This window comes from Tachyglossus aculeatus, chromosome 5, assembly GCF_015852505.1.
Source record: "Tachyglossus aculeatus isolate mTacAcu1 chromosome 5, mTacAcu1.pri, whole genome shotgun sequence".
Taxonomy (NCBI): domain Eukaryota; kingdom Metazoa; phylum Chordata; class Mammalia; order Monotremata; family Tachyglossidae; genus Tachyglossus; species Tachyglossus aculeatus.
The window spans coordinates 32,282,446-32,426,624 of NC_052070.1; the positions used below are offsets into that span (position 1 = coordinate 32,282,446).

Here is a 144,179-nt window from a genome sequence, read left to right on the forward strand (position 1 = left end):
GTAAGAGCTAAACAAATACCATCATCATCATCACGTGGGATAGGAACTATGTCTGACCTAATATTAATAATAATGATGTATTCATTAAGTGTTTAAGATGAGCCAGGTACTGCATTAAGCTCTTGGATACAGACAAGCTAATCGGGTTGGAGACGGTTCTTGTTCCACATAGGGCTCACAATCTTTATCCCCATTTTACAGACCTGATTATCTTGTATCTACCCCAGTGCTTAGTTCAGTGCTTGGCACACAGTAAGCCTCTAGAAAGCACAATTTATTATTATGATTATTGTTATTAATAATAAGAGGGAGGCAGATGGCTGAGGCTCACCAAGTCTCTTTCACCATCAGTACCTTTTAGAATCTAGAATTTAACCATATCTCCAGGCCCTCGCGTTACTAGAAGCTTTGTATTTGTTGCAATTTACCTCCCAACCCGGATAGAGGTCAGAGAAGCAGCGTGGCACAGTGGATAGAGCACGGGCCTGGGATGCAGAAGGTCATGAGTTCTAATTCCGGCTCTGCCACTTGCATGCTGTGTGACTTTGGGCAAGACACTTCACTTCTCTTTGCCTCAGTTACTTCATCTGTAAAATGGGGATTGAGATTGTGCAGCCCACGTGGGAAAAGGGACTGTGTCCAACCCCATTTGCTTCCATCCATAGTAAGCGCTTAACAAATAATAATTATTTTTATTATTATTATTATTAAAGAGGTCAAGATCCCTTTGGGGTGTTTCATAGAATGACAGGAAGTATAGCTATGAGGGCAGACAATGCAGGTGGGGGAGAGGAAGGAATGAGGGGCTGAAACCTTTAAGAAAAAAGTCAAATTACCCAGGCAGCAGAGAAATTTGGCAATAGCCCAAGTATTTGATCAGCTCAACTTGGCCTAGTGGAAAGAACACAAGCTGGAAGTCAGAGGACCTGTGTTCTAATTCTGGCTCTACCACTCATCATCTGTGTGACCTTGGACATATTACTGTATCTATCCCAATGCTTAGAACGGTGGTTGTCCCATAGTAAGCGCTTAACAAATACCATCATTATTATTATTATTATTTAACTTCTCTGTGCCTCAGTTACCTTATTGTAAAATGGGGATCAAGATTGTGAGCCTTATGTGGAACAGTGACTCAGTGGAAAGAGCCCGGGCTTTGGAGTCAGAGGTCATGGGTTCGAATCCCGGCTCCGCCAACGTGTCTGCTGTGTGACCTTGGGCAAGTCACTTAACGTCTCGGAGCCTCTGTTCCCTCATCTGTAAAATGGGGATGATGACTGTGAGCCCCACGTGGGACAACCTGATCACCTTGTATCCCCCCAGCACTTAGAACAGTGCTTTGCACATGGTAAGCGCTTAACAAATACCATTATTATTATTATTATTATTTATCTTGTATCCACCCCAGCGCTTAGTTTAGTGTCTGGCACAGAGTAAGTGCTTAACAAATCCCATAAAAACAAAACAAAAAAACCCAAAAAACTTGAGTGCACTCTTCATCCAGAATGGGAAAGGGGCTAAGCAAGATCCCTAAAACTCTCCTGCCTCATTCAAACCAAAGTCCCAGAGAATAAACCCTTTAACATGGCAAAACCTATCCTTGCAAACAGAGCAAGTATCATTCAGTCACCTGATTCATTCATTTGTTCATTCAATCTTCATTACTGAGCACTTACTGTTCATAGAATACTGTACTAAGTGCTTGGGAGAGTTTGTTGTCTTATCCTGTTGAGTCGTGTCGAGTCGTGTCCGACCCATAGGGATGCCATGGACATCTCTCCCAGAACGCCCTACCTCCATCTGCAATCATTCTGGTAGTGCATCCTTAGAGTATTCCTGGTAAAAATACAGAAGTGGTTATCATTTGCCTGCTTGAGAGATTATAAAACAGAAATAAACAGTCACATTCCCTGCCCACGACAAGCTTACCTGCTGCGACCTCACCGTCAATAGCATCATCTTCAAAAAGAAGATTTAGCTTTGTGTGTTTGAACTGAAGAGCAATAGCATTTCCGTTAAAGTGCAGATTGCTGGAGAGTTTCCTTTTCTCCAAGTATAAACCAGAAACTCTTGGAATGCGGCTCAGGCTGGCTAACTTAGCTTCCGGGTTATTCCAACTTTCATTGGGTTCCAATCCCATGTATCTATTGGTCACCTTTTCTTTCTCCCTACCCTGACCCAGCTCTTACAATTTAAGCAGTCCTCTTTAAAGAGGTAGATTCCACCGATTCAAACCCTGCCACAAGATCATTTCAGTTGAACCATACTGTGAAATGCCCAAAGCCCGACCCCAGTGAAAAACTTTGAAAAGTTTAACCAACAGCTTTAAGTCAGTAAATCAAACCTTCCGTTCCTCGCTAACCTCCCATTACAGCCCAGCCCACACTTTCCTCCAACACCAAAGTACTCACTGTACCTCGATCCCAACTGTCTGGCTACCGACGGCTTTTCTATGACCTCCCTCTGTCCTGGAACTCCTTCTTCCTTCATATTCAACAGATCACCATCACCCCATCTTCAAAGCCCTCCTAAAATCACATCTCCTTCAAGAGGAGTACTCTGACTAACCCCTTATTTACCCAACGTATTGGGCCTTCTGTATCACCAACACACTTGTGTCTGGATCTTTCAAGCACTTTGATACTCACCGCTCCTTAAACTGTGCCACTTCCTCTATCTGTAATTTGTTTTAATAATAATAATGGTATTTGTTAAGCAGTTACTATCTGCCAAGCACTGTTCTAAGAGCTGGGGTAGATTTAAGGTAATCATGTTGTCCCACATGGGGCTCAGTCGTAATTCCCATTTTACAGATGAAGTAACTGAGGCACAGAGAAGTTAAGTGACTTGCCTAAAGTCACACAGCTAAGTGGCGGAGTCGGGATTAGAACCCACAACCTCTGACTCCCAAGCCCGTGCTCTTTTCACTAAGCCACACTGCTTCTCTTAGTTTTAGTGTCTGCCTCCCCCACTAAACTGCAAGCTCCTTGAGGGCAGGGATCGTGTCTGCTTTCTCTTATTACACTCCCCCAAACACTTTGTACAGTGCTCTGCACATTGGAAGAACTCCACAATACCATCTGTGGATTCATTGATTTGGTTGTTAGAAACTAGATATTGCTAGCTTTATTTAGGCCTGAAGGATTTGCAGGTAGGCATCATGGAGAGATTCCATTTGGGTTCCACAACCTGTTCACATGCATCATCACCATCTTCAAAAAGAAACATTGCTAAAACATTCCTAAACCCTGTCCTATCATTAAAATCCATCCCTTCCTCTCCATCCAAATTGCTACCACATTAATACAAGGATATATGTTGCCAATTGGTACTTCCCAAGCTCTTAGTACAGTGCTCTGCACATAGCAAGCGCTCAATACGATTGATGATGATGATGATGATTTATCCTATCCACCTTAATTACTGTGTCAACCTCCTTGCTGACTTCCCTGCCTCCTGTCTCTCCCCTCTCCATTCTATACTTCACTCTGCTGCCTGAATCATTTGTCTAGAAAAACTTTCAGTCCATGCTCCCCTGCTCCTCAAGAACCTCCAGTGGTTGCCCATCCACCTCCGCAAACAGAAACTCCTCACCAAGTGCTCGAAGGCACGTGATCACCTTTCCCCCGGCCCACCTTATGATAACAATACTAATTTTGGTATTTGTGAAGCACTTACTACGTGCCAAGCACGGTTCTAAATGCTGGGAAGGACACAAGGTGATCAGGTTACCCCATGTGGGGCTCACAATCTTAATCCCCATTTTACAGATGAGGTAACTGAGGCACAGAGAAGTTCAGTGACTTGCCCAAAGTCACACAGCTGACAAGCAGCGGAGCCGGAGCCCTCTGACTCCCAAGACCATGCTCTTTTCACTGAGCCACGCTGCTTCTCTGATAGATCCGGGTTCTATCTTGCTACTCTCCTACTATGACCCAGCCAGCATACTTCATTCCCCTAATGCCAATCTACTCACTGCACCTCCATCTCATCTATGTCACTAACAACCTCTGGCCTGGAATGCCCTCTTTTTCACATCCGACAATGACTCTCCCCACCTTCTGAGTACTATTGAAGGCACATCTCCTTCAAGAGGTCTCCCCTAGCTAAGCCATTCCTCTTTTCCCACTCCCTTCTGCATTGCCCTGACTTGCTCCCCTTACTCATCACCCCGGCCCCGAGCCCCTACAGTACTAGGAACGTAGTCCCTAACATTTATTTTAATGTCTATCTCCCCCTCTAGACTGTAAGCTCACTGTGGGCAGGGAATGTGTCTGTTACATTGGTGAGGTGTACTTGCCCAGATGCTTAGTACAGGGCCCTGCACACAGTAAGTGCTCAATCAATACGATTAATAGATGGATCGATTGAAGAAAAGAGAGAACTGTGGCTTAGCAGCAAAAGCTTGGGCTTGGAAAACGAGAGATCTGGGTTCTAGTACCACCTGTCATTGATCCGCAAGGTGATTTTGGGCCAGTTATTTAACTTCTCTGAACCTCAGTTTCCTCATCTATAAAAGGAAGACAAAATACCAGTCCCTCCCTCCAAATCTGACTATGAACTCCACGTAGGGACTCCGTCCTATCTGATGACCTTGGATCTACCCCGGTGCTAAGCACATAATAATAATAACAATAATAATAATGGTATTTGTTAAGCGCTGCTATGTACTAGGCATAGTACTTAGCTCTGGGCTGGATACAATCAATCAATCAATCAATCAATCGTATTTATTGAGCGCTTACTGTGTGCAGAGCACTGTACTAAGCGCTTGGGAAGTACAAGTTGGCAACATATAGAGACAGTCCCTACCCAACAGTGGGCTCACAGTCTAGAACAAATCAGGTTGGACACAGTCCCTGTCCCATGTGGGACTCACAGTCTCAATCCTCATTTTACAGATAAGGTAACTGAGGCCCAGAGAAGTGAAGTGACTTGCCCAAAGTCACACAGCAGACAAGTGGTGGAGCCGTAATTGGCACGCCTGACCTTCTGAGTCCCAGGCCCGTGCTCTATCCACTACACCAGGCTGCTTCTTATGTAAATATTAAGTACATGATAAATACCATAATTATTAGAGAAGCAGCGTGGCTTAGGGGAAAGAGCCCGGGCTTGGTAGTCCGAGGTCATGGGTTCTAATCCTGGCTCCGCCACTTACCAGCGGTGCGATTTTGGCCAAGTCACTTAACTTCTCTGTGCCTCAGTTACCTCATCTGTAAAATTGGGACTAAGACACTGAGCCCCACTTGGAAGATCCTGATAACCTTGTATCTCCCCCAGCACTTAGAACAAAGCACATAGTAAGGGCTTAACAAATACCATTATTATTATTATTACTTTCATTATCACCATGATTTCTAATATCCATTTCCAGCAGGATCGTAGCCAGAATCCCAGACTTGTGAAGAACGTATTCAACTGTGCATTACCAATCAATCGTATTTGAGCGCTTACTGTGTGCAGAGCACTGTACTAAGCGCTTGGGAAGTACAAGTTGGCAACACGTAGAGACAGTCCCTACCCAACAGTGGCCTCACCACAGTCACCACTTGGGTTCACACACAAGTGTAGCCTGGGAGATGTGATTTTTGCAGCACAACAGATATAGGAAAAGTGCAGGGAGCAAACACCAAAACCCTTATGTTCCTTAAATTTACAGAGGCATTCAACACCAACACCACCAGTTGCAAAGCCACTTCTGAGAAATACAAGCTCCTCAGGGTTACCGGACAAAAGAAGGCTGGTCAAATCAATTTGAAGGAGTCCAGCCTGACCACCCCACCTCAGGGTCACGCCTGGAGAGTTTCCAGTATTCTACCAGTCTCAGCTACGGGAGGGAAGGTCAAGCAAAGGCAGACCCATTCCATTCCTAGCTTGGCCAGTGGCTAGTGAGTGGAAGACAATCTGCTACAAGTCAAAACTCATCTGGGCTGGGCAGCAACGGCACAGGAGAGAGTCGAGGGCGGAGACTCAAGTTCACTGCGTGGAAGATGTCAACGGTAAACCAATTCCGTATTTTTACCAAGAAAACTCTTTGGATAAGCTACCAGAACGACTGCAGATGGAGGGTGGGGCATTCTGGGAGGGATGTGTCCATGGAGTTGCTATGGGTCGGAGAAGACTCGACAGAATAAGATAAATTCATTCAATTGTATTTAAGGCCCTGCTGAGAGCTCACCTCCTCCAGGAGGCCTTCCCAGACTGAGCCCCTTCCTTCCTCTCCCCCTCTTCCCCATCTCCATCCCCCCATCTTACCTCCTTCCCTACCCCAAAACACCTGTATATATGTATATATGTTTGTACATATTTATTACTCTATTTATTTATTTTACTTGTACATATCTATTCTATTTATTTTATTTTGTTAGTATGTTTGGTTTTGTTCTCTGTCTCCCCTTTTAGACTGTGAGCCCACTGTTGGGTAGGGACTGTCTCTACATGTTGCTAATTTGTACTTCCCAAGCGCTTAGTACAGTGCTCTGCACATAGTAAGCGCTCAATAAATACGATTGATGATGATGATGATTTATTGAGCGCTTACTGTGTGCAAAGCACTGTACTAAGCGCTTGGGAAGTACAAGTTGGCAACATATAGAGACGGTCCCTACCCAACAGTGGGCTCACAGTCTAGAAGGGGGACTCTGACCATTCCTCCATCTCCAACAGCATCAGTGGATAAAGCATGGGCCTGTGAGTCTGAAGGACCTGGGTTCTAATCCCAGCTTCGCCATGTGTATGATTGTGGACAAGTCGCGTAATTTCTCTGTGCCTCAGTTACCTTGCCTGTAAAATGGGGATAAGGTTGTGAGCCCCATGTTGGTCAGGGACTGTGTACGACCTGATCAACTTGTATCTATCACAGCGCTTAGAACACTGCTTGGCATGTAGTAAGCCCTTAATAAATACCATCATCATTATTATTGAAGCCGGGCTGGGAGACAGGACCTGTCTTGTTCAAACTATTCTTTTCTGCCTTGCTCGAGGAGACTACAGGCAATCTACAGGCTGGAGTCAGAATACACTTCCAAGATGCTGCATAACATCCAGCTCATTGGGCTACACACTTTCATTCATTTATTTAATTGTATTGATTGAGTGCTGTGTGCAGAGCACTGTACTGAACGCTTGGGAGGGTACAATGTAACGATAAACAGACACATTCCCTGCCCACGAGACTACAGTCTAGAGGGGGAGACCGACATTAATAGAAATAAACAAATTGCAGATATGTACATAAGCGCTGAGGGGTGGGGGGGATTCATTCATTCAATTGTATTTATTGAGTGCTTACTGTGTGCAGAGCACTGTACTGGATGAATAAAGGGAGCAAGTCAGGGTGATTCCCCTTTTAGACTGTGAGCCCCTTTTAGACTGTGAGCCCACTGTTGGGTAGGGACTGTCTTTATATGTTGCCAACTTGTACTTCCCAAGTGCTTAGTACAGTGCTCTGCACACGGTAAGCACTCAATAAATACGATTGATGATGATGATGATTCAGAAGCGAGTGGGAGAAAAGGAGGGCTTAGTCCAGGAAGGCCTCTTGGAGGAAATGTGCCTTCGATAAGACTTTGAAGGTGGAGAGAGTAATTGTGTGTAGGATATGAGGATCATCTTCAAAAGGCTTGGAGACAGAAGCCCTGAAACTCCGATTTGGACTCCCCCTCTAGACAGTAAGCTCACTGTGGACAGGGAATGTGTCTGTTATACTGTACTCTCCTAAGCGCTTAGTACAGTGCTCCACACACAGTAAGAGCTCAGTAAATGCAACTGACCGACTGAGAGGCTCAGGCTCTAGAGGAAGAAATACAACAATGCATGCAATGATTATGAATGGCTATGCAGATTCAATATCGTGGTAAGGGAAGACAAGAAGCCTTCTTAGTGGATAGAGCATGGGCCTGGGATTCAGAAGGACCTGGATTCTAATCTCTGCTGCTCCACTTGTCTGCTATGTGACATTTGGCAAGTCACTGCACTTCTCTGTGCCTGTTACCGCATCCGTAAAATGAGAATTCAAACTGTGAGCCCCATGTGGCACACGGATCATGTCCAACCCAATTATGTTGTATCTACCCCAGCAACTACAACAGTGCCTGAAACATAGTAAGCACATTGGAGAAAAAAAAAAGGCTGAAGAGAGCCAGTTATGTACATGTGTATATATACCCATGTATATTGACTTAACAGACCATCATGCATATCTAGACGGAGAGCCCGGTGAGGGACAGGGTGTATGTTTGACTTCATGTTCTTGTATCTACCCCATGCTTGGTACATTGTGTGACATGCCGCATTATTATTATTATTATTATTATTATTATTATTATTATAATTATATATGCCTTACAGAGGATCTTCACAATGTAGGGCCTTTTAAACGGTATACATTTTGGTAGATGGAATCGGTTTAAAACCTTTCAATTTAACCCATCAAATCTGCATCTGATTTGGGTTACTGGGGGAAAGATTTTCCCCATCCCACAAAAGTAGTTTAACAGAATGGATCATCAATTGCCTATTTCAAATCCTGCAGCCACTCCGTGGAAAGTGACTGAAATCACTGAACTGATACATCATCAAGTCCTTTGGTATCTGCAGGCGAGTCAAAATATCTCCTAGACAAACATCTCAATGACTACAGTATGGCCATTTAAGAAATTCTAGCTCTAAGGCACCAAAATCAGATTTCCAGCCAGTAAAATGCATCACTTAGAACCAACACAATATGCACCAGCCCGTTAAGTTCCTTTTAAGTTCCTCGAGGCAGAGATTGTCTCTTTAACTCTATTGCACTCTTCCAGGCGCTTAGTATATTACTCTGTGCAGAGTAGGCACTAAAACTATTGATTGATCGATGGACACCCAAAACCTGTACTTGCATTCTTCCTCGGGCTGCCAACTCCAATCCAAAGAGACTTTTTTTTTCAGGCAAATGTTTATTCAAAATTATAACAAAGGGTCTTTCTCCATTATCAATACAAGCACTGTCTACAGTCTATGCTTAATCATAAAAAATGGACAGTTACATTTTAAATCCTTTGAGTTTAAAGGTCCTACGAGACTGAGCAGAAGGAGGTCGGCAGAGTGTTATTAAAAGCCACACCTACATAGTAACAAAACAATAATCCAACTTTCCAAAAAGGTCTTGTAAGAGGTTCTGACTGGCTCTTGCCTGTTCCATTCGTCACCAAAAAGATACATGATCCCAGTTAATTCACCACAGTTTACCTTTTAGTGTTTGCAATAATATCAACAACCTCTTAGGGAGGGAGAAAGGTGTGAACACAGGAGGACAGGAAGCAATTGAAATCCTTTAAAATTCTGTCCCTCAAAGTCAGTCCGGTAAGGACATATCACTCTCTGTCTCTCTCTATGCTTGCAGAATTGCTCTCCAAAATGATACCCACTCCTCAACCCCTTTCTCCAACCTTAAATCTGAAGAAGTCATTCTACTGCCCAAAGCGTCAACCACACAAACCGGTATTGGTTAGATTCTCATTTATCTTCCGATCAGATTGCCCCCCTACTTCTCCCCAGCCCCAGAGACCACTGAAATACTAGAAAGTCTCAGCAGGAACACATCCAAAGTGCCTGAATGCTAACTGCTATAGAAGAGGATGGAGAACAGTCTTATTGGACCGTGACAATTGTCTTTTGCAGTTTCAGGATCAATCAAAAAACATCTCCTTCTGGGCATCGATTCCTCCCACTACCATTATCTAAAAAGAACAATTAGTCGAACGATTTATATTATATTTGCAGGCTTCTCTTTTCCTTCCTCAGAGGCTGTTACACGTAAAGCTGAAAATGCAGAAAATCAAGGTTTTTTTTTCCTAAATATCTGCAGACTGAGGCTGGTTAGGCCTGAACAATATGTGGTGTCAGAAGCTGATAAAGATTTCAGAAGATATAAAGACAAACATGCACAAGAAGAGCTGGTGCCCGCAACAGACATCTAATTCAAAAAGCAGCACAGTAATGATCAGTGATTAGTTCATTACCCAGGGAACGGACCGGGTGAATCAACGCAACCTTCCGAGACTTATAAAGAGGTTGAATAAAAATGGCACCGAATAAGTGCGCAGCAGGAAAGTCTGTTTTTGGTTTTTGGGGACCAATGGGGAAGGGAAAGGAGACCCATTAGGAATGACAGGTTAAAGTTCTCTTTCAAATGAGCCTGGGTTTCATTCGGGCAAAGAAGATGGTTATATTGGCGTCTTGATTTTGTCCGTCTGTCCCTCCGGGCACCGGTTCCTGCGGTCGGGGCCTTATGCTTCGGCCACGAAGAAGCGATACATCAAGGCCACGATGAGTGCTGACAAAGCTGGGATGAGCCAACTGGACCACCAACTAGAATAAATCGGTAAGAGAGAGGAAGAGATGATAAGCCTTCCTCAGTGGGCTACGTGTAGAGCAGGCACAGTGTTGCTGCTCCCATATATTTCAGATCAGAGCCTCTTTCCCTCACAACTGGCATCCCCAGCCCCCAGACACTGGAAAAAAAAAATCAATGGTATTTATTGAGCACTTATTGTGTGCAGAGCACTGTATTAAGTGCTTGGGAGAGTACAACAGAGTAGGTAGACATGTTCCCTGTCCACAGCGACCTTACAGTCTAGAGAAAAATCTAGAATGTAAGCATGTCCTCTAGATTGGAAGCTCATTGTGGGCAGGGAATCAAGTGCTCATACATACAGAAATTCACTCTTATTGTTCCTCCTGCTCAAAAAAAAAAATGCTATGCTTTGTCTTTCTCAAAGCTGCTGGATGAGAACTATTATTTGGAAGAAGAAAATGTAGACAGGAAGAAATACAGGGTCTTGTCAGGATAAAGCTGTTGCCAATCATGGATTAAATATGAACTTTTGGAATGATTTTAAACACAGAGCTCACCTCCTGACCTTGGCTGCGGGCAAAACTTAAAATCTGCAAAACACTGCCTGCACATAAATATGCATTCACAATGGCAAAACACAGTCACCCACAGAAATGGTCTAGGCACACCTATTTTAACTTCAATATCATTCCATACCTGTAATTATTCTCAACAGGAGTAATGAAGGATTCCTGAAAAATAATAATAGGAATACAATTTACTTGATCAAAAAATGTCATGTTCCGATTTCAACATTACTTGAGAACAATGCCAAAATGCTTTCATATAAAAAGTATAATGCCTGTACTCTCAAAGAAAATTAATCACTGAAATGTTTCCTGAATAACGCTTCCAAGCTGTACTCTATGTACTGAGGAAAATATAAACAATAACTATTCTGTCAGAAAAATAGATTTCTAAAACAGACCAATGAAGAAATAACACTGCCATTTTGGGGATGGGGCGGGATATTTTTACAAAAATAAGTTGTGGAGCATTTGTTCTTTGGCCGCACAATTGGGATTTTTATTTTAGGTATCTGATATTCAATGCAACAAAGAATAATGATCAGGATCCAAATATTAGGAAGGAATAATGAACCTGAGTTATATTTTAAGAAAAATGAGTAAACAAAGCATCCAACTATTTTTGCATACCACATTCATCAGGGTGCTTTCGTTGTCCTAAGCCCCTCCTGACCTCAAACTCTTACAATATAATTCAAATAGCAGGTCATCACCAACACTGGATTTGATGGCAAGCCTGCTGTGTAAAAGCAATGTACAAAGCACAGGGAGAACATAGAAAAATAATAAAAACTGTGATCCCTGCCCTCACGGAGCTTACAAAGTACCTAGAAGCAAACTGACCACACCAATCAATCAGTGGTATTTATTGAGCATTTTCTGTGTGCAGAGCACTGTACTAAGTCCTTGAGAGAGTACAACACAACAGAGTTGGTAGACACATTCCCCGCCCACAACTAGCTCACAGTCCAGAGGCAAACAGTATTAAGAATGTGGGAGAATTGATACAAATATCACCTAAAAACAAATGATCCAGTGATCCATCAGTGTCGACATATATCTTCTGGGTGAGGTGGCATTTAGAAGGACTACAAAAGAGGGAAAGGATGTAGTTTGGGGAAGCCAAGGAAGGCTTCCCCAACTTATGTATCCTTGTAACAACATGTATCTATGTAACAATGTATCTTTAAATTATATGTTGCCAACCTTTACTTCCCAACCGCTTAGTACAGTGCTCTGCACACAGTAAGCACTCAATAAATACGACTGATTGAATGAATGAATGAAAGGCTGGTGTTCCAGGCTGAGGAAATAACATGAGCCAATGGGTCAGAGGTGAGAGAGCAAGTTGGGAGATCTGTTTGGGAGCAGGGAAAAGCATAGGCTAGGAAGGAGTGAGGAAAAAGATTAAGGGAATCCAGCCAAAGGAGGATCTCAAATCCAATTAGAGAATGTCTTCTTTTACAAAAGAAGCAACTGGAAGTTGCTTGTTTTTCGTTTTTTTTAAATGGTATTTGTTAAGCACTTCTGATGTGTCAAGTACTGTTCTAAGTGCTGAGGTAGAAAGCGTGGCTTAGTGGAAAGAGCACGGGCTTGGGAGTCAGAGGTCGTGGGTTCTAATTCCGGCTCCCCCACTTATCAGCTGTGTGACTTCGGGCAAGTCACTTCTCTGTGCCTCAGTTACCTCACCTGTCAAATGGGGATTAAGACTATGAGCCTCACATGGGACAACCTAATTACCTTGTATCTATCCCGGTGCTTAGAACAGTGCTTGGCACATAGTAAGCACTTAACAAATACCATCATTATTATTATAAGGTTTGAAAGTCCCTGTCCCACATGGGGCTCACGGTATAAATGGGAAGGAGGCAACTGAGGCTCAGAAAAGTTAAGTGACTTGGCCAAGGTCACACAGCAGGCAATTGGCAGAGCTGGAATTAGACCTCAGGTCCTCTGACTCCCAGGCTCTATCCACTAGGCCATGTTGCTTCTTTGAAAGTTTGAAAGGGGAGGGATGTACTCCAATCAGCCCTTTAGAAAGAAACAAAATTGGGCCATTTTAAGTAGGCTAGGGGAGAGGCTGGAGGCAGGGAGATCACTAAGAAGGCTGTATATATATACGTTTATATGTTTGTACAGATTTATTACTTTATTTTACTTGTACATATTTACTATTCTATTTATTTTGTTAATGATGTGTATCTAGCTTTATTTTTATTTATTCTGGTGACTTGACACCTGTCCACATGTTTTGTTTTGTTGTCTGTCTCCCCCTTCTAACCTGTGAGCCCGTTGTTGGGTAGGGACCGTCTCTATATGTTGCCAACTTGTACTTCCCAAGCGCGCAGTACAGTGCTCTGCACACAGTAAGCGCTCAGTAAATACGATTGAATGAATGAATGAATGAAAGGCTGCTCTAGTAGTCCAGCCAACAGACTACTGTACCAGCGAGGACGTAAAAAGAGTGAACAGTACTTTCCCAAGCACTTAGTAAAGTGCACTGCACACAGTAAATGCTTAGCATATACTGATTAAAGGGGTGAATCTGTGAAAGACAGATTGAAGCACAGGAAGTAAATGAATGAGAGAAGTCAAAAACGACAGCAAGGCTGTGAATGTGGAGAAGGTGTTCTCAAAGTCATGAGAAAAAAATAATGGTATTTGTTAAGTGCTTAGTATGGGTCAAGCACTGTTCTAAGTGCTGGGGTGGATACAAGTTATTCAGTCCCATGGGGCGCAGTCTTAATCCCCATTTTATACATGAGGTAACTGATGCACAGAAGTTAAGTGATTTGCCTGAGGTCACACAGCAGGCAAGTGGTGGATCCAGGATTAGAACCCAGGTCCTTCTGACTCCCAGGCCTGTAGTCTATCCCCTAAGCAACGCTGCTTTAAGACTTAAGGGAGAAGACAAGGAGCTCATTTTTATTTGTATTAATTTTAATGTCCTGACTAACAGGTCATGTAGATGGACATATCCTGAAGGCTTCTGGTTTGTAAGCTCCTTGAATGCAAGGAGTCTTCATCATGTATCTTTAAATTATATATTATAGATTTATATTAATATCTGTCCCCTGACCCCAGACAGTACGTTCCTTGTGAGCAGGTCATGTGTCTGCCATCTCTGCTGTTTTGTACTCTCCCCAGGTGCTTAGTCCAGTGCTCTGCCCAAAGTAGACACTCAAATACAGCTGGTTGACTTAATTTTGAGACTGAAGAGGAACGGAGAGGTCGAGCTGGAGATGTGAATCTGAAGATGGGGCTGAAACCAAGCAAGAGAAATGTAAAGTGAAAAGGGTGGAAGCCCTGAACTGACCCCTAAAAGATACGAACAGTGAGAGGGGGAAGAGAGGAGGAACAGCCAGCAAAGGAGACTGAAAAGCCGTGATCACAGAGGTAGGATGAGACCCTCTAGACTGCTCGTTGTGGGCAGGGAACGTGTGTTATATTATATTCACCCAAGTGAGTACAAGTGCTCTGCACATAGAAAGTGATCAGTAAATACCACTGACTGACATATTGACCCAGGAGAGCCCTGTGCCTGGAAAACAAGACTGGAATGAATTTATAGGAAAGGAAAGGCCTGGCACAGAGAAGAGGCCTTGCATTTTGCCAGGAGTAAATCAACGGCATTTATTGAGCGCTTTCTATAATAATAATACATATGGTACTTGTTAAGTGATTATTATGCATCAAACACTGTTCTAAGCACTTGAGTAGATCCAAATTAATCAGGTTGGACACAGCCCCTGTCCCACACTGGGATCACATTTTTAATCCTCATTTTTTTTTTTTTTCAGATGCGGTAAAAGGCATAGAGAAGCTAAGTGACTTCCCGAAGTCACACAGCAGGCAGGTGGTGGAGGAGGGATTAGAACCCATGACCTTCTGACTCCCAATCCCGTTCTCAATCCACTACACTATGCTGCTTCTCAAAATGATTATGGTACTTTTTAGGTGCTTACTATGTGCCAGGCACTGTACTAAGGACTGCAGTGGATAATGGTAATAATGATGGTATTTGCTAAGCGCTTACTATGTGCCAGGGACTGTACTACGCGCTGGGGTGGATACAAGCAAATCGAGTTGGACACAGTCCTTGTCCCACATGGGGCTCACCGTCTCAATCCCCATTTTACAGATGAGGTAACTGAGGCCCAGAAAAGTGAAGCGACTTGCCCAAGGTCATACAGAAGACAAGTGGCAGAGCCGGGATTAGAACCTATGCCATTCTGACTCCAGGCCCGTGCTCTATTCATAACGCTTTACTGAGCACTTGGGAGAGTTCAATATAACACAATTGGCAGATGCATTCCCTGCCCGCAATGAGAGGGAATCACTGGATAACTCTGTGACCGTGGTCTCAGCCAAGGTATAGGAGAAAATGCAGCTTCCAAGGTGTCCAGGAGTGAGCTAGAAGAGAAAGTGAGAGTAGCAGAGGTCTGCAATCCAGGAGCAGAACCTTAACAGGAACGGAAACAGGGAGACACAAGCAGAGAACTGCGGGGTGAAGTGGATCAAGAGACTTTTTCCCCCTTCCGAATAGGAGATTTGGCCGTTTTTTCCCCAGACAAGAGAGGAGGGATCCACATTACGAAATCTAACTCAGTAATGTGAAATTCATCGTAACAGGACCGGGAATGGCAGCACAAAGATTTTACTAAAGGAATCTGAAAGCGAAAATGAGAAGGAAATTCTGTTAAGATAACGACCTTCTTTACCATCAGGATCCTGGCCAAAAACCTTCCTGCTGTTAACTGGAAAACAATATCGACCCTCTCAAATAGTTAGATTACTCCAAGACATTTGTTTATAGGTAAACCAAATATTTCCAGGCCAAGAATTAGCGTTTTTCACACAGGGAAAATGATTAGCAATTGCTGCAAAATGCATTTAGCACACGGCCTGAGGGGCTCTAATGCCACCATCTCCTTGCTGTAACCCAAACTACGGAACAAAACAGCGCTGACCATCTGCTGTTTGCTGTGAGGCAAAGCGACACTCTGCAGTGCATATTAAGACTCTCTCATTGCGGGAAGAAAGGCAGAGACCTGTCAGGGAAGCCAAAAGCAAGCAAAGAGAGCGTTTGATTAGTTAGTCCCACCAACCTGGAAGGATATCCTTTAAGACGCCTGACACAGTGGGGAAAAAAAATAGAGCAATATTTTTTAAGAACAGCTACTCACTTAAACCTCTAACAAAAACAAAAAAAATCCCAAACCTTAAAGAAGCAGAGAAAGCATTCCCAACTCCCTAAAGGATTGGTATTGCAAAGAGTGAAAAGTTTCAATAAATTACTAGAAAAGGGACCCACCCAAATTTTCAGATTCTGAATTTAAAGATGTATCAGCTAGACTCAGTTCAATTATCATGTTACTCACTCAACTGCCTCCACTACATAATCCCCCCACAGCAGATTTTTGAGGAGGAATTTCAAGATGATTTTGGTAAGCAGTGAAAGCGGTGTGCAGAGGTGGGAAGAGAAGGGTCAGAAGGAGCTAATTACAGGCTTGTGCTACTATGGAATTTCCTCTCTGAAATGTGAGCACGTGGGGGCAAGAAAATATCAAGGGTCATGACATGGAAAAGTCACTTATACAGGCTCACGGTCAAGGTGGGGAGTTTCTTCCTTGAAAAATGGCTGCTGTGCTGGGAAGGAAAAGGAGAAAAGATCTGGGGGGGCTGCCTTAATTCTTTGAGGACCTATTTTATGAAGTCCTTGGGAGAGTGTATAGGAGATAGAGGTCTCTTCCTTCTCCCCTCTTTTTCTCCTCCCTCCCCAAAACCTTTCCTCTTTTTTCTCCTACTCCCCTTTTTGCTATATTTAGTTCCCCATAATAGCTCCTTCTTTGTTTTGGGTTGGGAAAATTATGGCCAGAAGGGGCAATTATGCAAGTAAATATGGTAGTTTAGACACACTTACAAATGATTCAACAAATGTTGACTGCGTTTTAGAAAAATTACTATTTGACAGCTATTTTGGGTTTATGCCTGTATTTGGATTATGTTAGTTTGGCACTTCCCTATGTTTCTATGTTTCTGCTATCAATCACCCGTATTTATTGAAGGCTTACTGTACTAAGCACTTGGGAAAGTACGGTACAACAGATTTAGCAGACACGTTCCCCATCCGCAAGGACGTTTGCCAATTATGCACAGGTTTCATTGGAGGCAAATCATCTCAACCTTAAATTTACTTCTCAGCACAGACACAATGAGTTTTGGTTTTTTATGGTATTTGTTAAGCGCTTACTATGTGCGAGGAACTTCTCTAAGCGCTGGGATAGATATAAGCTAATCAGGTTGGACACAGTCTCTCTCCCATGTGGGGCTCACAGTCTTAAACCCTACTTTACAGATGAGGTTACTGAGGCACAGAGAAATTAAGTGACCTGCCCAAGGTCACACAGCAGACAAGTGGCAGAGCCAGAATTAGGACCCAAGTCCTTCGGACTCCCAGGCCCATGGTTTATCTACTAGGGCACACCACTCCTTAGCTCTAAATCATTTTTTTGAAGCTGTTTAAAAAAAAGTTCCTTGGGCTTCTTCATGCCTGGGAGTCTGATGCCAGGAGGCCTTCCCAGACTGAGCCCCTTCCTTCCTCTCCCCCTCGTCCCCCTCTCCATCCCCCCCTTCTTACCTCCTTCCCTTCCCCACAGCACCTGTATATATGTTTGTACATATTTATTACTCTATTTATTTATTTTACTTGTACATATCTATTCTATTTATTTTATTTTGTTAGTATGTTTGATTTTGTTCTCTGTCTCCCCCTTTTAGACTGTGAGCCCACTGTCGGGTAGGGACTGTCTCTATATGTTGCCAATTTGTACTTCCCAAGCACTTAGTACAGTGCTCTGCACATAGTAAGCACTCAATAAATACGATTGATGATGATGATGATTAGCTTGTATCTACCCCAGATCTCAGTACAGTGCTTGGTACAGACTAATAATTCCCCCTCTTCAAAGCCTTAATGAAGGCACATCTCCTCCAAGAGGCCTTCCCAGACTAAGCCCCACTTTTCCTCATCTCCCACTCCCTTCCGCATCGCCCTGACTTGCTCCCTTTGCTCTTCCCCCCCTCTCCCAGCGCTACAGCATTTATGTATAGATCTGTCATTTTATTTATTTGCATTGATGTTTGTTTATTTGTATTAATGTCTGTCTCCCCAACCCCCAGACTGTGAGCTTCATTGTGGGCATAGATTGTCAGTCTTTACTGTTATATTTTACTTTCCCAAGCGCTAAGTACAGTGCTCTGCACACAGTAGTAAATACGACTGAACGATCATCATCATAATTATGGTATTAGTTATTATTATCAATTGTATTTATTGAGCGCTTACTGTGTGCAAAGCACTGCATTCATTCATTCATTCAATCGTATTTATTGAGCGCTTACTGTGTGCAGAGCACTGTACTAAGCGCTTGGGAAGTACAAGTTGGCAACATAGAGAGACGGTCCCTACCCAACAGCGGGCTCACAGTCTAGAAGCACTGTACTAAGTGCTTGGGAGAGTACAATATAACATCAAACACATTCCCTGCCCACAACGAGCTCACAGTTTAGTTGTTAAGCACTTACTATGTGTCAAGCATCGTATTAAACACTGGGGTAGATACAAAATAATCAGGTCCCACAAGGGGATAATAGCCTAAGGAGGAGGGAGAACAGGTATTATTACATCCCCACTGTGCAGATGAGGGACCTGAGGCACAGAGAAGTTGAGTGACTTGCCCAATGTCACACAGCAGGTTAAGTGGGAGAGCTGGGATTAGAATAGAGGTTCTATGACTTCATGAGCACTTAACAAATATTATAAAAGAAAAAGAAAGTCACATTTGAAAAGGCAGGGCTCTGCCCAATTTGAGTCTTCAAATCATGTCCAAGTGTAGTAGGTACCACTGTTACCATCACATGAAGACGATAGCCTTCACAACTGGTGAGTCTACGGTAGAGTTGGATTTCTGCACTATCAAATGAAAGAACACCCCAAAAGTATTGTGAGATGATCCTCACGGCCCAAACTGGCCTGCTCCCACTTTCCAACCTTTAACTGCGATTCGTTATTATTTCTTAAAGTCACTTTCACCCCTTTAAAAAACACCCACCAGCAGTGAACTAGATCCAGAACTCGTCTCTTGACAGGAAGGAGGACTTAAAGAGCAGGGGATCTCAAAGTCTGAAATTCTGGTCGAAAAGGTGCTTTGTCACGCCGCTCATGCGCTTTGTTTTTTAATTAATTAATTCATTCATTCAATCGTATTTATTGAGCGATTACTTTGTGCAGAGCACTGTACTAAGCGCTTGGGAAGTACAAGTTGGCAACATATAGAGACGGTCCCTACCCAACATTTTAATGGTATTTGTTAAGAACTTACTATATGCCAGGTATTGTTCTGAGCGCTGGAGTAGATGCAAGTTAGACTGGACACAGTCCATGCCCCACTTGGGGATCATAGTCTTAATCCTCATTTTACAGATGAGATAACTGAGGCCCGGAAAAATGTAGTGACTTACCCAAGATCACACAGCAGACAAGTGGCAGAGCTGGGATCAGAACCCAGGTTCTCTGACTTCTAGGACCATGCTCTTAGGAGAAGCAGAATGGCTCAGTGGAAAGAGCATGGGCTCGGGAGTCAGGGGTCGTGGGTTCTAATCCCGGCTCTGCCACTTGTCAGCTGTGTGATTTTGGGCAAGTCACTTCACTTCTCAGTGCCTCAGTTACCTCAACTGTAAGATGGGGATTAAGACTGTGAGCCCACGTGGGATAAGCTGAATACCTTGTATCTACCCCAGCACTTACAACAGTGTTTGGCACACAGTAAGTGCTTAACAAATTCCATTATTACTATTATTATTATTATTATTTCCAGACTGTGAGCCACACGTGGGATAAGCTGAATACCTTGTATCTACCCCAGCACTTACAGCAGTGTTTGGCACACAGTAAGTGCTTAACAAATTCCATTATTATTAGTAGTATTATTATTACTTCCAGACTGTGGGCCCCACGCGGGATAACCTGAATACCTTGTATCTACCCCAGCACTTAGAACAGTGTTTGGCACACAGTAAGTGCTTAACAAATTCCATTATTATTATTATTTCCAGACTGTGAGCCCCACGCAGGATAACCTGAACACCTTGTATCTACCCCAGCACTTAAAACAGTGTTTGGCACACCGTAAGTGCTTAACAAATGCCATTATTACTATTATTATTATTATTATTTCCAGACTGTGAGCCCCACGTGGGATAACCTGAATACCTTGTATCTACCCCAGCACTTAGAACAGTGTTTGGCACACAGTAAGTGCTTAACAAATTCCATTATTATTATTATTTCCAGATTGTGAGCCACACGTGGGATAAGCTGAATACCTTGTATCTACCCCAGCACTTAGAGCAGTGTTTGGCACACAGTAAGTGCTTAACAAATTCCATTATTATTATTAGTATTATTATTACTTCCAGACTGTGAGCCCCACGTGGGATAACCTGAATACCTTGTATCTACCCCAGCACTTAGAACAGTGTTTGGCACACAGTAAGTGCTTAACAAATTCCATTATTATTATTATTATTTCCAGACTGTGAGCCACACGTGGGATAACCTGGATACCTTGTATCTACCCCAGCACTTAGAGCAGTGTTTGGCACACAGCAAGTGCTTAACAAATTCCATTATTATTATTAGTATTATTATTATTTCCAGACTGTGAGCCCCACGCGGGATAACCTGAATACCCTGTATCTACCCCAGCACTTAGAACAGTGTTTGGCACACAGTAAGTGCTTAACAAATTCCATTATTATTATTATTATTTCCAGACTGTGAGCCACACGTGGGATAAGCTGAATACCTTGTATCTACCCCAGCACTTACAGCAGTGTTTGGCACACAGTAAGTGCTTAACAAACTCCATTATTATTATTAGTATTATTATTATTTCCAGACTGTGAGCCCCACACGGGATAACCTGAATACCTTGTATCTACCCCTCACTTAGAACAGTGTTTGGCACACAGTAAGTGCTTAACAAATTCCATTATTACTATCATTATTATTATTATTTCCATACTGTGAGCCCCACGTGGGATAACCTGAATACCTTGTATCTACCCCAGCACTTAGAACAGTGTTTGGCACACAGTAAGTGCTTAACAAATTCCATTATTATCAATATTATTATTATTTCCAGTAGGCCCGGCTGTACTGAGCTGTTGAGTGGCCCTTCTGTGGAGTGTGCCTCACTATCCTGAGCCCAGAAGTGGGGTCCCACAGGGTTGAAATTAATCCAACTCCCAGTTGTTCTGGTGGACCACAAGTGGGGTGAAATGGGTGGCAGAACCCAGGGAGGGTGAAAAACACCCTGGCATCGGGGGCCAGAAGCGGGGCTGACCCCTCGGCCCTGCCTCCGCTGCATTTTCTGCTCCAAGGCGTGGAACAAAAAGTCCCAGGAATCCAGGATTTGGTGTTAAGTAACTCATCCACAGTCACACGGCAGGTTGACAGAACAGCTCGATAGAGGAGTGTGGCCTAGTAGACACAGCATGGGCCTAAAAGTCAGAAGGACCTGGGTTCTAATCCTGGCTCTGCCACTTGTCTGCTGTATGACCCTGGGCAAGTCATTTCACTTCTCCGCGCCTCAGCTACCTCATCTGCAAAATGGGGATTAAGGCGGTGAATCCCACATGGGACAAGAACTACTCTAACTTGATTAGCTTGTATCTACCCCAGCACTTGGTAAGTGCTTAACGGATAGGATTGTTGACTGAAAAAGAAAAAAAAAATAGCAAACTGGAGCTAATTGGAGCAAAAGGGCCTGGTACAGTAAAGTGAGAAGTATTGTAGCCTAGGAGACAGAGTATAGGTCTTAGAAGCAGTTGCTTAGAAGCAGCATAGCTCAGTGGAAAGAGCCCGGGCTTTGAAGTCAGAAATCAAGAGTTCAAATCCCGGCTCCACCACTTGTCAGCTGTGTGACTTTAGGCAAGTCACTTCACTTCTCTGTGCCTCAGTTCCCTCATCTGTAAAACGGGGATTAAGACTGTGAGCCCCCCATGGGACAACCTGATCACCTTGTAACCTCCCCAGCGCTTAGAACAGTGCTTTGTACATAGTAAGTGCTTAATAAATGCCATCATTATTATTATTATAGGTCTGGGAGCCAGAAGGACTTGGGGTCTAATCCTGGCCCTGCCATTTGTCTGCTGTGTGACCTTTGACAAATTACTTCTCTGTGCTTCAGTTACCTCATCTGTAAAATGGGGGTTCCCACGTGGGACACTGACTGTGCCCAACCTATCTCAAATCTATCCCAGTGCCCAGAACAGTGTCTGGCACATAGTAAGTGCTCAGCCTTTATTATCAAAAAATGAAATTTTTAAATATGCTGCTAAAAAACTTGCCAGGTTCTGTGGTGGTATTCAAAATACCCTCTAAGAACCTACAAGTCCAACCTGGAATTTTCCGTAGCTGTCTAGGAGAGGGCCTGACTTGATCTATGCTCGACAAAAAGCCGCTGGGTAATTATGTTAGGATTTAAGCCAATGTGAGCTTTCAGCTTGAACTATTTAAATAGTTGTAGCAACTCCCTGATCCACTTGAGGCAGGGAAAACTGACTTCAGTGTAACTCCTTCAAGTTGATGAATGTGTTTGGGAAGCTCCCAACCCACCAGCCCCACACAGATGGACTAACTACCATTTTTTTTTTAAAAAAAATGGTATTTGTTAAGTGCTTACTCTGTGCCAGGCAGTGAGCGTGCTAAGCACTGGGGCCGATACAAGCTAACCAGGATGGACATGGTCCATGTCCCCCTTGGGGCTCACAGTCTTAATCTCCATTTTACAGATGAGGTAACTGAGGCACAGAGAAGTTCAATAACTTGCTGAAGGTTGCACAGCAAACAAGTGGAGGAGCCAGCAACAGAATGCAGGTCCTTCTGACAACCAGGCCTGTGCTCAAGCCACTAGGCCTCGCTGCTTCTCAAGACCTCAGGGAAGCAATCATATTTATTGAGCGCTTACTGTGCGCAGAGCACTGTACTAAGCGCTTGGGAAGTACAAGTTGAGCAAGCCCAGGCCCAGAAAAAGGCTGAGTAAGTCTGATGATGATGATATGTAATTTTTATTAAATTAGTGGTTAGTGTGGAGGACTGCTACTTTTAAAAATACCTTTTTTTAGGGCTTCCAACAGACAAGATATGAACCTCAGGTTTAGGTGCATTGGAGAAGCAGCTTGGCCTAGTGGAAAGAGCCCAGGACTGGGAATCAGAGGTCGTGGGTTCTAATCCCAGCTCTGCCCATGTCTGCTGTGTGACCTTGGGCAAGTCACTTCACTTCTCTGTGCCTCAGTTACCTCAACTGTAAAATGGGGATCAAGACTGGGAAGCCCCATGAGGGACAGGGACTGTGTCCAACCTGATTACCCCATATCTACCCCAGCACTTAGAACAGTGCTTGGCACACAGTAAGCGCTTAACAAATACCCCAATTATTATTATTAATAGAGAAAGATCTAGTTCATCTGGATGATCTTGATTCTCATCTCAACAAAAAGTTTGTTCTGTTCATACCTGTCTAACCATTTCTGCAGTCCAAGTGACATCACACAATGTTTTGAAAATGATCCTTGTCCTCTAATTTACAATAAAGTGCCTGCAATAGGTTCCACTACTAACTCTTGGACTTTAATGTGTCAGTACAAATGAATGCCTTGGAAAGTTTGAAACAAATCGATTCTCTTACCACTGGTTTCTTCACTTTCCATCTGTCATCCTGCAATAGAAAACATATAGAGTGTTAAGAGTACATGGTTTTGAGCCGCTGCTGATTACACCCCAGGCCTCTCTCCCCTCCATTCCCATCTCTACATTGACTCTCCGCGATCCATCCCTCTCTTCCGCTTCCCCGAGGAAACTCCCCCTCAACCCGCCTTCGGCCATCCCGGCAGGATTGGGAAAATCAGCCACGACCTGGAGCCGCTTCCACAAAACCTCGGGAAGACCATGGTGGCAATGGTTGTGACCGTGAACTGAGCTGTGAGGAGCCTGAAATGCTGCTCCTCTAGCCGCAATGCCCTGCTGATCTTTTTTTAATCATTCATTCATTCAATCATATTTCTTGAGTGCTTACTGTGTGCAGGGAGTGTACAATACAACAACAGACACATTCCCTGCCCACAGTGAGCTTACAGTCTAGAGTAGGAGAGAGACATTAATATAAATAAATACATGACAGATATGTACCAAAGTGTTGTGGGGCTGGGAGGGGGGTGAATAAAGGGAGCAAGTCAGGGTGACACAGGAGGGAGAGAGAGAACAGGAAAGCTTTGTTTATGTCTTTACGTTGTCTTAGTGTTTTCTTTTCATCGCACTTTATACATCTGTGACTGTGAGCCCACTGTTGGGTAGGGACTATCTCTACATGTTGCCAACTTGTACTTCCCAAGCGCTTAGTACAGTGCTCTGCACACAGTAAGCGCTCAATAAATACGATTGATTGATTGATTGATCTGTGGCCTGTCACCTCTCTCCCCTTTCATTCTTAGATTGTGAGCCCCAAACGGGACAGAGACCATGTTTAATTCCCCTCTAGACTGTAAGGTCATTGTGGGCAGAGAACATGTCTACCAACTCTGTTAGCCTGAACTCTCCCAAGCACTTAATACAGTGTTCTGCACCTAGTAAGCAGTTAAATGCAAGTGACCTATGTGTTTTTTCCCAGTGCTTAATACACACCAGTATGCACTTCATACATACTAACACTACTGCAATCTGGCCCTGTAAAATTAATGCTATGTCTGAAAAACTCACTTTGATATTGGCACAGTTTTTCCAACAACTGGAGTGTTTTTGTCATCTAACTTGGTTGTGAAAGGCCAGACGTCAACTGCCACGATTTTTCTCAGAAAGTATTGTGACACAGCTCTGTATTGAGGAGGACTCCAACCACAGTTCAAGGTTGTGACAGGACAACTGAACCCTAACTGCCGACCCTGCCAGGTGCTGTGAACTGAGGTATTCATTCCAAGGGAGGGCTGACTACAGCACAGGCCTGGGGGTCCAAAGGATCTGGGTTCCAATCCCGGCTCCACCACTCATCTGCTGGGTGACCTTAGGCAAGTCACTTAACTTCTCTGGGCCTCAGCTGCCTCATCTATAAAATGGGGATTAAGACTGTGAGCCCCATGTGGGACATGGACTGAGTCCAATAATAATGATGGCAGTTGTTAAGCGCTTACTTTGTGCAGCGCACTGTTCTAAGCTCTGGGGGGATACAAGGTGATCAGGTTGTCCCAGGTGGGGCTCACAGTCTTAATCCCCATTTTTCAGATGAGGTTACTGAGGCTCAGAGAAGTGAAGTGACTTGCCCAAGGTCACACAGCAGGCATGTGGCAGAGTCGGGATTTGAACCCATGACCTCTGACTCCAAAGCCCATGCTCTTTCCACTGAGCCAATCTGCCAGTGCCCAGCACATAGTAAACATTTAACAAATACCATAATTATTATTACTACCCCAGTGCTTAGTACAGTGCCTATTATTACTACCCCAGTGCTTAACAAATACCATAAAAAGGGGGACTCTGGCTTAGAGGATCATAGAAGAGGCCCACAGAGCTCTTGACTGATCTACCCATCCCTCTGAAAATGCAGGGGTTGTGTTCTTGCAAAACCCTGCACTACGGAAAACTCTGTGTTGGAGAACTCTCTGTCTTTTCTTTTTTGTGGTATTTGTTAAGTGTTATATGCCAGGGACTTACGTAAGATCTCGGGTTTATACAATCCAATCAGGTTGGACACAGTCCATGTTCCATGTGGAGTTCACAGTCTTAATCCTCTTTTTTACAGTTGAAGGAATTAAGGCACAGAGAAGTTAAGTGACTTGTCCAAGGTCACACAGCAGACAAGAGATGAATCTGGGATTAGAACCCAGGTCCTTCTGACTCCCAGGGCCATGCTCTATCCACTAGGCCATGCTCCTCCTCTCTCCTTGAGAAGCAGCATGATCTAGTGGATAGAGAACAGCCTGGAAACTCAGAAGAGCTGGATTCTAATCCTCACTCTGCCACTTCCCTGCTGTGTGAATTTGCCAAAGTCGCTTCACTTCTCTGTGCTCCAGTTCCTAACCTATAAGACGAGGAATCAATACCTGTTCTCCTTTCTACTACCATGAGCCCCTTATAGGACACGGGTTGTGTTCAACCTGGTTATCTTGTGTCTCTATCCCAGCGCTTAAAACCGTGCTTGACACATAGTAAGGTGCTTAACAAATACCACAATTGGTTATTATTCTGACACTGCCCTCATGTGTCTTCATTTTTCTGATTCTGTGATGCCCCGTATCCAAACTGATACATTCTGGCAGGTGAACAATCCCCAATTCCCTACCCACACTCTAGCCGAAACACAAAGCGAAGACTCAAATCTCACCAGAGGGAAAATAAGAAAACCCACAAAAAGTGGGAGGTCAGGTGTAAACAGGAAATGGGGTGGGTCAAAAGAGGTTTGAAAAGCACCTTGTCGGAGATGCCAAAGTTAATAAACAAAAGATTCTTCAAATATACCGAGAGCATTAGCCACTTCAGGCCTCTTAACGGTTATGGGGTCAAAGATGTAGTCAGAGATGGAAAGGAAAGAGCTTCAGTTAATTCTTGAAGATGTTATAATTCTTGAAGATGTTACAGATACCCACCCTAAAATTGTTTGTTTTTTTTTTTAGCCAACAAAGTGGAAGCAGCATGGCCTAGTGGAAAGAGCAAAGTCAGCAGCCCTGGGTTCTAAACCCAGCTCTGCCACTTGCCTGCCATTTGACCGTGTCAAGTCGCTTAATTTCTCTATGCCTCAGTTTCCTCATCTGTAAAATGGGGACTCAATACAAGTTCCCCTTCCTACTTCTACTGTGAACCCCATGTGGGACAGGGATTGTGTCCGACTTGAACATGTTGTATCTAACCCAGCAACTCTAGATTGGAAGCTCGTTATGGGAAGGGAATGTGTCTGTTTACTGTACTCTCCCAAGCGCTTAGTACAGTGCTCTGCACACAGTAAATGCTCAATAATTACAAACGAATGAATGACCGTAACGGAAATTCCAGCGGTGATCCTGGGGATTGTACTTCCCAAGCGCTTAGTACAGTGCTCTGCACACAGTAAGCGCTCAATAAATACGATTGAATAAATGAATGATTAGTCACTGGAGAGTTTCACTTCTATGCCTGGAAAACTGGAAGGCTCTCTAAGTTCAGGATCAGTAAGCACTTAGAAAAGTGCTTCTCTGGCATTCATTCTTGAGCAGGGCCACCAATTTGTACTTCCCAAGCACTTAGTACAGTGCTCTGCACACAGTAAGCACTCAATAAATGTGACTGAATGAATGAATGAATGAAAGAGTACAGCCCAATGGAAAGTGTGCGAGCCTGGAAAACCAAGTTTCCCGGAGGCTGTACTCACCGGATGAAGCTCCCCTATGATGAATGTCTTTGACAATTCTCGGGCATCTGTGGAGTGCCCCACATCTTCGAAGTTTTCTGTGGCATCTCCTCCAGCTTGTTCCCGTAGAACTTCTTCCCCGCCAGGATGCTAACCAAGGAAAAACCAGACACGGTTACAGGAAAGCAAGCCAAAGTCGGCATGATGATCCAAAATGATCCAGAGGCTACAATCCGACTGAGAACAGGGACAGTAAGTAGACAGTGACTGAAGGAATACAAATTCTGCATTAAAAAAAAAAAATTGAAAACTGCAAACAAGTTTGAAATTGTTCCTCCAAAGTAGTTCCCTTGATCGCCCCATGGACCCTATTTTTTAATTTTTTTATGGTATTTGTTAAGCACTTACTAGGGCCAGGCACTGTTCTAAGCACTGGAGTAGATATGATGTCATCAGGTGGGACTCAATCCATGTCTCCCATGGGGCCCACCGTCTTAAACGCCATTTTAAAGATGAGGAAAGTGAGGCACAGAGGTTAAGTGATTTGCCCAAGGTCGCAGAGCAGACAGTGGGTGGAATTGGCACTAGAACCCAGTTACTTCTGACTCCCAAGCCCCTGTTCTATCCACTAGGCCATGTTGCTTCCCCAACTACTCCTGGTTCACAATGCAATAAAAGTCAAAATCAACGTACACTTTCTTCCATACATACCTACCAGTATTAGTCTGGCAAAGCCTAGCTTCTCGGTACTGGCGGGTCTGCAGAGCTGGTCTAACCACCAGGCCCCATTCGTTCATTCCTTCAATCATATTTATTGAGCACTTGCTGTGTGCAGAGCACTGTACTAAGCATTTGGAAAGTATAATTCAGTAATAAAGAGAGATAATCCCTGCCTACACTGCGCTTACAGTCTACAAGGGAGAAGACAGACATCAGAACAAGAAAACAGGCATCAATATAAACAGAATTATAGGTACAGACAATCAAGGCAAGTAAACGAGCATAAACATAAATGAAAATGAATTATAGATATACACATATATACTTCAGTGCTGTGGGGCGGGGAGGGATGGGAAGTGAGTCGAGGGGACATGGAAGGAAGGGGGAACTGAGGAAAAAGAGAGCTTAGTTTGGGAATGCCTCTTCACGAGGGCTTTGAAGGGGGGGAGAATGACTGTTTGGCGGATTTGAGGAGGGAGGGCATTCAAGGCCAGAGGTAGGACATGGGCCGGGGTCGACAGTGTAACAGGAGAGATCGAGACACAGTGAGAAGGTTAGCACCAGAGGAGCGGAGTGCATGGGCTGGGGTGTGGAAAGTGAGAAGGGAGGTGAGATAAGAAGGGGCAAGGTGATGGAAAGCTTTGAAGCCAATACTGAGGAGTTTTTGTTTGATATGGACATTTATAGGCAACCACTGGTGATTTTTGAGGAGGGGTGTGACATGCCCAGAGCGTTTCTGTAGAAAGATAATCCGGGCAGCTGACTGAAGTATGGAATGAAGTGGGAAGAGGCAGGAGGTTGGGAGGTCAGAAAGGAGGCTGATGCAATAATCCAGTCGGGACAGGATGAGTGATTGTACTAATGTGGTAGTGGTTTGGATGGAGAGGAAAGGGCGCATCTTGGCAATGCTGTGAAAGTGAGACTGGCAGGTTTTGGTGAGGACTGGATATGAGCGGTGAATGAGAGAGCGGAGTCCAGGATGACACCAAGGTTGTGGGCTTGTGAGACGAGAAGACTGGTTGTGCCGTCCAAAGTCACGGGAAAGTCAGGGAGAGGACAGGGTTTGGGAGGGAATCAATCAATCAATCAATCGTATTTATTGAGCGCTTACTGTGTGCAGAGCACTGTACTAAGCGCTTGGGAAGCACAAGTTGGCAACACATAGAGACAGTCCCTACCCAACAGTGGGCTCACAGTCTAGAAGGGAGAGACAGAGAACAAAACAAAACATACTAACAAGATAAAATAAATAGAATAGATATGTACAAGTAAAATAGAGTAATAAATACATACAAACATATATACATATATACGGGTGCTGTGGGGAAGGGAATGAGGTAAGGCGGGGGGGATGAAGGGGGGAGGAGGGGGAGAGGAAGGAGGGGGCTCAGTCTGGGAAGGCCTCCTGGAGGAGGTGAGCTCTCAGTAGGGCCTTGAAGGGAGGAAGAGAGCTAGCTTGGCAGATGTGCAGAGGGAGGGCATTCCAGGCCAGGGGGATGACATGGGCCGGGAAAGATAAGGGAAGATGAGGGAAGATAAGGCGCTCTGTCTTGGACAGGTTGAGTTTTAGGTGGTGGGAGGATATCCGAGTAGAGACGTTCTCACCAGGCAGGAGGGACTTCCATCTTGATGGTGGCATGGGCATGCCCCTTTTGTGGGGCAGAAGGCAGCTCCCAAAACAGAGAACCAACCAGCTTGGCTTAGTGGATATGGCTCGGCTCTGGGAGTCAAAAGCACCTAAATTCTAATCCCAGCTCTGCACGTTTTTGCCGGGTGACACACCTGGGAAGACCCATAAATAAGGCGTCAGGGGCAGAAGCAGGAAATGCTGATGGCACGCTGTCCGCGTTCTCCACAAGTAGTTTAAAAAACGGACAACGCGGGCAGCGTCCAAACCTGACCCTTTTTCTTACGATCAGGTTGGGTTTTTTTCTTCTGATCTGCTACCAGTTTGCCCACGGTTGAACCTGAAAGCAGAGAAGATGAGGCTCCGACTGACACGTAGCCATGGACACTAGTCAATAAGTCAATGGGATTCATTGAGTGCTTACTGTGTGCCAAGCAATGTACTAAGCACTTGGGAGAGTACAATATAACAGAGTTGGTAGACACGTTCCCTGTCCACAATGAGCTTGCAGTCTAGTCCAGGAGGAAGAAAGGTTGAAAGGAGGCATTCATGCCTTCCTTTATAAAAACTGACAGCAAGTTCCTCAATGAATATCCACATTATTCTTTTCAAAATGTTCCAGGTAAACATTTTTCTGGGAAACATTAAACTTCCCCTTTCCATTAACACAGGAAAAACATTAGCCTAGTGAAGTGGATAGAGCACGGACCTGAGATTCAGAAGGTCATGGGTTCTAATCCCAGCTCAGCCCCTTGTCCGCTGTGTGACCTTGGGCAAATCACTTCACTCCTCTGGGCCTCAGTTCCCTCATCTGTAAAATGGGGATTGAAACTGTGAGCCCCATGTGGGACAAGGACTATAACCTGAATTGTCTGTATCCACCCCAGCGCTTAGTACAGTGCCTGAAACATAGTAAACACTTAAATACCACAATTCTTCTTCTTCTTATTATTATTAGCAACTATGCTGAATATTTTATTGCAGCAGCATATCCCAATCAAACCAAAAAAGAGAGAAACAGAAGCTCTGGTTTCAGGATACTCCAAATCCAGGGGTCTACAGCTCTTAGAATGCTTGCAAATAATTTAACTAAAGCAATCAAGGTTCTCACAAACATTCTAAACCAAGATCCCAAATTTGGCTAAAAGTGGCTGCGCTGAGAAAGACTTAGCAAACTTAACCTCGACTGGTTTCTTCAGCCCCAGGATGTTCAACTGGAGAATCCCTGACCCTAAGTTACACAACTGGCACGGGCAAGTTGCTCCGCTCTACTCACTGGCCATGAGCAGGAAATAATACATCCAAGGAAAATGATAACCTGAAATGCCAGACAGAAACTGCTGGTTAGCACGTAGAGAAATAAAACAAAACAAAACAAAACAAAAACGTCAGAGTGGATCGACAGTTCACTAGAGGACAAAGAAGAATAAAAAGAAAACGGGAAAGCAGAAGACTTTAAAAAGCATGCAAGAATCTCTTTAAAAAAGATCTGCCACTTCCTCTAATAATGAGGGTATTTGTTAAGCCACTTCATGTCTCTGTGCCTTAGTTACCACATCTGTACAATGGGAATCAAATATCTGTTCTCCTTCCCTTTATTATTATGGTATTTTTTTACTATTATGACATTTGTTATTACTGTGGTATTTGTTATTATTATGTAATAGTAATAATTGCGGTACTTGTTAAGTGCTTACTATGTGCCAGGAATCGTTCTAAGCGCTGGGGTGGATACCAGCAAATTGGATCAGACACAGTCTCTGTTCCACATGGGGCTCACAATCTTAACCTCCATTTTAGAGATGAGGCAACTGAGGCACAGAGAACTAAAGTGACTTGCCCAAGGTCACACAGCAGACACGTGGTGGAGCTGGCGTTAGAACTCAGATCCTTCACACTCCCAGGCCCAAGCTCTAGCAGGTATTTGTTATTACTGTGGTATTTGTTATTATTTTGATATTTGTTAAGCATTTGCAATGTGTCAGGCACTATTGTAAGCACTGGGGAAGATAATTAGGTTGGACACAGGCCCTGTCCCACATGGGGCCCACAGTCTAAGTAGGAGGGAGAACAGGTAATGAATCCCCATTTTACAGTTGAGGAAACTGAGGCTCAGAAAAGTTAAGTGACTTGCTCAAGGTCACACAGCAACCCATCCGCAGAGCCAGAATTACAACTCGGGCTGCATGATCTTTCAACTAGGCTAGGCTGCTCCTCCTATCTGACTGCCCAGGTTATCTTGCTTCAACCTCGATGCTTAGTACAGTGTTTGGCACACAGTAAGTGTTTTACAAATACTATAAAAATTATTATCAGGATGGCCAGGCTAGTGCAAGGTGGAACCTGGAAACTATTCTCCCAACAGCAACGGTCTGTAGCCCTGCTTTTTTTTTTTGTCATGATTCGTTTGTTCTTTTTATTTTCTTTTTTTTCTTGAGGCAAATTGGCTCCTTTTGTGTCTGTCATCAGCCTTTCCTCACCCCCTTTTACAACAGGAAGACCCTGAGGTCAGAAATCATCATCATCATCATCAATCGTATTTATTGAGCGCTTACTGTGTGCAGAGCACTGTACTAAGCGCTTGGGAAGTACAAGTTGACAACATATAGAGACAGTCCCTACCCAACAGTGGGCTCACAGTCTAAAAGGGGGAGACAGAGAACAAAACGAAACATACTAACAAAATAAAATAAATAGAATAGATATGTACAAGTAAAAAAAAAATAGAGTAACAAATATGTACAAACATATGTACAAACAAATATGTACAAACATATAAGAAATGATGTAATCTGGGCAGCCAAAGCTCAAAAAAGTTCCCAGAGACAAACTTCAGGTATGCAGCAAACTCCAGAAATGTTTCCTGCCAAGTGGCCTCATTTTCTTCCACGGTTTTCCAGTTTCCAGCCTTTACTTGGTTGACATTTTTTTTGCCTCACTGCTTGTTTGATGTCCTCGGGAAGTCAGAGAAAGGAGTCAGTATGTAGTGCCTAAGCATGGGACAAGTCATGGAACATATAGATTTCCCTTGTGGAGCTAGCATTTTCAATGTGAGAACCGGAGTGCTGAAGGAGAAAGTAGGGTATATTCCGCTGCCCAGCTTGAGGGGATTAATAATACTAATAATAATAATAATGGCATTTATTAAGCGCTTACTATGTGCAAAGCACTGTTCTAAGCGCTGGGGAGGTTACAAGGTGATCAGGTTGTCCCACGAGGGGCTCACAGTCTCCATCCCCATTTTACAGATGAGGGAACTGAGGCACAGAGAAATTAATCCCTCAGCCCAAACAAATGATCCCCATATCCCTTCTCTTTCCTTCTCCCCACAGTCCCAACTGAAACTATGCTTTGTTAAAGGTATTTGTTAAGCACTTACTAAGTACTAAGTAAGTACTAGGATAAATACAAGCTATTCAGGTTGGACAGTCCATGTCTCATATGGGGCTCTTGGTTTTAATCCCCATTTTACAGATAAGGGAACTGAGGCCCAGAAAAGAAATAAAAATAATAATTCTGGTATTTGTTAAGCGCTACGTGCCAGGCACTGAACTAGGCACTAGGGTAGATAAGGTAATCAGGTTGGACACAGTCCTTGTCCCACATGGGGCTCACAATCTTAATCCTCATTTTACAGATAACTGAGGCCCAGAGAAGTAAAGTGACTTGCCAAAGGTCACACAGCATATGAGAGGCAGAGCTAAATCCCAGGCCTGTGCTCTTTCCCCTAGCAATGCTGCTTCATCATCATCATCAATCGTATTTATTGAGTGCAGTGTGCAGAGCACTGTACTAAACACTTGGGGAGTACAAGTTGGCAACATATAGAGATGGTCCCTACCCAAAGGGCTCACAGTCTACTCCAGATGTTGAACAAAAAGTTCCTTATGTCCATTGTGCACCCTACGTGTAGCTTGAGAAGGGTGTACACACACACACACACACACATTCATTCAATCGCATTTATTGAGCGCTTACTGTGTGCACAGCACTGTACTAAGCGCTTGGGAAGTACAAGTTGGCAACATATAGAGACGGTCCCTACCCAACAAAGGGCTCACAGTCTAGAAGGGGGAGACAGACAACAAAACAAAACATGTGGACAGGTGTTAAGTCATCAGAATAAATGGAAGTAGAGCTAGATGCACATCATTAACAAAATAAATAGTACACACACACACACACACACACACACACACACACACACACACACACAGAGTGGATGTCTTTGAGAAGGTTTACCTAAATCACACTGTTAAAAGTGGCTGACATTGAGGTTTGGGGGGCACGTGGTTGATATATATAAAACCTGGAGTGCTCAAACGGTGCCTGTGGAGGAAGACTGGAAGAAACGGGAAGGGGGTGGGGGGCAGGGGGTGACTGGCAGAAACCCAACAGGGAACAGAACCCAAGAAGGATACGGGATTAGGACATTTGGGGCACAACAGAGAAGGACAATAGGAATAGCTAATCTGTCTTCTCAGCAGGGATTATTGAAAATATGCAGACCCACCTCAGGAACACCCCAGGGTGAATTCAGAGGTGAGGAAGTTCACCTTCGAAGGAGAACTGGGAAGGGACAAGGGGCCTTAGAAAGTGATCAATAAAAATAATCAATAAAGTGATCAATAAAAAATAATAATAATGATGGTATTTATTAAGCGCTTACTATGTGCCAAGCTCGGGGGTGGCCAGATCCCACCGGCGCTGGGCGAGCTGATAAACTGTATCGCTCGGACCACATTCAGTGTCATCTTGTTCTTGGATTCACAATTATACTGGCAGCATGATGTAGTGGAGAGGGCACAGGCCTGAGAGCCAGATGGACCTGGGTTCTAATCCCGGCTCCGCCACTTGTCTGCTGTATGACCATGGCAAGTCACTTTATTTCTCTGTGCCTCGGCTACCTCATCTGTAAAATGGGAATTAAGGCACGTGGAACGGGGCCTGCATCCAACCTGATACGCTTGTTTCTACTCCATCGCTTAGAATAGTGCTTGGCACATAGAAAGCACTTATGGTGTAGCGAGAAGCAGCATGGCATACTGGCTACAGCCCAGGCCCGGGAGTCAGAAGGTCAAGGGTTCTAATTCCAGCTCCATGACTTGTCTGCTGTGGGACCTTGGGAAAGTCACTTCACTTCTCTGTGCCTCAGTTCCCTCATCTGTAAAATGAGGATCAAGCCCCTTGTGGGCCAGGGACTGTGTCCAACCCGATTTGCTGGTATCCACCCCAGGAATTAATACAGTGCCTGGCACCTAAAGCACTTAACAAATACCATTATTATTATTATTACTGGCGTGATGGGCGATTCCCTTCCCTTTTTTTTCAGGGGAGCAGGGGGTTCTTTTCCAGAAACTCTAGTACATTGTTGATGGGAGGTAGCTGTCAGTGACACACACCTCAACTTCCTGACAGCAACACAAGAGCACTCAATGGGCCCATGCCTGGTCAAATTTCAGGGAACTCCAGTCCCCAACAGCCAACAGCCATGGCCTGTTTTTCAGGCAAACAGGGCAGGCTTGGGTGAGAGAAATGAAGGAAAAGGAAAGGGGGAATTCCATCAGCCAAATGCATGAAAGGGGACATTGTTTGAAAATCCAGAGCTCAGGGAGGGGAAAGAACACTAGACACCAACCCCTTCCAAATCAAAGCAGGGAACACTAGATAAAAATGAATGTTCTCATGGCTACAGCTAGGAACGGCATCGAGTGAGTATTCTTACTGGGGACACAAAACTGTAAAGACAGTATGAAGGAAAAATGATATAGAAACTGTTTACTCCTTGTGGTCACGGAACATGTGTTTTGCTTTTGTAGTACTTTCCCATTCAGTACAGTACATAACATTCACAAAATGCTTAATAAATATTATTACTACCACTATGACTACTGCCACTGTGACCGCTACCACTAATAGCAGCGTGGCCTAGAGCACAGGCCTGGGAATCAGATGGTCATAGATCCGAATCCTGGCTCCTCCACTTGGCTGCTGTGTGACCTTGGGCAAGTCATTTTACTTCTCTGTGCCTCAGTTACCTCATCTGTAAAATGGGAGTTAAGACTGTGAACCCCATGTGGGACGGGGACCGTGTTCAACCCGATTTGCTTGTATTCATCCCAGTACTTAGTACAGTGGAAAGAGCACGGACTTTGGAGTCAGAGGTCATGGGCTCAAATCCCAACTCCGCCAATCGTCAGCTGTGTGACTTTGGGCAAGTCACTTAACTTCTCTGTGCCTCAGTTCCTTCATCTGTAAAATGGGGATTAGGAGTGTGAGCCCCCTGTGGGACAACTTGATCACCTTGTAACCTCCCCAGTGCTTAGAACAGTGCTTTGCACATAGTAAGCACTTAATAAATGCTATTATTATTATTATTATTATTATTATTATTATTACAGTGCATGGCCCATAGGCGCTTAAACACTACAATTACTGCCACTACTAGAAAGCATAGTTCCTCAGCTCAAGAATCTTAAAATACAGGATGGCTCATATCAATGGTATTATAGGCAACATTTAACCTAACAAGTATATTTATATCTAGAGTATAAACTCCATTTACTATTTTTAGATATCCGATTTTGTAATTTGGCTCTGCTAGAACCACGTAGCTCCTCCTCTAGACTAAGCTCCTTGTGAACAGGGAACGTCTCTACCAACTCCACTGTATTGTATTCTTCCAAGTGCTTAGCACAATACTCTGCAAATAGTAAGCGCTCCATAAATACCCATCATTCAATCCATGGTATTTATGGAGCACTTACTGTGTGCAGAAAACTGCACTAAGGACTTGGGAGAGTACAGTCTTAGTGTCAGTGTTACAGTGCTAGTAAAACCACTCATCATATCCCAACTGGATTACCACATCAGCCTCCTTTCTGATCGCCCATCCTCCTGTCTCTCCCCACTTCAGTCTATACATCATGCTACTGCCTGGATTATCTTTCTACAGAAATGCTCTGGGCATGTCACCCCCCAATCCTCAAAAATCTCCAGCGGTTGCCTGTCAACCTTCGAATCAAGCTAAAACTCCTTACTCTCAGCTTCAAGGCTCTCCATCCCCTCGCCCCCTCCTACCTCACCCACCCTTCTCTCCTTCTCCAGCCCAGCCCGCACCCTCCGCTCCTCTGCCGCCGCTAACCTCCTCAGAGGGCCTCGTTCTCTCCTGTCCCGCCATCGACCCCTGGCCCACGTCCTACCTCTGGCCTGGAATGCGCTCCCTTCTCACAGCCGCCAAACTAGCACACTTCCCCCTTTCAAAGCCCTACTGAAAGCAGGAGGCCTTCCCAGACTGAGCTCCCCTTTTCCTCTGCTCCTCCTCCCCTTCCTATCGTCCCGACTCCCTCCCCCTGCTTTACCCCCTTCCCCGCCCCACAGCACTTTATATCTGTACATTTAACTTCCATACATTTAACTCCCTTCTCAGGCCCCTGGTTCCTCCTCCTCCTCCTTCCCTCACCCTCAACCATCTGGCCTCCTACTTCATTAATAAAATTAAATCCATCAGGTCTGACCTCCCCAAAGTCACTTCCTCCCCTTCTCCAAGCCCCCGGCTCTCAACCCTCTCCGCTACTTCCCAGCAGTATCCTCAGAGGAGATCTCCTCCCTCAAGTGCTACTCCGGCCACCTGTGCTTCTGATCCCATTCCCTCTCATCTTATGAAATCTCTCACTCCATCCCTTCTCCCCTCCTTAACTTCCATCTTCAACCACTCACTCTCCACTGGTTCCTTCCCTTCTGCCTTCAAACATGCCCACGTCTCTCCCATCCTAAAAAAACCCTCTCTTCACCCCACCTCACCTTCTAGTTATCACCCTATCTCCCTCCTACCATTCCTTTTCAAACTCCTTGAACGAGTCTTCTACACGCACTGCCTCGAATTCCTCAACGTCAACTCTCTCCTCGACCCCCTCCAGTCTGGCTTCCGTCCCCTACATTCCACAGAAACTGCCCTCTCAAAGGTCACCAATGACCTCCTGCTTGCCAAATCCAACGGCTCATACTCTATCCTAATCCTCCTCGACCTCTCAGCTGCCTTCGACACTGTGGACCACCCCCTTCTCCTCAACACACTATCCGACCTTGGCTTCACAGACTGTCCTCTCCTGGTTCTCCTCATCTCTCCAGCCGTTCATTCTCAGTCTCTTGTGCGGGCTCCTCCTCTCCCTCCCATCCCCTTACTGTAGGGGTTCCTCAAGGGTCAGTTCTTGGTCCCCTTCTGTTCTCTATTTACACTCACTCCCTTGGTGACCTCATTTGCTCCCACAGCTTCAACTGTCATCTCTACGCTGATGACACCCAAATCTACATCTCTGTCCCTGCCCTCTCTCCCTCCCTCCAGGCTCGCATCTCCTCCTGCCTTCAGGACATCTACATCTGGATGACTGCCCGCCAACTAAAACTCAACATGTCCGAGACTGAACTCCTTATCTTCCCTCCCAAACCCTGCCCTCTCCCTGACTTTCCTATCACTGTTGACGGCACTACCATTCTTCCCGGCTCACAAGCCTGCAACCTTGGTGTCATCCTCAACTCGGCTCTCTCGTTCATCCCTCACATCCAATCCGTCACCAAAACCTGCTGGTCTCACCTCCACAACATTGCCAAGATCCGCCCTTTCCTCTCCATCCAAACCGCTACCCTGCTCGTTCAAGCTCTCATCCTATCCCGACTGGATTACTGCATCAGCCTCCTCTCTAATCTCCCATCCTCTTGTCTCTCCCCACTTCAATCCATACTTCACGCCACTGCCCTGATTGTCTTTGTGCAGAAATACTCTGGGCATTTTACTCCCCTCCTCAAAAATCTCCAGTAGCTACCAATCAACCTACGCAACAGGCAGAAACTCCTCACCCTGGGCTTCAAGGCTCTCCATCACCTCACCACCTCCTACCTCACCTCCCTTCTCTCCTTCTACAGCCTGGTCCGCACCCTCCGCTCCTCTGCCACTAATCTCCTCACTGTGCCCCGTTCTCGCCTGTCCCGCCGTCGACCCCCGGCCCACGTCATCCCCTTGGCCTGGAATGCCCTCCCTCCGCACATCTGCCAAGCTAGCTCTCTTCCTCCCTTCAAAGCCCTACTGAGAGCTCACCTCCTCCAGGAGGCCTTCCCAGACTGAGCCCCCTCCTTCCTTTACCCTTCTTCCCCCTCCCCTTCCCCCCGCCTTACCTCCTTCCCCTCCCCACAGCACCTGTATATATGTTTGTACGTACTTATTACTCTATTTATTTATTTTATTTGTACATATTCTATTTTGTTAATGTTTTGTTTTGTTGTCTGTCTCCCCCTTCTAGACTGTGAGCCCGCTGTTGGGTAGGGACTGTCTCTATATGTTGCCAACTTGTACTTCCCAAGCGCTTAGTACAGTGCTCTACACATAGTAAGCGCTCAATAAATACACCTGAATGAATGAATGAATGTGCATATTTATTCTATTTATTTTATTAATGATGTTTATAACTCTATAATTCTATTTATTTATATTGATGCTATTGATATCTGTCTACTTGTTTTGTTTTGTTGTCTGTCTCCCACCCCCGGCTAAGACTGTGAGCCTGTTGTTGGGTAAAGATTGTCTCTATTGCCCGGCTTAAGACTGTGAGCCTGTTGTTGGGTAAAGATTGCCTCTATTGCCGAATTGTACTTTCCAAGAGCTAAGTACAGTGCTGTGCACACAGTAAGCGCTCAACAAATATGACTGAATGAATGAATAGAAGCAAATTGGGTTGGACACAGTCCCTGCCCCATATCGGGTTCACAGCCTTAATCCTATTTTACAGATGAGTCAACTAAGGCAAGGAAAGTGAAGTGACTTGCCCAAAGTCATACAGCTGACAAGTGGCAGAGCTGGGATTAGAATCCATGACCTTCTGACGGCCGGGCTCTAGCCTGTAGTCCACGCTGCTTTTCTGAGCCAAGGGGGAGGGACGGGCCCAGCACGGGCCTATATTTCCAAGGTTACTTCCTAAGAGGCCATCAAACGCCTTGCCTGGATAGCAGCTGGATATTTCCACATGGTAGGGGCAAGGAAACCAAAACCTTGGCTTCATGCAGGACCTCGGGAAAAAAGGAGTGCTAAGAAAAAAATGGTTGACACGAGTTCGAGTCTTCAGCTGAAAACACCCCATTTAGCTAGACACAACATGCGGGAGAGAGCAGGTTCACACAAGAATAGTTTATAAAACATCCCAGGTCAGCCATCTCCTATGAGAAGCAGCGTGGCTCAGTGGAAAGAGCCCGGGCTTAGGAGTCAGAGTTCATGGGTTCTAATCCCGGCTCCGCCACTTGTCAGCTGTGTGACTTTGGGCAAGTCACTTCACTTCTCTGGGCCTCAGTTACCTCATCTGTAAAATGGGGATTAAGACTGCGAGCCCCATGTGGGACACCTTGATTACCTTGTATCCCCCCAGCGCTTAGAACGGTGCTTGGCATATAGTAAGTGCTTAACAAATACCATCATTATTATTATCTCCATTATAACATGATACCATTTTATATACTGCACTCTCCCACGGGTTTAGTACAGTGTTTTGCACACAGTGAGTGCTCCATAAATATGACTGAATGAATTTAATTTTAATGATGGCCTAACTGTAATAATGATGGCATTTGTTAAGTGCTTACTATGTGCACAGCACTGTTCTAAGAACTGGGGTAAATACACAGTAATCAGGGTGTCCCAGGTAGGGCTCACAGACTTCATCCCCATTTTACAGATGAGGGAACTGAGACCCAGAGAAGTTAAGTGACTTGCCCAAAGTCACACAGCTGACAAGTGCCCTCCCTTCAAAGCCCTACTGAGAGCTCACCTCCTCCAAGAGGCCTTCCCAGACTGACACCCCTTTTCCTCTCCTTCTCCCCATCCCCCCACCCTGCCTCCTTCCCCTCCCCACAGCACCTGTATATGTTTGTACAGATTTATTACTCTATTTATTTTACTTGTACATATTTACTATTCTATTTATTTTGTTAATGATGTGCATTTAGCTTTAATTCTGTTTGTTCTGACGACTTGACACCTGTCGACATGTTTTGTTTTGTTGTCTGTCTCCCCCTTCTAGACTGTGAGCCCGCTGTTGGGTAGGGACCGCCTCTATATGTTGCCAACTTGTACTTCCCAAGCGCTTAGTACAGTGCTCTGCACACAGTTAGTGCTCAACAAAAAAGAAAGAGAGAAAGAGAGAGAGAGAGAAAGAGAGAGAGAAAGAGAGAAAGAGAGAAAGAGAGAGAGAGAGAGAGAGAGAGAGAGAGAAAGAAAGAGAGAGAAAGAAAGAGAAAGAGAGAGAGAAAGAGGAAGGAAGGAAGGAAGGAAGGAAGGAAGGAAGGAAGGAAGGAAGGAAGGAAGGAAGGAAGGAAGGAAGGAAGGAAGGAAGGAAGGAAGGAAGGAAGGAAGGAAGGAAGGAAGGAAGGAAGGAAGGAAGGAAGGAAGGAAAAGAAAGAAAGAAAGAAAGAAAGAAAGAAGAAAGAAAGAAAGAAAGGAGAGACAGAGAGAAGGAGGAAGGAAGGAAGGAAGGAAGGAAGGAAGGAAGGAAGGAAGGAAGGAAGGAAGGAAGGAAGGAAGAAAGAAAGAAAGAAAGGAAGAAAGGAAGGAAGGAAGGAAGGAAGGAAGGAAGGAAGGAAGGAAGGAAGGAAGGAGAGAAAGAAAGAAAGAAAGGAAGGAAGGAAGGAAGGAAGGAAGGAAGGAAGGAAGGAAGGAAGGAAGGAAGGAAGAAAGAAAGAAAGAAAGAAAGAAAGAAAGAAAGAAAGAAAGAAAGAAAGAAAGAAAGAAAGAAAGAAGAAAGAAAAAAGAAAGAAAGAAAGAAAGAAAGAAAGAAAGAAAGAAAGAAAGAAAGAAAGAAGGAAAGAGAGAAAGAAAGAAAGAAAGAAGGAAAGAGAGAAAGAAAGAAAGAAAGAAAGAAAGAAAGAAAGAAAGAAAAAGAGGGGCAGAAGAACCCACAACCTCTGACTCTCAAGCCAAGGCTCTTTCCATTAAGTCATGCTGCTTCTCCCTTTCAAGTATTTGGACTAACTTGGCGGAGGAAGCAGCGACTGGTGGAAAGAACACAAGCTTGAGAGCCACAGGACCTGGGTTCGAATCCTGGTTCCATCACTTTCCTGCTGGGTGACCTTGAGCAAGTCACTTACCTCCTGAGTGGCTCAGTTTCCTCATATGTAAAATGGAGACGCATCACCTGCTCTCCTTCCTCCTTAGACTGCAAGCCCCATGAGGGACAGGGACTGTGTCCGACCTGAAAATCTTGAATCTTCCCCAGTGCAGTGCTTGGAAAACAGTAAATGCTTAACACATCACTATTATTGGAAAGTAAAGTCCAATTCAATTAGCATTCCAGAATAATTGAGGCATTCAGCGTCGACACTGGTGGGACTGTTAGCACAAGATTAGCTCAAAGCCTTATTAAAAGTAGTCCTCCTCCAAGAGGCCTTCCTAAGCCCTCATTTCCGCTTCGCCCACTCCCTTGTCACCTTTGCCCCCTTTATTCACCACCTCTTCAGCCCCACAGCACTTATGCACATGGCCATAATTTATTTATATTCATGACTCCCTCCCCTTCTAGACTGTAAACTCCTTGTGGCCAGAAAACATGTCTACCAACCCTGCTATATTACACTCTCTCAAGCGTTTAGTACTGTGCTCAATAAATACCAACCAATAGTATTTATTGAGTGCTTGCTGTAAAGAGCACTGTAAAGAGCCTTTGGGTGAGTACAACTGAACAGAATACCATTGACTGATTGACAGTGCTCTTTTACAGCTTAGTATGTGAAAGATAACACTGAAAATCAAGTACCACTGACACATGCACACACACAAAAATCTAAATAATAATAATTGTGATAAATCGTCTAATCAAAAGTATTTATCCCTTAGACAGCAAGCCCTGTGTGGGACAGGGATTTTATCAGACCTGATTATCCAGTACCTAGCTAGCACACACCACAATTATTATTATTACTGGGCACATATTTTACACAGTGTCCTGTACTAAGTACTTGTGAGGGGCAGGAGACATGATCCCTACCCACAAGGAGTTTACAATCTAAAGGTACATAAATAATTGAGATAGGAGGAAGAAGTGCTTAAAGAGTAAAGGATCTGAATCAAGATGTACAAAACTGCCAAGGGAGGTTATGAGGGCAAAACGCTGAAGTGACGTTTGGAAGGTCATATCTTGGAGAGAACAGAAATGAATGAAGAGATGGGATTTCAGAAGGAGACTGAGGGAGCTAAATTCTGGTGGATTTGAAGGAATTCCTTTTTTTTTTAATGGTACTTGTCACTTATGTGCCAGGCACTACACTAAGCCCTGGGGTAGGTTCCAGATAATCAGGTTGTACACAGTCCATGTTCCCACATGGGGCTCATTGTCTTAATCCCCACTTTACAAATGAGGTAACGGGCACAGAGAAATCAAGTCACTTGCCCAAGGTCACACAGCAGATAACAGGCATACCTAGGATTTGAACCCAAGGTCTCTGACTCCCCTAGGCCATCCTGCCTCTCATTCCTTACATCCCTGATGAATTACTGTTTCTTCATCCCCAACAAAGAAAACTGACATTCTGGCAGAATTTGGGGTCCTTATATATGCACTTTCACGTAGCAGAGTCTACTTTCACTGAACCACTTAAGAGTCCTCACTACTCACCAGAGTATAACGGCATAAATGTATCATTCATTCATTCAATCATATTTATTGAGCGCTTACTGTCTGCAAAGCACTGTACTAAGCGCTTGGGAAGTACAAATTGGCAACATATAGAGACGGTCCCTACCCAACAACAGGCTCACAGTCCAGATGGATGGGATCCTTCACTGTGGAACACAAATCCCATTAAGAGATGAGAATGCAGAAGTCCTTTAAAGTGATGATTGTTTTGAAAGAGCTGAGACAATCTGCATTCAAGAGAGTTCCCTTGATCCTGGGGAGAAAGGCCAAATTTCCCCTCATGATCAGTCCCGGGCTAATCCTGTAAACTCACTGTGGGTAGGGAATGTGTCTGTTATATTGTACTCTCCCAAGTGCTTAGTACAGTGCTCTGCACACAGTAAGAGCTCAATAAATACGACTGAGCAACAAGGCAGCATGGCCTAGTGACAAGTGCACAGGCTTGGGAGTTAGAGAACGAGGGCTTTCATCTCCGCTCCACCACTTCTCTGCTGTTTGACCGCGGGCAAGTCACTTCACTTCTCTGTGCCTCTGTTACCGGTCTGTTAAATGGAGATTAAGACTGTGAGCCCCACGTGGGACACCCTGATTACCTTGTATCTACCCTAGTGCCTAGTACAGTGCCTGGCACATAGTAAGTGCTTAACAAATACCCCAATTATTAGCCTGATTACCTCATATCTACCCTAGTGCTTAGAACAGTGTGTACCACCTAGTAAGCACCAAACAAATACTATTACTATTATTATTATTGTTCTTAATCATAGAGAAGCAGCATGGCTCAATGGAAAGAGCATGGGCTTTGGAATCAGAGGTCATGGGTTCAAATCCCAGCTCCACCACTTGTCAGCTGTGTGACAATGGGAAAGTCACTTAACTTCTCTGGGCCTCAGTTCCCTCATCTGTAAAATGGGGATTAAGACTGTGAGCCCCCTTGGGACAACCTGATCACCTTGTAACCTCCTCAGCGCTTAGAACAGTGCTTTGCACATAGTAAGCGCTTACTAAATGCCATGATTATTATTATTATTAATCAACACCCAAAGAGGCAGACCTCCAGCTTCTTGAGCAAGATCAGTGTGTTACTCCATTGTATTTGAGTGCTGTGTACAGAGCTCTGTTCTAAATACTTTGGAAAGTACAATATAACCATAAACAGACACATTCCCTGCCCATAATGAGCTAGGTCAGACAGGAAATCACACCTCAGTTACCCACTAGCTAGCATTTACTGTGTGCAGAGCACTGTACTGTCCCAAGCACTTAGTACAGTGCCCTACACACAGTAAGTGCTAAGTCAATAATAATAATAGTAATACCACTGCTTCAATTCAGATCTCCCTGCTCCTGAAATAAGTGGCAAAGGAATATCAATCAAAGAATCTATCAATGGTACTGACTGAGCACTTATTGTGTTCAGAGCATGGTACTGAGTGTTTGGGAAAATACAAAGCCAAGTTGTAGGTATAATAATAATAATAATGGCATTTAGTAAGCGCTTACTATGTGCAAAGCACTGTTCTGGTATGATCCCTGCCCAGAAAGACCTTGCAGTCTACAGGGGAAGACAGATGTTAAAATAGATTTGGGATAGGGGAAACAACAGAGTAGAAGAATAGAGTAGAAGAAGAGTAGAAGCAGCAGCATGGCTCAGTGGAAAGAGCATGGGCTTTGGAGTCAGAGGTCATGGGTTCAAATTCCAGCTCCGCCAACTGTCAGCTGTGTGACTTTGGGCAAGTCACTTAACTGCTCTGTGCCTAAGTTACCTCATCTGAAAAATGGGGATGAAGACTGAGCCCCAAATGGGACAACCTGATCACTCTGTAACCTCCCCAGCGCTTAGAACAGTGCTTTGCACATAGTAAGCACTTAATGCCATTATTATTAGTAGTAGTAGTAGTAGTAGTAGTAGTAGTAGAATGCACTGGCAGCATTACTCCTACACAAATATCATAAAAAGCAGCGCGGCTCAGTGGAAAGAGCACGGGCTTGGGAGTCAGAGGTCATGGGTTCAAATTCCGGCTCCACCAATTGTCAGCTGTGTGACTTTGGGCAAGTCACTTCACTTCTCTGGGCCTCAGTTCCCTCATCTGTAACATGGGGATTAAGACTGTGGGCCCCCTGTGGGACAAACTGATCACCCTGTAACCTCCCCAGCGCTTAGAACAGTGCTTTGCACACAGTAAGTGCTTAATAAATGTCATTATTATTATTATTATTATTATTATTATTATTATTATTATTCTTATTATTTAGAGAAGCAGCGTGACCTAGTGGATAACAGCATGGGACTGGGAGTCAGAAGGACCCGGGTTCATTCATTTGTTTAATGGTATTTATTGAGCGCTTACCTTGTGCAGAGCACTGTATTAAGTGCTTGGAAAGTACAATACAGCAATAGAGAGAGACAATCCCTGCCCACAATGGGCTCTCACAGTCTGGGTGGGTGGGGGGCGGGGAGAAGACAGACATCAAAACAAGTAAACAGGCATCAATATAAATAAAATATTTAATTTTAATAACAATAAAAATAAATTGAATAAACCTGGGTTCTAATCCTGGCTCTGTCACATCTGCTGGGTGACCTTGGACAAGTCACTTCACTTCTCCGTGCCTCAGTTCCCTTAGCCGTAAAATAGGGATTAAGGCTGTGAGCCCCATGTATGGCAGGGACTGTGTCCATCCTGATTTGCTTTTATCCAAGAAGGGAAGCAGCGTGGCTCAGTGGAAAGAGCCCGGGCTTTGGAGTCTGGCTCTGCCAACTGTCAGCTGTGTGACTTTGGGCAAGTCACTTAACTTTTCTGGGCCTCAGTTCCCTCATCTGTAAAATGGGGACTAAGACTGTGAGCCCCCTGTGGGACAACCTGTTCTCCTTGTAACCTCCCCAGCGCTTAGAACAGTGCTTTGCACATAATAAGCGCTTAATAAATGCCATCATTATTATTATCCACCCCAGCACTGATAACAGTGCCTGGCACAAAGTAAATGCTTAACAAATGCCACAATTATCATCATCATTATTATCATTATTATTAAGTATTGTAGGGCTGGGGTGAACATCAAAGCTTTTAAGGGGTACACATCATAGACGACACAGTGGGAGGGCAGATAGTGGAAATACGGGCTTGGTTAAGCAATGAAGGGCTTAGTCACAGAAATGTGTTGCATTTGCATTGGAAATGAGATCCAAAGCAAATAACTCAGTTTGTTACTTGTCCCTTGCTCTAGTGAAAGGCTTTGCTCAAAGAGGAGGTTGAATCTACTGATAGGGAGGGGTTGTGACCTCCAATGAAAGTCTTTACCCACTGCTCCCTAAGCTCATACAATCAGTATTTGATTGCAGGATTTATGAACTAAGGTTCAGGGGTTCTTTACCAATGAACTCTCTCTCCCCTCTTACTTTCTTTCTGTCTCCCACTGCTCCCTAAGCTCACACAATCAGTATTTGATTGCAGGATTTATGAACTAAGGTTCAGGGGTTGTTTACCAATGAACTCTCTCTCCCCTCTCTCTTTCTGTCTCTCTCTTCTTCTTTCCCTCCTTTCTTCTGTCTCTCTTCTCTGTCCTCTCTCTTCCTTCTCCTTCCTTGTCTCTCTCCCTTCTCTCTCCCTTCTCCTTCTGTCTCTTTCTTCTCCTTCTTTCTCTCCTTTCTTCTGTCTCTCTTCTCTGTCCTCTCTTCCTTCTCCTTCCTTGTCTCTCTACCTTCTCTCTCCCTTCTCCTTCTGTCTCTCTCTTCTCCTTCTTTCTCTCCTTTCTTCTGTCTCTCTTCTCTGTCCTCTCTCTTCCTTCTCCTTCCTTGTCTCTCTCCCTTCTCTCTCCCTTCTCCTTCTTCTCTCTCTCCTCCTTTCTTGTCTCTCTCCTCTATCCCCCTTCTCCTCTCTCTCTCTCCCCCACCCCCCTTAGTCATTGTGCTAGTCTGTGCACTCTTTCCACCGGAGCTTTACTAGCCACAGAAAGATAAAGTTGAAGTCTAAAGGCTACCCATTAGTGTGCTCCCCTATAGGGTGGGTGAGGATTAATATTACCGAATGACACAGCATTTAAAATTTCCCAAGAGCTCCCACGCAAACCAGAACAGAACTGTCCAAGAAAGAACCCCCTGCTCAACTCTGCCTAAGGTCACAGGGGGAGCTGAAGCTCCCCTTCAAAAAAAAAAAAAAAGGCAAAAAAAAGGGCAGGATGATTGATTTATTTAGGAAATCTCTGCCTGAGAGTCCTTGACCACAGTAGAAATGAGCATCAAGGCTCCAGTTGCCTGATAATAGTCTTATCTAGCCAGCCCCAGCCCCAGCCCATTTGCTGCTATTGGAAACTCAAAGGTCAGACTGGAAATGGAAACTAGGGCTGATACTTTAGACATTTGGGGAAACTTGGGAGGCAACGCAGGGTACTGGGAAGAGGATGATTCTCGGAAATAGAAGATCCAGTCCTGTGTCCAGTGCTTCTAGTCCTTCCTGTCCTTCACCTGTGTCTGCCTTCTTTTTTTTTTGACATTTATTTAGCGCTATGTGCAGAGCATTAATTCATTCATTCAATAGAGCAACAGAGCACTGTTCTAAGCACTGAGGCGGTTACAAGGTGATCAGGTTGTCCCACGGAGGGCTCACAGTCTTAATCCCCATGTTCCAGATGAGGGAACTGAGGCCCAGAGAAGTTAAGTGACTTGCCCAAAGTCACACAGCTGACAGTTGGTGAAGCCGGAATTTGAACCCATGACCTCTGATTCCAAAGCCCGTGCTCTTTCCACGGAGCCATGCTGTTTTTTTATGATATTTGTTAAGCCCTTAATATGTGCGAGGCACTGTTTTAAGCACTGGGGTAGATACAAAGGAATCAGGTTGGACCCAGTCCGTGTCCCCCATGAGGTTCATAGTCTTAATTCCCATTCTACAGAAGAGGTAACTGGGCCCAGAGAAGTTAAGTGACTTGCCCAAGGTCACCATCAATCAATTAATGGTATGTATTGAGCACTTACTACGTACAGAGCACTGTACTAAGCGCTTGGGAGAGTACAGTGCAACAAAATTGGCAGACATGTTCCCTGCTCAGGATGAGCTTACAGCCAAGAGGGGGAGATGGCCATTAAAATGAATAATTTAAAATACATAACTTAAAGATGCACACACAAGTGGTGGGGGGTTGGGACGACTATCAAACGTCCAAAGGTCACAGATCCAAAGTGCATAAACGATGCAGAGGGGAGAATGAGCCGGGGAGGCGAGGGCTTAAGTGGGGAAGGCCTCTTGGAGAATATGTGACTTTAGTAATGCTTTGAAGGTGGAGAGAGCAGTGGTCTGGTGTATATGGAGAAGGGAAAGGGGTCGGTGGCGAGATAGACGAGATTGGGGCAAAGTGAGTAAATATCAGAGCGGAGTGTGCCGAACCGATTCGGCAGTAGTCATTCACCCCTCACATCCAAGCTGTCACCAAAACCTGCCAGTCTCAGCTCTGCAACATTGCCAAGATCTGCCCTTTCCTCTCCATCCAAACCGCTACCCTGCTCGTTCAAGCTCTCATCCTATCCTGTCTGGACTACTGCATCAGCCTTCTCTCTGATCTCCCATCCTCATGTCTCTCCCCATTTCAATCCATACTTCATGCTGCTGCCCAGACTGTCTTTGTCCAGAAACGCTCTGGGCATTTTACTCCCCTCCTCAAAAATCTCCAGTGGCTACCAATCAATCTGCGCATCAGGCAGAAACTCCTCATCCTCGGCTTCAAGGCTGTCCATCACCTCGCCCCCCCCCACCTCACTTCCCTTCTCTCCTTCTCCAGCCCAGCCCACACCCTCCGCTCCTCTGCCACTAATCTCCTCACCGTGCCTCCTTCTCGCCATCGACCCCCGGCCCACGTCATCCCCCTGGCCTGGAATGCCCTCCCTCTACCCATCTGCCAAGCTAGCTCTCTTCCTCCCTTCAAGGCCCTACTGAGAGCTCACCTCCTCCAGGATGCCTTCCCAGACTGAGCCCCCTCCTTCCTCTCCCCCTCGTCCCCCTCTCCATTCCCGTCTTACCTCCTTCCCTTCCCCACAGCACCTGTATATATGTATATATGTTTGTACATATTTATTAGTACAGTGCTCTGCACACAGTAAGTGCTCAATAAATATGATTGATTGATTGATTGATTGATAGTAGGAAATTAGTGACGTGAGGAAGGCTGGGGAAAGGTGATTATGGGCTTTGAAGCCAACGGTCAGGAGTTTCTGTTTGATCCGGTGGTGGATGGGTAACCATTGGAGGTTCTCGTGATTTATTACTCTATTTATTTTACTTGTACATATTTACTATTCTATTTATTTTGTTAATGATGTGCGTTTAGCTTTAATTCTATTTGTTCTGACGCTTGACACCTGTCCACATGCTTTGTTTTGTTGTCTGTCTCCCCCTTGTAGACTGTGAGCCCGTTGTTGAGTACGGATCGGCTCTATATGTTGCCAACTTCTACTTCCCAAGCGCTTAGTATAGTGCTCCGCACACAGTAAGCGCTCAGTAAATATGACTGAATGAATGAATGAGGAGTGGGGAGATATGGACTGGACGTTACTACTGATAAATGATCCGTGCAGCAGAGTGAAGTATGGACTGAAGTGGAGAGAGACAGGAGGCCGGGAGGTCAGCGAGGAGGCAGATGCCGTAGTCAAGGTGGGACGGGATAAGTGCTTCCATCAGCCTGGTAGCAGTTTGGATGAAGAGGAAAGGGCAGAGTTTAGCAATGTTGTGAAGGTGGAACCGACAGGGTTTGGTGACAGTAAGTTTGGAGAGAAATGGTAGGAGGGAGACAGGGTGATAACTAGAGGGAGCCCTGGGGTCAGGGAGTCTTTTTAAGGATAGGGGAGGCATAATCAGGTTTGAAAGCAGTGGTGAAGAAGTCATTAGAAAGTGACTAGTTGGAGATGGCAGTCAAGAGGGAAAAGGGGTGAGGGCGAGTGTTTTAAAGAGCTATGATGGGATGGGATCAGAAGCACAGGTGGAGGGGGTAGATTTAGATTGATGCATCAGGCAGAAACTCCTCACCCTGGGCTTCAAGGCTGTCCATCACCTCGCCCCCTCCTACCTCACCTCCCTTCTCTCCTTCTCCAGCCCAGCCTGCACCCTCCGCCCCTAATCTCCTCACCGTGCCCCATTCTCGCCTGTCCCGCCATCGACCCCAGGCCCACGTCATCCCCCGGGCCTGGAATGCCCTCCCTCTGCCCATCCGCCAAGCTAGCTCTCTTCCTCCCTTCAAGGCCCTACTGAGAGCTCACCTCCTCCAGGAGGCCTTCCCAGACTGAGCCCCCTCCTTCCTCTCTCCCTCCTCCCCCTCTCCATCGCCCCGCCTTACCTCCTTCCCTTCCCCACAGCACCTGTATATATGTATATATGTTTGTACATATTTATTACTCTATTTATTTATTTATTTTACTTGTACATATCTATTCTATTTATTTTTATTTTGTTAATATGTTTGGTTTTGTTGTCTGTCTCCCCCTTCTAGACTGTGAGCCCACTGTTGGGTAGGGACCATCTCTGTATGTTGCCAACTTGTACTTCCCAAGCGCTTAGTACAGTGCTCTGCACACAGTAAGCGCTCAATAAATACGATTGATTGATTGATTGAATGATTTAGAAAGGAGGCTAGAGAGTTACTGCAGGGAATACAGGGAGAGTCAAAGAGGGTGGAAGGAGAGGATGGGATTGGAGAGGAACAAGAGAGATTTTAGGGAGATCAAGCCTGATGGCTTCAATTTTGTTGATGGAGTAAGTGGCCAGGTCATTTGGGGGAAAAGATGGTGGACCTGGGGGACAGGAGATTTGAGAAGGGAGTTAAATATAATATCTGGAGGGAGAAGTGGGTATGGGGGTGAATTAAGAAGATGTATTGTTGTCGGACACTAGAGAGGGCCAAACTGAAGCAGATAATAATGAATTTAAGGCGGACAAGGTCAGAGAGATGCCTAAATTTCCTCCAACAGCACTCTGCAGCTCAGGCACAGGTGCGGACTGGAGGAAGCGTATTGTGGAGGTGATCCAGGGTTGCGGGTTATTAGTACGAGACCGACAGAGGGACAGGGGAGTAAGGGACTGCAATCCAGTGGAGACGTGGGTGATGAGTGTGCCAATTTGTGTGTCAGAAAAGTGGCGGAGGTAGGATTAGAACCCAGGTCCTTCTGACTCCCGGCCGTGTGTGAATTTGGGCAAGTCAATGAATCACTCCCTGCCTCAGTTTCCCCACCGGCATAATGGGGATAAAATGCCTTCTATGCTATAAGCTGTTTGTGGGCAGAAAACACGTCAACCAACTCTGTTGTACCGTACTCTCTCAAGTGCTCAGTACAGTGCTCTGCATGCAGTAAGTGCTCAATAAATACCATCCACTGATTGATACCTACTTTCCCTTTCTCACGGGGCTGCTGAGGACAAAAATGACAAAGGTAACATGAAAGCATTTGGGAACAAAAAGTAGTATATTTTTAAAGAAGATATTATTCTTAGGCTTCTAGAACGTCTGGCACCAAATTAGGGGCAGATTAATTCAAACGCATTTATTGAGCGCTTACCATGTGCAGAGCACTGTACTAAGAGCTTGGGAAGTACAAGTCGGCAACATATAGAGACGGTCCCTACCCGACAACGGGCTCACAGTCTAGAAGATGTCCTGCTAGTGCCATCCCAGGACAATGTGCCAAAGGAAGAGATCAATAATAATAATAAAAATGATAATAATAATAATAATGATGGCATTTATTAAGCACTTACTATGTGCAAAGCACTGTTCTAAGCACTGGGGAGGTTACAAGGTGATCAGGTTGTCCCACGGGGGGCTCACAGTCTTAATCCCCATTTTTACAGATGAGGGAACTGAGGCACAGAGAAGTAAAGTGACTTGCCCAAAGTCACACAGCTGACAATTGGCGGAGCTGGGATTTGAACCCATGACCTCTGACTCCAGAGCCCGTGCTCTTTCCACTGAGCCACGCTGCTTCTCAATCAATGCACGGCATTTATTGAGACTTACCGGTTACAGAACAGTGGACCGTATTTTTGGGAAAGTATCATCCAGTGCTTAGAACAGTGCTTGACACACAGTAAACACTTAAATACCATAATAAAAATAACACAGTATCTCTGTTATACAGTACTTTCCCAAGCACTTAGTTCAATACTCCACACAGAGTAAGTGCTCAATAAATATGACTGATCGACACTGCCAGTCTCTGCACCTTATGTAGCACCCTGAATGAGGTCTGGGCAATGGGGAATTGCAGAGGATGTGCAGAAACAAGCCATAGCGCTCCTGGAAACAAAACTGCAGGGTCTCTCTGCTATCCTAATATGACCTTCCCATAATTGGGATATGGCACAGCTAACATCATCACAGGTTCCAAGGCAGGAAGCCAGGGAAATGTGGGAAAATGACAAATCGGTTAAAACAGATCCTAAATTGGGGATTATTTAGGTATCCCAAAAGCAGCATGGCCTAGTGGAAAAAGCCCAGGACTGAGTTCATTCATTCATTCAATCATATTTATTGAGCGCTTACTGTGTGCAGAGCACTGTACTAAGCGCTTGGGAAGTACAAATCGGCAACATATGGGGATGGTCCCTACCCAACAACGGGCTCACAGTCAAGAAGGGGGAGACAGACAACAAAACACGTAGTTCTAATCCCAGGTCCACCTGCCAAGCTGTGTGACCCTGAGCATGCCAATTAACTTCTCTGTGCCTCCTTTTCCTCATCTGCAAAATGGGAATTTAATACCCACTCTATATTTCCCCCTCAGACTGTGAGCTCTGTATGGGACAGTCACGGTGTCCAATCTGACTAACCTGTCCTTGCCTGGTTCTCCTGCCATCTGTCTGGATACATAGCAAATTCCAGGATTATTATTACTAAGTAGCAAATAAAACGCACTGGCAATTGCTGCTGCAATTGATCGGTATTGAGAACAGCAAATGCACTGTGCACAGAGGGGCTCCTACCACCCCAGAGACGAACTCAGTGGAGGCAGATGAATTTTTGTCATAGGAAAGAAAGTAAATCAATCAATGAAGCAGTATTGAACACTTTCTATGTGCAGAGCGTGGTACTAAGTGCTTGGGAGAGTACAACGGAATTAGCAAACACATTCCCTGCCCATAATGAGCTTACAGTCTAGAGGGGGAGACAGACATAACTACAAATAAATTATTAGATATACCTTAAAGACTAGAATAAAGGATTAAAAGTCTGTGGTATAAGCAGTGCTGCAGAGAGAGAAACATTCATTGTGTAACACTGGCTAGGGAATCTGTCCCTAGATAAGACATCACATAATCCCAGTAAATGTACCACTAATGAAACTTGAAAAGGCAACAAATATGACCTCCCTCCGGCCAAATTCAAGGTTGGGGTGAACAAAGTTCCATGCACATGATGTCATAACAATGAAAGGGATCTTTGCTTGCTCAGCTCAAACATTCTGCACTGCCACACATGCACAGACATACACATGCACAGATGACTACACTGTTTTTGGTCAGATTGTCTGCGGTGGCGGAGACAAAAATGAAGGTTAAAGGAGTTCACAGAGGGGGCGGATACCACCAAGACACCATGCATTGAAATAACTGAAAAAGCTGGAACTGGGTGCTTCTCTTCAGTCAGTTCTGCTGTCTGTTCAGCGAGAGACCAGTGATTGGGCTGAGCCAACTGGGCAACTGAAAAGATGAATTTATTCCCTCCCTCTCTCTCTCCCTTTCCTCCAAGGGCCTGTGCAAAGACAGTGTATGGAGGAGGGCAGTGATATAAGGAAAGGACCTGAAGTCAATCAATTGTCTTCAGTGGTGGGGCAGGGGGATGAGGAGTACTGTGTCAGACATGTTAAATTTGAAGTGTCAGTAGGGCATAGTAATAATAATAACAATGATGATGATATTTGTTAAGCGCTTACTACATGCCAAACACTGTCCTGGGCACGGGGGTAGATACAAGGTAATCAGGTTGTACCGTGTGGGGCTCACAGTCTTAATCCCCATTTTACAGATGAGGTAACTAAGGCACAGAGAAGTTAAGTGACTTGCCCAAGGGCATCCAAGTAGAGACGTCGTGGAGGCAGGAGGAAACGCGAGACCGCAGAGAAGCGGAGAGATCAGGGCTGGAGAGGTAGATTTGGGAATCATCCACATTGGCTGAAGCCATTGGAGTGAATCAGGTTGCCAAGGGGGTGGATGGAGAATAGAAGGGGGCCCAGAACTGATCCTTGAGGGACCCCCACAGTTAAAGGGTGAAAGGAGAAACCTGTGGAAAAGACTGAGTAAGGGAGGTAAAAAAGAAAGGAAGAGAAGCAGGAGAGGGCAGCCTCAGGGAAACCAAGGCTGGATAATGTTTCCAGGCGAAGGTGATGGCACGCAGTGTCCAAGGCAGCTGAAAGGTCAAGGAGGATTAGGATGGAGTAGAGGCCACTGGATTTGGCAAGGAGGTCACCGGTGATCTCAAAAAGGGTAGTTTCTATGGAATGAAGGGGGAAGAAACCAGATCGGAGGGGGTCAAAGATGGGAATTGGAGGAGAGGAAGCGGATGCACCTTGGGTTTGGAGAGGGATGGAAGGAGGATGATATGGGGATAACTGGAGGGAGCCACGGGGTCAAGGGAGGTTTGACAACAAGGCCAAAGGATGACTCCATCTTGTATTATTTGACTCTGGGAGCAACAAGGCCAAAGGATGATTTACAGGAGAAACTGTATTATCTTTCTGAGGAGTTTTGAGGAGAGAAACCACATTGTTTTGCAGAGGGCTTAAGGAGGGGCTAAATCGATCTGCTAGTCAGGAAAGGAACTGCCTGATGAGGCTATGCCCACGTGGCAATAAGCTGGAGAGGGTTTGCTGAATGGAAGACAAATTTGACCCTGAACTTGAGCCCAGCCGGGCCTGACAGCAACAGCAAGGCCGAGAAGAGGGCGGCCCAGCGGCCCCCCCGGCGGCCCAAGCGAAGGAGGCTACTGCTTGGACCCCGAGAGGCCCCCTCCATCCCCGTCTACTCGGGGAAGGTGGGGCGTTGGGGGGGACCCCTGCCCTGCCCTGCCCTTCATTCTTTGGGCTGTATTTGTAGTGAAATGTGTACCAAATGTGGGAACCTAAAGTAAATCATTGCCATCTTGTAATTCCCAAGCGCTTAGTACAGTGTGGTAAGCACTCAGTAAATACCGTTGATGATGCAGGAACCGTTTATACTGTTTATATAACTGTTTATACAACTGTTTATATATACTGTTTATATAACCGTTTATATTGGAGGTCGTACCTCGTTCTCGCCTGTCCCAACATCGGCCCACATCATCCCCCGGGCCTGGACTGTGAGCCCACTGTTGGGTAGGGACTGTCTCTATATGTTGCCAATTTGTACTTCCCAAGCGCTTAGTACAGTGCTCTGCACATAGTAAGCGCTCAATAAATACGATTGATGATGATGATGATGACAGCAAGCAATCCTGAGCAGCCCCCCTGCTGCAACCTTCCCCCCAGGATAATGGATGAAAAAGGGGGAAGAACTGGCCCTTTCTGCCCAGAGGGAACCAGCTGAGCCATGCACTAAGACACCTATGGCTGCCGTGGCCAGGCACCTAGGACTTGAATGAGGACAGGACGAGCTGCGGGTAGTCCGGCTCCTTGAAACTCCTCCAATGTGGGATCATTTTCACCAAGACTTGGGGAAAATCAGTTGGATTGGTAACTGTAGGTCTTGGGGGGGATGGGGCGGGGTGGCGGTGGGGAGAGAGAGAGAGAGTGTGAGTGTTTGTGTGCATACACATATGCAACTAACCCTAAATTAACTAAATTAGTGGAAAGAGCACGGGCTTGGGAGTCAGAGGACGTGGGTTCTAATCCCGCCTCCACCACCTGTCTGCTATGTGACCTTGGGTAAGTCTCAACTTCTCCATGCCTGTTACCTCATCTGTAAAATGGGGATTAAAAGTGTGAGCCCCCAAGCGAGACAACCTGATTACCTTGTATCTACCCCAGTGCTTAGAACAGTGCCCGGCACAAAGTAAGCGCTTAACAAATACCAAACAGAAAACAAAACCCTTTTTAGTAAAACAAGGCTTTCCGCTTTAACAGTGGTGTTTGGTTTGACTTTTTGGAACGTGTCATTTGAGCGCCCGAATTAAAAAGGGAGTCAAACCCCCAGTTAGAGGCTCATAGGTCTAGCACCTGATACTGTTGGGGAGCCATTCCCGGGTGAGGCTCATGACAGTGACCTCATCTGTAAAATGGGGATTGAGATTGGGAGCCCCACATGGGACTGTGTCCAACTCAATTTGCTTGTATCCACCCCAGCGCTTAGTACAGTGTTTGGCATATAGTAATAATAATAATAATAATAATAATGGCATTTATTAAGCACTTACTATGTGCAATGCACTGTTCTAAACGCTGGGGAGGTTACAAGGTGATCAGTCTTCATCCCCACTTTACAGATGAGGTAACTGAGGCATAGGGAAGTTAAGTGACTTGCCCAAAGTCACACAGCTGACAAGTGGCGGAGCCGGGATTTGAACTCATGACCTCTGACTCAAAAGCCTGTGCTCCTTCCACAGAGCCACGCTGTTTCTCTAGAGATGGTGGGGGAAGGGGGATTGGGAATGGGCTCCTTGTCATTGTTTTTTTTTTTTAATGGAATTTGTTATACACTTACGATGTGCAGGCACTGTACTAAGCGCTGAGGTAAAAACAAGCTAATTGGGTTGGACACAGTCCCTGTCCCACATGGGGCTCACAGTCATAAATCCCCATTTTCCAAATGAGGTAACTGAGGTCCAGAGAAGTGAAGTGACCCACCCAAGGTCCCAGAGCAGACAATTGGCAGAGCCGGGGTGAGATAAGCAAATTGGCTTAATGGATAGAGCCGAGGCCTAGGAGTCAGAAGGACCTGGGTTTTAATCCTGGCTCTGCCACTTGTCTGCTGTGTGACCTTAGGAGAGTCACTTAACTTCTCTGGGCCTCAGTTACCTCATCTGCAAAATGGGGATTGAGACTGTGCGCCCCATGAGTGACAGGGACTGTGTCCAACCTGATTAATTTGTATCTAAACAGTGCTTAGAACAGTACTTAGCACATAGTAAGCCCTTAACAAGTACCATAATAATAATTATTAACCCAGGTTCTAAGCTGTTCATTCAGTTACAACAATCAGTCAATCAATCGCATTTATTGAGCGCTTACTGTGTGCAGAGCACTGTACTAAGCACTTGAGAAGTACAAGCTGGCAACATTTAGAGACAGTCCCTACCCAACAGTGGGCTCACAGTCTAAAAGGGGGAGACAGAGAACAAAACCAAACATACAAACAAAATAAAATAAATAGAATAAATAGAATAGATATGTAACAGTAACAGTTCAGTTACTGAGTGCTTACTGTGTGCAGAGCACTGTACTAAGCACTTGGGAGAGTAAAATACAACAATAAACTGGCAAATTCCTTGCCCACAATGAGCTTACAGTGTAGAAGACTGCTCAATCCATCCGGTCTCTTGGGTGGTTATGCCTTTCCCACTTTATCAATTTTATAAGTCTGCTCAATAAACTGACACCACCAGAAAACAGGGCTTGGAGAGCTTAAAGCATTTGTCAAAATTGCATTTAGAAGGTGCTATCCCCATCCAAAAATCATCTTCACCCATAGAGCTCTCAAGCTCAAGTGAACACTGCTCTCCCTTTGGCCCCCAGTCCAAGGAGAGGGCAGCCATCTTGAGGGTGGGCTCACAGTCTTAATCCCCATTTTCCAGATGAGGTAACTGAGGCTCAGAGAAGTTAAGCTACTTGCTCAAGGTCACACAGCAGACATGTGGCGGAGCTGGAATTCAAACTCCTGACCTCTGACTCCAAAGCCTGTGCTCTTTCCACTGAGCCAAGCTGCTTCTCTAGTTCTCTTGTATTGTACTCGCCCAAGAGCTTAGTACAGTGCTCTGCACACAGTAAGCACCGCCACACTCATTATGGGCAGGGAACCCCTAATGACCCCAAGCACCCATCTCAGGGCCCCTGACTTCCACTAGTGAGAGAGCAGGCTGGACGTCTCGGAGAGGTGGGAGTTTTCTTTTACTTGACTTATACCAGCAGGGGAGAATTCCCTTTTGCTCCAATAAAGTGGATCACTTAAATATCATCATTATTATACAAATAATGCCCATGAGAAAATACCAATCTTCTACAGACACTATTGGCCCACAACTTTAGAATGCATTCCTATATAACCTCCCCAATTTGGATCATATGGAGAGAGGGAGGGGGGAAATGGAAAGTCCAGTCTACTGTACAAGGATGATTTTTAATGGGCAGGGAATGTGTCTGCCAACTCTGTTGTACTGTACTCTCCCAGTGGTCTGCACACAGTAAGTGCTCAATAAATACCACTGATTGATTAATAGGGCTGTGGGCCTGGATTCAAGGCAGTGTGGTCTAGTGGAAAGAGCATGGACCCAAGAGTCAGAGACCTGGGTTCTAGTCCCAGCTCTGCCCCAAGATCAATCAATCGTATTTATTGAGTGCTTAATGCGTACAGAGCACTGTACTAAGTGCTTGGGAAGTACAAGTTGGCAACATATAGGGACAGTCCCAACCCAACAGTGGGCTCACAGTCTAAAAGATGGCTATGTGGCCTTAGGCAAGTCACTTAACCTCCCTCTCTGGGCCTCGGTTTCTTCATGGGTACATGGGAACATTAACCTGCTTCCCCCTACCTCAGATGGAGGTTGTGAAGATAAAATAAGATACGTGATGTGGACATGCTTTGGAAAAATAAAAGCGTGAGCCAAAAAACAAGATGATATTATTATTATTTAGCTCTTTGCTTTGGACTTAATCTGTTTGATCATACTAATCCAGTCTCTGGTTGTCTCTAAGTCCCCGTCAAGCCGTTGGGAGTTTCAAATTTCTCTTCCACAGCTTTCCCCTGCAATTTCTGCTTATTTCCGTAAAGTTTAACCAAAGCTTTGCCACAAGGTAGGTCCAACATTTCCTTCTCTAGATCAAAGCCAAGTTTTCTTTGGCAGCCATAGAGAAAGTGAAAGGAGGTCAACTACACTAAACTCTGAATTAGCGGGCCTGAAATAAAGAGGATTTTACTGCACACAATTGTCATTTATATTTGAAGATGATCCTACTGACAGTGAACATTAACCATGTGTCCAAAGTAACTGCAGAGAGCAATACAAGGACTTCCAACATCATCATCAGTGGTATTTACTGAGTGCTTACTCTGTGCTTACAGTGACTTTCCCGTCACTGTAAACAGCACTACCATCCTTCCCGTCTCACAAGCCCGCAACCTTGGTGTCATCCTCGACTCTGCCCTCTCGTTCACCCCTCATATCCAATCCGTCACCAAAACCTGCCAGTATCACCTCCGCAACATCACCAAGATCCGCCCTTTCCTCTCCATCCAAACTGCTACCTTGCTGGTTCAATATCTCATCCTATCCCGACTGGATTACTGCATCAGCCTCCTCTCTGATCTCTCATCCTTCTATCTCTCCCCACTTCAGTCTATACTTCACGCTGCTGCCGGATCATCTTTGTGCAGAAACGCTCTGGGCATGTTACTCCCCTCCCCAAAACACTCCAGTGGCTACCAATCAACCTACACATCAGGCAAAAACTCCTCAACCTCAGCTACAAGGCTGTCCATCACCTTGCCCCCTCCTCCCTCACCTCCCTTCTCTCCTTCTCCAGCCCAGCCCACACCCTCCGCTCCTCTGCCACTAATCTCCTCACTGTGCCTTGTTCTCGCCTGTCCCGCCATCAACCCCCAGCCCACATCCTTCCCCTGGCCTGGAATTCCCTCCTTCCACACATCTGCCAAACTAGCCCTTTTCCTCCCTTCAAAGCCCTCCTGAGAGCTCACCTCCTCCAGGAGGCCTTCCCAGACTAAGCCCCCTTATTCCTCTACCCCTCCCCATCCCCCCACCCTACCTCCTCCCCGCCCCACACCACCTGTATATGTTTGTACAGATTTATTACTCTATTTTACTTGTACATATTTACTATTCTATTTATTTTGTCAATGATGTGAATCTAGCTTTACTTCTATTTATTCTGACGACTTGACACCTGTCCACATGTTTTGTTTTGTTCTCTGTCTCCCCCTTTTAGACTGTGAGCCCACTGTTGGGTAGGGACTGTCTCTATATGTTGCCAACTTGTACTTCCCAAGCGCTTAGTACAGTGCTCTGCACACAGTAAGCGCTCAATAAATATGATTGATGATGATGATGAATGAATGAATGAGTGCTAAGCACTGTACTAAGCATTTGGATGAGTACAAGATAGCAGCAGAGTTGATAGACACATTCCATGGGCACTTCCGGTCTGTCAGGGTAGCCCCACTCCACAGCGGGGCTGAGGGGTGGGCCGCCTGCCTTTATTCAGGGCAAGGGGAACAAAATAATAATAATAATAATAGCATTTATTAAGCGCTTACTATGTGCAAAGCACCGTTCTAAGCGCTGGGGAGGTTACAGGGTGATCAGGTTGTCCCACAGAGGGCTCACAGTCTTCATCCCCATTTTACAGATGAGGTCACAGAGGCCCAGAGAAGTGAAGTGTCTTGCCCAAAGTCACACAGCTAAGTGGCAGAGCTGGGATTTGAACCCGTGACCTCTGACTCCAAAGCCCGGGCTCTTTCCACTGAACCACACTGCTTCTCTAAGCTAGTGAGGAAGACTAGTGGGGAAGCTAGTGATGAGGGGAGGAGGCCACCCAAAAACGAACACACACAAACTCACTCTCTCTCCTTCCCCAGCAGGCCCCGTCCCCAATAATTGGGGTCCCAGATGGGATCCTCTCCTTCCTCTCCCCCTCCTCCCCCTCCCCATCCCCCCCCCCCCCGCCTTACCTCCTTCCCCTCCCCACAGCACCTGGATATATGTGTATACGTTTGTACATATTTATTACTCTATTTTATTTGTACATATTTATTCTATTTATTTTATTTTGTTAATACGTTTTATTTTGTTGTCTGTCTCCCCCTTCTAGACTGTGAGCCCGCTGTTGGGTAGGGACCGTCTCTATGTGTTGCCGACTTGTACTTTCCAAGCACTTAGTACAGTGCTCTGCACACAGTAAGCGCTCAATAAATACTATTGAATGAATGAATGAACCTGATTACCCTGTATCTCCTCCAGCACTTAAGTGCTTACTATGTGCCAAGTACTGTTCTAACATTATTATTATTATTATTACTAAGAGGGAGTCTTCACTGCCTGGATTATTTACCAAAAAAAAATTCAGTCCACATCTCCCCACTCCTCAAAAACCTCCAATGGCTGCCCACCCACCTCCTTACCAGAGGAACTTCTTACACTCACTTTAAAGCACTTACCATCATTTATCAACAAAAACATTCAGTCTGTGTCTCCCCACTCCTCAAGAACCTCCAGTGGTTATCCATACGCCTCCGCTTCACTCAGAAACTCCTTACCAAGGGCTTTGAAGCAGTCAATCACTCCTCACTGATCTCCTGGTCCAGCCCAGCCCGCACACTCCGCTCCTCTGGCACCAGTTTATTCACTGGGCCCCAATCTCTTCTATCTTGCCGCCAACCCTTTTCCCACGCCCTCCCACTAGCCTGGAACTCCCTCCCCCTCATCATCATCATCATCATCAATCGTATTTATTGAGCGCTTACTGTGTGCAGAGCACTGTACTAAGCGCTTGGAAAGTACAAATTGGCAACATATAGAGACAGTCCCTACCCAACAGTGGGCTCACAGTCTAAAAGGGGGAGACAGAGAACAAAACCAAACGTACTAACAAAATAAAATAAATAGAATAGATAGGTACAAGTAAAATAAATAAATAAATAAATAAATAGAGTAATAAATATGTACAAACATATATACATATATACAGGTGCTGTGGGGAAGGGAAAGAGGTAAGATGGGGGGATGGAGAAGGGGCGAGGGGGAGAGGAAGGAAGGGGCTCAGTCTGGGAAGGCCTCCTGGAGGAGGTGAGCTCTCAGCAGGGCCTTGAAGGGAGGAAGAGAGCTAGCTTGGCGGATGGACAGAGGGAGGCCATTCCAGGCCCGGGGGATGACGTGGGCCGGGGGTCAATGGCGGGACAGGCGAGAACGAGGTAAGGTGAGGAGATAAGCGGCGGAGGAGCGGAGGGTGCGGGCTGGGCTGGAGAAGGAGAGAAGGGGGGTGAGGTAGGAGGGGGCGAGGTGAGGGAGAGCCTTGAAGCCCAGGGTGAGGAGCTTGATGCGCAGATTGATTGGTAGCCACTGGAGATTTTTGAGGAGGGGGGTAATATGCCCAGAGCGTTTCTGGACAAAGATAATCTGGGTAGCAGCATGAAGATATGATATGAAGATAAGATATGGTCCCTCCATATAGGCCAGACCCCCACTCTCTCCACCTTCAAAGCATTACTAAGGTCACATCTCCTCCAAGAGGCCTTCCCCCGATTAAGCCCGCTTTCCCCCTGTTCTCTCTCCCTTCTGATTCATCTATGCACTTGGATCTGTAACCTTTGGGCATTTGATATTCGTCCCAGCCCCAGCCCCGCGGGACTTGTGCATGTATCTTTAAATTATATATTATAAATTACTTATTCACATTAATGCCTGTCTCCCGCTCTCAAACTTAAGCTCGTTATGGACAGAGAACATGTCTGCTAATTCTGTTGCATTGTACTCTCCGCTTAGTACAGAAGTCTGCACACACTAAGCACTCAATAAATACCATTGATTGATTGATTTAAAGCACTCAATCATCTCTTCCCCTCTCCTACAACCCAACCTGCACACTTATTTCTCTGTTCATTCATTCATTCATATTTATTGAGCGCTTACTGTGTGCAGAGCACTGTACTAAGCACTTGGGAAGTACAAATCGGCAACATATACAGATGGTTCCTCTACTTCCTTGTACCTTGATCTTGCCTAGCCCACGGCCGAACCCTTTCCCACATCCCTCCCCCTTCTTAATAATAATGATGGTATTTGTTAAGCGCTTGCCATGTGCCAAGCACTGGTCTAAGCGCTGGGGTAGATACAAGGTAATCTGGTTGTCCCATGTGGGGCTCACAGTCTTCATCCCCATTTTCCAAATGAGGTAACTGAGGCACACAGAAGTTAAGTGACTTATCCAAAGTCACACAGCTGACAAGCAGCAGAGCTGGGATTAGAACCTCTGACTCCCAAACCCATGCTCTTTCCACTAAGCCAAGACCACCACTCTCCCCACCTTCAAAGCTCTCCCCAAAATCACATCTCCTGTAGGAGGACTTCTATGATTAAGCCCTCCTTTCTCCTGTACTCTAAACACTTGTGACACACCCTGCCCTCAGCCCCACAGCATTTACGGATATATCCTCCCACTCTGAAATTTCCATGAAGAAGCAGTGTGGTCTAGTGGAAAGAGCACTGGCCTGGCAGAGGACCCAAGTTCTAATCCTGGCTCCACCACTTGTCTGCCGTGTGACCTTGGGTAAGTCACTGCACCTCAGTTTCCTCATCTGCAAAATGGGGATGAAATAACCGCTCGCTCTCCCCCGTACACTGTGAGCCCCACATGGCGGATTCTTACCCGAATATCTTGGATCTATCCCAGTGCTTAGAACAGTGTTTGATGCAGTAAGCGTTTAACAAATGCTTCATTTCCCCTACCTGTAATTTATTTTAGTTCTGTCTCCCTTCTATAAGGTAAGATCTTCGTGGGCAAGGATCCTGCCTCCCAACTCTATTACACTGTACTCTCCTCAGCACTTAGTTCGGTGGCCTGCTCCAAGTGAGCACTCAAGCAGGAAGCAGCTTAGACTTCAGTTCTAATCCCGGCTCTGCCACTTGTCTGCTGTGTGACCTTGGGCAAGTCCCTTCACTTCTATGGTCCTCAATTACCACATTTAAAAATAATAATAATAATGATGATGATGGTATTTGTTAAGCGCTTACTATGTGCAAAGCACTGTTCTAAGCACTGGGGGGATACAAGGTGATCAGGTTGTCCCACGTGGGGCTCACAGTCTTCATCCCCATCTTACAGATGAGGGAACTGAGGCCCAGAGAAGTGAAGTGGCTTGCCCAAAGTCACACAGCTGACAATTGGCAGAGCTGGGATTTGAACCCATGCCCTCTGACTCCAAAGCACGGGGATTAACAGTGTCAACCCAATGTGGGACACGGTTTTGTACCTACTCCAGCGCTTAGTACAGTGCCTGGCACAAAGTGAGCGCTAAACAAACACCACAAAATAAATAAATGCCTCTGATTGTCAGGAAGACAGGAGACCAGTGCCGGAGGTTGGGGTGGAGGGGAGCCCTTACCAGTCAAATCCACATATGCAAAAAAACAATTGTCATGCACTTCAACAGCAAGTTGTTTCTCCTGGGGTTTGGGGAACACGTTGAACTAGGAGCTTGCAAGAGTACAGTGAGAGTCGAAGATACACTTCCTCCTCCCAGGATCTTTTTGAATTCTTTATCCGCTGAAAATTTGGTTATGCAACTTTTATTATGAACACTCTACCATTCTGACAAAAGATGTGTGGGAACGCAGCTGACTGAATTACCGCCTCAATGGTAGGCAGAACAGAAATGATCAAATAAAGATTGTCTACCTGTAACCAAATCACTACACTTTGTTATTCTCTGGCACTCCACCAGCTGATGTGTGTACCACATTATGAAACAGAAGAATTTTCGGCCTTATAATAATAATGGCATTTATTAAGTGCTTACCAGATGCCAAGTATTGGGCTAGGCATGGGGTAAAGATAACTGTGGTATTTGGTATTTGTTAAGCACTTACTCTGTGCCAAGTAACTAGCACGGCCTAGTGGATAGACCAGGGGCCTGGGAATCAGAAGGACCTGAGTTCTAATCCCAGCTCCACCACTTATCTGCTGTGCGACTTTGGGTAAGTCGCTTCACTTCTCTGGGCCTCAGTTATCTCACTTGCAAAATGGGAACAACATTGTGTTGCTGAATTGTACTTTCCAAGCACTTACTACAGTGCTCTGCACACAGTAAATGCTCAATAAATACGACTCAATGAATTGTGAGCCCCATGTGCAAGACGGACTGAGTCCAACCTGATTAGCTTGTATCTACCCCAGAGCTCAGTACAGTGCTTGGCACTGAGCACGCCTATCCCGGCTTCCGCTCCCATGCTCTTTCCACTAGGATACACCATTCCCTGTCAACCTGTTGAGAATTTTTTTTTTAAGTCTACAATTTTTAGCGTATAGTCAATTCTCGACTTTCTGGATCAAACTTCAGCTCCCGCCAACGAGGAAATAAAAAGGTTTAGAAAACTGAAAAACGTCTCTCACAGTGTTGGCCGGTCAGGGCCACTGGCCCGCTAGCGGGGCCGAGGCACGCAGCCAGGCCGGCTCCTAAACCCCGTTCACCTCAACTCTCCTTGTCGAGTCCAGAAAGTTCTTGGCTAGGGCCCAGATGACCTGGGCCTGAATGCTCAGCATTTTGCTACGTGTTCCAAAGGGACCAAATAATCTTGAACAAAGGTTGGTGCACGTTAACCGAGACCCAGGTATGCTACTTTGCTCTTTCTCCTCCCCCTGGAAGCTTCCCAGGATTAATACAACTCACTCTCAACAAAACAACCCTCAACCTCTGAACTTTAACGGTCTCCTCCTTGCTCTTGTACATACACATTTTATTTCTATGCTTATCTGGACCCTCAATAAATGTGTTCAGCCGTTTCATCCTGAGGGGACTGTACTGCCTCCTTTTTCGCTTTATACTTGTTCTTCCAGCTTTCACTCCAACTCAATCACTTTTGTTTGTTTCCCCCATAGCGGTGCACGCTCCCTGAGTGCAGAAAATGTGCCTCTTGCTACTGAAGAACCCTCCCAAGCGCTTAGTCATCATCAATGGTATGTACAGTGCTTAGAACAGTGCTTTGCACATAGTAAGCACTTATTGCACGTAGAGCACCGTACTAAGGCGCTTAAGAGGATACAATACAAAAGAGATGGCAGACTCCTTCCCTGCCCACAATGAGCTGACAGTCTAGAGATGAGCCTGCAATCTAGAGTGCTTAGTACATGGCCTAATGCTCATTATCGATGGTATTTATTGAGTGCTTATTGTGTGCAGAGCACTAAGTACTTGGGAGAGTGGAAAAGAACAGAAGCAGCGTGGCTCAGTGGAAAGAGCACAGGTTTGGGAGTCAGAGGTCATAGGTTCTAATCCCGGCTCTGCCACTTGTCAGCTGTGTGACTTTGGGCAAGTCACTTAGCTTCTCTGTGCCCTAGTTACTTCATCTGTAAAATGGGGATTAAGACTGTGAGCCCCACGTGGGGATAACCTGAACACCTTGCATCCCCGCAGCGCTTAGAACAGTGCTTTGCAAACAGTAAGCGCTTAGCAAATACTATTTATTATTATTATTATTAACAGAGTAAGTAGAGCCTGCCCGCGGTGAGCTTACAGTCCAGAAGGAACGTGGCAGATCGGCCCTCCCACAGGAACCAGCAGCCCAGGCCTTGGGGAAATGGGCAGGGAGGTATCCCGGCCAGGGTAGAACCCCAACCAGGGCAAGGACCCCAAACCAGGGCTGGACCCGGGCCAGGGCAGGGTCACTGACCTGACCAGAGCAGGACACCGATCAGGGCAAGGGCCTCGGGCCAGGGCAGGGCCCTGACCAGGGCAAGGACTCCGGGCCGGGGCAGAGACCCCTACCAAGACAGGACCCCAGCAGGCCAGGGCAGGGCTCCTGACCAGGGCAAGGACTCCGGGCCGGGGCAGGGACCCCTACCAGGGCAGGACCCCAACAGGCCGGGGCAGGGCTCCTGGCCGGGGCCGGACCTTGACCAGGGAAAAGACCTTGACCAGGGTAAGGACCCGACCAGAGCAAGGACCTTGACCAGGGCAGGACCTCAAACAGGGCAAGGATCCCAGGTGAGGGCAGGGCTCCGACCGGGGCAGGACCCCGAGCAGGGAAAGAACACCAAGCCTGGGCAGTGACCCTGGGCCAGGACAGGATCACCGACCAGGGCAAGGACCTTGACCAGAACAAGAACCCGGGGCCAGGACACGACCACCGACCAGGGCAAGGACCTTGACCAGGGCGGGGACCCCGGGCCTGGGCAGGACTCCGACCAGGGCAGGGACCCTGGGCCAGGGCAGGACCCGGGCCAGGGCAGAACCACCAAAGAAGGCAGGGCCCCGACCAAGGCAGGGGCCCCGGGCCAGGTCAAGGACCCCGACCAAGGCAAGGACCACTGACCAGGGCAGGGGCCCCGGGCCTGGGTAGGGACCCTGGGCCAGGACAGGGCCCCTACCAGGGCAAAGACCTTGACCAGGGCAGGACCCCTGACCATGGCAGGGCCCCCGGCCCTGGGTAGGGACCCTGGGCAAGGACAGAACCCGGGCCAAGGCAAGGCCCCTACCAGGGCAAGGACCTTGACCAGGGCAGGATCCCTGACTGTGGCGGGGACTCCGGGCCTGGGTAGGGACCCTGGGCCAGGACAGAACCCGGGCCAGGGCAGGACCAACGACCAGGGCAAGGACTTTGACGAGGGCAGGACCCTGATCAGGGCAAGGACCCTGGGCCAGGGCAGGATCACCGCCCAGGGCAGGGCCCCCGGGCCTGGGCAGGACCCGAGCCAGGACAGGACCGCTACCAGGGCAAGGACTTGACCAGGGCAAGGACCCCTGGGCAGGGACCCCAGGCCTGGGCAGGACCCCAACCAGGGCAGGGACCCTGGGCCAGGGCCCGGCAGAACACGGGCCAGAACAGGCCCACCCACCCGGGCAGGTCCCCTACCAAGGCAGGACCACCGACAGGGGCAGGGCCCCGATCAGGGCAAGGACCTTGGCCAGGGCAGGGCCCCGATTGGGGCAAGGCCCCCGGGCCAGGGCAGGCCCATGGACCAGGACAGGCCTTGTCGGGGCCCCGAGCTCGGGCGTGGGTCTCATTCATTAATCAATCAATCAATCGTATTTATTGAGCGCTTACTGTGTGCACAGCACTATACTAAGCGCTTGAGAAGTACAAGATGGCAACATATAGAGACAGTCCCTACCCAACAGTGGGCTCACAGTCTAAAAGGGGGAGACAGAGAACAAAACCAAACATACTAACAAAATAAAATAAATAGAATAGATAGGTACAAGTAAAATAAATAAATAAATAAATAGAGTAATAAATATGTGCAGACATATATACAGGTGCTGGGGGGAAGGGAAGGAGGTAAGATGGGGGGTATGGAGAGGGGGACGAGAGGGAGAGTGAATGAATGATTGAATTCATTCATTCAATCGTATTTATTGAGCGATTACTGTGCGCAGAGCACCGTACTAAGCGCTTGGGAGGTACAAGTTAGCAACATACAGAACACAGAGAAGCATTGTGGCTCAGTGGGAAAGAGCCCGGGCTTTGGAGTCAGAGATCATGGGTTCAAATCCCGGCTCCACCACTTGTCAGCTGTGTGACTTTGGGCAAGTCAGTTAACTTCTCTGGGCCTCAGTTCCCTCATCTGTAAAATGGGGATGAAGACGGTGAGCCCCACGTGGGACAACCTCATCACCTTGGATCCTCCCAGCGCTTAGAACAGTGCTTTGCACATAGGAAGCGCTTAATAAATGCCACCATCATTATTATTATTCTACAGAGACGGTCCCTGCCCAACAGCGGGCTCACAGTCTGGAGTGGGGGGGGGGGGAGAGACAATAAAACAAAACATATTCACAAAATGAAATAAATAGGTACCGACATATATACAGGTCTCACCTCCTCCAGGAACTTGGTGATGTCGTAGACCTTGTAGTGCAGGAGGAGCCAGGTGCTCTTGCTGTGGTTGTGCTTCTGGATCTCCTCCAGCCGGTAGTACTGCACCGGCGCGCCGGGACCGTCCTGCTGGCCGCTGTCGCCGCTGCTGCTCGCACCCGGCGCCGAGGACATGGTGGCTCGGACACCGAGGAGGAGAAGGAGGAGGAAGAGCAAGCACGGAGGACTGGCAGGAGGCGGCGGCCGCCGGCGCTCCGCTGGGCTCCACTCTCCGTCCGAGCCCCCGGGCGCAGGGCGGGGAAGTGGGCGGGGCCTAGAGGGATCGCAGCCCTCCCATTGGTCGCCCCGACTGATACTCGCAACTTGTCGGGGCCGGCCTCGAGCGCCGGCCTCCCATTGGCTGAGGGCGGAAACATTCGGCCAATCGGCGGGCGCGGCGGGGGGGGCGGACGGGCTCGGCCGATGGTGCGCACGGCACCGGGGAGGAGCCGGAGGGGGCGGGGCCTCGCTCCCATTCGTTCATTCATGAATGAGGAATCCCCCTCCTCATTCATTCATTCATTCATTCATTCAGTCGTATTTATTGAGCGCTTACGGCGCGCAGAGCACTGTACTAAGCGCTTGGGAAGTACAAGTTGGCAACATACAGAGACAGTCCCTGCCCAACAGCGGGCTCGCAGTCTAGAAGCAGAGAAACAGCGTGGCTCTGTGGAAAGAGCACCGGCTTTGGAGTCAGAGGTCATGGGTTCAAATCATCATCATCAATCGTATTTATTGAGCGCTTACTATGTGCAGAGCACTGTACTAAGCGCTTGGGAAGTACAAATTGGCAACATATAGAGACAGTTCAAATCCCAGCTCCGCCAATCGTCAGCTGTGTGACTTTGGGTAGGTCACTTTGCTTCTCTGGGCCTCAGTTCCCTCATCTGTAAAATGGGGATGAAGACTGTGAGCCCCCCGTGGGACAACCTGATCACCTTGTAACCTCCCCGGCGCTTAGAACGGTGCTTTGCACATAGTAAGCGCTTAATAAATGCCATCATCATTATTATTATTATTAGAAGGAGGAGACAGAGAACAAAACCAAACATATTAACAAAATAAATAGAATAAATATGTACAAATAAAATAGAGTAATAAATACATACAAACATATATACATATATACAGGTGCTATGGGGAAGGGAAGGAGGTAAGGCGGGGGGGTGGAGAGGGGGAAGAGGGGGAGAGGAAGGAGGCGGCACAGTGTGGGAAGGCCTCCTGGAGGAGGTGAGCTCTCAGTAGGGCCTTGAAGGGAGGAAGAGAGCTAGCTTGGCGGATGGGCAGAGGGAGGGCATTCCAGGCCTGGGGGAGGATGTGGGCCGGGGTGCTCTGCACATAGTAAGTGCTCAATAAATACGATTGATTGATTGATTGATTGACAGGCGAGAACGAGGCCTAGTGAGATTAGCGGCAGAGGAGCGGAGGGTGCAGGCTGGGCTGTAGAAGGAGAGAAGGGAGGTGAGGTAGGAGGGGGCGAGGGGATGGACAGCCTTGAGGCCGAGAGTGAGGAGTATTTGCTTGATTCGTAGGTTGACAGGCAGCCACTGGGGATTTTTGAGGAGGGGAGTGCCATGCCCAGGGCATTTCTGCACAAAGATGATCTGGGCAGCAGAGTGAAGTATAGACTGAATTCAATCGTAGTTATTGAGCACTTACTGTGTGTAGACAGGTGTCAAAACCATCAGAATAAATATAATTATAGCTATAAGCACATCATTAATAAAATAAATACAGTAACAAATATGCACAAGTAACATGGAGTAATAAATATGTACAAACATATACAAGTGGTACAAATATATACAATTGAGCCAGTACATTCAATTGTATGTATTGAGCATTTACTGTGTTTACAGCATTGTACTAAGTGCCTGGAAAGTACAATTCGGCAACATACGATAATAATGGCATTTATTAAGTGCTTACTATGTGCAAAGCACCGTTCTAAGCACTGGGGAGGTTACAAGGTTGTTGATAAGGTTGTCCCACAGGGGGCTCACGGTCTTAGTCCCCATTTTACAGATGAGGGAACTGAGGCACAGAGAAGTTAAGTGACTTGCCCAAAGTCACACAGCTGATAATTGGCGGAGCCAGGATTCGAACCCATGACCCCTGACTCCAAAGCCTGTGCTCTTTTCATTGAGCCATGCTGATTCTCTATAGAGACGGTCCCTACCCAACAAAGGGCTCACAGTCTAGAAGGGGGAGACAGACAGCAAAACAAAACAATGTACATAAATGTTGTGGGGCTGAAAGATGTGAATAACAAGTCCTTTAAAGGGCAATAATAATGATGATGGTATTTGTTAAGCGCTTACTACGTGCCAAGCACTATTCTAAGCACTTGAGTATGGAACCAAGTGGATAGGTGATGCAGATGGGAGAGGGAGTAGGGGAAATGAGGCCTTTGTCAGTGAAGACTTCAAGCTGATGATGATGATGATGATGGTTTTTGTTAAGCGCTTACTATGTGCCAAGCACTGCTCAAAATTCAAGATACAAAATAATCAGGTTGTCCCACGTGTGGCACCCACTCTTCATCAACATTTTACGAATGAGGGAACTGAGGCACAGAGAAGTTAATTGACTTGCCCAAAGTCCCACAGCTGACAAGTGGCAGAGCGGGGATTAGAACCCACGACCTCTGACTCCCAAGCCCATGCTCTTCCCACTAGGCCACACTGCTTCGCCAGGTCAGGGGTTCAAATCCCAGCTCCACCAGTTGTCAGCTGTGTGACTTTGGGCAAGTCACTTAACTTCTCTGGGCCTCAGCTACCTCCTCTGTAAAATGGGGATGAAGACTGGGAGCCCCCCGTGGGACAACCTGATCACCTTGTAACCTCCCCAGCAATTCGAACAGTGCTTTGCACATAGTAAGTGCTTAATAAATGCCATTATTATTAATATTATTATTGTTGTTACCACATATAATGGCTCCGCCCCGTGTCTGCTGTGTGACCTTGGGCAAGTCACTTAACTTCTCTGAGCCTCAGTTACCTCACCTGTAAAATGGGGATTAAGACTGTGAGCCCCACGTGGGACAACTTGATCACCTTGTATCTCCCCCCGGCGCTTAGAACAGTGCTCTGCACATAGTCAGCATCCATCACCCCATCCCCTCTCCATCGCCCCCATCTTACCTCCTTCCCTTCCCCACAGCACCTGTATATATGTATATATGTTTGTACATATTTATTACTCTTTATTTATTTATTTTACTTGTACATATCTATTCTATTTATTTTATTTTGTTAGTATGTTTGGTTTTGTTCTCTGTCTCCCCCTTTTAGACTGTGAGCCCACTGTTGGGTAGGGACTGTCTCTATATGTTGCCAATTTGTACTTCCCAAGCGCTTAGTACAGTGCTCTGCACATAGTAAGCGCTCAATAAATACGATTGATGATGATGATGATATTAAGCGCTTAACAAATGCCATCATTATTATATAACGGGGAAGGGAGTGCCAATCAACCAGTCAATCAATCGTGTTTGCTGAGTACCTACTGTGTGCAGAGCATCATCAATCGTATTTATTGAGTGCTTACTATGTGCAGAGCACAGTACTAATCCCTTGGGAGACAACAATCTGATGGAGTTAGTAGACATGTTACCTGCTCACGAGGAGCTGGCAAGAAGTGGGCAGTGTGATGGATGAGATCCAAGTACACGGAGCAGGTTGGTGTTCGATGAACAAAGTTTGCGGACTGGGTTGTAATAGGAACTCAAGGAGGTGAGGTAGGAGGGGAAGGTGATTGAGTGCTTTGAAGCCATTGGTAAGAAGTTTCTGTCTGATACAGAAGTGAATGAGCAACCACGGGAGCTTCTTGAGGAGTGAGGCTATGTGACCCAAACATTTTTTATTTTTTTTTAGAAAAATGATCCAGGAAGCAGAGTGAAGAATGGCAGTAGGGAGAGACAGGAGGCAGGGAGCGTGAAGTCCGATGTGGTAGTCGAGTGGATCAGCACGGTTGCAGTTTGGACGGAGAGGAAAAGACAGGTTCTAGAGATCCTAGCGGCTCTGCAACTTTCCAGCTGTGTGACTTTGGGCAAGTCACTTGACTTCTCAGTGCCTCAGTTACTTCATTTGTGAAATGGGGGCTGAGATGTGAGCCCCATGTGGGGCAACCTGATCACCTTGTATCCTCCCCAACACTTGGAACAGTGCTTTGCACGTAGTAAGCGCTTAACAAATGCTATCATTATTAGTCGTCGTAGTGGTAAGCGCTTAACAAATACCATCATTACGTGGCTCAGTGGAAAGAGCACAGGCTTAGGAGTCAGAGGTCATGGGTTCAAATCACTGCTCCGCCACTTGTCAGCTGTGTGACTTTGGGCAAGTCACTTCACTTCTCTGGGCCTCAGTTACCTCATCTGTAAAATGGGGATTAAGACTGTGAGCCCTGCTTGGGACAACCTGATCACCTTGTATTCATTCAATCATATTTATTGAGCGCTTACTGTGTGCAGAGCACTGTCCTCCCCAGTGCTTAGAACAGTGCTTTGCACATAGAAAGCACTTAACAAATGCTATCATTATTATTAGTAGTAGTAGTAAATGCTTAACAAATACCATCATTATCATCATTGTTATTTTGTTGTGGAGATAAGACTAAGCAGGATTTGGTGTCAGGCTGAGTATGTGTGTTGAGTGAGAGTGATGAGTCAAGAGTAATGGCAATAATGGGCCTATAAAACAGGGAGGATAGCGGTGGTGTCTATAGTGATGGGAAAGACGGGAAGAACAGGGTTTGGGTTGGAAGATGAGGCGTTCTGATATGGGCAGGTCATGTTCAAGGTGACAGTGGGACATCCAAATAGAGATGTCCTGTAGGCAGGAGGAAATGCGAGACTGCAAAGAAGGAGGAAGGTCAGGGTTGGAGAAGGAGATTTGGGAATCATCCATGTAGAGTCTGTAATTGAAGCCGTGGGAGTAAATGAGTTCTTCGAGGGAGTGGGTGGAGCTGGAGAATAGAAGGAGACGCAGAACTGAGCCTTGGGACACTCTCACAGTTAGAGGGAAGAGGAGGAGCCTTCAAAAGATGCAGAATGAGCAGGCAGAGAGATAGGAGAATCAGGAAAGCAGAGTAGCCAAGGTGAGATAACGTTTCCAGGAGAATGGGGTGGTCCACCGTTTCAAAGGCAACCGAGAGGTCAAGGATGATTATGATTAAGTAGTCGTCTTTAGATTTGGCAAGAGGAGATCCTTGGTGTCCTTAGAGAAGGCAGTTTCTTCAGAATAAAGACGGAGGAAACCAGAATGGAGGGGGTCAAAGGAGAGAACTGGTGGAGAAATAGAGACAGTGGGCATAGGCAACTCCCTCAAGAAGTTTGGAGAGGAATAGTAGGAGGGTGAAGGGGCAATAAGTGGGTAAACATAACCTATAGAACACATTCACCTGCACATTTAGTCTACGACTTATGCATACTTAGCAGGCACACTTAGACATACATGGGCACGAGTGGATACAAGCTTAGTACAGTGCTCTGCACACAGTAAGGGTTCAATAAATACAATTGATTGATTGCCGGGTAGTCATCATCATCATCAATCGTATTTATTGAGCGCTTACTATGTGCAGAGCACTGTACTAAGCGCTTGGGAAGTACAAATTGGCAACATATAGAGACAGTCCCTACCCAACAGTGGGCTCACAGTCTGAAAGGGGGAGACAGAGAACAAAACCAAACATACTAACAAAATAAAATAAATAGAATAGATATGTACAAGTAAAATAAATAAATAAATAAATAGAGTAATAAATATGTACAAACATATATACATATATACAGGTGCTGTGGGGAAGGGAAGGAGGTAAGAAGGGGGAGATGGAGAGGGGGATGAGGGGGAGAGGAAGGAAGGGGCTCAGTCTAGGAAGGCCTCCTGGAGGAGGTGAGCTGTCAATAGGGCCTTGAAGGGAGGAAGAGAGCTAGCTTGGCGGATGGGCAGAGGGAGGGCATTCCAGGTCCGGGGGATGACGTGGGCCGGGGGTCGATGGCAGGACAGGCGAGAATGAGGTACGGTGAGGAGATTAGGTAGTCTGAGTTTCAAGATGCTGATGGCTCCGGGCACCCTTGGTTTGCTTTACACTTGAGGCCTATTTGTGAAGCTCCCCGGCATCATTTGTCAGAAAAATCTTTCCAGAGCTACAAGACTAAAAATGGCCATCACCGAGTAGCCTGGATAACTTTTGCCCCTCGCCCCTCCTTTTTTGTATGAAAAGCTGAAAGGACTTTATATAATAATAATAATGATGGTATTTGTTAAGTGCTTACTATGTGCAAAGCACTGTTCTAGGCCCTGGGGGGTTACAAGGTGATCAGGTTGTCCCACGTGGGGCTCACAGTCTTAATCCCTATTTTACAGATGAAGGAACTGAGGTCCAGAGAAGTTAAGTGACTTGCCCAAAGTCACACAGCTAATTGGTGGAGTTGGGATTTGAACCCATGACCTCTGACTCCAAAGCCCGTGCTCTTTCCACTGAGCCACGGTAGTCCAGAGATTGTCCTTGTGAGGTATTTCATTAGGGACAAGGGGATCAGAACCAGCAAAATGAAGGAACTACACAAAGCCAGACCCTTGGAAGTAGTATGGCCTAGTGGACAGAGCACAGGAGCACTGGGTTCCAATCCTGGCTTTGAAACTTGTCGGCTTACAGAGCAGACCTTGGGGGAGGCGTTATCTGTGCCTGTCATCTCATCTGTAAAAAGGGGATGAAATATCTTTTCTCCCTCCTACTTTGACTGTGAACCCTATGTGGGACAGGGACTGTGGCCAACTTGATTATCTTCTATCTATCACAGCACATAGTACAGTACCTGGAATGTTGTAAGCGCTTAATAACTACCATTAACACTAAAAGTGAGAGAGAGAAAAATGACTGTCAGAAGACCCTCATCTGACTTTAATCGAATCTGTGAGCCCACTGTTGGGTAGGGACTGTCTCTATATGTTGCCAACTTGTACTTCCCAAGCGCTTAGTACAGTGCTCTGCACACAGTAAGCGCTCAATAAATATGATTGATTGATTGATTGATCTGTGTTCATGTCCATATATGTGGCCTAGTGAAAAGTGCATGGGCCCGGGATTCAGGCCCTGCCACTTGTCTGCTGGGTGACCTTGGGTGAGTCACTTAACTTCTCTGTGCCTCAGTTCTCCCGTCTGCAAAGTGGGAAGTAACTGTCTGCTCTCCCTCCCCCTTAGCCGTTGAGCGCCATGGTGGACAGAGACTGTGTCCCATCTGATTATGTTGTATCTACTTCCCAAGCGTGGCTCAGTGGAAAGAGCCCGGGCTTTGGAGTCAGAGGTCGTGGGTTTGAATCCCGGCTCCGCCACATGCCTGCTGTGTGACCTTGGGCAAGTCACTTCACTTCTCTGAGCCTCAGTTACCTCATCTGTAAAATGGAGAGTAAGATTGTGAGCCCCGTGTGGGACATCCTGATCACCTTGTATCCCCCCAGTGTTTAGAACAGTGCTTTGCATATAGTAAGCGCTTAGCAAAATGCCATTATTATTATTATTATTATTATTAAGTGCCTAGTACAGTGCTCTGCACACCGTAAGCGCTAAATAAATACGATTGATTGATTGATTGGTACATTCATTCATTCATTCAATCATATTTATTGAGCGCTTACTGTGTGCAGAGCACTGTACCAAGCGCTTGGGAAGTACAAGTTGGCAACATATAGAGACGGTCCCTACCCTAATCCCAGCTCTGCTACTTGCCTGCTGTGCGACCTTAGGCAATTCACTTTACTTCTCTATGCCTCAGTTACCTCAGCTGTAAAATGGGAATTGAGAACGTGAGCTCTACATAGGTCACGGACTGTGTCTGACCCATTTTGCTTGTATCCACCTCAGCGCTCAGAACGGTGCCTGGCATAAAGCAAGCGCTTAACAAATTATTAACAGTAATAATCGGGGGCCACAATTTCACAAAGAGAAACTTCTCAAGAGGAATCAGGACCCACATGAACAATTTAGGCGTGCCCCGAAAGAAGACCTGAACAGCTCCACTCTCCCTCGGTCTCTCCCCAACCAAAGATGAGTCAGGGTTGCCCCAGATTGGAGGAAACCCTACCTGGTTTTGAGACACCCACAGCCGGGGGTAAGCTTTGCACTAGGCCTCTGGGAGACATTTTGTAAGTGCCTAGCAAATACCACAAGCATTTATCATTATTATAATTTTATCATTGTATGTGGGGTGTGGCTGATAAAATCACCATGGGAAAGAGGATCCCTTTCACATCTGTGTAAGCAAAGCCTTCCCCTTACTACACTGGTGCTGTTATCAACAGGGCAGCTTGGCGAAGCAGTGTGGCCTAATGGATAGAACACGGGCCTGGAGTTAGAAAAACTTGGGTTCTAATCCCAGCTCCGCCACTTGACTGTTTGTGTGACCACGGGCAAGACACTTCATTTCCCCGGGCCTCAATTACCTCATCTGTAAAATGGGGATTGAGACTGTGAGCCCCGTGTGGGACACGAACTGTATCCAACCTGGTCAGCTCGGGCCTACCCCAGCGCTTCGTACAGTGCCTGGCACACGTTAAGCGCCTTACAAATATCATAATTATTATTATTATTCACTTTGCTGGGCCTCAGTTGCCTCATCTGCAAAGTGGGGATTAAGACTGTGAGCCCCATGTGGGACAGGGACTCTGTCCATCCTGGTTTGGGGTGCTTGACTGTATCAGATCCTCTCATGACTAGACTAGAATAGAAGATGTGGCCTAGCAATTGAATCATCATCAATCGTATTTATTGTCATCAATCGTATTTATTGAGCGCTTACTGTGTGCAGAGCAATGATTAGATGATGGAAAGGAATAGCTCCCAACCCAGGATATATTTTACAGTCTTTTTTTTTTCTGTTTTAATCCTCTGACAAGTAACACTGTAACTGGCTCTTGCAAAGAACGTGTTCATTAGCATTTAGTGGGAGACTTGTACTTCCCAAGCGCTTAGTACAGTGCTCTGCACACAGTAAGCGCTCAGGCTATAATTCTATTTGTTCTGACAAGTTTGACAACTGTTGGCATGTTTTGTTTTGTTGTCTGTCTCCCCCTTCTAGACTGTGAGCCCGTGGTTGGGTAGGGCTTAGTACAGTGCTCTGCACACATTTTAAGCGCTCAATAAATATGAATGAATGAATGAACCCACTCCAGTGCTTAGTACAGTGCCTGGCACATGTTGTTGTCTTATGCTGTCGAGTTGTGTCCGACCCATAGCGACACCATGGACACAGCCCTCCCAGAACGCCCCAACTCCATCTGTAATCGTTCTGAGAGTGTATCCAGAGAGTTTTCTTCTAAAAATCCAGAAGTGGTTCACCATTGCCTCCTTCCACCCAATAAACCCGAGTCTCCGCCCTCCACTCTCTCCCAGGCCGCTGCTGCCCAGCACGGGTGAGTTTTGACTTCGCTTAGTACAGTGCTCTGCACACAGTAAGCGCTCAATAAATATGATTGATGATCAGATTGCCAATAAATACGATTGATGATCAGATTGCCAGCCACTCGCTAGCCACTGCCCAAGCTAGGAATGGAATTAATAGGCCTCTGACTCTCCTTACTCAATTTATTTTACTTGGGCATATTTACTATTCTATTTATTTTATTTTGTTACTATGTTTTGTTTTGTTGTCTGTCTCCCTCTTCTAGACTGTGAGCCCGTTGTTGGGTAGGGACCGTCTCTATAGGTTGCCAACTTGTACTTCCCAAGCGCTTAGTACAGTGCTTTGCACACAGTAAGCGCTCAGTAACTATGATTGAATGAATGATTGAATGAATAGTTGAGACCGGCAGAGTACTGGAAACTCTCCAGGTGTGACCCTGAGGGGTGGTCTGGCACATAGTTAGTGCTTAACAAATACCACAATTATCATTATTAATAAGTAATAATCAACATCACAATTAGATCATTATAATATTGCAATTATAATAATATATTAGTAATTATAATAATATATTGGCATAGTTATATATCCTATTATATTGTTATTGATTAATATTACAAATATTTTAGACTGTGAGCCCACTATTGGGTAGGGACTGTCTCTATATGTTGCCAGCTTGTACTTCCCAAGCGCTTAGTACAGTGCTGTGCACACAGTAAGCGCTCAATAAATACGATTGATGATGATGATATTAATTATTAATATTATTGATTATAATAATAACAGTGCCTGGCCCTTATTTTGTTTCTTCTTCTAGGTGTCACAATTTTCCCAACGCTGCTACTCCCACATGGACTGTGTCCAACGTGATTATCTTATATCTACCCCAGTGCCTAGAACAGTGCCTGGCACCTAGTAGGCGCTTAACAAATGCCATTTAGAAAAAAAAAAGAGCACCCCAGTTCTGATGGCTGCACAGAAGGTGCCCGGCCTTCTCGAGGTGGTTGTCCACTGCAAAACCACGTAGTCTGTGTGCAAAGTGCAATGCTAGGCAAATGGGGAACTTACAAAAGAGTGGGAGAAATCAAAGGGCTGGCCGTGCCCTCGATGAGTTTGTGGTCTAATGTAGAGGGAAAAACAACCTTAGTACAGTGCTCTGCACGCGGTAAGTGCTCAATAAATACGATTGAATGAATGAGAAAACCTGAGGTCACACGTCAAGTTGGACTGAATCCATCCCTCCTCCCAGCCCCGCAGCATTTATGTACAAATCTGTAATTTATTTATTTCTATTAATGTCCGTCTGCCCCTCTATCAATCAATCAATCAATCAGTCATATTTATTGAGCGCTTACTGTGTGCAGAGCACTGTACTAAGTGCTTGGGAAGTAGACTGTAAGCTCTTTGTGGGCAAGGAATGTGTCTGTTTATTGTTCTTTTCTACTCTCCCAAGTGCTTAGTACAGTGCTCTGCACTCAGGAAGCGCTCAGTAATGAATCAATTCTCATCTTTTCCCCCAACATTAATGTACCTTCTGTATTAATGAGAAGTAGCGTGGCCTAGTGGAAAAAAAGACGGGCCTGGGAGTCTATAGACCTGGGTCCTAAATCTGATCCTACCGATTGCAAGCTGGGTGACTTTGGGCAATTGCTCTGTGCCTCAGTTTCCTCATCTGTAAAATAATTATGGTATTTGTTAAGCGCTCACTATGTGCCGAGCGCTGTTCTAAGTGCTGGGGTAGATACAAGGTAATCAGGTTGTCCCACGTGAGGCTCACAGTCCTAATTCCCATTTTACAGATGAGTCAACTGAGGCACAGAGAAGTTAAGTGGTTTGTCCAAGGTCCACAGCAGACACATGGTGGAACCGGGATTAGAACCCACGTCCTCTGACTCCCAAGCCTGTGCTCTTTCCATTGAGAAGGCCTGGCCAGGCAGACAGAGGCCGGAGCCCCAGAGGCCGGGGGTGGGCATGATAATAATAATAATGCTATTTGTTAATAATAATAATAATAGTAATGATGGCTTTTATTAAGCGCTTACTATGTGCAAAGCACTGTTCTAAGCACTGGGGAGGTTACAAGGTTAGGAGGCCTTCCCAGACTGAGCCCCTTCCTTCCTCCCCCGCTCTCCATTCCCCCCATCTTACCTCCTTCCCTTCCCCACAGCACCTGTATATATGTATATATGTTTGTACATATTTATTACTCTATGTATTTATTTATTTATTTTACTTGTACCTATCTATTCTATTTATTTTATTTTGTTAGTATGTTTGGTTTTGTTCTCTGTCTCCTCCTTCTAGACTGTGAGCCCACTGTTGGGTAGGGACCGTCTCTATATGTTGCCAGCTTGTACTTCCCAAGCGCTTAGTACAGTGCTCTGCACACAGTGAGCGCTCAATAAATACGATTGATTGATTGATTGATTGATTGATTGAGCCAGGAAGATGTAAAATACCCGCCTCCCTCCGAGTTAGACTGTGAGCCTCATGTGGGACAGGGATTGGGTTCGATCTGATTTGCTTGTACCTAGCCCAGCGCTTAGAATGAGGGAAGCAGCGTGGCTTAACAGACACGGCACAGGCCTGGGAATGAGACGGACTTCGGTTCTAACCCCGGCTCCTCCACTTGTCTGCTGTGTGATCTTGAGCAATAATTAATAATTAATATTAATTAATCAATTAAGATTAATTGATCTGTGTGATCTCTTCACTTCTCAGCATGGCTCAGTGGAAAGAGCCCGGGCTTTGGAGTCAGAGGCCATGGGTTCAAATCCCGGCTCCGCCACTTGCCAGCTGTGTGACTTTGGGCAAGTCACTTCACTTCTCTGTGCCTCAGCTACCTCATTTGTAAAATGGGGATTAAGACTGTGAACCCCATGTGGGACAACCGGATCACCTTGTAACCTCCCCAGCGCTTAGAACAGTGCTTTGCACATAGTACGCGCTTAATAAATGCCATCATTATTATTACTATTAGTCTCTGGGTCTCAGTTCCCTCATCTGGAAAATGGGGATTAAGACTGTGAGCCCCACGTGGGACAGGGACCGTGTCTAACTTGATTAGCTTGTATCTACCCCAGCACTTAGTACAGTGCCTGGTACATAGTAAGCACATAACAAATACCATTAAAAAACAGTGCTTGAAACATAATAGGTGCTTAACAAATACTATAATTAATTATTAATGAATGTAGTCATCGAAGGTAGCTTCTCTAAAGACGTACTTCAAGAATCTGTTAACTTCCTCCTGCTACACTGTGTGTCTTCTGACTCTTCAGGCATCCAGTACAGTGCACTGTATACTCACAGAACTCAGTATTGATTGGTTGATGAATCCTAAAGAGGGCTCTTCAGAAGTAAATTACTTAAATTTAGAGTGATTAAATTGTTTCACAAGAGTACCATAAGAATGTCTACCCACTCCCAGAGAAGCAGCATGGCTCAGTGGAAAGAGCACGGGCTTAAGATTCAGAGGTCATGGGTTCTCATTCCGGCTCCGCCACTTGTCAGCTGTGTGACTTTGAGCAAATCACTTCACTTCTCTGCGCCTCAGTTCCCTCATCTGGAAAATGGGGATTAAGACTGTGAGCCCCACATGGGACAACCTGATCAACTTGTATCCCCCCCAGCGCTTAGAACAGTGCTTTGCACATAGCAAGCGCTTAACAAATTCCATCGTTATTATTACCTTGGAATTTCTGTAGCCAGGAAAAGGGGCCTCAAATTTTGCAGTTTCATTTTCTTGTGTGTAAATACAAAGAACTTTAAAATTGGTTGAAAAGTATGCCAAATCAATACTAAATATGTTAGAAACAATAACAATAACAACGATGGCATTTATTAAGCGCTTACTATGTGCAAAGCACTGTTCTAAGTGCTGGGGAGGTTACAAGGTAATCAGGTTGTCCCCACGGGGGCTCACAGTCTTAATCCCCATTTTACAGATGAGGTAATTGAGGCCCAGAGAAGTGAAGTGACTTGCCCAAAGTCACACAGCTGACAATTGGCGGAGCTGGGATTTGAACCCATGAACTCTGACTCCAAAGCCCGTGCTCTTTCCACTGAGCCATGCTGCAAAGCCACATATTCCCTATCAATCAATCAATCAATCATATTTATTGAGTGCTTACTGTGTGCAGAGCACTGTACTAAGTGCTTGGGAAGTACAAGTTGGCAACATATAGAGACCGTCCCTACCCAACAGTGGGCTCACAGTTCTAGACAGAGAACAAAACCAAACATATTAACAAAATAAAATAAATAGAATAGATATGTACAAGTAAAATAAATAAATAAATACATAAATAGAGTAATAAATATGTACAAACATATATACATATATACAGGTGCTGTGGGGAAGGGAAGGAGGTAAGATGCGGGGGATGGAGAGGGGGATGAGGGGGAGAGGAAGGAGGGGGCTCAGTCTGGGAAGGCCTCCTGGAGGAGGCCTAGACTGTAAACTCACTGTGGGAAGGGAATACCTCTACCACCTCTGTTATACTGTACTCTCCCAAGCCCTTAGTAATAATAATGATAATAATAATAATAATGGCATTTATTAAGCACTTACTATGTGCAGAGCACTGTTCTAAGTGCTGGGGAAGTTACAAGGTGAGCAGGTTGTCCCACAGAGGGCTCACAATCTTAATCCCCATTTTACAGATGAGGTAACTGAGGCCCAGAGAAGTTAAGTGACTTGCCCAAAGTCACACAGCTGACAGTTGGCAGAGCCGGGATTTGAACCCATGACCTCTGACATCAAAGCCCGTGCTCTTTCCACTGAGCCATGCTGCTTCTCTAAGCACTCAACAAATACCACTGATTGACTGATTAATGTCCAGCTGGAGAGAGTCCTAGCTCCAAAGTCAGGAGCCTTGACACTTTGTACCTGTTGCTCTTGGTAAAGAAGGAGCTACAAAATCAAGGAGTTATTTCCTAAGCAAAATATTTCCTATGATTTTTGAAAATTTCGAAAAATCTTGAAATGTTTCATGAATTGCCAAAAAAGAAAGGCAGAAATCAGAAGGTATTGCAAGAGGTCCTAAAAGACAAACAATAATATTTGCATTATCACTCTGATTTAACCTTGAGAGACTACAGTAAGTTAATTTACAACTTAATAAAAACAGCTGAAGGTACAGCAAACAATAAACATGCCAACAAACAAAATGCAATCTGTATATGCTGTATGTGTAATCCCTCGGCCTTTTCATTCAGGTAAACTTCACTATCAGGGGTGTCTTCTTCAGATGCCAGGACAATTCTAAAATATGTACATATAGTTATAAAATTTACAACTCAGGAAAGAAAGCTCTGGCCTAATCTTGTAGGGTAGACTGACGTTAATCTGGCAATTAACCTGTTCAGAATTCTTGATTTTTATTTGTGTTTGAAACTTGAAAAAGAATCTCCTGTTATTAAGCATTGACTTCCATTTTCACGTGTGTGTTGTTTTATTCTATGCAATTTGTACCTCGCCCATGTCCTGCCACTGGCCAAGAACTCTCCTCTCCTTCAAAGTCTTACTGAAGGCACATCTCCAAGAGCCCTTCCCCAACTAAGCTCTCCTTTCATCTTTTCCCACACCCTTCTGCCTCACCCTTGAATTTGGGTTTGTACCTTTTATTCACCCTACCCTAAGCCCCAAGTACACATCCATAATTTATTTATTTATATTAACATCTGTCTCCCCCTCTAGACTGCAAGCTTGTTGTGGACAGGGAATATGTCTGTAAACTCTGTTATATTGTACCCTTACTACCAGCGCTTACTACAGTACTGTGCACACAGTAGGTGCTCAATACATAGGATGGGTCCCAAATGAATGCATTTGTTCTTTTTTGCATAAACTAGCATTTTGGTACCTCTTCCTTTTGGATGAGGTAACAGATCACCTTTCTCGTTTTAAAGGTTTTAAAGGCCCACAAGTAAACTTCTTGTGGGAAAGGATTGTGTCTCTGTCGTATTGTACTTTCCCAAGCGCTTAGTAGAGTGGTCTGCACACAGTAAGCACTCAATAAGCAGCATTGATTGATTGATTGACTGATTGATTAAAAAGACTGACAACAGAATAGGAAGAGTGATCCTAAGAGTCACTGCACTTCTCCTGTCTTCCAGAGCTTTGAAATCTGTACAATCAATCAATCATATTTATTGAGCATTTACTATGTACAGAGCACTGAACTAAGCACTTGGGAGAATATAATACAGCAGAATTAAGAATAGCAACAATAGTAATAATAATTTTTGTATTTGTTGAGCACTTTACTAAGCACTAGGGTGGATACAAGCAAATCGGGTTGGACACAGTCCCTGTTCCACATGGGGCTCACAGTCTCAATCCCCATTCATTCATTCAATCGTATTTATTGAACACTTACTGTGTGCAGAGCACTGTTCTAAGCGCTTGGGAAGTACAAGTCGGCAACATACAGAGACAATCCCTACCCAACAATGGGCTCACAGTCTAGAGGGGGGAGACAGACAACAAAACAAAACATGTAGACAGGTATCAAAATCGTCAGAATAGACAACAAAACTGATACCTCATCTTACAGATGAGGTAACTGAGGCACAGAAAAGTTAAGTGACTGGCCCAAGGTGACACCACAGACACGTGGCAAAGCTGGGATTAGAACCCATGAACTCCTGACGCCCATGCCTGTGTTCTATCTGCTACACGATGCTGCTTCTCAGCAGACACATTCTCTGTCCACAATGAGTTTACAGTCTAGAAGGAAATACTACCAGAATATCTTAAATATACTACTAGAATAACTTTAAATAATTGATTAACAGTTTAAAATGTTCAGGGAGATGTGGAAATGTGAGTTATGTATGTGGTATGATAGCTGATGAACACAAAGCAGCAAGTTCTATGGGAAAGAACATGGGCCTCGGAGTCAGAGGATCTGGATTCTAACCCCAGTTCTGTCATTTGCTTGCTGTGTGACCTTGGGCAAGTTACTTAACTGCTCTGTGCCTCAGTTCCCTCTACTGTAAAATGAGGATTCAATTCCTGTTCTCCCTCCCTCTTAGATTGAAAGCCTCATGTGGGACAGGGACTGTGTCTGACCTAATTAACTTGTATCTACCCCAGTGTTTGAACCATAGAAACTGCTTAACAAATACCAAGCGAAGAAAGCGCAACATAATAATGTAAGCACAACACTCAACCTTGAATCTACAAATATAAATGAGAGCCCATGAACCAGTGAGCCCAAAGTGAACTTCCTTCACATTACACAGCAATGCCCAGTGTGTGCATAGCTCAAGGCCAATAGACTCCAGCAAGTGATGGAAAAGCCGTGCAGTCATATTCCACGAGAGAATATTTTGGTGGAACCAGAAACCACAAACCCCCGGCTCCACAGGCCAGATTGGATGAAAGGGGCCACAATTAGCACTGGCCTAATGGAAAAAACACAGGCCTAGGAGTTAGAAAGCTGTGCGTTCTAATCCCGGCTCTGCTGCTTGTCTCCTGTGCCACTTCGGACGAGTCACTTCACTTATCTGTGCCTCAGTTTCCACATCTGTAAAATGGGGATGGAGACTGTGAGCCCCATGTTGGACAGGGACTGTTTCCAACCCGATTTGCTTGAATCTACCCCAGTACTTAGTGCCTGGCATACACTAAGTGCTTAAAAAATACCAGAATTATTGTTATTGTCTAACTCAATGCTTAGTGCAAGGCATGTAGTAAGCACTTAACGGATACCAACAAAAAAAAAGTGACTTTGGGCAACTCACTTCACTTACTCTGTGTCTCAGTTTTCTCACTCATAAAGTGGGGATTAAATTCCTGTTCTCCGTCCTCCTTAGACTGTGAGCCCCATGCAGGAGTGGGATTGTGCCCAACCTATTTACCTTGTACCGATCCCAGTGCTAGAACAGGTTTTGACACATAACAAGCACTTAACGAATATCACAATTAATATTACCATTCGTTCATTCAATCGTATTTATTGAGCGCCTACTGTGGGCAGAGCACTGTACTAAGCGCTAGCCAGGAGAGCCACAATGAGAAAAAAAATGTAAGAGAGAGGACAGGTATTGAATCCCCATTTTACAGACGAGGAAACTGAAACACAGAGAAGCTAGGTGATTTAGCGAAGGTCACACAACAGGCAAGCGGTAGAGCCAGAATTAGAACCCAGGTCCTCGTTCTACCGTTTCCTGTGCCTACCTACTGTCGACTGTTATTTCTCAATGTTCGAGACTACGCTTCACTGGGTCTTTAAATCATCCTTCTGTCCTTCCTTCTTCCAGCCATCCCTTTTCAGTTCGCCACCAGCAGTTTTCCGACTACCTCGCCAGCTCCTTGAGCGCAGGGATCCATCTCTCCCTCACAGTGCTCTGCACACGGTAAGTGCTCAATAAACAATTGATTGACTGATTAATTGGTTGAGTGACTGATTAATGTCCATCTCCACCTCTAGACTATAAACTCATTGTGAGCAGGAATCGTATCTATCAACTCTGTAATACTGTACTCTCTTTAGGGCTTAGTACAATGTTCTGCATTCAGTAAGTGCTCAGTATAACAGTATACCCCTGACTGATTGATTATCCATCGTCCCCAACTGTGGGAGCCGAGCCCCCGGGGGTCGGAGCAATGTTTATGGGCTGGGTTGTAGAAGATGAGCAAGGTAAGGGCGTGAGCTGATTGAGTGCATTAAAGCTGCTGTTTCAGTGTGGTGACACAAGGAATCAAGATCTTAACAGCCACCTTTAGCCCAACCCAGGATGTTGTTTTCACCTGATCAAAGCAAAAGCTACTCCACTGCTTGGTTCCTGGTTTCCTTGAATGCTGGGCCTGATCCCCGTCCACTTGGAGAAAGCCAGAGAAAAGTGTATGTGAATGAAGTCAATCAATCAATCAATCAATCAATCATATTTTTTGAGCACTTACTGTGTGCAGAGCACCGTACTAAGCGCTTGGGAAGTACAAGTCGGCAACACATAGAGACAGTCCCTACAGTACTGCTTCTGAGGAGAGCCAGGAATTCAGAGAGGCTGTACTCACCACCACCTAACCTCAGCTGAAGACCCCGCTACAACTCAGCCCTCTAACTCCACTCCTCTCTCCCCCTTCTAGACTGTGAGCCCGTTGTTGGGTAGGGACCATCTATATGTTGCCGACTTGTACTTCCCAAGCGCTTAGTATAGTGTTCTGCACACAGTAAGCGCTCAATAAATACGATTGAATGAATGAATGAATCTCCAGTCTCCTCCCTTGCTGTCGGTCGATCAATCAATCCGTTGTATTTATTGAGCGCTTACTACGTGCTTACTCTATTGGTTTCTAATCCCGGCTCCACCACTTGTCTGCTGTGTGATCTTGAGCAAGTCATTTCATTTTTCTGAGCCTCAGGACTGTAAAATGGGGATTGAGACTGTGAGCTCCACGTGGGACAGGGACTGTGTCCAACCTGATTTGTTTGTATCCTCTCCAGTTCTTAGTACAGTGCCTGGCACATAGTAAACGCTTAGCAGATATCATTATTATTATTATGAGCAGAGCAGTGTAATAAACACTTGGAAGAGTACAATAGAATGGAATTCATGGAAACGTTCCCTGCCCGGATTGAGTTTACAGCCGATTGTGACCTGCCCTTAAGGGGAAGCTTGACTTTCCAAATCTTCTGTGGTATCCTGCTTCTGTGTGCCCCCCCGAGATGAACCGTCCCCTAAAAGAAGGTCTTGGATTCCCTTTGAGGGAGGGTCTCATATATCACTCACTACTCCCTAGAGAAGCAGTATGGCATAGTGGATAGAGCACGAGCCTGGGAATCAGAAAGTCATGGGTTCTAATCCTAGCACTGCCACATGCCTGCGGTGTGGCCTTGGACAAGTCACTTCACTTCTCTGTGCCTCAGTTAACTCATTTGTGAAATGGGGATCGAGACTGTGAGACCCAAGTGGGACAGGGATTGTGTCCAACCAGATTTGCTTATATCCACCCCAGTGCTTACAGTGCTTGGCACATAGTAAACACTTAATAAATATCATCATCATCGTTATTATTATCATTATTATTACTTGGTTGGCTTCAGGGCCAATCATCAGTTTGATTAGGGAAACCAGTGGGGTGACACATACACATCCCTCATTACCTTGCATGTACCCCATTGCTTAGAACAGTGCTTAATACATAGTAGGTGCTTAACAAATACCACTATTATAATTACAATTATTATTATTACTATTACATTAGGTCCTTCTGGCCTTGTCGGGAGAGAAAGAAACAGGTTCCGGCTGAAGTTACATTCCCGTGCTTTAGAACCCTCATCAATCGCCCCTCCTGGTCTTGGGCCTGGTCTGTTTAAACAGTTCAGTCAGTTAGTCAGTCATATTTACTGAGTGCTTACTTTGTGCAGAGCGCTTTGTACTAAGCGCTTGGGAGAGTACAATAGAACAATATAACAGACACATTCCCTGCCCACAGCGAGCTTACAGTCGAGGGGGCTACATGTTCAATTGCATCACTTTATTGATTTATTTATATTGATGTACTGTGCTCTTCCAAGTGCTTAGTGCCGTGCTCTGCACATAGTAAGCACTCAATAAATACTACTGGTTGATTGGCCGATTGATTAATGTCTATCTCCACCTCTAGACTGTAGGCTCATTGTGGGCAGGAAAAATGTCTATCAACTCTGTTATACTGTACCCTCTTTAGGGCTTAGTACAGTGTTCTGCATTCAGTAAGCACTCAATAAATCCAATTGATTGATTGATCAATTGATCAGGTCACCCCCCCTGCTTCTAAAGTGGTTCCAATCCCTTCTCCTGTGATCCGGTTTATCAGGCTTGGACATATGCACCTCCTCTAGCAGGCTCTGTTCTTATCAGTTTCAAATGTCCAGAGCTCTGGGGGCCTAGGGGTCGGCTTATCTATGGCGAACAGTCCTGCTTTATTTACTTCTCTTCCTAGTCTTCACACGGTGCTCATGGTCTGAGGCCTATTTTATAGTCAGGCTGAGTGGCCTTCTCCTTACCTAGGACCTTCAGGAAAAAGCAAGAGGCTGGGAGTCACAGGGCCTGAATTCTAATCCCACCTCCACCACTTGTCTGCTGTGTGACCTTGGGCAAGTCACAGTTTCTCTGGACTCGGTTTCCTCATCAGTAAAATGGGCATTAAATATCTGTTCTCCCTTCTACTGTAGACCTCATGTGGGAAGGGGACTTTATGGGATCTGATTATCGAGCATCTAATCCGGCGCTTAGTACAGAGCTTGGCACATAGTAAGTTCTTAACAAATACCACTATTATGTATTTATTTATGGCATTTACTTATTTATTTACCTGTATATATGTATATATGTTTGTACATATTTGTTACTCTATTTATTTTACTTGTACATATCTATTCTATTTATTTTATTTTGTTAGTATGTTTGGTTTTGTTCTCTGTCTCCCCCTTTTAAACTGTGATCCCACTGTTGGGTAGGGACTGTCTCTATATGTTGCCAACTTGTACTTCCCAAGCGCTTAGTACAGTGCTTTGCACACAGTAAGCGCTCAATAAATGCGATTGATGATGATGATGATGATGGCATTTGTTAAACACTTACTGTGTGCCAGGCACAGTACTAAGCATTGGGTTAGATACAAGATCTATATATTGGGACACAGTCCGTGTCCCACTTGGGGCTCACGGTCTCAATCCCCATTTTACAGATGAGATAACTGAGGCCCAGAGAAGTTAAGTGACTTGCCCAAGGTCACCAGCAGACAATTGATGGGATTTAGGATCATGCCACTTGTCTTCTGTGTGGCTTTGGACAAGTCACTTAACTCCTCTTTGCCTGAGTTACCTCACCTGTAAAATGGGAAATGAGGCTGTCAGCTCAACGTGGGACAGGGACTGTGTCCAACCCGAATTGCTTGTATCTACCCCAGTGCTTAGTACAGTGCCTGGCACATAGTAAGTGCTTAACAAATACAATAATAATAATTATTATTATATGATATTATTGATTATTAATAATCATTATTGTTGCCACTGTCTCACCCCTGGAGACAACTGTGAAGCTTTGTGGCTATGAGCATGGCTTCCATGTTGGTGAGCTGACTTCATCCCAAGACTTGGTTGTTAATAATCTTGTCTTGCCATTTGGTGATGAATGGCAGCTCAGCCTAGAGAAAACCGTACAGGACTGGAAATCAGAAGACGTGGGTTCTAGTCCCAGCTTTGCTACTAACCGACTGTATGACCTTAGACAAGTCACTTAATCTCTCTGGCCCTCAGGTTTCCTCAACTGTAAAATGGGGACAAGATGAGTCCCATGTGAGATAGGGCTGTGTCTGTTCTCATAAACTCATAATCTATCTGGGGCTCGGCACATCAACCAATCAATCAATCAATGGTGTTTATTGAGTGCTTACTGTGTGCAGATCACTGAACTAAACACCTGGGAGAGTACAGAATAATAGAATGAGTAGATACGATCCCTATCAATCAGTAAGTTGTATTTACTGAGTGCTTACTGTGTGCGGAGCACTGTACTAAGTGCTTGGGGAATCTAACATAACAGAGTTGGTAGCCACAGTGAGCTCACAGTCTAGCGGAGGATATAGAATTCTTGTCATGGATTACTGAATGTTTTATTCAAACTCTTTGATTTTTTAATAGGTTTTTTTTAGATTGCATTGTACAAAACTGGAAAGCTTCAAGCTTATGCCAAGAGCCATGAAGCAAAAGTTGATGTAAAAATAAATGCCAATCTCTCATTATGTTTTATTTCAACCACAAACTTGCAATTTACAAAGGCTTAGTTGTCTTATTCTCAATGTTTATTTTTGCAGAATCAGATGAGAAAGTAAGTCTCCCCCTGGCTGGCAGTTGTTCCTATTATAACTCTACCCCTAATTATCTAAGAACAAATTATCAATGAATAAATATTATTAACTGAGTTCATATTATATGCAGAGCACTATACTAAGCATTTTAAAGAAGCATGGCTCAGTGGAAAGAGCACGGGGTTGGGAGTCAGCAGTCGTGGGTTCTAATCCCAGCTCAGCCACTATCAGCCGCGACTTTGGGCAAGTCACTTAACTTCTTTGTGCCTCAATTACCTCAACTGTAAAATGGGGATTAAGACTCGGAGCCCCACGTGGGACAGCCTGATCTCCTCCAGTATCTACTCCAGTGCTTAGAACAGTGCTGGGCACATAGTAAGTGCTTAAAAATGCCATTATCATTATTATTATTATTATTTGTCAGAGTCCAATATGATGGAGTAGCCATGATCCCTGTCCACAGCCTAAATTATCCTTAGGCTCTTTTATTCTCTCCATTCATTAATTCAATCATATTTATTGAACACTTACTATGTGTAAAGGACTGTACTAAGCACTTGGGAAGCACAAATCAGCAACATATAGAGATGGTCCCTACCCAACAATGGGCTCACAGTCTAGAAGGGGGAATAATGATGGTATTTGTTAAGCATTTACTATGTGCAAAGCACTGTTCCAAGTGCTGGGGGGGATACAAGGTGATCAGGTTGTCCCACGTGGGGCTCACAGTCTTAATCCCCATTTGACAGATGAGGTAACTGAGGCACAGAGAAGTGAAGTGACATGCCCAAAGTCACACAGCTAAGTGGTGGAGCCAAAATTAGAACCCATGACCTCTGATTCCCAACTTCCTGCTCCCTTTTTGGACATTTCATTCTTCATGAACAGCCCACCAAAGCCTGGATGGGGACAAAGAAATAAAAGAAAACTCAAACATTCAGTTTCTTTCTTGTCAGCAATTCTGATAAGAATTGGTTAGAAAAGGTGTTGTCCAAATATTGGATAGAGTGAATGGTTTCTCTTACCTAGAATTTCTAGTTTCCAATGTTATTTCTGTTCCTCATTCCCACAGACATTCTCACCTGGCAAAAATTACTGATGGACTGATAAATAACAGTTTTCATTATTAATCAGCTGACTGTCATTGAAGCATTTTTTCCTAGAACTATTTCTTCATAAATAGAAGAAACAGCATGGTGTAGTGGATAGAACATGGGTCTGGGAATCAGAAGGACCTGGGTTCTAATCCCGACTCTGCCACTTATCTGCTGTGTGACCTTGGGCAAATCACTTCACTTCTCTGTGCCTCAGCTACCTCATCTGTAAAATGGGGATTAAGACTGTGAGCCCCATGTGAGAAAGGGATGTGCCCAGCTCAATTTGCTTGTATCCACCCCCGTGTTTAATGCAGTGTCTGACGCATAGTAAGTGCTTAACAAATGCCACAACTATTATTATTCAGCGATAAAGACGGTCCTTCCAATAGAGGTCCCCAATTCTGACTTGGGATAGTCAATCTTCTGTCTGAGGAGTTTCCTTCCCAGACAAAACAGCGCTTAATAAATGCCATTATTATTATTATTAAGTGTCATTCCAGCAAGCACTGTTCCAAGAGCTGGGATAGATACAAGATGATGCCCCTGTCCCACACGGGCATCACAGTCTAACTAGGAGGGAGTAATAATAATAATAATAATAATGGCATTTATTAAGCTCTTACTATGTGCAAAGCACTGTTCTAAGCACTGGGGAGGTTACAAGGCTTAAGGCTTTCCTGCCTTAACTCGGCCCTCTCCTCTGCCAGGCAAAACTATTTCTCCTCCCTTATTGACACCCATGCCCATCACCCCCATCAGCTCTTCCGTACATTTAACTCCCTTCTCAGGCCCCCTGTTGGGATGCTGCCTGGATCGTCTTTGTGCAGAAACGCTCTGGGCGTGTTACTCCCTTCCTCAAAAATCTCCAGTGGCTGCCTGTCAACCTATGTATCAAGCAAAAACTCCTCACTCTCACCTTCAAGGCTGTCCATCACCTCGCCCCCTCTACCTCACCTCCCTTCTCTCCTTCTCCAGCCCAGCCCGCACCCTCTGCTCCTCTGCCGCTAACCTCCTCACTGTACCTCGTTCTCACCTGTCCCGCCATCGACCCCCAGCCCATGTCCTTTCCCTGGCCTGGAATGCCCTCCCTATTCACATCCACCAAGCTAGCTCTCTTCCTCCCTTCAAAGCCCTACTGAGAGCTCACCTCCTCCAGGAGGCCTTCCCAGACTGAGCCCCCTTTTTTCTCTCCTCCTCCCCATCACCCGCTCTGTCCTACTTCCTTCCCCTCCCCACAGCACCTGTATATATGTTTGTACAGATTTATTACTCTATTTTACTTGTACATATTTACTATTCTATTTATTTTGTTAATGATGTGTATTTAGCTTTAATTCTATTTATTCTGATGATTTGACACCTGTCCACATGTTTTGTTTTGTTGTCTGTCTCCCCCTTCTAGACTGTGAGCCTGTTGTTGGGTAGGGACCGTCTCTATATGTCACCGACTTGTACTTCCCAAGCGCTTGGTACAGTGCTCTGCACACAGTAAGCGCTCAATAAATAAGATTGAATGAATGAATACAAGGTGATCAAGTTGTTCCACGTGGGGCTCACAGTCTTTATCCCCATTTTACAGATGAGGTGACTGAGGCCTAGAGAAGTTAAGTGACTTGCCCGACAAGTGACAAAGCCGGAATTTGAACCCATGACCTCTGACTCCAAAGCGTGTGCTCTTTCCACTGTCACGCTGCTTCTCTAGGATTTAATCCCCATTTTACAGATGAGGAAACTGAACCACAGGAGAAGCGACAAAGCAGGCAAATGGTTTGTGACCTTGGACCCAGTTGCACAGGCGAAGACTATACTTCAAAACTTTCAATCTGTGCATGAACTAAGCCCCAGAATTTGTCGACGTAGCTCAAAAGAAAAAAAAATCTTTTATTTCTTTTCACCGTCTTTCAAACCCAACTTGTGTTTAGGCTAAAATTTATGTTCCTCCTCCCTCTTGTGCTCATATGTGATATTGCTCAGAGAAAAACGTTTCGTGGGCCCCCCTCTGAAAAGCAGGGTGGCCTAATAAGTAGAGCAGGGGCCTGAGAGTCCGAAAGACCTAGCTTCTAATTCCCGCTCTGCCATCAATCAATCAATCGTATTTATTGAGCGCTTACTGTGTGCAGAGCACTGTACTAAGCGCTTGGGAAGTACAAGTTGGCAACATATAGAGACAGTCCCTACCCAACAGTGGGCTCACAGTCTAAAAGGGGGAGACAGAGGCCATGTGCCTCTGGGTGACTTTGATCCGGTCACTTCACTTCTCTGTTCCTCAGTTCCCTCATCTGTAAAATGGGGATTGAGGCTGTGAATCCTATGTGGGACAGGGACTGTGTCTAATCTGATTGTTTTATATCTCTCCCAGTGCTTAGTACAGTGACTGGCACATAGTCAGCGCTCAACAAATATTATTATTAAAAGTGTACTCATTCTGGGCAGGCAATGTTTCTACCAATATTGTACTCTCCCAAGCACTTAGTACAGCACTCTGCGCTCAGTAAATGCCAACAAATACCATTGATTGATTGATTAACAAATACTAGACTGCAAAGGCTGACAAACACTGCATCACACAAGATAGTGCAATTCATAATAGTAAGTTTCACTATTCTAGAAATCTGAACCCAACCTTTCATGAACATTAAATAATTGATTTCGGCTCAAAGGTTGACCATACAGACACATTAACCCACTGAGACCCACTGAGATACAGATGCACTGAGAAGCAGAATGACCTAGTGGAAAAAGCAAAGCCTGGGAGTCCGAGGACCTGGGTTCTAGTCCCTGCTTTGCCACTTGTCTTCTCTGTGACCTTGAGTAAGTCACTTAACTTCTCTTTGACTCAGTTACCTCATTTATAAAATGGGGATTGAGGCTGTGAGCCCAACGTGGGACAGGGACTGTGACCAACTTGATTATTTTATATCTACTGTAGTACTTAGTACAGTGCCTGGCATATAGTAAGCACTTAATAAATACAATTTATAAAATCCACTAACTATGTTGCAGGGCAACTCCTCTAGATGTAAACTCCATGTGGGGAGGGAACATGCCTATCACCTCACAAGGGAAATGCATATATATGTAATTTATTTCTTTATTTATATATATGAATGTCTGTCACCTCTAGACTGTGAGCTCTTTGTGGGCAGGGAATGTGTCTGTTTGTTGTTGTGTTGTACTCTCCCAAGTGCTTAGTACAGTACCTTGCACACAGTAAGCGCTCAGTAAATACTATTCATTCATTCATTCAATCGTATTTATTGAGCGCTTTCTGTGTGCAGAGCACTGTACTAAGCACTTGGGAAGTACAAGTCGGCAACATATAGAGATGGACCCTACCCAACAACTGGCTCACAGTCTAGAAGGGGACACAGACAACAAAACAATACATGTAGACAGGTGTCAAAACCGTCAGAATAAACAGAATTATAGCTATTTATACATCATTAACAAAATAGAGTAGTAAATGTATACAGGAATAAATGAATGAAACTCTGTTGTATTGTATCAGGCAAAAACTCCTCACCCTCGGCTTCAAGGCTGTCCATCACCTCGCCCCCTCCTACCTCACCTCCCTTCTCTCCTTCTCCAGCCCAGCCTGCACCCTCCACTCCTCTGCTGCTAACCGGCCTGTCCCGCCGTTGACCCCCGGGACACGTCCTCCCCCTGGCCCGGAATGCCCTCCCTCCGCACATCCGCCAAGCTCGCTCTCTTCCTCCCTTCAAGGCCCTACTAAGAGCTCACCTCCTCCAGGAGGCCTTCCCAGACTGAGCCCCCTCCTTCCTCTCCCCCTCCTCCCCCTCCCCATCCCCCTGCCTTACCTCGTTCCCCTCCCCACAGCACCTGTATATATGTATATATGTTTGTACGTATTTATTACTCCATTTATTTATTTATTTTATTTGTACATATTTATTCTATTTATTCTATTTTGTTAATTTGTTAATATGTTTTGTTTTGTTGTCTGTCTCCCCCTTCTAGACTGTGAGCCCGTTGTTGGGTAGGGACCATCTCTATATGTTGTCAACTTGTACTTCCCAGGCACTTAGTACAGTGCTCTGCACACAGTAAGCAGTCAATAAATATGATCGATTGATTGATTGATCAGCCGTGCGACTTTGGGCAAGTCACTTAACTTCTGCTCTGCACACAGTAAGCGCTCAATAAATACGATTGAATGAATGAATGAATGAAGGCAGATGGAGTATTTGGCCCATTCACTGAGTTTAGACAGAAAAGGAAATAGTGAGATTGAGAGGGTGTTCTTTTTGGTATGGGAGAGAGCTTAGATTTCAAGAGTAGGAAGGAGCTCTTTTTATCATATTTGTTAAATGCTTTGTGCCAGGCACTATACTAAGCACTAGAATAGACATAAGCTAATCAGGTTGGACACAGTACATGTCCCACATGGGGCTCACGGTCTTAATCCCCATTTTACAGATGAGGTAATTGAGGCACAAAGAACTTGCCCAAGTTCACCCAGCACTCAGGATTAGAACCCAGGTCCTTCTGATTCCCAGGCCCATGCTGTACCCACTAGGTCACGCTCTTCTCTTGAGAGTGTAGGCTCCTTTTGGGTAGGGATCATGTCTAACAACAGTAATGTACCCTATATTCCCAAGGATTTAGTAAGTGCTCTGCACACAGTAAGCACTCAGTAAATACCACTGATTAATGGGAGATAGCTGAAGAAGAGAAGACTATTGAGTGTACCTGGGGCAAATAGCCTCCATCTTATGACCAAAATAGTTTGGAAAGTGATTGGGGGTCTAGAGAGGGAGGAGATGAGGTTACTGGACTTCAACAGAACAATGAATATCAGGAAAACATTGATTGGGAATGAGAGGACCATTGAGAAAGGTGTCGATGAAAGGTCAGAGGTACTGGTGAGAAGGAGAAAAGCAGCGTGGCTTAATGGATAGAGCACGGGCCTGAGAGCCAGAAGGACCTGCGTTCTAATCCCGGCTCCAACAAGATCTGCTGTGCGATCTTGAGCAAGTCACTTCACTTCTCTGGGCCTCAGTTCCCTCATCTGTAAAGTGGGGATTAACGGTATGAGCCCCATGGGGGCAAGGGACTGTGTCCAACCTGATTAACTTGTATCCACCCCAGTGCTTAGAACAGTGCTTGGCACATAGTAAGCACTTAACAAATACCACAATTATTATTATTATTAGTGCTTAACGGGTATCACAATTACTATTATTATTTTAGTAATTGGAGAGGTTGGGTTTCTGCCAAGACTGCTCAGGTGCAGGAGGGGAGGAAACAGAATCTGGGTATGATATGGCAATGATTTGGACAATGATTGTTATGGGACACGCAGAGCTTTAACGGGCCCAAAATGGTCTTTATGCAGACCTCATAACCTCACATTCCGACATTCATTTGTAACTCTTGTCATTCACTCAGTTCCCATAGAAAGATCTGGGTCAAAAAAGATAGCATTTTGTTGCCACAATTCACCTCTGGCTTGTCCCGATATTTTTCCACCCTCTTACAGTCAGCAACACTTCAGTGATCTCAGTCAGGCAATCAATTAATGGTATTTATTGAGGCTTACTGTGTGCAGAGGTCTCTTCCTCCCTTCAAAGCCCTACTGAGAGCTCACCTCCTCCAAGGTGCCTTTCCAGACTGAGCCCCCTTTTTCCTCTCCTCCTCGCCATCCCCCCCGCCCTACCTCCTTCCCCTCCCCACAGCACCTGTATATATGTTTGTACAGATTTATTACTCTATTTTACTTGTACATATTTACTATTCTATTTATTTTGTTAATGATGTGCATTTAGCTTTAATTCTATTTGTTCTGATGACTTGACACCTGTCCACATGTTTTGTTTTGTTGTCTGTCTTCCCCTTCTAGACTGTGAGCCCATTGTTGGGTAGGGACCGTCTCTATAGGTTACCAACTTGTACTTCCCAAGCAGTTAGTACAGTGCTCTGCACACAGTAAGCACTCAATAAATACGATTGAATGAATGAATGCAGAGCACTGTGCTAGGCACTTGGGAAAGTACAAGCCCTCCATCTTTGATGATAACACTTTATGACAAATCATTACCTCTATAACATGCACAGACTTGGTTTTGGCTCCAACACTTAATGAAGCCACTCTAACAGTCAAAGTCAAGAAGAATGGGAAGCAGAGTGCCCTAACGGAAAGAGCACGGAACTGGGTGTTAGAGGACCTGAGTTCTAAACCCACCTCCACTACTTGTCTGCTGTGTGATCTTGGGCAAGTCACTCCACTGTGCCTCAGTTCCTTCATCTCCAAAATGGGGATTCAATACCTGTTCTCCTTCATACTTAGAATGTGAGCCCCACGTGGGACTGAATAATAGTAATAATAATAATGATAACCGTGGTATTCATTAAGTGATTGCTATGTGCCAGGCACTATACTAAGTGCTGGGGTGGATACAATTGGATTGGAAACAGTTCCTGTCCTTGAGGAGGCTCATGGTCTTAATCCCCATTTTATGTATGAGGTAACTGAGGCACAGAGAAGTGAAGCCACACAGCAGACAATTGGCAAAGTGGGGATTAAAACTCATGACCATCTGACTCTCAGTCCCATGCTCTATCCAATTTATCTTATTTCTACCCCAGCATTTAGTACAGTGCTTGACACATAGTAAGATCTTAACTATTATTGTTATAATTACGTTATAATAATAATTATAAATTCCCTTATGATAATATACCATTACATTATTATATTGTTAATACAAACCATTATATTAAATATACCATGTAATACCATACTAATAATGATGGTATTCGTTCTAACCCCCATTTTGCAGATGAGGTGACTGAGACACAGAGAAGTTAAGTGTCTTGCCCAAGGTCACACAGCAGACAAGTGACGGAGCCAGGATCGGAACCAACACCCACTGACTCCTAAACCCGTGCTCTTGTCACGGGGCCATGTTGCTTTTTGGTGCTATACTCTTTGAGGTCTGAAGGCAGAGCTGGAATGCGCTGCTTAATTAATTGACAGACGCTCCCTCAACTTTCTCAGAGATGATTGTGACACAGAGACGGAGAAATTAAAACAGTGCCAGGCATTGTGGTTAGCCAATGCAGCAATGTACCATGGGGCAATCCTTCCCTGTGGTTGACGAGGACGTGACTGTTGGACACACAACAGAATTTCAGGGATATCACCATTCAGTCATTCAATCGTATGTATTGAGCATTTACTGTGTGCAGAGCATTAAGCTCTTGGGAGAGTTCAAAATAACCTCAAACAGACACATTCCCTGCCCACAACCAGCTCACAGTTTAGAGGGGGAGACTGACACCATTATCACCAGCTCGTTATGAGCAGGGAATGTGTCTGCTAATTCTCTCATGTTGTACATTCCTAAGCGCTTAGTATAGTGCTCTGCCCATAGTAAGCACTCAATAAATAACACTGATTGATTGACTGATCTTCAAGAAGGAAAGCGAGAGAGCCTTCAGAAAGGCATGTGGGATCTCACTGCTCTCCCTTCATGTGTGGGTAGGGATTGTCTCTATAGCTGAATTGTACTTTCCAAGTGCTTGGTACAGTGCTCTGCACATAGTAAGTGCTCAATAAATGACTGAATGAAGGAATCATATTTAGTGAGTGCTTACTGTGTGCAGAGCACTGTACTAAGAGATTTGGAGAGTACAATATAATAGAGTTGGTAGACACATTCTCTGCCCTCAACTCAGTCACCTTGCCCACTCCTTCCTCACCTTGTTACTCTCCTAGTACAACCCAGCCCGTACACTTCGCTCCTGTAATGCCAACCTTCTCACCGTACCTCGATCTCGTCTCTCTCGCTACCAATCCCTCGCCCCTATCCTTCCTTTGGCTGGATGCCCTCCGTTTCATATCCAACAGACAATGTCTCTCCCCTACTTCAAGGCCTTATTGCAGGCACACCTCCTTCAATCAATCAATCAATCAATCAATCGTATTTATTGAGCGCTTACTGTGTGCAGAGCACTGTACGTTTAGAGAAGCAGTGTGGCTCAATGGAAAGAGCCCGGGCTTTGGAGTAGAGGTCGTGGGTTCAAATCCCGGCTCTGCCAACTGTCAACTGTGTGACTTTGGGCAAGTCACTTCACTTCTCTGTGCCTCAGTTCCCTCATCTGTAAAATGGGGATTAAGATTGTGAGCCCCCCTGTAACCTGTAACCTGATCACCCTGTAACCTCCCCAGAGCTTAGAACAGTGCTTTGCACAGAGTAGGCGCTTAATAAATGCCATTATTATTATTATTATTATTACTAAGCGCTTGGGAAGTACAAGTTGGCAACATATAGAGACGGTCCCTACCCAACAGTGGGCTCACAGTCTAGAAGGGGGAGACAGAGAACAAACCCAAACATATTAACAAAATAAAATAAATAGAATAGATATGTACAAGTAAAATAAATAGAGTAATAAATATGTACAAACATACGTACACATATACAGATATTCAAGAGACCTTATCTGACTAAGCCCCTCTTTCCTCTTCTATTTCCTTCTGCTTTGCATTGACTTACTCCCTTTGTTCATCCCTACTCCCAGCCCCACAACGTTTATGTACATATCTGTAATTAATTTTTTTATATTAACGTCTCTCTCCCCCTCTAGAATGCAAGCTCACTGTGGGAAGGGAATGCGCCTGTTTATTATTGTATTGCTGTCTTACAAGAACTTAGTTCAGTGCTCTGCAAACAGTAAGTGCTCAATAAATGCAACTGAATGAATAAACGAGCTTACAGTCCAGGTGGCAAGCTTGTTGTGGGCAGGGAATGCAACTGTTATGTTGTTATATTGTTATATTGTACTCTCCCAATCTCCGCTCAGGGTCGCACCTGTAAAGTTTCCAGTACTCGACCAGTCTTGGCTATGGGAGGGAGAGTCAAGCAGAGGCATACCCATTCCATTCCTACCTTGGGCAGTGGCTAGTGATTGGAAAACAAACTGCTACAAGACAAAACTCACCCGTGCTGGGCAGCAGTGGCCTGGGAGAAAATCGAGGGTGGAAACTCAAGTTTACTGCGCGGAAGGCGGCAATTGTAAACCACTTCCGGATTTTTACCAAAAAAACTATGGATATATTACATCTATTTTATGTGTACAGATTTATTCTATTTATTTTATTTTGTTAATATGTTCTGTGTTGTTGTCTGTCTCCCCCTTCTATCATCATCATCAATCATATTTATTGAGCGCTTACTGTGTGCAGAGCACTGTACTAAGCGCTTGGGAAGGACAAGTTGGCAACAAGTTGGGTAGGGACCGTCTCTCTATGTTGCCAGCTTGTACTTCCCAAGCACTTAGTACAGTGCTCTGCACACAGTAAGCGCTCAATAAATACGATTGAATTGAATTGAATTACGAGACGATCGCAGATGGAGGGGGGGCGTTCTGGGAGAGATGTGTCTGTGGTGTCGCTATGGTTCAGAAGTGACTCAATGGCATAAGACAAGACTCTCCCAATTGCTTAGTACAGTGCTCTGCACACGGTAAGCACTCAACAAATATGATTGACTGTGATTACAGACTATCTTACAGTCTCTCATTCAACCATTCATTTATTCAAGCGCATTTATTGAGCACTTACGGTGTGCAGAGCACTGTTCTAAGAGCTTGGGAGGTATGAATTGGCAACATATAGAAATGGTCCCTACCCAACAATGGTTTCACAATCTAGAGGGAGACAGACAGACAGACAGCACTTGGGAGAGTACAAAACAAAAATAAACAGACACATTCCCTGCCCACAACGAGTTTACAGTTTAGAGGCTTTCCATTCCTGGCAGGATTTTAGCAGAATCCTCTTGGTCTGGACTGAAGTCCAGGGTTCGGCCTGATGAACAGTGTCATCCAGGCTTTTCTCAGGATCTCAATTTGGCTTCAGGTCCCAGCAGGGTGAAGGGGACATGAGCTCTGGGGCTTACAGGTTCAAGAGAAATGCAGTGAATAATAACCAGTTCTCTATTCCGACTCAACAAATATGATTGACTGTGATTACAGACCATCTTACAGTCTCTCATTCATCCATTCATTTATTCAAGCACATTTATTGAGCACTTACGGTGTGCAGAGCACTGTTCTAAGAGCTTGGGAGGTATGAATTGGCAACATATAGAAATGGTCCCTACCCAACAATGGGTTCACAGTCTAGAAGGGGGAGACAGACAGACAGACAGCACTTGGGAGAGTACAAAACAACAATAAACAGACACATTCCCTGCCCACAATGAGTTTACAGTCTAGAGGCTTTCCATTCCTGGCAGGATTTTAGCAGAATCCTCTTGGTCTGGACTGAAGTCCAGGGTTCGGCCTGATGAACAGTGTCAACCAGGCTTTTCTCAGGATCTCAATTTGGCTTCAGGTCCCAGCAGGGTGAAGGGGACATGAGCTCTGGGGCTTACAGGTTCAAGAGAAATGCAGTGAATAATAACCTGTTCTCTATTCCTACTTTGTAGACCTTACTAAAAGTAATTGACATCATCTGTAGATCTGGGCTCTAGCAATTACTGAAAGAGTTTGGCTACCTCGAAAGGATAGGACATGGGCTTGGGAGTCCGAAGGTCATGGGTTCTAATCCCGGCTCTGCCACTTGTCTGCTGTGGGACCTTGGGCAAGTCACTTCACTTCTCTGGGCCTCAGTTCCCTCATCTGTAAAATGGGGATTAAGACTGTGAGTACTATGTGGGACAGGAACTGTGTCCAACCCAATTATCCTGTATCTACCCCAGTGCTTAGAACAGTGCTGAGCACGTAGTAAGTGCTTAACAAATACCATAATAATAATAATTATTATTGTCATTATTAATCCAGGGTTTTTGATTACTGATGTCAAAATTATAGATCTTTACCTCTATCCCTAATGGAGTAAAGCAGATCTTTTCTTCAATTCTGTGGCCATTTTTGAGGATATTGCAAAGAAGGGAAATAATATGGCCTGGTGAATAAGCATGGGCCTGGGAGCCAGAGGATCTGGGTTCTAATCCTGGCTCCATCACTTGTCTGCTCTGTGATCTTGGGCAAGTCACTTAACTTCTCTGGGCCTCAGCTTCCTCTGCTGCAAAATGGGAATTCAGTCCTTGTTCTTCCACCTACTTAGACTCTGAACACCATGTGTGGCAAGGACTGTGGCCTGATTAAACTTTGTCTACTTAGAACAGTGCTTGACATAGAGGAAACATTTAACAAATTAACAATTAACAACATTTACAACATTATAACATTAACAACATTTAACAATTTAACATCTAACAAATTATCATCATGATTATCAAGTGCCATTTAGTCATATAGAAATAATAATAATGATGGTATTAAGTGCTTACTATGTGCAAAGCACTGTTCTAAGCACTGGGGAGGTGACAAGGTGATCAGGTTGTACCACCGGGGGCTCACCGTCTTAATCCCCATTTTACAGATGAGGAAACTGAGGCACTGAGAAGTTAAGTGATTTGCCCAAACTCACACAGCTGACAATCGGCAGAGCCGGGATTCAAACCCATGACCTCTGACTCCAAAGTCCATGCTCTTTCCACTGAGCCACGCTGCTTCTCATATCTGTCATATATTCTCATTCTCATTCTCATATAGTCATATCGGATTCATAGCAACCCTATGGATAGATTTTTCCCCAGAACGTCCTATCTTCTGCCATAATCTGTAACCTTGCTAACAGTTCTTCCATTATCATTGTTATGGTTCTAGCCAACAAGCAGCTCAAAAATCTCCAGTGGTTGCCTGTCAACCTACAAATCAAGCAAAAACTCCTCACTCTCGGCTTCAAGGCTGTCCATCACCTCGCCCCCTCCTACCTCACCTCCTTTCTCTCCTTCTCCAGCCCAGCCCGCACCCTCCACTCCTCTGCTGCTAACCTCCTCACTGGGCCTCGTTCTCACCTGTCCCACCATCGATCCCCGGCCCACATCCTTCCCCTGTCCTGAAATGTCCTCCCTCCACACATCCACCAAACTAGCTCTCTTCCCAAAGCCCTACTGAGAGCTCACCTCCTCCAGGAGGCCTCCCAGACTGAGCCCCCTTTTTTCTCTCCTTCTCCCCATCACCCCCTCTGCCGTACCTCCCTCCCCTCCCCACAGCACCTGTATATATATTTGTACAGATTTATTACTCTATTTTACTTGTACATATTTACTATTCTATTTATTTTGTTAATGATGTGCATCTGTCTACATGGTTTGTTTTGTTGTCTGTCTCCCCCTTCTAGACTTTGAACCTGTATATATGTATATGTACATGTTTGTATGAATTTATTACTCTAGTTTTTTATTTATTTTATTTGTGCATATTTATTCTATTTATTTTATTTTGTTAATATGTTTTGTTTTGTTCTCTGTCTCCCCTTTCTAGACTGTAAGCCCACTGTTGGGTAGGGACCATCTCTATATGTTGCCAACTTGTACTTCCCAAGCGCTTAGTACAGTGCTCTGCACACAGTAAGCGCTCAATAAATACGATTGAATGAATGAATGAATGAATGAATGTGAATCCATTGTTGGGTAGGGACCATTTCTATATGTTGCCAACTCATACTTCCCAAGCACTTAGAATAGTGGTCTGCACACAGTAAGCACACAATAAATACGATTGAATGAAGGAATGGTCTGCCTCGTCCATGTTTTCCCAGGACTTGTCCTAGCATTAGTGCCTTCTCCAGAGAATTAGTCCTGATTAGGTGTCCAAAATATGGTAATCTAAGTTGACTTACTTGGCCTTCCAAAGACCACTTTGGTTTAATTTTCTCCCAAACGCATTTGTTTACTTTTCAGGGAGTCTATGGCATTCTCAAAAGCCTTCTCCAACAACATATTTCAAAAGAATCGGTACTCTTTCTATCCTTTTTTTTTTCACTGTCCAGCTTTCGGATCCATACATTGTCACTGGAAACACCATAGAAGTGACAATTTGTATTTTTGTAGCAAATGCCATATTTATTTAAGCCTGAAGCTAGTGTTAAAAATGATTCTAAACCTCTAGGAAACTCTTTTAACAAACTTGAAGCATCATTGTAAGTGTTCAAATCACTCACTCATTCCTACACATGGTACTTGGGACATAATGTGGATAGATTCCAAGCCTGGGACTCAGATGACCTGGATTCTAATCTTGGTTCCGCCATTTGCCAGCTGTGTGTGACTGTGGGCAAGTGGTTTAGCTTCTCTGTGTCTCAGTTATCTCATCTGTAAAATGGGGATAAAATCCCACTTCTCCCTCCCTCTTAGACTGTGAATCCCACGTGGGACAGGGACCACGTCTGATTTGCTTATCTCATATCTACCCCAGAGCTCAGTATGTGCTTGGCAGAGAATAAGTGCTTAAAAAGTACCACAATTATTGTTATTGCTATTATTAGTAGAAATACAGTGAGGCCTAATGGAAAGAGCACAGATTTGGGAGTCAAGGGACCTGGGTTCTAATTGCGGCTCAGCCACTTGTTTGCTGTGTGACCTTGGTCAAGTCATTTCATTTTTCACTTCATTTCAGTGAAGCAGTGTGGTTCAATGGAAATATCATGGACTTAGGAGTCAGAGGTCATGGGTTCAAATCCCAGCTCTGTCAGTTGTCAGCTGTGTGACTTTGGGCAAGTCACTTAACTTCTCTGGGCCTCAGTTACCTCATCTGTAAAATGGGGATGAAGACTGTGAGCCCCACGTGGGACAATCTGATCACCTTGTATCCTCCCCAGTGCTTAGAACAGTGCTTTGCACATAGTAAGCGCTTAACAAATGCCACTATTATTATTATTATTATTATTATTTATCAGTGCCTCAGTTCCCTCATCTGCCAAATGGGGATTTAAGACCTGTTTTCCCTCCTACTTTGACTGTGAGCCTCATGTGGGACCTGATGATGTTCTATCTACCCCAGGACTTAGTGCAGTGTTTGATACATAGAAAGTGCTTAACAAATATCACTATTGTTATTATTATTATTATCATTATTGTAAGCTCTCAACAAATACCATAATTATTATTATGAACCATGCCTGCAAATCTTTCACTCACCTAAAAATCAACATCGGCATTGCAGAACTGAACCAGTACTCCCCTACTCCCTCCCTCTGTTCTACCCCCTTCCCCCCCATGGCACTTGTGTATATTTGTACATATTTATTACTCTATTTGTTTTCTTAATGATGTGTATATATCTATAATTCTATTTATCTATTTTGACGCAATCGATGCCTGTCTACTTGTTTTGTCCTGTTGTCTGTCTCCCTCTTCTAGACTGTGAGCCCACTGCTGGGTAGGGGATTGTCTCTATCAATCAATCAATCAATCGTATTTATTGAGCACTTACTGTGTGCAGAGCACTGTACTAAATGCTTGGGAAGTACAAGTTGGCAACATATAGAGACAGTCCCTACCCAACAGTGGGCTCACAGTCTAGAAGGGGGAGACAGAGAACAATCTATCTGTTGCTGAATTGTACTTTCTAAGCGCTTCTAAACAGTGAATGAATGAACGAATGCTGTCACTGAATTCTCTGTCCTGGGTAACACCTTATTCAGTGATGCGAGGATATGAAAGAAAACCATTATCAGGAAGATTAATATCTCTTGGGAAATAGTGGGTGGGGTCAACATGGCATTGAGCTTAAGGGCAGACAAGTCTTAAGGGAAGACAAGGGCTTAAAAGTCTAAGAAATAGTTGAAGTGCCCGTCCAGGGAGCTATAAGACTTAGTCTTGCCACATCAGACTTTCGGAGCCGTTCCATCGATGTCGCCTACGTGCCAATCTTAACAGGATTTGGCAAAGCAGAATTACAATCATGAGATCCTGGACCTCTGCCGGCATCAAAACAATGTTTGCTGCATCACCTCTGCAGTGGGCAGAACATGTGAGGAGACTGGCAACAGCAGAACCCAAACAACCACTCAGTAGTGATCTGTGAGTAATAATAATAATAATAATAATAATGGCATTTATTAAGCGCTTACTATGTACAAAGCACTGTTCTAAGCGCTGGGGAGATTACAAGGAGACCAGGCTGTCCCACGGGGGCCCCACAGTCTTAATCCCCATTTTACAGATGAGGGAACTGAGGCACGGAGAAGTTAAGTGACTTGCCCAAAGTCACTCAGCTGACAATTGGCAGAGCTGGGATTCGAACCCATAACCCCTGACTCCAAAGCCCGTCCTCCTTCCACTGAGCCATGCTGCTATTTATTTTATTAATGAACTGGTAATAATAATAACTGTGGTATTTGTTAAACTCCTACTATGTGTCAAGCACTATACCAAGCTCTGGAGTAGTTAATCAGGTACCATCTAGGGCTCACAGTCTAAGTTAGAGGGAGAATGGGTGTTGAAACCCCAGTTTGCAGATGAGGGAACTGAGGCACAGAGAAGTAAAGTGACTTGCCCAAAGTCACACAGCAGGCAGGTGGCAGAGATGGGATTAGAACCCAGGTCCTTCTGATTCCCAGGCTCAAGTTCTTTCCACCAGGGAATACTGCTTCTCATTCTAATCCTGAAAAAGCCGAGCAGAAGAATCATTCAGTCAGTGGTTTTTACTGACCACTTACTGTGGACGGAGCACTGTACTACGCATATAATAATAATAATAATAATAGTGAAACTTGTACTTGTCAACTTGTACTTCCCAAGTGCTTAGTACAGTGCTCTGCACACAGTAAGCGCTCAATAAATACGATTGAACGAATGAATGAATGAATGATAATAATAATAAAATAGTATTTGTATAAATATTTGTATTTGTATAAATACTAATAGTATAATAGCATATTAATAGTATAATATAGTATACTATATACTATATTATACCGCTAATAATAATCTCCACTGCTAGTCTCCTCACCGTACCTCGTTCTCGCCTGTCCCACCATCGACCCCCAGCCCACGTCATCCCCCGGGCCTGGAATGCCCTCCCTCTGCCCATCCACCAAGCTAGCTCTCTTCCTCCCTTCAAGGCCCTGCTGAGAGCTCACCTACTCCAAGAGGCCTTCCCAAACTGAGCCCCTTCCTTCCTCTCCCCCTCGTCCCCCTCTCCATCCCCCCATCTTACCTCCTTCCCTTCCCCACAGCACCTGTATATATGTATATATGTTTGTACATATTTATTACTCTATTTATTTATTTATTTATTTTACTTGTACATATCTATTCTATTTAATTTTGTTAGTATGTTTGGTTTTGTTCTCTGTCTCCCCCTTTTAGATTGTGAGCCCACTGTTGGGTAGGGACTGTATCTATATGTTGCCAATTTGTACTTCCCAAGCGCTTAGTACAGTGCTCTGCACATAGTGAGCGCTCAATAAATATGATTGATATAGTATATATAGTAGTATATATATAGTATATATAGTAGTATATATAGTATATATAAGTATATATATAGTATATAGTATAGTATAATAGTATTTGTAACATAGTAATAGTATTTGATTGATTGATTGATTGATTGATTAAATTGTTACTCCGTGCCAGGTACTGTTCTAAGCCCTAGGGTAGATACAAGCTAATCAAGTTGGACACAGTCCCTGTCCCACATAGGGCTCACAGTCTTAATCCCTATTTTAAAGATAAGGAAACTGGGGCCTTGTCTTGTCTTATGCAGTCAAGCTGTCTCCGACCTATAGTGATGCCATGGACACATCTCTCCCTGAAGGTCTTGCCTCCATCCGCCATCATTCTGGTAGTGTATCCATAGAGTTTTCTTGGTAAAAATCCAGAAGTGGTTTACCAGTGCCTCCTTCTGCACAGTAAACTTGAGTCTTCACCCTTGACTCTCTTCCATGCCGCTGCTGCCCAGCACAGGGGAGTTTTGGCTTGTAGAGGATTGTCTTCCACTCACTAGCCACTGCCCAAGCTAGGAATGGAATGAGTAGGCCTCTGCTTGACTCCCCCTCCTGTAGTCGAGACTGGGAAAGTAATGGAAACTCTCCAGGTGTGACCCTGAGAGGGCAGGACCTGGGGCACAGAGGAGTTAAGTGACTTCCCCAGGGTCACACAGCACACAAGTGGGAGAGGCAGAATTAGAACCCAGGTCCTTCTATCTCCCAGGCCCGTGTTCTATACACTAGGCCACACTAGTTCCCTGGAAAAGTACATTACAACAGAGTCGGTAGACAAGATCCCTGCCCACAAGGGGCTTACATTCTGGATGGAGTGTAGATTGTACACTAGTTGTGCGCAGGGAATGTAACCCTTTAATAATAATAATGGCATTTGTTAAGCGCTTACTATGTGCAAAGCACTGTTCTAAGTGCTGGGGAGGTTACAAGGTGATTAGGTTGTCCCACGGGGGCCTCACAGTTTTAATCCCCATTTTACAGATGAGGGAACTGAGGCCCAGAAAAGTTAAGTGACTTGCCCAAATTCACACAGCTGACAGTTGGCGGAGCCGGGATTTGAACCCCTGACCTCTGACTCCAAAGCCCGGGCTCTTTCCACTGAGCCGCGTTGCTTCTCCACTCTTTACTGTTTCATTGTACTGTCCCAAGTGCTTAGTACAGTGCTCTGCATATAGTCAGCACTCAACAGATACAAATGAATGAATAAATGACAGACTTTAAAATAAATTACAGACAGGGAAAACAGTAGAGTGTAAGGATGTGTTCATAAGTGTGGTGGGGTTAGGGTGAGGAAAGCTCTAGACAGACACAAAGAAGTAAAATCCCAAAGGAAGTGGCATAGCTATGGACATTTGGGTGTTAAGTGTACAAGACAAAGATGATGAACAGAAATTAGAAGTGGGGGAATGGTCTAAGGGAGAAAAGATAACCCTACCAGGCCCTGTGGTTTAGTGGATGTCACCAGGCAGCAGGGGACAATCGTTGCATTCAGATTAGGCAGAAGGGTCCCTTGTCACACAGCAATCTTACCAGCCCTATTTGCACGCAGAGATAGATAAAGCTCACCACCCAAAGCAAAGGCTACCTATAAATAGGCCTATTGCAACTGGTATAGCTGTCCTCCTCAGACCAAAGAGGGACTTTCATTCATTCAGTCATTCAATCGTATTTATTGAGCGCTTACAGTGTGCCGAGCACTGTACTAAGCACTTGTGAAGTACAAGTTGGTGACATACAGAGACGGTCCCTACCCAACAATGGGCTCACAGTCTAGACTTCCCTGTTAACCTGGGGATTTAGGGGTGCAGAAAATGCTAGTTGGGAAGGGGTGAACCTTTTTGTCCAAATCTCCCCTAACCTTCAAACCTTCTTCCTGGCCAGAAAAAAATAAGTCTTCTCGATGCTCTCCTCTCAGACAAATTCAACCTTTGCCAGCGGGCAGTGAAAATGGGCACACCGCTGCTGAAATAGAAATAAACAATGGAAATATACATGAGATTTTCCAGTGTTTCAGGTTTCCAGTGTTCCAGGGTGGGTGTGCGGGTGTGCGTGTATGTGTGTGTGTTTGTGTGTGCAGGTAAAGTTTGGGTTAGTGTTAGACGCACTATTCACAGTGAAGGAGGCAATGGTAAATTACTTCCATATTTTTACCAAGAAAAGTCTATGGATACACTACCAGAATGATTGCAGATGGAGGTGGGGCATTCTGGGAGAGATCAATCAATCAATCAATCATATTTATTGAGCGCTTACTGTGTGCAGAGCACTGTACTAAGTGCTTGGGAAGTACGAGTTGGCAACATATAGAGACAGTCCCTACTCAACAGTGGGCTCACAGTCTAGAAGGGGGAGATGGAGAACAAAACCAAACATACTAACAAAATAAAATAAATAGAATAGATATGTACAAGTAAAATAAATAAATAGAGTAATAAATATGTACAAACATATATACATATATACAGGTGCTGTGGGGAAGGGAAGGAGGTAAGATGGGGGGATGAAGAGGGGGACAAGGGGGAGAGGAAGGAAGGAGAGGAAGGAGAGATGTGTCCATGGCATCGCTGTGTGTCAAAGACAACTCAACAGCATGACTTGACAGCATAAAACAATGAGACAGTGAGACAAAATGGGGATTAAATACTCTTCTTCCCTCCAATTTATACAGCGACCCCCCATGAGGCAAAGAGACTGAGGCAGACCTTGTATCTTCCCCAGCACTTAATACAAACAATCAATAGTATTAGTTGAGTGCTCACTGTATGCAGAGCATTGTACTAAGCACTTGGGAGATTACAATACAGTAAAGTTGGAAGACACAATCTCTGTCCACAATTCAGCAGCGTGGCTCAGTGGAAAGAGCACAGGCTTGGGAGGCAGAGGTCATGGGTTCTAATCCCGGCTCCATCACTTGTCAGCTGTGTGGCTTTGGACAAGTCAATTAACTTCTCTCTGCCTCAGTCACCTCATCTGTAAAATGGGGATTAAGACTGTGACCCCCCATGTGGCACAACCTGATTACCTGTATCTCACCCAGTGCTTAGAACAGTGCTTTGCACATAGTAAGCACTTAAGAAATACCATCATCATTATTATTATAATAAGCACTTAAAAAATACCGCAATTCTAACTACTAACTAATATTATCCATGACATCACTCTCGAAATACTAAGGGAGCAAATAGTGAGGCCAGTCAGACCTCAACTGGAAAAATCACCTTCATTAATTCAATGGAGGAAGAAATGAATTCCCAAATGTTGTGAGTTCCAATGCACCGTATTTAATTCTCCGGTCCCGAATAAATGAATTCCCAAATGTGGGAAAACCTTCCTGTTTCTCTGAGATTCACCCCTGGGATTCCAATAGGATTATTCCCTTTCCAAAATTTGTTCTGAAGTGAGTTCAATTACTACAAATTCCAATGAATAGGTGGTCTCCCTCCTTAAATTTCCTCCACCAAGAGCTATTTAAAGAATCAGTCTGACAGAATGACCTTCAGAATTCTAAAAAGCACAAGCATTAGAGAAGGTGAGAAATTATTCATCACAGAACAAGGAAGCATGACAAAGTGTTAGCCTGCTAAGGAAATCATCAAGTGCTTACAAGTCTGAGGCAAGTGCCACCATGCAATGGATTCCACTCTGATCGTCAGGTCTCCAGCTCCAACAGCTAGTCCATCCTGCAGAGAAATAAATATTGCAGTAGACTGTAAGCTCACTGTGGGCAGGGAACACGTCCACTCTCCCAAATGCTTAGTATGGTGCTCTGAACACTGTAAATGCTCAATAAATATGATTGAATGACCAATTTTCAATGGAAAGAGCATGGGCTTTGGAGTCAGAGGTCATGGGTTCAAATCCCAGCTTCGCCAACTGTCAGCTGTGTGACTTTGGGCAAGTCACTTCACTTCTCTGGGCCTCAGTTACCTCATCTGCAAAATGGGGATTAAAACTGTGAGCCCCCCGTGGGACAACCTGATCACTTCGTAAACTCCCCAGCACTTAGAATAGTACTTTGCACATAGTAAGCATTTAACAAATACCATTATTATTATTATTGTTACCAAGCACCGCTTACTGAGCGGTGCTTCTAGACTGTGAGCCCACTGTTGGGTAGGGACTGTCTCTATATGTTGCCAACTTGTACTTCCCAAGCGCTTAGTACAGTGCTCTGCACACAGTAAGCGCTCAATAAATACGATTGATTGATTGAGCCCTGGGGTAGATCCCACAGGGGGCTCACAATCTAAGTAGGAGGAAGAACAGGTATTGAATCCCCAGTTTGCAGATGAGGAAACTGAGGCCCAGAGAAGTGAAGTGAGGAGGATGGAGGGCAATCCAAGCCAGAGGTAGAGCGGGGGTGAGAGGTTGGCAGCAAGCTAGATGAGATCAGGGTGCAGTGAGAAGGTTGGCAATAGAGGAGAGAAGTGGGCGGGCTGGGCTAGGGGAGTAGCAAGGTGAGATAGGAGGGGGCAAGTCTCTCAGTAGTGCTCTGAGAGGTCACTCATCTGTTTCTCAGTTGCCCTATCTCTCTGCCCAATTCTAATACGGTACCTATGCATTTGGAACGGTACCCCAAAGTACTTGATAGTAATAATAATAATAATAATAATAATAATGGCATTTATTAAGCGCTTACTATGTGCAAATCAATCAATCAATCAATCGTATTTATTGAGCGCTTCCTGTGTGCAGAGCACTGTACTAAGTGCTTGGGAAGTACAAGTTGGCAACATATAGAGACAGTCCCTACCCAACAGTGGGCTCAGCATTGTTCTAAGCGCTGGGGGAAGTTACAAGGTGATCAGGTTATCCCACAGGGGGCTCACATTCTTAATCCCCATTTTACAGGTGAGGTAACTGAGGCACAGAGAAATTAAGTGACTTGCCCAAAGTCACCCAGCTGACAATTGGCAGAGCTGGGATTTGAACCCTTGACCTCTGACTCCAAAGCCCATGCTCTTTCCACTGAGCCACGCTGCTCAGTGTCACCCCATGGTGGATGAGTCACCCCATCCTCAACCCCATAGCACTTGCTACATTCACTCACTCATTCATTCAATCATATTTATTGAGCGCTGACTGTGTGCAGAGCACTGTACCAAGCGCTTGGGAAGAACAAGTTGTCAACATATAGAGATGGTCCCTACCCAACAGTGGGCTCACAGTCTAGAAGGGGGAGACAGACAACAAAGCAAAACATATTAACAAAATAAAATAAATAGAATAAATATGTACAAGTAAAATAAATAAATATGTAGAGTAAAAAATATGTACAAACATATATACATGCTACATGTCCTTATACTCTGTCATCTCCTCAATCCGTAATTTACTTTAATTTCTGTACCCCCGTCCAGACACTAAACTCTTTGTGGAAAAGGATCAAGCCAACCAACTCCCACCTCACCCACACCTGCCAGTCCCACAGCACTTCTGTACATATCATCATCATCATCAATGATATTTATTGAGCGCTTACTGTGTGCAGAGCACTGTACTAAGCGCTTGGGAAGTACAAGTTGGCAACATATAGAGACAGTCCCTACCTAACAGTGGGCTCACAGTCTAAAAGAGTGGGCTCACAGTCTAAAATATACATATCACGCTACAGACGAGTGGCGGAGCCGGGATTAGAACCCATGACCTTCCGACTCCCAGGCCCGTGCTCTATTCACTCTGCCATGCTGCTTTTCGTGGGGTAGAGCCGAAACCCAAATTTTGAGCAAGTGCTGAGGATTCTGCTGCAGATTGTTGCCAATTTGTACTTCCCAAGTGCATAGTACAGTGCTCTGCACACAGTAAGTGCTCAATAAATACGATTGAATGAATGAATCTGTAATTTATTTAATTATATTCATGCTTGCCTCCCCCTCTAGACTGTAAGCTTGTTGTGGGCAGGGGATGTGTTTATTGTTATAGTGTACTCTCCCAAGTGCTTACTTAAATATTTATTTATTTATTTTACTTGGACCTATCTTCTATTTATTTTATTTTGTTAGTATGTTTGGTTTTGTTCTCTGTCTCCCCCTTCTAGACTTGAGCCCACTGTTGGGTAGGGACTGTCTCTATATGTTGCCAGCTTGTTCTTCCCAAGCGCTTAGTACAGTGCTCTGCACACAGTAAGCGCTCAATAAATATGATTGATTGATTGATTACTATAGTGCTCTGCACACACACAGTAAGGGTTCAGTAAATATGACAGATTGACCGACTGTATTGTACTATATCATCATCATCATCCTCATCAATGGTATTTATTGAGTGCTTACTGTGTGTGGAGCACTGTACTAAGAAGCAGCATGGCTCAGTGGAAATAGCATGGGTTTGGGAGCCAAAGGTCAAGGGTTCGAATCCTGGCTCCGCCACTTGTCAGCTGTGTGACCTTGGTCAAGCCACTTAACTTCTCCGTGCCTCAGTTACCTCATCTGTTAAATAGGGATTAAGACTGTGAGTCCCACGTGGGACGACCTGATCACCTTCTATCCCCCCCAGCGCTTAAAATAGTGTTTTGCACATAGTAAGTGCTTAACAAATACCACCATTATTACAACAATAATAATAATAAGAAGAATGGTATTTGTTAAGCGTTTACTATGTGCCACAAATCCCAGCTCCACCAATTGTCAGCTGTGTGACCTTGGGCAAGTCACTGAACTTCTCTGTGCCTCAGTTCCCTCACCTGTAAAATGGGGATGAAGACTGTGAGCCCCCCGTGGGACAACCTGATCACTTTGTATCCTCCCCAGTGCTTAGAACAGTGCTTTGCACATAGTAAGTGCTTAATAAATGCTATTATTATTATTATTAAGTGGAAGAGCCTGGATTAGAACAAATGATCTTGAAGTTCGGGATTTTACCTACTAACTGTACTGTACTCTCCTAAGTGCTTAGTAAAATACTCTGCATGCAGCAGGCACCCAATAAATATTAATGGTTGATTGATTGATTGACTGATTTCACCTCCCAACTAAATCTGCTATTAAATCCTGCCACAATAATTTCCCAGATAGTAATAATAATAATAATGGCATTTGTTAAGCGCTTACTATCTGCAGAGCACTGTTCTAAGTGCTGGGGGGATATAACGTAATCAGGTTGTCCCACGTGGGGCTCACAGTCTTCATCCCCATTTTACAGATGAGGTAACTGAGGCTCAGAGAAGTTAAGTGACTTGCCCAGGGTCACACAGCAGACATGTGGCGGAGCCAGGATTCGAACCCATGACCTCTGACTCCAAAGCCTGGGCTCTTTCCACTGAGCCACGCTGCTTCTCAATAATAATGATGATGGCATTTATTAAGTGCTTACTACGTGCAAAGCACCGTTCTAAGCACTGGGGAGGTTACAAGGTGATCAGTTTGTCCCACGGGGGGCTCACAGTCTTAACCCCCATCTTACAGATGAGGTAACTGAGGCACAGAGAAGTTAAGTGACAGCTGACAATTGGCAGAGCCGGGATTTGAACCCATGAACTCTGACTCCAAAGCCCGGGCTCTTTCCACTGAGCCACGCTGCTTCTCCACCTCTTCCTCTCAATTCTAAATAGCCTCTGGCTTGATGACAATGATGATGCTGCTGTAGAGAAAAGCAGCGTGGCTCAGTGGAAAGAGCACGGGCTTGGGAGTCAGAGGTCATGGGTTCGAATCCCATCTCAGCCACTTGTCAGCTGTGTGACCTTGGGCAAGCCACTTAACTTCTCTATGCCTCAGTTACCTCATCTGTAAAATGGGGACTAAGACTGTGAGCCCCACGTGGGAAAACCTGATCACCTTATATCCCCCCCAGCACTTAGAAAAGTGCTTCGCACATAGTAAGCGCTTAACAAATACCATCATTATTATGATGATGATGATTATGATCAGGCTCCTTCTACTAGCCACACTGCTTCTCAAGCATGTCTTAATGGCAAGAGCACGGGCTTGGGAGTCAAAGGATGTGGCTTCTCGTCTGGATCCACCACTTGTCTGCTGTGTGACCTTGGGTAAGCCACTTAACTTCTCTGGGCCTCAGTTACCTCATCTGTTAAATGGGGATGAAGACTGTAAGCCCCACGTGAGATAACCTGATTAACTTGCATCTAACCCAGTGCTTAGAACAGTGCTTGGCACATAGTAAGTGCTTAACAAATACCATCATTATTGTTATTTTCAAGCTCTTAGTACAGCACTCTGCACGCAGTAAGCGCTCAGTAAATATGATTGAATGAATGATAAGAAATCTCTCACAAAATGTATCCGCGTGAAAAGAGTAGGGTTTGACTTTGCCAGTCAGGCAATCATATTTATTGAGTGCTTACTATGTGAAGAGCACTATATTAAACACCTGGGAGAGTACAATACGACGGCGTTGGTTGTCAGTCGGTCAGTTGAATTTATTGAGCACTTTCTGTGTGCAGAGCACTGTACTAAGCACTTTGGAGAGTACCACCTAACAATGTAACAGCACAACCGCTCCACACAATGAGCTTACTGCTTGACAGCATCCACCTCCAATTTTCCCTCAGCGTCAGGGAAACCGAGGAAAGCTGAGGATTCGTAAAAGGAGCCATATTTCAGGAGCTGATTGTGAAAGTCCACTGAATCTGGTGACGCAGTGGCTTCAACAAAATCATTTTCCCATTTTCCCATTTTCCCATGTTTCAGAGGTCAGCTGAACTCAAGGCATTTGAACCACCTGAATTTTCAAGGCTACCTAATTGCCAGTGAAGCAGGCATTTGAACTATCTGAATTTTCAAGGTTTTCTAATTGCCAGTGTAGAGCCAAGAGTTGATAAGCTCAATTCTGTTACTGCCGCTTTTGTTCTCTAGGAATACAAGGACGGAACATTCGTAGCAACTGGTGACCTTAGAGCTTTGTTATCTTTTTCATATTTGTTTCAAGATCTCCTTCAACTAAGAGCCTTTGTTCCAGTATCCTGTCACGTACTTTAAATGTCTTCTAAGTGACTTTCACGGCTACTCATCTTTCATCACAATCTTTCCTGACTCATTGTAAGGTTGCCCTGATTCCCTTGTAAGAAATGGGGGCCCGGAGCTCATGCTACGCAGAGAAATTTGAGGAGAGGAAGTTGTCATCCAAGGACAGTTGAAGTAACCTGATTCCAACAAGTGCAAATTAATATAAAAGATCTGATTATGCCCAGTTTCCATTAAGTACTCCCTGATGGAAAGATCACGGGTTTGATCACGGGTTAGTTGTAGCACTTGCCTGCTGTGTGACCTTGAACAAGACACTTAACTGCTCTGTGCAACCTGTTCCTTCAGCTGCAAAATGGGAATTAAATACCCGCTCCTTCTCCCGCTTTGGACTTTGAGCCCTGTGTAGGACAGGAACCGTGTCTGAGCTGACCTCATTTTATTGTATCATATCGTATCGAAGCAGAGTGGCACAGTGGAAAGAGCACGGCCCTGGGAGTCAGAGAACCTGAGTTCTAATCATGGTTCTGCCACTTGACTGCGGTGTGAGCTTGGGGAATTCACTTCCCTGCAATGTACCTCAGTTCCCTCATCCAAAAAATGGGAATTCAATATCCGTTCTCCCTCCTACTGAGACTGTGAGCCCCATGTGGGATCCGACTATCTTGTATCTACCCCAGTGTTTAGTGCAGTGCTTGGCACATTGTACTTGGCAAAAATGAAAATTATCATCATTTTAATCATCATTGTTATTATTATTATTATTATTAATTTCCCCAGCAGTTTAGCATGGTGCTTTGCACATAGTAAACACTTAACAAATATCACAAGCATTATTAGTATCATTATGTTTTTATTACATGATTCCTCCAGACTGTAAGCTCCTTGTGGGCAGGGAACATGTCTACCAACTCTGGTATACTGTATTCTCCCAAGGGCTTATTACAGTGCTCTGCACACACCAAGAGCTCAATAAATATGATTATTTGATTGACTGAGATACAGAATGATGGAAGGCATTCTTCTTACAATTTAAACCTGATCTGAAGCTGGAGTGAGAAATGGTAGTGTCCACACTTATGGCATCAGTCTTCCAGGTTTTACCGTTAGCCTTACTGATCTGGACCACATATATTTTGTTTTTCCCTTTGTATATTCTACTTTACACAATCAAACTCAGAAAAATAAACATGTGCAGTAAGGGTGTGAAGCATTCTGCTAATGGTAGTGAGAACAACAACGCAGGATTAATAAATTACCTAAAAATAATACAGAACTCTGTAGAGAAAAATGTCTGTCATGGGGTATTTTCAAACCATCTCCCCATTAAGCAAGAAGCAGCGAGGCCTAGTGGATAGAGCCCGGGGCTGGGAGTCAGAAGAACCTGGGTTCATTCATTCATTCATTCAATCGTATTTATTGAGCGCTTACTGTGTGCAGGGCACTGTACTAAGCGCTTGGGAAGTACAAGTTGGCAACATATAGAGACGGTCCCTACCCAACAACAGGCTCACAGTCTAGAAGGGGGAGGCAGACAACAAAACAAAACATGTGGACAGGTGTCAAGTCGTCAGAATAAATAGAGATAAAACTAGATGCACATCATTAACAAAATAGAATAGTAAATATGAACAAGTTAAACAGAGTAATAAATCTGTACAGATGCTGTGGGGAGGGGAAAGAGGTAGGGCGGGGGGATGGGGAGGAGGAGAGGAGAAAGGGGGCTCAGTCTGGGAAGGCCTCCTGGAGGAGGTGAGCTCTCAGTAGGGCTTTGAAGGGAGGAAGAGAGCTAGCTTGGCGGATGTGGGGAGGGAGGGCATTCCAGGCCAGGGGGAGGACGTGGGCCGGGGGTCTATGGTGGGACAGGCAAGAACGAGGTACAGTGAGGAGGTTAGCGGCAGAGGAGCGGAGGGTGCGGACTGAGCTGTAGAAGGAGAGAAGGGAGGTGAGGTAGGAGGGGGTGAGGTGATGGACAGCCTTGAAGCCGAGAGTGAGGAGTTTTTGCTTGATTCATAGGTTGACAGGCAGCCACTGGAGATTTTTGAGGAGGGGAGTAACCCGCCCAGAGCGTTTCTGCACAGAGATGATCCAGGCAGCAGCATGAAGTATAGATTGAAGTGGGCAGAGTTCTAATTCAAGCTCTGGTACTAGTCTGCTGTGATCTTGGACAAATCCACTTCTCTGTGCCTCAGTTACCTCATCTGTAAAATGAGGATTAAGGCCATGAGCCTGATGTGGGACAGGGACTGTGTCCAACCTAAATAACTTGTATCTACCCCAGCACTTAGTACAGTGCCTGGAACATAATAAACTCTACACAAATACTATAAAAAATCAGTTCCTATTGAATTAATGATTACTATAATCTTCCCATAATATAACAATAATAATAATGTTGGTATTTGTTAAGCGCTTACTATGTGCCAAGCACTGTTCTAAGCACTGGGATAAATACAAGGTAATCAGGTTGTCCCTCGTGGGGCTCAGAGTCTTAATCCCCATTTTACAGATGAGGTAACTGAGGCACAGAGAAGTTAAGTGACTTGCCCAAGGTCACACAGCTGACAAGCGACGGAGCAAGGATTAGAACCCATGACCTCAGACTCCCAAGCCCAGGCTCTTTCCATTAAGCCACGCTGCTAAGGAGGTTTGTAGCCAGGAGACTGGCAGAATGTCCAACACAGTACGGTTTCTTCTGTGTTGGGGACAGCTTTCTCCTGGAACCTTTTCTGACTATAATTATTTCCTGACTTCATAAATGAGGAGACATTTGGAAAATGGTTCGCGTCTTGATATTAACCATCTGTGAAACAGGAAATATTTTATACCTACAAATTTTGGCCACATGATGGCCCCAGGAAACCACCAGAGGAGCTCCTTCGTTGCCCAAGGCCAAAACCAATTCATGCAAACCGAGGAAAGGTTAGCTAAATGATGATCTGTTCTTTATTTCTCTTGCAACCTATCCTATGTTAAGCAAATAAATGAGATAGAATGGAGCTTAATATAAAAAGCAATCAATTGTCTTTTCAAGGTGCAGGTAGCTTGCCGCAGGTAGAGTTTCTAAGCATTTAGCATCTGGAATTCAAGGGCCAGATACTCTGAAAGCATCTCCATGCTTTGGGGAATTTTGGTGCTTGTCTAGTCAAGGTATCTGCAGCCACAATGAGAGAGAGAGAGAGAGAGAGAGAGAGAGAGAGAGAGAGAGAGAGTTTTAATGCTATTTGTTAGCGCTTACTATCAGCCAAATACTGTACTAAGCACTTTGGGGAATTTGGTGCCTGTCTAGTCAAGGTATCTGCAGCCAGAATGAGAGAGAGAGAGAGAGAGAGAGAGAGAGAGAGAGAGAGAGAGAGAGAGAGAGAGTTTTAATGCTATTTGTTAATCACTTACTATCAGCCAAATACTGTACTAAGCACTTTGGGGAATTTGGTGCCTGTCTAGTCAAGGTATCTGCAGCCAGAATGAGAGGGAGAGAGAGAGTTTTAATGCTATTTGTTAATTGCTTACTATCAACCAAATACTGTACTAAGCACTGAGGGAGATACAAGCTAATCAGATTGGACACAGTCCATGACCCACATGAAGCTCACAGTCTTAATCCCCATTTTACAGATGAGTGAACTGAGGCTCAGCTAATAATAATAATAATGTCGGTACTTGCTAAGCCCTTACTATATGCCAAGTACTGTTCTAAGTGCTGGGGGCGGGGGTGGGGGGAATACAAGGTTATCAAGGTTGTCCCCCATGGGGCTCACAGTCTTAATCCACATTTTACATATGAGGGAACTGAGGCCCAGAGAAATTAAGTGACTTGCCCAAAATCACACAGCTGACAAGTGGCAGAGCTGGGATTAGAACCCACGACTTCTGACTCCCAAGCCCAGGCTCTTGCCACTGAGCCAGGCTGCTCCTCTAAACTAAGTGAAGTGACTTTGTTGTTGCCTGTCTCCCCCTTCTAGACTGTGAGCCCGCTGTTGGGTAGGGACCGTCTTTCTACGTTGCCAGCTTGTACTTCCCAAGAGCTTAGTACAGTGCTCTGCACACAGTAAGCGCTCAATAAATACGATTGAATTGAATTGGCCAAGGACATGCAGCAGGCAAGTGGCATAGCTGGGATTAGAACCCAGGTCCTCCGGCCCCCACCCCAAGATCTTCCCATTAGCCAACTCGGATCCTGTCTCCATCTCAGAAAGAGGGCTCACAGTGAATTCATTCATTCAATTGTATTTATTGAGCGCTTACTGTGTGCAGAGCACTGTAGTAAGCGCTTGGGAAGTACAAGCTGGCAACATGTGGGAGAAGACAGACACAAAGAGAAACAGGAATAAACTGTAGACCACAAATTCCAGACAGTGGGAATATTTAAAAAATTAAAGGGATAAATAGATATGTAAGCACATTTGGCCTTTCTGAGATGCCTCACCTCTCCTTGCCACACACAGTCTATGGTTCCCAACTAGCCCAGTCGCCCCTGGCATCCTAACAGTTAAGGAGGCTGCTGTTGCAGGAGCCTCCTGCAAAACCCCAAAATGAGATGGTCTTTCAGGGTCTCTTTCCAGTGACCTACCACTATATGCGGCTTGAGCTAGGAGCAAAAAAAAAACCAACCAAAAACAGTCAATGTGTGAGAATGGTAACGTAACTGTCCATTTCAAAGTCTTTTTAGCTTTAATATCTGTCTCCAGTGACAGGATCCTCGCTTCTCCGATGGATTGTGTAAAATCGGAACGTGCGATCGTATAGTTTCTGGTATTCATTCCTTTCCAAGTTTCCAGAACTTTAGATGCTTAAATGACTTGTCGCACATTTATCTCATAGCACTGGGCGCTGGTAAATGGAAATATTTTTTCTCTTTCAGAGAAGATACATTACTCTGGTGAACAGCCCAGAGGATTAGTGGAAGAAAATAAAGTTGCTTGAACTTGGTTTTCTAACCTCCATATTTGGCATTTCCAGATCTTTTGGCAGCAGTAGAAAATCCAAGTGACCGCAGTTTATTGGCATTAACACACAGCATAAATGTTTCGTGAGTGTTAAGCGTTCTTTCCTCCTTTATGGAGCTAAGCTACAGTCCCATTGGCTGTAAATAATAAAAATTATGGTATTTGTTAAGCGCTTACTATGTGCCAAGCACTGTTCTAAGCTCTGTTTGCATTTTCTAAGAAGACCTCTTGCCAGCCCTTTGCAATGTGCTGTACCTCTGCCCACCCAAGCTTTTTGACCCACTGTCCAAGAGGGAATAAGACTGTCTTAAATAAGATTACAAGGAAGTAATAATAATAATAATAATAATAATAATGGTATTTATTAAGTGCTTACTATGTGCCAAGCACTGTACTAAGTGCTGCGGTGGATACAAGTAAATTGGATTGGATACAGTCTCTGTCCCACATTAAGGCTCCCGTCTTAATCCCCATTTTTCAGAGGGGGTAACCGAGGTGCAGAAAAGTTAGATCGCTTGCCCAAGGTCTCACATCGGATAAGCAGTAGAAAATCCAAGTGACCTCAGTTTATTGGCATTAACACACAGCATAAATGTTTCGTGAGTATTAAGTGTTCTTTCCTCCTTTATGGAGCTAAGCTACAGTCCCATTGGCTGTAAATAATAAAAATTATGCTATTTGTTAAGCAGTTACTATGTGCCAAGCACTGTTCTAAGCTCTGTTTGCATTTTCTAAAAAGACCTCTTGCCAGCCCTCTTCTAGACTGTGAGCCCACTGTTGGGTAGGGGCCGTCTCTATATGTTGCCAACTTGTACCTCCCAAGCGCTTAGTACAGTGCTCTGCACACAGTAAGCACTCAATAAATACGATTGATTGATTGATTGATTGATTGATAAGTGGCAGAGCTGGGATTAGAACACAAGTCCTTCTGAATCCCAGGCCTGTGAGGCCAAATGAGTGGTGTTTGCACAAAGTACAAACCACTAGCATAAGTAATTCCTTTGCATAGACACCCACTGCTTACATCTGGAGACTCCAACCATCCATCCCACTGCTTTAAGGCTCAGTGCCGATTGGGAAGGCTTTGATTTGAGAGAGTTATTGGGCTTCCTGCCTTTCAAACTCCAGCGCTTTCCATTCCAGCTCCAACAAACCTGGACTGTGTTAGCTTTCCGGGCATACCACTTCCCCCAGGCTCTGCCTTCATTGACTGAAGAACCAAGCCAGACTTCTTCGGAAGGACAGAAGAATTCAGTCTGCCCTGTGAAACCCCCAAATCAAATTAAACCGATCAATACCTCATAGCTGACATTAGGTGGGTGGCAGTTCTTGCTGAAGAGGTCTCCTGCCCTGTATGATAAATCAGTGGTATTTCATGAGCACTTACGGAGTACAGAGTAGAATGTGGTGGGAAGGGGTGGGAGTGCTGGCTGGAATTTACAGTCTAGAGAGGGAGATAGGATTTAAAATAGATTATGGATATGGATATGCATGCTGTGGGGCTGAAAGCAACATGGCATACTGGATAGAGCACGGGCCTGCGAGTCAGAAGCTTTGAATTCTAATCCCGGCTCCGCCACTTGTCTGCTGTGTGGCCTTGGGCAAGTCACTTCACTTCTCTGGGCCTCACCTGTAAAATGGGGATTGAGACTGTGAGCCCCATGTGGGACAGGGACCGTGTCCAACCCACTTTGCTTGTATCCACCCCAGCACTTAGTATAGTGCCTGGCATATAGTAAGCACTTAACAAATACCATCATTATTATTATTATTATTGTTGTTGTTGCATTCCATGCCACAGTGAGAATAGGAACATCTTCTCCAAGAGGCCTTCCCTGACTAAGCCCCCCTTTCCTCTTCTACCACTCCCTTGTGCATCACCCTGATTTGCTCCCTTTGTTCTTCCCCCCCTCCCAGCCCCGCAGCACTTATGTACATATCTGTCATTTATTTATGGTAATGTCTGTCTCCACTGCCCCTAGACTGTTAGCTAATTGTGGGCAGGAAATGTGCCTGTTTATTACTGTATTGTATTCTCCCAAGCGCTTAGTATAGTGCTCTGCACATTATGATTGACTGAATGGACAGGGATTAGCGTATACAAGGTAGGGCTACTCAATTCATCTTGTAGAGGTTCTTGGGCCTGAATTCTCAAAATCGAAGTTCATAATAATACCAACAATAATAATAATGGTATTTGTTAAGCACTTACTATGTGCAAAGCACTGTTCTAAGCGCTGGGGAGATTACAAGGTGATCAGATTGTCCCACGGAGGGCTCACAGTCTTCATCCCCATTTAACAGATGAGGTAACTGAGGCCCAGAGAAGTGAAGTTAGTTGTCCAAAGTCACACAGCTGACAGTTGGCAGAGCTGGAATTTGAACCCATGACCTCTGACTCCAAAGCCCAGGCTCTGTCCACTGAGCCACACTGCTTCTCATCTGTCACTAATGGTTGCCCATCCACCTCTGCATCCAACAGAAACTACTTAGTGTCAACTTTAAGGCATTGAATCACCTCTTTGCCTCCTACCTCACCTCACTGATTTCTTACTGCAACCCAGACTACACACCTGACTCCTCTAATGCCAACCTACTGTACCTTGATCTTGCTTATCCCACCATCAACCCCTCACTCATGTCCTCCCTCTGGCCCGGAACTCTCTTCCCCTTCACATAATAATAATAATAATGATGGCATTTATTAAGCACTTACTATGTGCAAAGCACTGTACAAAAGACCATGAGACTCTCCCCACCTTCAAAGACCGATTAAAATCACAGCTCCTCCAAGAGGCCCTTCCCAGCTAATCCTTCATTTCTGTTATTTGTTCTCCCTTTTCTGTTGCCTGTGCACTTGGATCTACACCCTTTATTCATTTAATATTCATCCTACCCAAAGCTCAACTTGATATTCACCCTCACTCAGTCCATCAGTTGCATTTACTGAGCTGCCTACTGTGTGTAGATCACTAAGTGCTTGGGAGAGTGTAATATGTTTGAATTGGTAGACAAGTTCCCTGCCCACAGGAAGCTTACAGTCTAGAAGGAGAGGCAGACATTAAAATGAATTACAGATTCATACCTAAGTGCTATGGGGATGAGGGTGCGGTGAATAAAGGATACAAATCCAAGTGCAAGGACTATGCAGAAGGAGAAAGGAGGACTTGGGGAAGACGTCTTGGAGGAGATGGGATTTTAATAAGGAAGGCTTTGAAAGTGGGGAGGGTGATGATTTTTCTGTATTATTTATATATCCATAATTTATTTTCATGCCTGTCTCTTCCTCTAGACTGTGAACTTCTTGTGGACAGGGAATGTGTTTACCAATGCTACTTTATTATATTCGCCCAAGTGCTTAGTACAGTACACACTGTAGTGCTTAGTGCTTAGTACACACAGTAAGTGCTTTATAGCTATCACTGATGGGTTCGTTGATTGAAGAGCCATCATCACTGTCAAGACAAGGGTGAGAAGGTAGAAGGATTTTTGAGAGACCCCCAAAATGGCACCAAATGGAAAGACTCATACTTTATTAGAAGCATAAAGCTTCCTCTTAACTTTGAGGAAAACTGCCTGTTGCTGAGAGGAGAGATCTTAGAAAGGCATCAATCAATCATACTTATTGAGCGTCTGCTGGGTGGAGAGCACCATACTAATTGCTTGGGAGAGTAGAATAGAATAAGTGGTCCTGATTCCTGTCCTCAAAGATCTTAAAAATGTATTGGAGAAAACAGGCGCTAAAATCCATTACAAAGAGGAAGAAGTAATAAGAGTATATAAAGTATACACATCAATTGTGAGTACTTAAGATGCTCAAGTGGCCAAAATGCAGAAATGGTGATGAAGTAAGCTTCAACGAGAGGAGAGATCCTGGGCCTGGGAGCCAGAATAACCTGGATTTTAATCCCAGCTCTGTGTGTCCTTGGGCACATTGCTTCGCCTCCGTTCCCTCATCTGGTCAAATGGGGATTCAGACTGTGAGCCCCAAGTGGGACATGGACTGTGTCTAACCTGATTAGTTTATATCTACCTCAGTGCTTAGTACAGTGCCTGGCATATAGTAAGACCTTAACAAATACCATTAAAAAAAGTTAATCTTAGGACAGGGCCTACCTGAAATGAAAATTTTGATCTTTTCTTTGACCGGCAGCAGAAGACCTCTAAGGTGCTCTCTGGGATTTGGGTTTACAATTTCTGATGAAGCAAGTTCATTCTACCTTCCAGAAGCATGCTTCTGAATCCCCTCTCCTTCAGGCTGCAGGAAATGCCCCCTCCCCTGCTCTTTTCTCTGTGCTTCTTTATATTTTAGAATACTTAGTGAGGAAGGGAGAACCAGACCTTCAGCAGTTGCAAAACCCTTAAAGATTCTAGGACAACAACATCCTAGTTCCTTCTATCGGAGTACCTCATTCCTTCCCATCCATAATCTCAATTTTCTCTTCTCAGCCCCCTCTTCCAGAAATACAGGAAACTCTGAATATAATGACATATCTTCCTTTTGTTCTTCTTGGCTAATTACCCTGCCTCAACACATCTTTAAATCTATGACAGGTTGCAAGCCAGATCAATTCAGCCTGAGGGGGCTAAATACCTTTGACATTTCAAAGCCTCACACCGTTTGGATGAAAGAAGCCATTTTGAATGCTTCGATCATATCTGTAGTCAAGGAGATAGTAGCTTTCTGTTTCCAAGTTCTCTTCTAGAAAGATATAGAATTTCAGTCACTCTTTATGAGTTGTGAAGGACGTCGTGGTTTCATGCGATTCGCTAAACGGCTTCCTTGAGATGGACAATGTCCACTTACGCTGCCAATCATTCTTTTTGAAATCACCGCAAAATCTGTACTGCATTGTCCTGCACGAAGAAAAGCTGCACTAATCCCCACCAGAGGGCAGAATTAAATTACTCGTAACTTGTATTTATTATTATTATTATCATTAATAACAATGATAATATTTGTTAAGCGCTTACTATGTGTCAAGCACTATTCTAAGCACTGGGGCAGACCCAAGCTAATCAGTTCGGGCACAGTCCCTGTACCCCGTGGGGCTCACAGTTTCAATCCTCATTTTACAGATGAGGTAACTGAGGCCCAGAGAAGTGAAGTGACTTGCCCAAGGTCACACAGCAGACAAGTGGTAGAGCCAGAATTAGAATTCAGGTCCTTCTGACTCCCATGCCCGTGTTCTAGCCACTAGGCCCTGCTACTAGGCCCCCGGCCAGTGGGAAAAACTAGCCAACACTGAAAAACAAAACAAAAAAACAGTTGTAAAGGGTAACTTCAAAATATTGGCTTTAGCAATCTACAGCATTGTGTTTGTCATGTTCATTTAAAATGTGTTGTCAAAGATTTTATCAATCAATAGTTCTTATTGGGAGCATACTGAGCTCAGAGAACTGTACAAGGTGCATGGAAGAGCACAGAAGGTGAAGAATTCATCATCTCTGCCCATGAGGAATTTTCAATCTACCTGGGATACAGACATAAAATGATATAAAATAGGAGGGAAAAGATCACAGACAGAAGCAGTGTGGTCTAGTGGAAAGAGCACAGGCCAGGAGTCACGAGGACTTGGGTTCTAATTCCGTCTCTGTGACATTGCTTTGTGACCTTGGGCAAGTCACTTAACTTCACTGTGCCTCAGAGAAGTTTTGGGTTTTTCATGGTATTTAAGTGCTTCCTATGTGTTGCATTGCACTCTCCCAAGTGCTTAGAACAGTGCTCTGGACACAATAAATGCTCAGGAAATACCATTGATTACCATTGATGCCAGACACTGTACTAAATTCATTCAATTGTATTACGGAGCACCTACTGTGTGCAGAGCACTGTACTAAACTGTGGATTAGATGGAAGATAATTAGGTTGAACACAGTCCCTGTCTCTCATAGAGCTCACAGTCTTGATCTCAACTTTACAGATGAGGGAACTGAGGCATCCTGAAGTGAAGTAACTTCCCCAAGTGGCAAATCTGGGATTAGAACCCAGGTCTTCTAATAATGATGGTATTTGTTTAGCGCTTACTATGTCTTTCAGCTCATGCTCTTTTCATTGAGAAGCAGCGTGGCTTAGTGGAAAGAGCCCGAGCTTGGGAGTCAGAGGTCATGGGTTCTAATCCCGGCTCCGCCACTTGTCTGCTGTGTGACAAGTCACTTCACTTGAGTGAGTCACTTCACTTCTCTGTGCCTCAGTTCCCTCATCTGTAAAATGGAGATGAAGACTGAGAGCCCCAGGTGGGACAACATGATGACCTTGTATCTACCCCAGCGCTTAGAACAGTGCTTGGCACATTCATTCAATCGTATTTATTGAGCGCTTACTGTGTGCAGAGCACTGTACTAAGCACATAGTAAGCGCTAAACAAATACCAACATTATCGCTATCATTATTATTATTATTATTATTATTATTATTATTATTTCCACTTGGCCATGCTGCTTCTGTAAAATGGGCATTAAGACTCTGAGCCTCAAGTGGGACAGGGTCTGTGTCCAACCTGATTGGCTTGTATCTACCCTAGTGCTTAGCACAGTGTCTGGTACACAGTGAGTGCTTAACAAATACCATAAAAGATACTCTTATCTGGTCTTATGCCACCAATCGTTTCCCACCCATAGCGACACATCTCTCTCAGAACACCCCACTCTCCATCTGCAATCATTCTGGTAGTGTAGCCATAGACTTTTCTTGATAAAAAAATGTAAGTAGTTTCCCATTGCCACCTTCCTCACAGTAAACTCAATCTTCGCCCTTGACTCCCTCCCGTGCCGCTGCTGCCCAGGATGGGTGAGTTATAAAAAATACTAGAGTGGGTAAAATGGTATTTCTGAAGGCACAACAAGAAGTAGTGAGTCCAAAAGTGCTAAAGCGATGCAAACGTATCGAGATGAGACTGAGTGAATATACCTTGAGGAGAAGAAAAAATATAGAAGGAAGTTCTTCTATGGAAGGAAGGAGTTCCAAATAAGAGAAAGAATGTGATCCAGCGTGGCTCAGTGGAAAGAGCACGGGCTTTGGAGTCAGAGGTCATGGGTTCAAATCCCGGCTCTGCCAATTCTCAGCTGTGTGACTTTGGGCAAGTCGCTTAACTTCTCTGTGCCTCAGTTACCTCATCTTTAAAATGGGGATGAAGACTGTGAGCCCCAAGTGGGACAACCTGATCATCTTGTAACCTCCCCAGCACTTAGAACAGTGCTTTGCACATAGTAAGTGCTCAATAAATGCCATTATTATTATTATTATTATATGGGAAGTACCTGGAGCAGAGCAGTGGCTATGTGGATAGAGAGGACCCAGAAAATACAATGGAGGAAAATAAGCCGAGTTTAGCGACAGGCCCGATGTGAGATTTGCAAGAGAGCAAGGACTCCAGGATAATGCCAAGGTGGTGGGCTTCAGAAACAGGGAGGTTGTCAAGTGTGATTGGAAAGTTTGGTGGAGGAGAGGAATTAGGAGGGAAGATGAGGAGTTCCATTTATGACATATTGAGCTGGTAGGACAACTGTGTGGAGATGACCTGCAAGTAGGGATCATATCAACGTTGCGGTATTGTATTCTCCCAAGCAGGTAGTACAATGCTCTGCACACAGTAAACATAGATTGATTGATTGATTGATTGATTATAGGCAAGAGGAATGGCAGGAATGGGAAATGGGAAGCAACTTGGTCTGGGGGAAGAGCATTGACCTGGGAGACAGGGTGGGAGGGAAAGGCAGAAGAGGGAAGATCAGGATTATAATAATAATAATGATAACGGTATTTGTTCAGCGCTTACTATGTGCCAAGCACTGTTCCAAGCACTGGGGTAGATACAAGGTAATCAGGTTGTCCCACGTGGAGCTCACAGTCTTACAAGAAGCAGCATGGCTTAGTGGAAAGAACATAGGCTTGGGAGTCAGAGGTCATGGGTTCGAATCCCAGCTCTGCCACTTGTCTGCCCTGTGACCTTGGGCAAGCCACTTAACTTCTCTATGCCTCAGTTACCTCATCTGTAAAATGGGGATTGAGACTGTGAGCCACACGTGGGACAACCTGTTTACCTTGTATCTACCCAGTGCTTGGCACATAGTAAGTTCCTAACAAATACCATAATTATTAATCCCCATTTTACAGAAGAGGTAACTGAGGCACAGAGAAGTTAAGTGACTTGCCCAAAGTCACACAGCTGACAAGGGGCAGAGTTGGGATTAGAACCCACGACTTCTGACTCCCAAGCCCGTGCTCTTTCCACTAATCCACGTTGCTTCCTTATCTAGCTCAGTACTTAGCAAAGGGTAGTGCACCCTTTCCATTTAAGTACGAGTGATACGGCATTAGTAACATCATCAGCTTTTCAGAATGGCTGAGGTTGTACTAGGAAAGTGAAATAACCGTGGCTCAGTGGAAAGAGTGCGGGCTTGGGAGCCAGAGGTCATGGGTTCAAATCTCACCTCCCCCACCTGTCAGCTGTGTGACCTTGGGTAAGTCACTTCACTTCTCTGTGCCTCAGTTCCCTCATCTGTTAAGTGGGGATTAAGACTGTGAGCCCCAGATGGGACAACCTCATCTCCTTGCGGTCCCCCCCCCAGCGCTTAGAACAGTGCTCTGCACATAGTAAGTGCTTAACAAATACCAACATTATTATTATTATTATTATTAAATAAGAAAACTAAGGCAGGTATCTGAATAATTCAGACCAAGAGCAATACATTTTTTCTGGATTTTCATTTCTTTGGCCCTAATGAGCTATTAACTATAGGCATGACTTCCTACATAAAAAAAAGCCTTTTATTTGATTCATGTTCCATGTGTGGGCCTTTCATAGTGGTGATCTAAAATAGAGTTTTCCTGAAATGTGTAAATCATGTCAGCCTATACCTAGAGATGAATATCAAAAAATATCAGTTTTCAGCTAATGATCTTAAGCTCATCCTCTACACCTTAAGCTCATTGTAGGTAGGGAATATGTCTGTTTATTGTTATACTGTACTCTCCCAAGCGCTTAGTACAGTGCTCTGCGCACAGTTAGTGCTCAGTAAATACGATTGAATGAATGAATTGAATGGAACCGGAGTTCTAATCCCAACTCCCAACTGGAGAAGCAGTGTGGCTCAGTGGAAAGATCACAGGCTTTGGAGTAAGAGGTCATGGGTTCAAATCCTGGCTCCACCACATGTCAGCTGTAAAATGGGGATTAAGACTGTGAGCCCTCAGTGGGACAACCTGATCACCTTGTAACCTCCCCAGCGCTTAGAACAGTGCTTTGCACATAGTAAGCGCTTAATAAATGCAATAAAAAACTCCACCCCTTGCCTGCTGTGTGACCTTGGGTAAGGCACTTTTTAAAATAGCATCTTATTAAGTGCTTGCTATGTGCAAAGCACTGTTATAAGCACTGGGGAGGTTACAAAGTAAACAGGTTGTCCCACGTAGGGCTCACAGTCTTAGTTACCTCATCTATAAAATGGAGATTAAGGCCCAGAGAAGTGAAGTGACTTGCCCAAAGTCACACAGCTGACAAGTGGCGGAGCTGGGATTTGAACCCATGACCTCTGACTCCAAAACCCGGGCTCTTTCCACTGAGCCATGCTGCTTCTCTGTGTCTCACTTCTCTGTGTCTCAGTTTCCTCTACTGTAAAATGGGGATGAAATGCCTTTTCTTCCCCCTATTTGGACTGTGAGCCCCATGTGGGACAGGAACTGTGTTTTACCTGATTATATTGTATCTACCCCATGATTGACATATGCCATTCTTTAAAAAAGTGATAATTGCAGAGGGGAGAGGTTGAGGCTAGCAAGATAAATTTGGGAGTCATTCATTCATTCATTCATTCATTCATTCATTTAGTCGTATTTATTGAGAGCTTACTGTGTGCAGAGCACTGTACTAAGCCCTCAGGAAGTACAAGTTTGCAACATATAGAGACGGTCCCTACCCAACAACAGGCTCACAGTCTAGAAGGGGGAGACAGACAACAAAACAAAACATATAAATCAAATAAAATAGATAGAATAAATATGTACAAGTAAAATAAATAAATAAATAGAGTAATAAATATGTACAAACATATATACATATATACAGGTGCTGTGGGAAGGGGAAGGAGGTAAAGCGGGGGGATGGGGAGTGGGAGGATGGGGAGAGGAAGGAGGGGGCTCAGTCATCTGCAGGGAAGGAGAAGTTGAGGTCACTGGAGCGGACTTGGTCCCTAAGGGAGGGTGTATTCATTCATTCAATCAATCGTATTTATTGAGCACTTACTGTGTGCAGACACTGTACTGAGCACTTGGAAAGTGCAATTCAGCAACAAATAGAGACAATCCCTGTCCACAGCAGGCTAAATTGAGGACATGAGGGGACCCAGGACGGAACCTTGAAGGTCACTCTCATTGAAGCATCATGGCTTAGTGGAAAGATCACAGGCTTGGGAGTCAGAGGTTGTGGGTTCTAATCCCAGCTCTGCCACTTACCTGCTATGTAACTTTGGGCAAGCCACTTCACTTCTCTGTGCCTCAGTTACCTTATTTGTAAAATGGGGATTAAGACTGTGAGCCCCATGTAGGACAACCTGATTACCGTGTATCTACCTCAGCGCTTAGAACAGTGCTTGGCACATAGTAAGTGCTTCACAAATACCATAATCATCATTATTATTATTATTATGTAATTTTATTATTATTATTTGTAATTTTATTCATTTCTATTAATGTCTGTCTCCCCCTCTAATCTGTGAACCCTTTGTGGGCAGGGAATGTGTCTGTTATACTGTTATACGCAGCGAAATGGGAGGGTCAGGATGACAGTGGGTGGGAAGATACGGCTGAATTCAAGTAAACCAGGAAGTAATTGCCAGAGGAGTACTCCACCTCGAGTACAAAGTTCACTTTTTATTTTTATTACCTTTCCCCTGATCACCCAGAACAGAAGTGCAACTAGGGAGGGGCAGGCCAGGGCGGGGGGGACCCAGAACAGAGGGTCAAACTGAAGCCCCTCAACTAGTCCCTGCTGTGATTTAAGTAGCAGAGGCTCGAGGTCTTCCACTCCCCTCTGCATCACCCAGACTTGCTTCCTTTATTCATCCCCCCTCCCAGCCCCACAGAACTTATGTACATGTCTGTCATTTATTTATTTATTTATATTCACATCTGTCTCCCCCTCTAGTCTGTAAACTCGTTGTGGGCAGGGAATGTGTCCGTTTATTGCCATACTGTAGTCTCCCGATTGCTTAGTATAGGGCTCTGCTTAGAAAGCGCTTAACAAATACGATTGACTGAATGAATGAATCACTGAATGAACGAGTTGGGAACCTGTCATTCATTCAGTTGTATTTATTAAGTGTTTACTGTGTGCAGAGCACTGTACTAAGGGCTTGGGAAAGAACGATACAACAACAAACAGTGGCAATCCCTGCCCACAATGAGCTCACAGTCCTGAGGGCCTTAAGCCACGAAATGTCTAGGGACGCCGCTGTTCCTGAAAACTGGGCATGCTTATAGAGCTGTAGGATCCATAAATATCATCTGTTTTGGTCTCCAGAGAAAGCAGAAGGTTGAATGGGGCTCAGATGCTAAAGGTGACCAGATGTTGTAAGGATCAAGCCACAAAGGAAACTCCCCACCCACTCCTGATGTCATGCAGGGTTCTGAGCAGGCTTCCCTTTCTCATTTCCTTTTTCCCCTCTCTCTAATTTTTATTCTTCAAAGTCCGTTCAAACTCTGCTGCCAAAATCATCTTCCTCTCTTGGTGTTCCAATGACATCATTCCCTTCCCAGCCTCTCCCTGGCCTTCCGCCTCACCGGCCGGATCCCACTGGATTTCAGGGAAGCAGCCTGGTGTAGTGGATAGAGCCCAGGCCTGCTAATCAGAAGGTCATGGGTTCTAATCCTGGCTCTGCCACTTGTCTGCTGTGTGACCTTGGGCAAGTCACTTTACTTCCTGACACCTCAGTTACCTAATCTGTAAAATGGGGATTGAGAGTGTGAACCCCATGCACAGCACCTGTATATATTCATTCAGTCATACTCATTGAGTGCTTACTGTGTGCAGAGCACTGTACTAAGCGCTTGGGAAGTACAAGTTGGCAACATATAGAGACGGTCCCTACCCAACAGCGGGCTCACAGTCTAGAAATGTTTGTACAGATTTATTACTCTATTTATTTTACTTGTACATATTTACTATTCTATTTATTTTATTTTGTTAATATGTTTTGTTTTGTTGTCTGTCTTACCTTCTAGACTGTAAGCCCACTGTTGGGTAGGGACCATCTCTATATGTTCATTCATTCATTCATTCAATCGTATTTATTGAGCACTTACTGTGTGCAGAGCACTGTACTAAGCACTTGGGAAGTACAAGTTGGCAACATATAGAGACGGTCCCTACCCAACAGCGGGCTCACAGGCTAGAAGGGGGAGACAGACAACAAAACAAAACATATTAACAAAATAAAATAAATAGAATAAATATGTACAAGTAAAATAAATAGAGTAATAAAAATGTACAAACATATGTACATATATACAGGTATATGTTGCCACCTTGTATCTCCCAAGTGCTTAGTACAGTGCTCTGCACACAGTAAGTGCTCAATAAATACGATTGAATGAATGAATGAATGCGAGACAGGGATTTTGCCCAACCCAATTTGACCGCATCTACTCCAATCAATCAATCAATCAATCAATCGTATTTATTGAGCGCTTACTATGTGCAGAGCACTGTACTAAGTGCTTGGGAAGTACAAATTGGCATCACATAGAGACAGTCCCTACCCTACAGTGGGCTCACAGTCTAAAAGGGGGAGACAGAGAACAGAACCAAACATACCAACAAAATAAAATAAGTAGGATAGAAATGTACAAGTAAAATAAATAAATAAATAAATAAATAGAGTAATAAATATGTACAACCATCTATCCATATATACAGGTGCTGTGGGGAAGGGAAGGAGGTAAGACGGGGGGATGGAGAGGGGGACGAGGGGGAGAGAAAAGAAGGGGCTCAGTCTGGGAAGGCCTCCTGGAGGAGGTGAGCTCTCAGCAGGGCCTTGAAGGGAGGAAGAGAGCTGGCTTGGCGGATGGGCAGAGGGAGGGCATTCCAGGCCCGGGGGACGACGTGGGCCGGGGGTCGATGGCGGGACAGGCGAGAGCGAGGTACAGTGAGGAGATTAGTGGTGGAGGAGCGGAGGGTGCGGGCTGGGCAGTAGAAGGAGAGAAGGGAGGTGAGGTAGGAGGGGGCGAGGTGACGGACAGCCTTGAAGCCCAGGGTGAGGAGTTTCTGCTTGATGCGCAGATTGATCGGTAGCCATTGGAGGTTTTTGAGGAGGGGAGTAATATGTCCAGAGCGTTTCTGGACAAAGATAATCCGGGCAGCAGCATGAAGTATGGATTGAAGTGGAGAGAGACACGAGGATGGGAGATCAGAGAGAAGGCTAGAGCAGTAGTCCAGACGGGATAGGATGAGAGCTTGAATGAGCAGGGTAGCGGTTTGGATGGAGAGGAAAGGGCGGATCTTGGCAATGTTGCGGAGCTGAGACCGGCAGGTTTTGGTGACGGCTTGGATGTGAGGGGTGAATGAGAGAGCGGAGTCGAGGATGACACCAAGGTTGCGGGCTTGTGAGACGGGAAGGATGGTAGTGCCGTCAACAGAGATGGGAAAGTCAGGGAGAGGACAGTGCCTGGCACATAGTGAGCGCTTAACAAATACCATAATTCAGGGACCCGACTGTGCCTGCTTGGGTCTCTGTTCTTGCTTACTTATTTCCCAGCTTCTTCCCAGGCTCAAGAGCTGCGTGTCTTTGAAGACCCAATCTTGCCATTAGGTCCACAGAGGCAATTCCTTTGTTCCTGTTAGGAAGCTGCTCAGAGTTAATCCTGCAAGCTTGGTGGCAATTTATTCTCTTTCAAAAGGTAAGTGAAAAGGCTATCCACCCTGTCACCCGCACCATAGAAAATCAAGATCTAAGGCACACTTTTAAAAGTCCAGGTTGAGTACTAGCTACTTCGTGTAATTTCAATCTCAAAGGAGCTTTTTTATTACTGTCTAAAGCCGTTCAGGTGGGTCCAAAAAAAAAAAAGGAGATTCTGTTGGGGTGGCCCATGCCCCATATTTTTGTTTTTTTAAGGCATTTGTGGTCTGGGAACATGTCTACCAACTCTGTCATACCGTACTCTCCCAAGTGCTTAGTACAATGCTCTGAACATAGTAAGCACTCAATAAATAAATGATGGTACTTGTTAAGCGTTTACTATGTGCCAAGCACTGTTCTAAGCACTGGGGTAGATACAAGGTAATCAGGTTGTCCTACATGGGGCTCACTGTCTTAATCCCCATTTTACAGATGAGGTAACTGAGGCACAGAGAAGTTAAGTGACTTGCCCAAAGTAACACAGCTGATAAATGGCGGAGCCCAGATTAGAACCCACGACCTCTGACCCCCAAGCTCCGGCTCTTTCCACTAAGCCACTCTGCTTCTGTTATTGAATGATTGATTGGTCAAGCCCTGTTCTAAGTGCTGGTGTAGTTACAAGATTGGATTCCAAAATAATCGGGTTGAACCCAGTCCCGATTCCACATGGGGCCCATAGTCCAACTGAGAGGGAGGGCAGGTATTCAATCCCCACTTTACGGATGAGGCGATAGAGGCACTGAGAAGTTAAGTGACTTGCCCAAGGTCACACAGTATGCAATCGGCAGGGCTGGGATTCGAATTTAGGTCCTCTGACTCCCAGGTTGAGAGCAGTCAATTAAAGTTTGCTTCTACCACACCAAGTAGTGCTTGGTTGAGCAGGTTTATGCTCAGTTCACAGAAAACACTTAGTAGATGCCACGTTTAAAATTATTCGTATTATTGTAGTTCCTTTAAAAAAGGAAGCGAAAAACGGGGATAAACAATAGCAACTCTTTAGAGCAACTGAGGATGTACAAGTTCTATAATCGCGTTCTCATTACCTGACAATTGGAAAGCAATCTCTTTGGTGGTGAAATGAAGCAGTTTCTCCTACTTTTCCATTTAGAATCACACTACACTATTCTGAAGTCATAAAATGAAAGAGAGGCTGTTAACTTCTTGAATATTTTCAGGCCAAGGCAAACAATCTGGGTGACCTCTGACTCTGATATCCTCCTTATTTCCTTTGAGGGTTGAAATTTAAAGGCACAGAGGCAAACTTCAAGAGCTAACTAGGCAATAGACTCAGCCTTGGCAAAGTCTTTAAACTGCTGAGCCAATCTGAGTGGGAAGCAGCATGATATAATGGATGGAGCAGTGGCTTGGGAATGAGAAGGACCTTGGTTCGAATCCCAATTCTGCCACTTGTCTGTTGTGTGACCTTGGCTTAGTGGAAAGAGCACAGGCTTGGGAGTCAGAGGACGTTTTTCTAATTCCGACTCCACCACTTGTCTGCTCTGTGACCTTGGGCAAGTCACTTAACTTCTCTGTGCCTCAGTTACCTTGTCTGTAAAATGGGGATTAAAAGTGTGAGCCCCACGTGGGACAACCTGATTACCCTGTATCTACTCCAGCGCTTAAAACAGTACTTGGCACATAGTAAGAGCTTAATAAATACCACAGTTATTATTAATTGTTATTATTCCCTTCATCTCATCTGTAAAATGGGGATTGGGACTGTGAACGCCACATGAAGCAGGGACTGTGTCGAACCTGATTAGCTTGTATTTACCCCAGCCCCTAGTACAGTGCCTGGCACATAGTAAGTGCTTAATAAATACCACAAAAATAAGTGGAGAGGAGAAGCAGTCAGGGCAGAGGCCAAGTCCTTGCAGGAGATGAAAAACCACGGAAGGTCTGGCCACCTCTGCTTCCTGTGCTGCTGCGCTTAGCCTTCTTCACTGCCCTTGGCCTTCCCCTGTCACTCAAAGGAGGTTGGAGGGAAAGAGAATAGCAAAGCAGTGTTGGGGTAAATAAAGAGAAGCTGAATTTTCCATGCTCCCAATCCCTGCAGCGAAATGAACGCAAAATTCACACAAGGCTCTACACATTCCAATTATCCAGGTAATTGAGGCCCAACTATACACTCTGGCCTGATCTATCTACTTCAATCAATCAATCAATCTGTTCAATATTTTTATTGAGCACTCGTTGTGTGCAGAATATTGTACTAAATGCTTGGGAAAGTACAACACAACAGAGTTGGTAGATATATTCCCTGACACTAAGGGGCTTACAGTCAAGCCGGGGTGGCAGACATTAATAAAAAGAAATAAATTACAGACATTCATTCACTCATTCATATTTATTGGGTGCTTACTGTGAGCAGAGCACTGTACTAAGTGCTTGGAAAGTACAATTCAGCAACAGTGGACATTAGAGCTGAGGATGAGGTGAATGTTAAATGCTTAAAGGGTACAAATCCAAATGCAGAGGTGATGCAGAGGGGAGAAGGAATTGGGGAAAAGAGCGCTCAAATGAGGGAAGGCCTTTAGCATGAGATGTGATTTTAGTAAGTCTTTGAAGGTGAGGATAGTGGCGGTCTGACATATAGGGAGTTCCAATCAATCATTAATCAATCAAAGAATCAATCAATTGTACTTATTTAGCACTTACTCTGTGCAGAACATTGTACTAAACACTTGTGAGAGTACAACACAAAACAAGTGGTAGACATTGTCCCTCCCAAAAGGAGCTTACAGTCCAGAGGCCAGAGAGAGGACTTGGGCAAGGGGCCCGTGGCAAGATAGATGTGATCAGCTTGTAGTGAGTAAGTTGGTGTTAGGGGAGTGAAGTGTGTGAACTGGGTTGTAGGAGAAAATCGGTGAGGTAAGGTAAGAGCGGGCAAGATGATTTAATAATAATAATGATAGCATTTATTAAGTGCTTACTGTGTGCAAAGCACTGTTCTAAGCACTGGGGAGGTTACAAGGTGATCAGGTTGTCCCACGGGGGGTTCACAGTCTTCATCCCCATTTTACAGATGAGGTAACTGAGGTCCACAGAAGTGAAGTGACTTGCCCAAAGTCACACAGCTGGCAATTGGCAGAGCTGGGATTTGAACCCATGATCTCAGACTCCAAAGTCCTTGCTCTTTCCACTGAGCCACGCTGCTTCTGCTGCTGTTTTAAAGCCAATGATAAGGGGTTTCTGTTTGATCCAACTTGTACTTCCCAAGCGCTTAGTACAGTGCTCTGCACACAGTAAGCGCTCAATAATTACGATTGAATGAATGAATGAATGAATGATGTGGAGGTGTATGGGCAACCCCTGGAGGTTCTTGAGCAGTAGGGGAACATGGACTGAATGGTTTTGTAGAAGAACGATCAGAGCGGCAAAGTGAAGTGTGGACTAGAGTGAGGAGAGACAGGAGGTAAGGAGGTCAGAGAGGAGGCTGATGTGGAAGTCAAGTTGGGACAGTAGCTGTTTGGACGGAAAGGAAAGGACAGATTTTAACGATGTTGTGAAGGTAGGACTAACAGAGTTTGGTGACAGATTGAATATGTGGGTTGAACTAGTGAGATGACGAGAGGATACTGTCAAGGTTATGGACTTGTGAGAGAGGGAGGGTAGTGGTGTTGTCTTCAGTAATGGGAAAGATGTTGGGGGACGGTGTTTGGGAGGGAACATGAGGAGTTGTGGACTTGTGTAGTTTGTGGTGTTGTCAGAACATCGATCAGTCAATCATATTTTTTGAGCACTTACTATGTGCAGACACTATACTAAGAGGCATCCAAACAGAGAGGCAAGAGGAAATGTGAGACTGCAAAGAAGAAGCATCACAGGCCTTCTCCCAACCGACCTAATGGCCACTTGCCTGCCGTGTGACAAGTCCCTTCACTTCTCTGTGCCTCATCTGTAACTTTTCTGTCCCTGTTCCTTAGACAGTGAGCCCCTTATGGAAAAGGGACTGTGCCAACTTGTATCTACTCCAATCTTTAGGACATTGAGATCTCTTTACTTATCTGTTTACCTGGTTGCAGCTACTACCTGAAATTTATTTGCCATGTGGTAAGTGCTTAACAAACATCACAATAATAATTATAATTTTTATTATTATTGAATAGCTGTATCACTGAGATATTTAGGGGAACCTGAATTATCCAGATAATTTGTATATACCTTCTTAGTATGTCTAACGCCTTTAAAAATTAAGAAAAGCAATCAATGCCTCTCTATTTCTCAGAAAGTGCTGGCTAAATGAAGGTTCAGGCAAGGATGCTTTTGAATAGGATGTTTAAGTGGTCCAGATGAACTGGCTTGAGGTGATCACAATACTCATGAGACGGTAGCCACATGTTCACTCTGCAGAACAACATAAATCACCACAACTTTGTGTTACTTGGTTTTGTTAAGTCTGTGAAGAAGGAAAGTAGTTTAAACTCTCACTGCTTCTTATTCCCCATTTCTGCACACACACAAGGAGTATTTTAGTTTTGAAGTCACCCCACCCACCTCTCCCCTAGGAACTTATGAACATAACTCCTTACTTGGTTGCTGTCCTACCTGGAATTTATTTTAGTGCCTGTTTCCCCCGCTAGACTGTAAACTCCTTGAGGGGAGGGATCTTTCGTACCAATGTAGTCACTTATATGTTTAGTACAGTTCTCTGCACCGAGTAAGCACTCAATTAATCAATCAGTGGTGTTTGTTTAGTATTTACTGCATGCAGAACAGTGTACTAAGCATGTGGAAGAATACAGTAGGAGTTGGCAGTAACAATCTTTACCCTCAAAGAGCTTACAATGGCATTTGTTGAGCATTTACTATGTGCAGAGCACTTTACTAAGTGCTTGGGATATAACAGAGTTGGTAGACGTGTTTACTGCCCACAGCGAGCTTGTAGTCTAGCTATAGTCCCACTGTGGCTTGTTCCTGGACAAGGGGAATGGGTGGGTTTGGGGGGAAGAGGGAGTGTATATCATTTTGTTGGATGGAAGTTCATTAGAACCACACAGGGATGACCAGGCCTCAAACCATGCCCCTTTTAGATGCTGCTGAGTTCTAGCATCAACTCTCGGCACATGGAGTGAATTATGACTGCCTCAGCTGCTCCCATGGTGAGTAATGCTCACTTATGTCAGCAAAAAGATTTATAAATGCACGAAGCTGCCCTTAACAGTTTTGCAGCATCTGGAGAACAGGGCTTTGAATTATATATTTATTTTACAGAGTGGTCTAGTCTTCACACGTTATAACAATATGTATGTTAGCTAAGTACATTACAATCATTTATTTTAAGATTAAAAATCTTCTAGTTACATAACAGGTGCCCAGGAGGCTGATGAATCCCCAGTGCCTTAAGATGTTGAACATATCTGGATCCACTCCAGTTACTGAAATCATCAGCTTGACTTTGATGTACTTCACTCCCCATACTTGTTTCACCTCCTCTATCAGATCCACATACTTATTTAACTTCTCTGGACTGTTCTTAGAATATTCTACTTAGGGGGAAGGTGAGATCAATAAATTCAACTGTTTTGGAAGTTCATCAAGCAACAGAATGCCTGGTCTGTTAGCTAATATTTATTGATCTAGAGCACAGATCCCTCCTAATATATGTGCATCCAGAGATGCACAGAAACATTATATCCATTCATTTAACCCACATCTCTCTTCTGAGTTTGAAGATGACACTGCTCATGGTGAAATTTAATACCTGTGAGTGTAGGCGAAAAGACAGTCTCTTCCTCACTGTACGCACTGAAAGGGAACAAGGCAAGACTATTGGCATTGGGTTATGCTGAGCAATCCACAATCTTTCTTTCCGAGGCCCTAAGTAGCCAATGGCACATATTATAAGACAGCCAATAATAATAATAATAACAATTGTGGTATTTGTTAAATACTTACTATGTGAGCCCATTGTGGGCGGGGATGTCCCTATTTGTTTCTGAATCATACTTCCCAAGTGCTTAGTACAGTGCTCTGTACACAGTAAGTGTAAATATAATTGACTGAATGAATGAATATGTGCCACGCTCTGTACTAAGTGCTGGGGTGGATACAAACAAATCCGGTTGAACATGGTCCCTGTCCCATGTGGGGCTCACAGTCTCAATCCCCATTTTACAGATGAGGGAACTGAGGCCCAGAGAAGTGTACTGACTTACCCAAAGTCACACATCAGACAAGTGGCAGTGTCGGGATCAGAACCCATGACCTTCTGATTCCCAGACCCGTGCTTTATAATAATAATAATAATAATGATGGCATTTATTAAGTGCTTACTATATGCAAAGCACTGTTCTAAGCGCTGGGGGGATACAAGGTGATCAGGTTGTCCCACGGGGAGCTCACAGTATTAATCCCCAGTTGAGGTAACTGAGGCCCAGAGAAGTGAAGTGACTTGCCCAAAGTCACACAGCTGACAATTGGCGGAGCTGGAATTTGAACCCATGACCTCTGACTCCAAAGCCTGTGCTCTTTCCACTGAGCCACACTGCTCAGGAGGGGCGGTCTATGGTTGATGAATAGAAAATGGCTACACTGGGTACTCCATAAATAAGGCAGTTTTCTCTCCATAATTTGGCTAAATGACAAAGGCAGCTCTTTTTGTTTCCAAGCCTGAATTTGCTGTTGTTTATAGCTTTGCTGCTGAATCATATTCCATGCTCTATGCAAAGCGTTAGTGTTGTGAAACTGTGATCGCTTTTAGTGAGCAATTTATACAGTTACAATCTGACACTATTAAAATAGTAAGGGAAACAGATTGTAATCTGAGAATGAAACAGACTGTGGATGTTAATCATTCTTTTTCCACCTTCTTCGTGTGGATGAGTAAGTAGTCTTCATCCTTAACTCTTCATGTGGATGAGTGATCTTATCCTCCTCAACCTCTCGGCTGCACTGTGGACGACTCCCGTCTCCCAGGCAAACTATCTTAATTTTGGATATAGTAGGACAGTTCTTTGACTGATCCTCCTTTGCTTCCCAGCAATAACTCTGGGTGTCCTTCATGTCTTTGTTTTAGATCTCCTACTCTTCTCACTTCCAAATCACTCCCTTAGAGAGCTCATCCACTTTGATGCCTTGGCTAACACCTCTATGCAAACGATACCTAAATCTACCTTATAGCCACAAGTTCTCCCCTTTTCTGCAATTCCACATGTCTTACCAGCAGTTATTCATGATGTCCTACTGGTTCCTCGAACTTAATATGCCCAAGGCTTAACTTCTCATCTTTCCTCCTAAATCCCCTCCTTCATCTAGTTTGCTCCTCACAATTAACTGTGCCACAATCCTTCCAGTCACTGAAGCCCACAAGCTTAGCATTATCCTTGACCCTTCCCTCTCTTTTAAACCCCATGTATTCAGTTTATCGCCAAAGGGTCATGTTTTTCTCCATAACATTTCCAGTCTGCCTCTCCTCCTCATCCAAACAGCCACTACAATGGTCCAGGCAGTTGTCCTACCCTAGTTAGACTGCTCATTGATCCCCCTGCTTCCAATCTCTTTCCTCTCCCATCCATACTTCACTTTGCTGCCCAGATCATTTTTTCTAAAGTATCATTCTGCTCATCTCTCCCCTCTCCTCAAAAATCTCCAATGCTTGCCCATTTCTTTCCGCAACAAGTAGAAACTCAATCAGGTCTCTCCCTCCCATTTATCCACTCTCTTCTCCCAGTATATGTA

General features: G+C 44.9%; 1 protein-coding gene and 2 non-coding genes across 3 annotated transcripts; 1 reads left to right on the top strand and 2 right to left on the bottom strand.

Annotated features, from left to right (window-relative positions):
• Nucleotides 1–5,779: 5,779 nt before the first annotated feature.
• On the top strand, nt 5,780–5,915 carry LOC119929279. Its single transcript, XR_005451411.1, has one exon. It is a non-coding gene; the product is annotated as a small nucleolar RNA SNORA7 (small nucleolar RNA).
• A 3,001-nt stretch (nt 5,916–8,916) lies between these two features.
• LOC119928360 (cytochrome b5) lies at nt 8,917–69,379 on the bottom strand. The gene is made up of 5 exons (XM_038746546.1): nt 69,072–69,379; nt 27,363–27,491; nt 23,658–23,687; nt 11,033–11,067; nt 8,917–10,350 (listed from the first exon to the last, which is right to left on the bottom strand). The coding sequence occupies exons 1-5, from the start codon at nt 69,240–69,242 to the stop codon at nt 10,269–10,271; spliced, it is 447 nt and encodes a 148-aa protein (XP_038602474.1). The 5' UTR covers nt 69,243–69,379; the 3' UTR covers nt 8,917–10,268.
• Nucleotides 69,380–109,215: 39,836 nt separating this feature from the next.
• LOC119929319 lies at nt 109,216–109,353 on the bottom strand. The gene has a single exon (XR_005451449.1). It is a non-coding gene; the product is annotated as a small nucleolar RNA SNORA7 (small nucleolar RNA).
• Nucleotides 109,354–144,179: the final 34,826 nt, after the last annotated feature.

Bases quoted from the DNA above. Each gene is read 5' to 3' on its own strand.
- LOC119928360 (XM_038746546.1), bottom strand. From the start codon at position 69,242: ATGTCCTCGGCGCCGGGTGCGAGCAGCAGCGGCGACAGCGGCCAGCAG. The intron at 27,492-69,071 runs GTGAGACCTGTA...TTCCTTGGTTAG, and splicing joins TCACCAAGTTCCTGGAGGAG to CATCCTGGCGGGGAAGAAGT. The intron at 11,068-23,657 runs GTAAGAGAATCG...ATTATTTTTCAG, and splicing joins GGAAAGTGAAGAAACCAGTG to GAATCCTTCATTACTCCTGT.